The 142,757-nt window shown below is 39.7% G+C and overlaps 8 protein-coding genes and 1 long non-coding RNA gene across 16 annotated transcripts; 6 read left to right on the top strand and 3 right to left on the bottom strand.

The window, feature by feature from the left end:
* Positions 1-26,517: 26,517 nt before the first annotated feature.
* Positions 26,518-32,312, top strand: bmp2b (bone morphogenetic protein 2b). Its single transcript, XM_068342170.1, has 3 exons — positions 26,518-26,945; positions 27,814-28,181; positions 31,042-32,312. Exons 2-3 carry the CDS (start codon positions 27,827-27,829, stop codon positions 31,953-31,955), a joined length of 1,269 nt encoding a protein of 422 aa, XP_068198271.1. The 5' UTR covers positions 26,518-26,945; positions 27,814-27,826; the 3' UTR covers positions 31,956-32,312.
* A 19,532-nt stretch (positions 32,313-51,844) lies between these two features.
* Positions 51,845-63,343, top strand: fermt1 (FERM domain containing kindlin 1). 3 transcript variants are annotated; one of them, XM_068342270.1, is made up of 17 exons: positions 51,845-51,863; positions 54,377-54,409; positions 55,983-56,140; positions 56,735-56,832; positions 57,310-57,445; positions 57,594-57,731; positions 58,590-58,773; positions 58,855-58,957; positions 59,076-59,183; positions 60,297-60,428; positions 60,621-60,670; positions 61,068-61,192; positions 61,527-61,633; positions 61,740-61,964; positions 62,168-62,292; positions 62,397-62,538; positions 62,644-63,343. In XM_068342270.1, exons 3-17 carry the CDS (start codon positions 55,990-55,992, stop codon positions 62,815-62,817), a joined length of 1,998 nt encoding a protein of 665 aa, XP_068198371.1. In that variant the 5' UTR covers positions 51,845-51,863; positions 54,377-54,409; positions 55,983-55,989; the 3' UTR covers positions 62,818-63,343. The 3 variants fall into 3 exon arrangements, with proteins under 3 accessions (XP_068198371.1, XP_068198372.1, XP_068198373.1); XM_068342271.1 differs by lacking the exon at positions 51,845-51,863 and having other exon boundaries at positions 54,317-54,409; positions 55,986-56,140; XM_068342272.1 differs by lacking the exons at positions 51,845-51,863; positions 54,377-54,409 and adding an exon at positions 54,565-54,584.
* A 1,137-nt stretch (positions 63,344-64,480) lies between these two features.
* trmt6 (tRNA methyltransferase 6 non-catalytic subunit) lies at positions 64,481-69,370 on the top strand. The gene is made up of 12 exons (XM_068342269.1): positions 64,481-64,758; positions 64,919-65,049; positions 65,197-65,306; positions 65,802-65,893; positions 65,998-66,081; positions 66,193-66,317; positions 66,422-66,592; positions 66,749-66,894; positions 67,023-67,108; positions 67,721-67,823; positions 68,047-68,133; positions 68,774-69,370. The coding sequence occupies exons 1-12, from the start codon at positions 64,652-64,654 to the stop codon at positions 68,933-68,935; spliced, it is 1,404 nt and encodes a 467-aa protein (XP_068198370.1). The 5' UTR covers positions 64,481-64,651; the 3' UTR covers positions 68,936-69,370.
* An 80-nt stretch (positions 69,371-69,450) lies between these two features.
* Positions 69,451-73,759, bottom strand: chgb (chromogranin B). The gene is made up of 7 exons (XM_068342268.1): positions 73,628-73,759; positions 73,442-73,488; positions 73,266-73,356; positions 71,344-72,805; positions 71,086-71,185; positions 70,768-70,878; positions 69,451-69,850 (listed from the first exon to the last, which is right to left on the bottom strand). The coding sequence occupies exons 1-7, from the start codon at positions 73,668-73,670 to the stop codon at positions 69,770-69,772; spliced, it is 1,935 nt and encodes a 644-aa protein (XP_068198369.1). The 5' UTR covers positions 73,671-73,759; the 3' UTR covers positions 69,451-69,769.
* A 6,459-nt stretch (positions 73,760-80,218) lies between these two features.
* LOC137613448 (solute carrier family 23 member 1-like) lies at positions 80,219-94,586 on the top strand. The gene is made up of 13 exons (XM_068342682.1): positions 80,219-80,241; positions 84,072-84,145; positions 84,623-84,754; positions 85,421-85,578; positions 86,681-86,840; positions 87,192-87,373; positions 87,632-87,752; positions 88,678-88,834; positions 88,962-89,215; positions 90,535-90,699; positions 90,797-90,905; positions 91,013-91,108; positions 91,322-94,586. The coding sequence occupies exons 2-13, from the start codon at positions 84,098-84,100 to the stop codon at positions 91,597-91,599; spliced, it is 1,860 nt and encodes a 619-aa protein (XP_068198783.1). The 5' UTR covers positions 80,219-80,241; positions 84,072-84,097; the 3' UTR covers positions 91,600-94,586.
* Positions 94,587-96,843: 2,257 nt separating this feature from the next.
* Positions 96,844-111,574, top strand: gpcpd1 (glycerophosphocholine phosphodiesterase 1). Of its 4 annotated transcripts, XM_068342572.1 has the most exons (22): positions 96,844-96,942; positions 98,050-98,179; positions 98,382-98,463; positions 99,193-99,283; positions 99,409-99,493; positions 100,629-100,704; positions 101,496-101,537; positions 102,020-102,143; positions 102,330-102,570; positions 103,575-103,737; positions 103,852-103,981; positions 104,066-104,120; positions 104,210-104,302; positions 104,520-104,597; positions 105,216-105,252; positions 105,422-105,483; positions 105,732-105,797; positions 105,957-106,093; positions 106,990-107,125; positions 107,619-107,779; positions 109,402-109,470; positions 109,582-110,224. In XM_068342572.1, the coding sequence occupies exons 3-22, from the start codon at positions 98,418-98,420 to the stop codon at positions 109,607-109,609; spliced, it is 1,920 nt and encodes a 639-aa protein (XP_068198673.1). In that variant the 5' UTR covers positions 96,844-96,942; positions 98,050-98,179; positions 98,382-98,417; the 3' UTR covers positions 109,610-110,224. The 4 variants fall into 4 exon arrangements, with proteins under 4 accessions (XP_068198673.1, XP_068198672.1, XP_068198676.1 ...); XM_068342571.1 differs by lacking the exons at positions 109,402-109,470; positions 109,582-110,224 and adding an exon at positions 110,255-111,574; XM_068342575.1 differs by lacking the exons at positions 96,844-96,942; positions 98,050-98,179; positions 100,629-100,704; positions 109,402-109,470; positions 109,582-110,224 and adding an exon at positions 110,255-111,574 and having other exon boundaries at positions 98,415-98,463.
* Positions 111,575-114,179: 2,605 nt separating this feature from the next.
* napbb (N-ethylmaleimide-sensitive factor attachment protein, beta b) lies at positions 114,180-121,348 on the top strand. 2 transcript variants are annotated; one of them, XM_068342416.1, is made up of 11 exons: positions 114,180-114,353; positions 115,948-116,027; positions 116,274-116,390; positions 117,250-117,296; positions 118,345-118,422; positions 118,538-118,593; positions 119,391-119,475; positions 119,565-119,669; positions 119,753-119,821; positions 119,910-119,960; positions 120,295-121,348. In XM_068342416.1, the coding sequence occupies exons 1-11, from the start codon at positions 114,253-114,255 to the stop codon at positions 120,394-120,396; spliced, it is 891 nt and encodes a 296-aa protein (XP_068198517.1). In that variant the 5' UTR covers positions 114,180-114,252; the 3' UTR covers positions 120,397-121,348. The 2 variants fall into 2 exon arrangements, with proteins under 2 accessions (XP_068198517.1, XP_068198518.1); XM_068342417.1 differs by lacking the exon at positions 117,250-117,296 and having other exon boundaries at positions 120,295-121,346.
* Positions 121,349-121,561: 213 nt separating this feature from the next.
* gzf1 (GDNF-inducible zinc finger protein 1) lies at positions 121,562-126,774 on the bottom strand. Of its 2 annotated transcripts, none has more exons than XM_068342413.1 (8): positions 126,704-126,774; positions 124,866-125,887; positions 123,958-124,141; positions 123,677-123,846; positions 123,426-123,520; positions 123,147-123,314; positions 122,890-123,047; positions 121,562-122,713 (listed from the first exon to the last, which is right to left on the bottom strand). In XM_068342413.1, the coding sequence occupies exons 2-8, from the start codon at positions 125,870-125,872 to the stop codon at positions 122,057-122,059; spliced, it is 2,439 nt and encodes an 812-aa protein (XP_068198514.1). In that variant the 5' UTR covers positions 125,873-125,887; positions 126,704-126,774; the 3' UTR covers positions 121,562-122,056. The 2 variants fall into 2 exon arrangements, with proteins under 2 accessions (XP_068198514.1, XP_068198515.1); XM_068342414.1 differs by having other exon boundaries at positions 124,866-125,884; positions 126,704-126,741.
* Positions 126,775-132,189: 5,415 nt separating this feature from the next.
* LOC137612976 (uncharacterized) lies at positions 132,190-132,985 on the bottom strand. Its single transcript, XR_011038896.1, has 3 exons — positions 132,871-132,985; positions 132,568-132,760; positions 132,190-132,430 (listed from the first exon to the last, which is right to left on the bottom strand). It is a non-coding gene; the product is annotated as an uncharacterized lncRNA (long non-coding RNA).
* Positions 132,986-142,757: the final 9,772 nt, after the last annotated feature.

Below are 142,757 nucleotides of genomic sequence, written 5' to 3'. Positions count from 1 at the left end.
GTCATGACAGAGTCCTTCAGTGAGAAGATATAATTGGGTTGTCAGTTAGTATAAGTACTTCTCTGTCATTGTTTATTTAAACTGAGTTTTTAAAATGGATTTTTCTGAGCTGTCAGCGGAGTGTTTCCTTTGTCCCCTTTTGAGTGAAACTAATCATTGTGTTTCAGGACAGGTGCATAATTGACTGAGGGATCACTTAATCCTTCACAAACATTATTCATATGTATCAGGAAAACAGAGATAAGAAGGTAGTAATTAATACAATTATGACATTACAGTATAATAATCCCTGAGGGAAGTTGTAATCTTGGTTCAACAGGGAGTCTGGTGTTGCTGAAGTATTTAGATGCAATATATTTTCAACAAGTGTTTTTAAAAACACTTCGTTTGAGGGATCCTCTCATGTTCACCTGAGTGAGTATAGAGAGTGAAGCAGCTGGTGTTTCGTAGTATTGGTTGAGAATGGCTTTCATAAATATTGCGTTCTCACAATAATCTTGCAGAGAATGCACATCTCAAAACAAGGTTATGAGTGATATCCTCGTGTTCAAGGTTAAAGTCATCCACTATTATGAAAGGCAGAATCAGTAGTTGGATTGCACCATACTGATGAAGGATGTGACTTTTTCATCTTCAAGGCAAGATGTGGAGATCTGTATCATTCAAGATCCATTTAAGGTCATCTGCAGAATAAAAATAATGCAAAACCTTGCTCTTCACGTTCAGGTGGTTAATACCAGTAAGGAAATGGCATCCCATCAAGCTTGAAGACTCAATTGGACAGAAAAGTCATTAAAGCATATAACCAAGTCCTCTGCAATACTGGAACAACCCAAGGTTTCTTTTTAAGACGGTTGAAAGGCCGACAGAGTCAATTGCTCCAATGAGTCTCAAATTCCTCAGTAATAATATCTTTATCCTCCATTCCGTCTCAGAGGATTTACCGTGAGGTCTCAGAGGACATTTTACCAAAGAAACACCACTGATAAAAGTTATCAGTAACCTTTGAATTATAAAAAGACAGAAGTAATTGTTTCTATACTTGTCTCTTTAGATATTATTCCATTCAATATTGTTCAACATCATATATAACTGCAAATATGTGAACACTGTATTGGAAGTAAAGAAACCATGTCCAGCTGATTAGGTCCTATTTATCTGATCATCCTGAGTTTATTAATGATGTTCTTCTTGCAAAGTTTGACCAGAGTTCCACAAGTTTCTGTGCTAGGCCCAGTAGTATTTCATCGAGACTAAATTGCACTTATTTACCATGGATATAAACCCCCTAAAGGAATATGGGTTTTATGTTTGATCAGAAGAAAACATTTGACTTCTACAATCAAATTTTAATAACTTTCAGTTTTATAATATTGCGAAAATCAGGCACATATTTACCCAGAGAAAATGAAGAAAACCATGCCCATGTATTTCTTGCTTTACTGCAATTCTCTAGTATCTTCAGTAAGTCTAGAAAGACGCTCTATTCATCCAGAATGATGCTACACATGTGCAAACAAGAAGTAAGCAAAGAAATGGCAATTCTCTTTATTGGCTCTTCTCTTACTACCTGTTAAATCCAGAGTCACATTTAAATCCCTTCTTCTCGTGTCTCTTATGGGCTGAGCAATATAATAAATTTAAGAGGTTATAGTACCCTTTTACTCAACTAGAACACTACGCTACCTGAATGCAGAATTATTTGTGGTTCCTATTTTGCAGTCTGTAAAAGTAGAATGAGTGCCAGAGCCTTCAGCACTCAAGCTCCTCTTATGTTCCACAATCTTTCAGTCTCAGTCCAGGAAGAGGACACCCTGTCTACATTTAAGAATGTGGAAAAAGTTTATATGTTCAGGTTTTGATAAAGTTAATGGTTAAGAATGGCTTTGACTCACCCGTAGTTATGCTGCCATGGGCTTAGACTTCTCATTTTTCATTTAACATTTTACTCATCTTCTCTCTCTCCATCTGAACACATTTGAGTCAATTTAATTTATGATTCACACGTGATCTTGTGGTTTCTCAGGTCACAGACATGTTTGTTCCTAAGACAGTACCTTTGCTTAGCATTCACTGCTTCTGTTACTATTTAATAATCACCTATGTATATATTTTACCATAGTTGTGACTGCTGTTATTAGTCTTATTTCTTATCATTATTTCTCTTATTATCTCTGAAGAAATATTGGGCCTCGGTAAAAGAGATAATCCTCTGTATACTGTATACTGTATATGTTCTGTATACAAAGTGTGATCAAATAATGTTTGTTGTGATTGTATTTAAATAAATCGACGCAATACTGCTGAGTGTACAATTTCTCAACATGCCCCGTACATCAGTATTGGTAAAGAGGCAAGACGTTTGATTTGCTTTATATTTATATTCATATATTTAAGAGAGAGATTGAAAAGCAGTGCAGCGGTTCGTCCATCTCTATGGGCTGCTGCTTGTGAACAGGTGGTCTCAAATGACTGCCTGATGGAGCTTTCATTAGACAATATTAAGTCAAGATGTCTCTGAAGCAGCACATCCAGTCTGCCATCAACTATTCTGAAAGATGGTCTGAATGATTCTCCTTCAGCCTTTTCACCCTCAGGCACCCACTGATTTTTTATTATTATTATTTTTTGCTTGTGTGATTCAGTTTAAGCTGCTTATTTTATATTTAAACGGTATGTGAGTATATCCATGGAAAACCTTTCTTTTACTAAATGTCTGTATAACACACTCTCATCCATCAACATTTAAACTAACTTGTAACAATGACTAACTATTACTACTAGCTCAAATGGGATTGGTTTCTTCCTCATTTCATACTTTTATGCCAGCGCAGTTCTCTGCGATGACAATATAGATTTGTTTCTGCATCTGACAGGATGCAACTAAACACGTTTCAGCATTCACATCACTGTCTGATGATTCTTGACAACGCTTATTAGACGTGACACTGAGGACAGGCTACAAATGTAGAAACAAGGCCTGTGGGAAGTCCACGCCTGCTGGCCTGTCTGTGAACCCAAGATGACCAACACCAAAGGAATTACATCAGCAACACCTTCTGGATCTCTCCTGCTAATGCACTCAGCGCTAACGTGTTTTCACACCGGTTTACACTAAGAGTAACAAGAGACTTAGACACCCGTAAATTATTTATGACGCATTTAAGAGCTTTATTCTGCAATCTATGCAGATAACTGTAAACAGCTGGTACTGAAAAGCAAAGAAAAAATTATGGTACCCCTGACTGAAATAATGAAATTTGAAATTGATAGCCATGCCTGCAGGTGTGTATATATATAAAACGATATTTAACATAGTAAAACCAAGATGATGTCGAGAGTTTTAAACATGTATACATTTTTTAAAAAAAGGATCAAATAATAACAAATCCCAGGTAAAAAATAAATTGTTGACCTTTAATTACAAGTGGAGATTTTGGAACCATTTACGGGTCGTGCAGAGGATTTCGATCAGGATCACGGGGGTTCGGTAAATCACAGATACGGTCAGTTGGACGGCAATTAGAGCTTCTAAAAACAAGCAGTATAATCGAAAACATAATTACAAAACTCACAAATAACCTTTTAAAGGCAGTAAAGTTTGGTACAATGTGGTCATTTTTCTTAGTACATGTAAAAGCTTGGCAGCAGTGTTTCAACTGCAGATTTTGTTTATTATGCTTTCTAATTCTGGAATAAAGTACACAGCCAAAATCCAGTCTGGTAGACATGAGAGCATAACTGACATTTTCTACGTCTGCAGAGAAGATGAACAACCTGATCTTGGTTAGTTTTCGTAGTCACAAAGCCCCATTTCAGTCCCCAGAGCACCAATAGACAATTATGAGTCAAAGACAACACCAAGGTTTCAGGCCTCCAGATAAGACATCCAGAGTAGATGAGAGGTTGTTTAAAATTGCCAATACTTGGGGACAAACTGAGTCATTATAATTTGGTTCATTTGGAACAATTTAGCTGAATTAAAATTATTACAAAAAATATTAGAGAAAAGGCTTGGTCTCTCTTGGAAACCCTTTTGTACAATAAACACAAACTGTGCAAAGTTTGTTGTGAGTCAGGATTATAAGAAAATATAAAATGTTAAATGGCATTTAATCTCAAGCTGTTGCGTTGTTAGGTGATGGTGAATGACAGCATGCCACAAGATCTCCATAAGTGCAAAGCGCTCACCCACACAGTATCATCAGTCTGTCTGGTGCAGTGTAAACTGGGATTCATCTGTGAAGAAAACACTCTATTGGTCTTTTTGCCAAAAGCTCGAAGACGAGCATTTTTCCACTGAACTTATGAAGATCAACTGGAGTCAGGTTAACTAACTAAGTTAGGATGGAGAGCAGCAGGAGAGCTTCCTGAGACAACTGTGGCCTTTTCAGTCTGTGTGGCTGTTTTCAATGAATCTGATCATGTACAAGTGAATCTTTTACCTGTACAGCTCATGATAAATAGGAGCAAATATAAAATAAAATGTGTATTTTTTTACTGTAAAATATGGATGCAGCGTTTCCAGTATGTGTGAATCACCAGTGCCTCCCTGTGGCAACAAGTGACAACTGCATATTTTACTCAGACTAGCCTTGATCCTGACAAGTGCTGCTGCGTCTTACTGCATGTTTGGGGAACTGGGTTACTTCTGCAAAAAAACAAGCTCTACAGCAACTTCAACAGAAGATTCAACAGTGAGGAGGATCCAGGCTCAAAGCTCTTTGGTTCATTTACAAGAAAGAAAAATGCTTAATCCAAATTTGAGCAGAAAGACTGCTGATGAAAGAACCTTCGGTAAAGGACAGAATTAAGTTTGCAAAATAAAACATCAAAATATATAATATTTTTATAGCTAACTACTTCATAATCCACTGTTGGGTGTGATTATGAAGTAATGTCAGAGAAAAAAACTGTTCAGAATAATGAATTGGACAACATTTAGTGTTTAGTATTAGGCTTTCACTTGATGGACAATCAGTACAGTATAATATATTATATTATACTAGTATATTGGTAGAAGGATGCTGAGTTTTGAAATTCCAGGCAGGAGGCCTAGAGGAAGACCAAAGAGGAGGTTTATGGATGCAAAGGACAGGTTTAGATGGAGGCAATTGATTCGCTGTGGCGACCCCTGAAGGGAAAATCCAAAAGGAAAAGAAGAAGATACTCATTTACAGAGTGTTGCATGACAAAAACATTGGGATCTACTGTGAAACTTTAATTATTTGTGGCTGCGACCTTTTATCGTGAATCAGCTGCAGGTTTCATAATACAGTACAGTATATCTATTCAGGAGCCTCTTTCAAACAGCTGGAACACTGAATTTTTCAAAAGAACAAATTTCAATTTCTTCAAATTTAATTGCTTGCTGATTTTTTAAAATATATTTCAAACTTGTTGCTGGACAATCCTTTATCACAGACAAAACTCTTACAACAGGCACTATAAAGAAACTGGAGAGGATTAGGATTACATCATTTAGGATTAGGATTATATCACTTTAATATTCATATATTTTAGGTAACCAAAAAATAGTGAAAAATGACAGGAGAATGAATTAGTAAAAAAACAAAAACAGAATGGAGCACAACTTTTATATAGTTTATTGTCTCATAATGACAGAGATCTAATTGAAATACTGTATATACTACCAAAGAGGTCCTATTCATTGGTGCTACAACTGAAACACAACTTTATCTGTGCCTTTGGCTATATTACGTTTACTTTCACGGTTCTTCTCCCCCATCATCTGTTCTTTGTAATAACCCGTTGGGTAATGCTTTTTTACAGGCTTTGAAGCATCACACATCGAACATTATTGAAGACATTTTGTCTTTTTGTCTGAACTGAAAATCAACACAAACTAGCTCAACAAAATATTTTTCCCATAACATTGCATGCGGAAAAAAAGTCGTAAAATATCTTAAGTCAGCTATATATTCCTATATATTCAACAGCCAATTTCACACTTTGGTGGTTATAATCGAACAATAATTGAAAGGTTTCACTGGTCAAAATATAATTGTTTCCTGTGTGCTCTCTGTTGTGGTTTGAGACACCCGAAATTAACATGGCCCACTGCAAACTTCCTTCTGGAAATTAATTTGTCCACAGCCTGTGGTGCACATTCACAGTGTGTGTGAGTGGTGATGATGTGTGTGTCTGTGCGTGCGTGCGTGCGTGCATGCGTGCGTGTGTGTGTGTGTGTGTGTTTGAATGAGTGCAAAACAAATATACTATAGCCACCACAGAGACATTGATTAAATCTTGTGTCCACTATCCACCTGTGAACGGGAAAATCCTCAACAGTAATTCATTGCCATCCCTGCTAATTATGTGACTACAGTCTATTTACTTCTATATTGTGAAACCATCAGCCTTGGGATTCTAAATGGGTTTGGTTCAAAGGGTTCCTCTACCACTCATACTTATAAAATAGTGAGTAAGTACTGGCATGCGTAACTACTACTTAGTGAATACGAGCTCTTCAAAGACACCAGGGATGTGGTTTCATGCCTATAAAAAGACTAAAGCCATATTGGGACTTCCAACGCTTCTAATGGGGTCCGTGCTTCACGCTCACCAACAGAGAGTGCTGTGGCATAACTTTACCCGTCCCCAGTGGCTCTCCTCTGGTTACGTTGTTAAGAATAATCTTTCTCAAGGTTCAGGAACTTCATTGTCCATTCGATCCAGATTCTTGCTAACATAACATGGAACATGCAGTGAAAAATGATATAATAAAAACTTAACAGTTTGCACAGGGGGCCCAGTTCCTGCAGATGAGGTCAAATTATGAGTTCAGACCCAAACGCTTGAGCTCTTCTGCTGTTAAGCCCAATTCCACTACTGGCAAAAAAATGAATATTTTTTTGACGGTATTCACACCTGGAGAGTTGCATCAACCTTGTGAGCAAGACGAGGGATTCTTTAGCGTGTGTCATTCCTTGCTCTGTTTCTGTGTGCAACCGAACACCTCAGCTCTATTGTCTTATCTGAGATTGAAGAGAGGAAAAAAACTGGCAGGTGTTCTTCCCCTCAGGCCACAGACTTCAGAAATGAGGAAAATAGAGGGTGGGAGTTGAAATGAAAGGGAACACGCATGCATGCATGTACACACACACATGTACACACACACACACACACACACACACACACACACACACACACACACACACACACACACACACACACACACACACACACACACATACATGCATGCATGCACATAAGCTTATACTTTGACACACATGTCTGAGAGTGTTGCAAGATCACACAGCCAGTGCTGTTACATGCAGTGTAAACATGTCTGAGAGTGTGTATTAAATACTCATTAGAGAGGACTGGATAAGCTCTGGAAGAGACCGGGAGAGAAAACAAACAAACCCCACAGGGTGGCTGAGAGGAGTGGTGAGGGGCCGAGGGAGGCCTCTCCCAGTGTAATTCAAGTTCAATAACTGACCCTTAACCTCACTCTAACTCAGGTTACACAGTTCTGTTGAGACAGATTATAGGTGCAGTTACCTCACAGCTGTGGATACTATACACCTCTACAGAAGCTTTACAAACACACACTCACACACTCTCCTATACACAATACCAAATGCAAAAAAAAAGGTCAGTTGGAAAATGTCAACAATCAAGCATTGAGTCATCTTGAATATCAAATGGCGACATGGATGACAGGTTCTTGATGTGTGCACCTTTTGGTATGATGTAAAGAAACTAGGACCACACAGAGCCCTTTCACAGCCAGGAAGTAAAACACATCATTCACCTGTAGTGCTGCAGCTGGGCCAGTTTCACTCCGTCAAAAAGAACTCATTACCTGCATGTCAAAGTGATCAGAGAAGGAACAAAGCCGCGTCAAACCGCTGGCAAAAGCTAGTAATTGCCCACTTTATTCTTATATGCAGATACACAGTGAGGTTTGTTTGCTTTGGATGTAATGAAGCCATGCTGTTCGGCCTGAACATGTCTGCATGGTAGCAGCTGTCACGTTGTTGTGTTATTTAGATAATTGCGCTTGAAAGCAAAGAAACTAAACACACATTTGCTAAAGCAGTCGTGAAATATCAGATGTTGACTTGCAAACAAAATTCCTGCTTTTCTTAATATTTACTTAAATATGTCCAACTGCCACACAAGTCCAGATTTTGCAACTTCCAGATGAGGCCGGTGGAAGGGTTGCAGATGCCATGGTTGTGGCCGCAAGCCTAAAAATGGTTCACATCCAATGCTGTGTTAGCATAACCACAGTCACATGTTTGAGGAGAGTGAAAAAATGAAGAGAGAGAAAGAGAAGGAGATATGTAGCGACTGAAATCAAATTTTTACAAAGCACCTCTGAGCAATAAATGACAAAAAAAAAAAGACAGATAAAGTCTGGCCAAAAAAATCAATTGCCATACCCTTTGACCACTTCCTGCCAAGTTGGGTATTACTTTGGCTGAGAGACAAGCTCACCCCAGACATCTTTGCCTCTGGGCATCTGCTGCTCCTATTGTCTGGCATAACAGTAGATGGGGCTGCAGATCTGTAACTCTACAACACAACTGAGTCAAGCTATTTAACCCAATCTTTCTTTCTTGTCATTTTTTTTTCAATCTTCCTTTTTTCTTGTCTTCTCTTTCCATTCCCTCTGGACTCAATATTTATGGATTGGTAAAACCAACATCGAGCAGGGGAGTTGACCGACATATCAAGTGTCAAGGCCTTGTCAGAACGGCCCTAAATTTGCATCATTACAGCTCATCCTCCAGGGAGATGGTGGGGCTAATTCAAACCATCCATGCACAGCTGGGAAGGAGAAGTGGACTCTCCTCCTGTGTGAAATAAAACAGAGGGAAGCGTGTTTTATGTCTCTTCAACCGTTTATTGTTTTCAGAGACAGCCTTCATGTCATGCGCATAATCATCTCCACATTACAGTGTTCAATCATCATTTTAAACTTGATGTGAATTCAAAATACACTGAGAATAAATGAAAAGTAGACTTTATCAAACCTCTGCACCTCCAAATTGGGAGGTGCAGACCTTACCATTTTGCCAATCAGCAATGCACAAAGAGTCTATTGTCTCAGGCCCGTTATGGCACAGTTCCAGGGAGAGCGTAAAACTCCTGTCTGCCCTGATAGCAATCTGAAGCTAAAGCCCTTCTCCCAATCCCCACACACAGCAGCAACCCAGTGCTGACTAAGCCTAGGCTGCACTAAGATGCTGATGTAAGGTCAGTTTTGTACCTCACAAATGGTTTTAAATAGAGGATTAGGTGGAGGTAAGCTGGTCATAGGTCTGTGCCTAAGGCCAGGTGTGGAGTTAGGGATCAGGCTTTGTGCTGTGAGGGAGCTTTTTCCCTTCAAGTGGGCCTAAATCCTTTCAAGAAAGAAAATGTTGATGTTTACATCCTGAGCGGTGTCCCCCTCCTGGCCTCTGTGCTCGTGCATTCCTGCCATAGCTGTGACATCTAGCTAAGCTTTAGGACACCAGGAGGATAGTGAAAACAACGTTTAATCACAGCCACAGGGCATCGCCCTGGTAACAAAGCAAACCCAACCACTTAAGATTTGTGTGTTCTTTAATTCATGTATGTAAAGAGATCCATACAGTATATGTGTGTGTAGATTGAGCTGAATAAAGGTGTATTCAGCACGTGTAACACATGTTGTCAGCTTTTGCAATGATTGCAATGATATTGCAAACGGCCGAGAACTCAGACTCACAAAGACCAACAGGACATAGATTGATTTTAAACTGGTGTGCAATATTGATCTTTTGTGTTTCAAAATTTTGACGAGCTTCACATCTTTGTGCTCCTTTTTTGGACTTCCCAATTCATATTACACTGATAATAAGTCAAGGTACCAGAAAATTCAATCCAAATACGGGACAGCACTCCACAAACAACTCATATATGATAAATAAGTTTTAGGTACCCACTTTCTCTACAATTACAATATAAAAGAAATCCTGTGGACAATCCTGTAATAAGTATGTCATAAAGCGGTGTAAGTGAACCTTGTCGTAGGAGGTCTGTGGGTGTAATGCAGGTCTCTGACTACAGACTGCTGAGCCAGAGGGGAAAGGTCACCAAAGGCCAACCAAGTCCAGCTAAATAAACAATTGTTATCAAAGAGGAAATTTCCTGTCCGATCTGCAAGTTTTCACTTCACAGTTAGTGTACAATTACCAGATGATCCCAGGGGATGAGACGACGGGTGTGTGCAAGCGGCCACAGTACAAAGGATCTGCTGATTGTACCCTTAAATTCACATGACATGGTTACATTCAGATAATGCATGACTATAAACAAAATAAAAGCATTCAATAAGAGAATATACTCATTTATGTCTAAAAACACACCATTCTAGCATTCAGGAATTTATAATATATGAGCTTTATGATTTGTTTTGTTTTCCAAAAAACTCTAGGAGAAATAAAGTGTATAGCTATAATAGTAATATAATGTTATAATATTACTTAATTTACAGGAATTTACAGTCAATGTATTTTACTGTAAAAAGCAATGCATCATGGGAAATCATGGGATTAACAGACATGTTACAATATGAGAATTATGTGTCTTAATTCTCAGGTCATCAAAGAATGCAAATAATTAATAAAGATTCATGATTATCCGCGGCGCACTGTCGTCGCGGCCAGAGTTTGCCCCACGTCAAGCCCTCAGACAGCTGGGATAGGCTCCGGCTCCCCGTGACCCGCTACGGCGGATAAAGCAGTTCGGAAGATGAAGGAATAAATGGATTTAGGATTATTTTATTTAACATTTACACTTGCAATTATTATTTTTGGTAGCAGTAGCCCTTGTTTTTTCAAGTGGTCAGTCGGACTAGATAGATAACATATAAACACTATGAAGTCACGTATTTTGTAATATAATTACAGCAATAATATTTAATTCTGTAGTAGGCACAGTGCAGCATCAGTGTCTTCCTACCAGGCGACAACCCTTTTGCTGACTGAGCTTTTTTCTGCCTCTGCCTCTTAGGGCTGTTCAGCAGAATACATGGCTGTGACAAGAGACTTGCGGAATGTTTGGAACATAAGCAAGAAAGAGAAATTTTTATAAGTAATTTAGAAGGTGATGTTTGTCTTTTGAGGCTAACCCCATTTTCTCTGGATCCCTTCAAATTTTGAATAGAATTTAATATAAATGTTAAAAAGAACAAGCTGCCAAACGACTACTATTGTACTTGGCAACAATCTTGGCATCAAGGCTAATATTTTCAGACTTTCAAAACTGTTTTCATTCGCAGACTCTTATTATAACATTACCTGATGTTGCACTACATTTTGTTAAGTCAGAAAAACTGAGCTACAGTTACAGAACATTTATGTCAATGTAGATATTTGGCACCACCTGTTCCTATCAAAATTATTTTTGGAATTACTCTGCTATTTATTTGCGTATAATCAGATTTTCTCAAAATGAATGTGTGTGCATGTGCGTGTGCATGTGTGTGTGTGTGTGTGTGTGTGTGTGCATGCCTGTGCATAGAATTGTGCTTCTATTTTTTGGTGTCCCTGTGGTTGGTATGCAACTGAAAGCACGGGAACATGTGGATCGTGCATGTGTGCATGTGTGTGTGCCTGTGTGTGTGTGTATTTATCTCTGTGTGCGTGCGTGTGTGCTTGCGTGTGTGTGTGTGTGTCTGTGATGTGTGTGTGTGTGTGTGTGTGTGTGTGTGTGTGTGTGTGTGTGTGTGTGTGTGTGTGTGTGTGTGTGTGTGTGTGTGTGTGTGTGTGTGTGTGTGTGTGTGTGTGTGTGTGTGTGTGTGCTCTGTGCTTCATGTATGCATCATTTAGTGGACCTCCCCCACCACACCGTGGAGATTTTTCATCACATGAAAGCCAACAGGGGGTGGTATGCATGCAGGGTGAGTCGCTTCCATCTGCCCTGTCCACTTAAATTAGTGGGGCCTCGCATCCAGCAGCATCTGGTTCCAATATGGAACCAGGCGGAAGGGTGGGTGCCTCACTGTGCGGCGGAAAATACAGCCTACTGTACCTTTAAATAGCCCTCAGGAGGCTAGGGACTGATGCTGGCCCTATCACCCTATCCCAAGATTCTTTGTATCTGGTCTAACGCTTCTTCCCTTTGAAAGAGGACAAATGTACAATTAGACAGGAATGTCTGCAATGCTGTTTTCCAAGCGTGTGTTTGCAGGCTGGCTTAAACAACTGGTGTATCGACCAGTGACCAGTCATGCACCTTCAACCATCTTTACTGTTCCGTGGTGAGATGCACCGTCTGACCCTGCCAAAGCTGGGTTTCACAGGGTTGGCTGCTCTGTGCTCGGGCTAGCCTCTTGTCGTTCTTCTGCAGTTTGCCAAGCCAGGTCTCTGACAGCACACAAGTCTTCAAAGATCTCTCCTCCACTTCTTCTTTCCCTGGTCGAGAGGCACTTCAGAGCTTACCCATAATTCAAAGGTTTCCATCTCAACCATAATTCACACTGCTCTCTACCATAACTAAAAGGGCTGACTGCAACTACAGTGATTGCATGTTTTTCAAACCAATTGTCAGTGCAGCAGACTCAGGAAGAGAGTGAGCCCAGAAACATGGTGATGACACGCTCGCACACGGAACCATGCACGCCAGTGTCCTCTTGTAGAGATGCTTGATCTATAGGGCAAACATAAAAGAAGGATAGAGACGTAACTGTCAGGATAAAAAAGAAGCCAAGCTCTGTGAAGTGTGCTCACATGCAACTTGACCGCAGATGGTAGCTGGCTGACAAAAAAAGTTATATCCAACTTCCAGTTCCTGTGTTTGGAGGTTATAGATCAGTAGAAGAATATAATATGGTTTACGTATTGGTAGGGTTCAAAAAATTTAAAGAGTGACCAGTCTAAATATTGCTTATCAAAAGCCTAAAGCTTGAAAGTAAAAGTAAAGGTATTTTCCACCTAACTTTATATCTATATCTATATCTATATCTATATCTATATCTATATCTATATCTATATCTATATCTATATCTATATCTATTCTGCAATTAAATGAATGGAAATACATCAACAATGCACATTTATTTTCCTGTTAAATAAATTATATGTCATTAAAATGACATAAAATGACATAAAATTGGTTTCCACTGCATGGGAAAGATATATAAACCAATAAAAATATTGCACATGTAAATATCTATATGTATAAATACACAAACTCCAGTTGAAGAGGCCGTCTGGAGGCCCTCCCTTTAATTTCCAAAGCACAGAGATTCTGTGTTTGCATTAGCCATGAGGGAGGAGAACATAGAGCGAGAAACACAGTGAGATCAGATAAGACTGATGACAAGGCAGAGAGAATCGATGACAAACTTTTGACAGCTTTGGCCCCTGTCTTCAGACAAAGCCTGCCTGCTGAAATATAGATCACAGCATGCCTCCAACATACACACACACACACACACACACACACACACACACACACACACACACACACACACACACGCATATATAGCGTCAGATACCTGTGTAATGTTTGAATGGTAAGACAGGCCCAACATAGGAAAGTGTTCAGAATAAGACAAATAGCAGCTTCATGTATGTGTACACACTCACAGCTATTGTTAGAAAATCCTTACCCTTTGACCTTAGGTGTCGAGTGCAAACAAGCACAGAGTAACAACCAAAGGCCATATCCACAGCAGGAGATTTCTACCTCACAGGTTCTCAATAAGGAATATTGCAAATTTGCGAGACTATCACTAACGCTTATTGTCCATTAAGAAGTTTACCAAAGACAACTACCATATTAAAACAAGCACTAAACACCAGGTAATTTCAATAAGTTGTGACTTCCTTTTTTCCTTTCCTTACATCAGGAGTTCAGAGGTCAAGAGGATCTGTCAGCGGTGACAGAGAGGATTATGGGTGTAGGCATTCCATTGGCAGTCATTACTGCCCTCAGTCAGCACCCCGAACGCTCGCTCCCTCTTTTCCATCATCCTCTGTCTTTCTGTCTCTTTTCTCTTGTTTTCTGACAGACTAAGAACCAATTAGTTTCACATCAGTGATACCTGGGTTATAATTCTGCCAAAGCTTCTTTTTGGAAATAAGGAGTTGCTTTTTTTTTTTTTTTTAATTTCCTTAATGTCTTTGTTAAAGGATTGAGAGTCCATATAACTTCCATATATTGTGTCCACTACTATTCCATAGCAATAGTTCATGTTGTATTACAGTCATCTATGCAAATACTAGACATAGAATTGTTGGAAAAATGAATACGAGCAGTGATGTGAGGTTTGGAACCCTGATCTAGAACCCCAGCCCAGTAGGATTCATCACATTCCAGTCCATGCTGGAGCTGAAACTGGTAATAGATCTGAGCAGGGCTGCTGAGCTTAGCGTATTGTGGCCTGTTCTACCTTCCTCAGTTTTCTGCTTGGAAGAAGGGTGCATTTTTGCCTTGTAGGACACCTTCCTGAGAACAGCCTTAGGTGCTGACTTTCCCTCCCTACATCCATTTAAAAAAACACACATGAATAAATTTATTTCCTTCCTTTCTGCCAATACCTCCAGTTTCTACTCATGCAACTGTAACAGGAGAGTGGGAGTTTACAACACAGGAGAGTAAGGTGCTGGTTCTTTTTGACAGTAATGCAAGGGACACTTGTTTACCTAACCTCATGGGTCACGGTGCAGTTTAGCAGGGAATGAATGACTTCATTTTTCGGGTTTAAATTAAAGGGTTCCTCCTCTCTTGAAGTTAAAACAGATTTGTGCATGCTTTGGAATGAACAAAGTACTCACTCAGTGCACAGGCCTTTCTACTCTGGCCGTAGCTGCAAAACAAAAAAAAAAGGTAAGTATTACAGGGATGACAAGAATGTATTACGCGTAATGTAGTAACTCCTGAGCTTGTGTGCAATTACTGCATTCCTTTTACTATTTTTACTATCTCAAATGTAGTTAATGTTTCATACATCTTGTAAAAAAAAAAATCTTCTTCGCCTTGACACGGTGTCAGTTACTTCAACAGTTATTGGGCTATGCCATATTTGAGGGAAATTGCTACCTTATGTTCCTTTTAAAAAAAACCCATCGGGTTTTGAATGGGACCTTTTAAAAAGGGGGTAGTGTTTCATTTAGAGTTGGTGGTCATTTTGCCTATGTGATTTTACCACCAAGGAGCCTTGGAAGCATTTACACTCACACATGGCATCAAGGCCTGTTGTGGTGGTGATCAAGTGCTTTGGAGATGCCTGGACACTTTGAGAACACAAATTAGAGCCCATCCCTTGCATACCCCCCCCACATTGAAATGTTCACTACATAAGAGTGCTCTCTCCCTCTTGCTCTTGCCTTTCATGCTGCTAACTTGTCAAAGGAGAATTGATTAAAGGTTCTTTTAAACGACTTCCTTTCCAGAGCTATCGTTCTTCAATAGCCAAAGGAGAGCAGATTGAGATCAGTAGCCTAATCTGTTGTTTCCCCACTACTTCTTATTGGTGTTTCTGTTAAAGCCCAACAAGAAAGCTCACCCCACTTTTCCCGTCAGTCAGCGGGTTGTAATACTGGGGCTCATGGCCGTAACTTTAGACTGCTCAAGCTCTAGCGCATGGCTCTTGTTCGGAGAACAGAGTGAAACAACTCATTCTTCAAATCCTCTGACAAATAACCCATGCCACAAAGAACTCTGCCACCCAGGGAAAAATGCTTTGAAGCTACAATAGAGAGGAGGGCTTCTTCACTGCAGCATGCGCCAGGCTGGGAGCAGCACCAATATCAAAATAAGAGATGGTAAATCTGATTAGACAAGCAGAACACGGGGTCATTGTCATGGAGTTTTTATTTTGCTATTTGCTAATATTTTTGGAAATCAAATATATCAGTTGACACTCAAACTTACCTTTGATGGGAAGCAGAGATGAGGCGATAGAGCGGGCTGAGGACGCTTCATTCTGTGTAAGCAGAAACATCTACAGTGTCTGTGTTACACAGGGCTCTAATCATAACATGCCATCTCCCCTTAACTTCAAACATTCCTGTAAACACCTACTTGTATCTCACGTCTGCATCTGTGTGGGTAAATACCACCCATTCTTGTTTGCTGATGTACTGACAAGACCTCTGCTGTCTACCTCTGGACAGTTATTTCTTCTGTAGCCATGCATCACATCTCCTCTCAAGATGAAGAGCTTCGCGGGGATGATGAAAAACAAGTGCTCTGAATCTCTAGGGGGGAAGTCCGTTGTGAGGAAGGGACCTTAAGGTGAGAAGTGTGTGGTTTTGTTAGATTCATCCAGGTGGTCCCAGACACCTTATCCAAACAGACATCTCAGATGAAGCAGCATCAAGATTGTGTTAAAAACAATGCGGTGGTATGCTCATATCTCTTACTTTAATGATTCATCTGATCGAGCCATCTTTTCATCTATTGACACCAATGTTCTTAGAGTTCTTTTACTTATCATATGGACAAGTAATCACAAGAATTGTTGTGTCTCACACCATTACTTTTACAAGCCGAGACGCCTGTCTCTCAGACATTTGGTGTATGCAGTATGCCATGACATTAAAAGTTGATCTAATTCAAGATAATGATCAAGATATGCTGTTGTTTGGTAATACATTGTGTACAGATGATGTCTATCAGATACATCAATGGAAACGTGATTTTAATGGGGATTTTTCTATCTACCTCTCACATTTTTGCAGTTATTTAAAGGTACTCCGAATCAAGAAAAGCAATTAGGAAATTTATTTAGGGATCAAAGAAATGCTTCTAACATGTTTAACGCACTTCTCCCTTTTGGCTTGAATTTGGCTTGGATTGGTTGTAAAACTATGCTATTGAGTTTGCAAGATGAGACTTTTCTCCTAAAAATGCTGCTTTCAGCATTGAATTCAAGTGTCAGAGCTTGATGGGTTTTTAACCAGGAACCACAGATGACTTGGTGAAACAAAGCTGGCTTTTGTGCCTTGGTTCTGGGAGGCCTCTCACTCTTGTCATGTACATGTGAAATTAATTATGAGGAAATACTAAAACACTTGGGTGGAAATTGCTTTTCACCAGATGTTCTACATATGAGGATCAATTTAGTATTCTTCAGCATACCAAAATGACTATATAACTTCTTTGGTTGCCTCTTTGATGAAAGCAAATCTGTCACTCAAGGCACATAAAAAAGTTAGAGTTATATGCTACTGTTTGTTCCACTTTATTGAGTCTTAGGTAATGTGATTATTTAACCAGGTTAGGAAAACACAATGTTTCATTCAAGAGTAAAATTTGACAAGCCGACAAGAGGCCCAGTGTTTCTCGATGGTCCATGCATAAACCAAACGAGTGGTCTTTTCCTTGTCCCCTGCCACAAACATAGAAGGGCCAAATAATCACGGATAAATCACTGTCGGATGTGCAATAGCCATCATAACAGAAGTGTTTAGGTAAGTCGGCAGCTGACATCTCATATGTCATGCATATGTTTTAAGTGTGTTTTGGAAAGGGCCCAGCCTTCACATATGCCTGTTTGTGATGCTGTGGCCAACCATCACAATTCAGATATAAAAAGCAGCGCATGCAAAGACTACGTTGGAGCTAGGATGAATTGGGAGATCAGAAACTCCCAACTCTTGCCCTTTGTTTTCATTGCCTGGTCCACTGTTAAATGTCACAGATGTGAGAGGAACAAGGAAACCACTTTTGGTATAGCTTCACTACACTACCGCCCAGACAAATTTAAACTTCTCAGAAGAACAGAAGTAGAAAAAAAGGTCTGATTATGGTTTGTTCATTCAAGGTTAGTCATCTATTCTCATTATAACATTCAGGACATATATTCATCACCAGATCAATGACCCTATTTCAATGTCCTGATTTCCCTGTCTGACGCTGTGAGATTGACTGAGCCGGCTTGGGGATATACAGTATAAGCCAGCGTCTGAGCGCTGGCCTGGCTGTCAGGGGGCAAAGTGACTACACAGTAAAGTACCGCAGCTCTCCCCATAGCTTCTGTTGCTCTGTGTATATTCAAGAGAATCCAAGCCATCTGGAGTATGTTTATTGTATTACAAATGACACATAATGGTAATCTGGCATGTGATGAGAGAATGTGAATTACAGGCAGGGGGCATGAAACGGGTATTAACCTTCATTTGATTTCCTTTAAGGAGGACATTTAATTTAAGGCCACATTTATCCACCTGATTATTCATTACAGTAAGCTCGCCCATAACCGTATGAAACAGGATAAACAGAGGAAACCGCCAATTAAATCACATTCCAGAGAAGATTGGGGGGGCTTACTGTATACAGAACAGTTAGTTTAGTGACATAAATATTTACACAAACTGCCACGAATTAAGACAAATGTTACCAGGAAATAGAACATGTTGTTAGAGGCCAGAGCAAGGGTTTGTCTAAATTTATTGGCCTCTATTGAGTCCCAAATCTTTGAAATTTTTTTTCAGAGTGAATGAAGGAAGACAACTGTCCTAGCTCTGTCGAGTCCATGTAGTAAATCATCCCACCAAGAAAGAAACATGATGTGCTTTTCCTCCAAATGTTGACGGCTTAATGTGATGAGAACATTCATTTTCATTTGACATTCGCAGCAACTACTAACATGGATCATGTATATCAAGAAGACAGGGAGAAGATGGGGTATGCATAGTTGCATCAGACTGGTCCTTTTAGAAGTTGAAGATACATACTGTATGCCCAGGGAGTGGATGTCAGTTAAATGTTTATACAGCTGCTCTGAAGATTATTATTATCATGAAACCACACAGCTATAATGTCATTCTGCAAAGGCCAGAGTACAATCAGGTCCTCCGTACGGCCTACTAGCCTCCTCTTTCCCCCCACAGACAACCCAGCGGCTCTGCATCCTCCAGGTTTCACGGCAGACTTAATACAACGCTGTGATAATTAAACTTGACAAAGAAATGGGTTTGTATCAGACCCAATTCAACTATGTGAAACCCAGGCTTTGGATTACACTACAGATGTATACTTTGGTGATGATGTAGATTTTTTGTTGTTGTCTGACCTGTAATCTATGGTGTCATTCATAACTGTGTCATCTTAAATAAATGGTATCTATAGCTTTGGAGAATAATGCATAACACAAACATCAGGTTTTTAATTGATGTGTTTTTAAATCACAGTCACGGAAACTATAAGAAATTTGGGCTACAAGCGTGTAGTTTGCTGTGATCAACAGCTTGTTTTTTTCTTCATCTGAAAAACCACTGCAATTATTGTTTATTTCACAGCAAGAGCTACAATTTGTTAAAACATAAGCTTCAGCTTACACTTATCTGTCTAACTACCTGTGGAATGTGTTTAAAATTAATTCTGTTTTAGCTCTGTTTTGTTCACCACCACCTCATTAGAGAAATATTCCACCAAATGCTCAGCTGTGAAGTGTTTCATCATGGTCAGTAAATTACTGCTGTCTTTGTTGGTCAGTTGGTGACTGAGGTGATGGGTACACTTCCTTTATTAGAGTCAGTGGAGGATGTATCAAAACAGTGAAATTGAAGAACACTGAGTTCAGACATGTTAAAACACCCCAATAAGCCAAGGGGAGCTACAGAGACAATGTAATCCTTTGACCCAGTATTGGATGCATTTGGGTAGTAATATGTTTCTATAGTAATCTTTTTCTTCTTCTTTTCCTTCCGGTTAGGGGTCACCACAACATGTCAGCCTGTCTTCTGCATCGTCTTCTTTAACATCAACTGCCCTTATGTCTTCCCTCACTACATCCATCCACCTTCTCTTTGGTCTTCCTTTGGTCCTCTTGCCTGGTAGCTCCAACTTTTTCTCCAAAACATCTCACATTGGCTGTTCCTCTGATGAACTCATTTCTGATCCTATCCAACCTGGTCATTCCTAGAGAGAACCTCAACATCTTCATTTCCACCACCTCCAGCTCAGCTTCCTATCTTCTTTTCTGCAGCACTGTCTTTAATCCATACATCATGGCAGGCCTCACCACTGTCTCTAATCTGTCCATTCTTCATCCTCTTTAGTGCCATTCTAACTTCACCCTTGCTAATCGCAGCTACTTCCTGGTCCACCACACTTGCATCTTCTAGTCTACTTTCTCTAATTTTCCTCCTCCACCCTTATTAACCCCTTAATGCCTCTTCTTCTGCCTTTGCCACATCCACGTCACATGTCATTGCAATCTCGTCTCCTCTCCTCAGTCCTCTCAGTGTCCCACTTCTTCTTTGCTAGCCTCTTCCTTGTATAATTTTCTGTACTTTAGGGTTCCACCACCAGGTCTACTGCCTTTCCTACCAGAAACACCCGGGGTACTGTCCTGACTGTTTCTCTGATCACCTTGGCTGTTATGGTTCAATCTTCTGGAATCCTCTCCTGTCCACTAATAGACTCTCACTTCTTTTCTAAAAGTTGCACAACAGACTTCCTTTCTCAACTCTCACCATACGGTTCTCTGCTCTGTTTTGTCTTAATCGTCTTCCCTAATACCAGTTTCATCTCACACACCACCATCCTATGCTGTCTAGCTACACTCTCCCAGGCCACTACCTTACAGTCAGTGACCTCCTTCAGATAACGTGGTCTGCACAAAATGTAATCCACCTGTGTGCTTCTACCACCACTCTTTGGAAAAAGGTTTTACTATAGCCATGTCTATCCTTTTGGCAGTCTACCAGCATCTGCCCCTCCAAGTTCTTCATCACCTCTATTTCCTTCACCAACATGTGCATCAAAATCTGAACCAACCACACGTCTCTCTCTGTCTCTAGGCTTCTCCAACTAACTTTTTCTAACTCTATCCAAAATTTATTTTTTCTCCTGTTCACATCCTACCTGTAGGGCATAACCACCAACCATATTATTCATAACACCTTCATTACAAGTTTCACCTTTATCGCTCGATCTGACAAGCTTTTCAACTCCAATACACTTAACTAACTTTTGCATAAATGAAAGAAAAAATACTCATCAAACCTGTTGTTGATGAATGTCTTTTTGAATATTTGTCACATTTGCTGCACTTTTTGTGTCTGATACGTTACAGAATTTTTAACGTCAATACCTCACATTATAAATTCTCCAGACACAGAGTATACTTCTCATGCAACTCGAGGGTCTAATGTCAATGCGTGTCGCTGAAATGTTTGAGGAATATTTGAGGCTACAGTGCATGTTGTTTCTTATGACCTGACTCTGCAGTTCAAGTACATGAAGAGTGTAAGGGCTCTTTCATCTTCTCCACCGGGTGATTGAGAATGCTGTCAGTCTGTGTTTTCCTGTGAAGGTCACAACACTTCTACGAGGATGTTTCTGGTTGACCTTACATGAACATTTAAAGGACCTTGAGTATAATTGCCTGGAAAAAAAAGACAGCTTTACACTGCTATACTGTTTAGCTGAGTTGCATGACCGTATTGATGTTTAAACCCCAGGAACATTAATATTGAGGATTCAAAAAGCAATCTACTATTCCTGCAAGGATTGAATTAGATCTGCATAACTACCAATAAATTTAAGCCACCTTTACTACGAATGTGTGAACTCCTGATTCCCTCTAATGTATAGATCCTTGCTATGTGTTTCCCTTCCTACCTTGGCCTGTAAACAGCTGCTTGTGCTTAAGCGGTAAAATGTAAATCTTGACCCTGGCTGTTTATGTAGCCCAAGCTTCTAATCATGCAGACATATAATTCAGTGACGCATGGTGTCTTTATGAGTGGAGCTGCATTCAAAGAGCAGATCCCTGTATTTATGTCCCTCTCTCTAAAATGGAAGTAGCTGCCTCTCATCCCAAATTATTCCGCTAAATGAACCATGTGTTTATATGATTCCTATTGTAAGTGTGAGGTCCGTACAGAGCTAAATGTTTCATAGTGGTAGACTGATTTTATAGCTGTGTGGTGTTATTATATATAGTGTAATAACGTATAAAGTCAAGTTGTTATACCTTTTGTTCAGTATGTGTAAGAACAAGAAACCGTGAACTCCTTTTAACTTAAGAAACATAAAATAAAAGTTCAGTTGTGAGTTCACATCAAAAATACGTAATTCACATTTCTTTGCTTTGAAAAGCAACCATAAGCCATGTCACAATATGATAATTAAAGTGACATCTACACCAATGGCGCTGATAATTACAAACTGCAGCACCGAATAAAGAAGTAGGCCTCACTGCCTGATCAAAAGCTCCCTAAAACAAAAACAAATAAACAATAAACCACTTTGCCAAATTATGCACATGCTTCTAGTTGGTGAAGGTCTGAAACATGCAAGCAAGGTTTGAAGCCTCTTTCGTGATTTCTGAGGGCCCATATAATCTGGAGGTGGCTCAAATTAGTGGGTAGAGAAATGTGCCACATGTTCAGCATCCATAAATATTGACTCTGGCTTTCTAGCTGGCCGTCTTTGGCCTTGGTGGGTTTCCATCTCTGGACCAACCTATATGAAATGTGTCCCATTTCGCCACAATCCCTTTCATGCGCCATGTGCACGTGTGCTGCACAACCCTGCAGTCGTGCTTCTGCTGTCAGACACATGTGGATTGATGAAGTTTTTACTGGTTTCCAAATTAAAAAGACAGCTTTGCTCAAGCGTTGAATTAGAGGCGAATCACACCAACAAATTGTTCCCTGGTTTTGAGCTTCATCTCTGAAGATGATCTCCTTGTACGTGTGTTACTGTGTTAAGACTACATCTGGCTCAGGGCAGAGGAATGCAGGCCCTGTGTCCAGCCAAGTTGCTGTTAACAGCAGGTGAAAGGCTAATGGTTGGATCTGCAGTGTCATCTCAGGGCTTCGTCTGCCCCCTGACTCCTGAAATGTGCGTGATGACAAGAGGCCGCACCATCCACATCCAACACACTACGCACACACATTGACACTCACACAACACACATAGTGTGGCATGCAAAAGAAATGAGCATGTTGAGGAGGACAATAAACCATCTCTTCTCCTCCTCAGGACTCATGTATTAAAACAACAAAACACATTCTATCCTCATCTCCCCCTCAGATATTCTCCCTTGAATAGATTCATTATACTTTTGCTATGACTGTTATATTAGACATTGTTCTGCCTTATGGGGGTTTCCATTCAAGAAAACGATACATCTATTAGCTGAAGCAGAGCACGTGATGGTGGTTAACTGTATGTTATTGTTTTAGTGATTTAAGATCATTTTCCCAAAGGTGAAGGATGAATCTGACATACCAGCGACGATATCTTACTTTCAAATGATTAGAAAAATATATAACATGCAGGTGAGGGTCTTTCTGTTTCATAACACAAACTCCTGACTGAACTTTAGCCTCAAATTGTCGTATACTTGTCAGAGTGCTGAATTAATAAAGATAACAATTGTGTAATAGAATAAAATAGGGCTATTCATGACAGATGAGATTCAATTTTTTGGAAGGTTTCAGTCGGATGTCTTCTAAGCATAAACTGAAGGCCTCAGAGGCTGGAGACAGCTCATATTAGCCTTTATGCTCGGGCAGGAGGATTTCCAACAACTCCAGTTTAATCTTATAACAACAGGCTGCAGCTAAACGACCATTATAGGATGTACAGATGCTCTAAAGAATTGTTTTTAAACCCATCTGTGAGTTGTGGGAGATTTAAATGGATTTCCAAGGGATATGAAAAATCTTTAGCTTGTGTCAGCTGATGAGTCTCACTGGAATCGTTTCCATTTCCTGCGACCTAAAAAGTTAAATGTTACCTTTGAAGACAGTAACATTATTTTTAGTTCTTCAACAAAATCATTAGACAAATATTATCAAACCAATTTACAGGGAATGAGAGGCACCAGGGCAGTATACTATCAAATGAGTATGACACTCTTCTCTCTCAGGTGAAATCATTATATTATGTTCTTTTAAATTTCTCTATATGGTAAAGATGTTTCCATAGCATTGGAAAATGTGAAAAAGGCCCTAGAATATAATGTGATTTAAGCTTAGACAAAACTAAACAATTTTTGAGAAGCCCTGCAGCATATGTACTTGTTTTGACAAAGCTGCATTTTCACTTGAATAATGTTTCCCTTCCTTTAAGGATGAGAAAGCAGAATATCTAGAAATACTGCCAGAAAGAAGTTAGTAAATCAAGGGCCAGAGGCTTGGTGTTCAACAACAGCGGAGTTCCGTATGAGTATAGATGCATTGACCTTGAGTTTTATGCTGTAATTTTCAGAAGCTATTTACTGATTTCATAAACAAACAAAGGCCTGTTTAAAGAAATAAGGGATGGTGGTGGTGATCCTTGGTTAACGCTGTCTGACTGAGTCACTATTGACTCACTAATAACTTCTTGGAGTTCTCTTGGAGCTAGTTATCTAATATAGCAGTAAAGCATATCTCTACCTGCACTCCCTGACTGGCAGAATTTTGCTTTCTGATGCTGTCCTTTTAATCAGCATGTAATTGGATCAGTGATGGTGATTAGATAACCATGATGTGTGTGGGTCAAAACAATGAACTATCTAAAGAGCCAGATGGTTTTCTCAAACTATGCAGGTCATCACTGATTGAGTTTCTAAAATCTTGTACGGTATGTTCACTTACGTAGCTGCTTTCACCGCACACATCGTCATAAACCCACTCATGCCATCCACATATTTACATATATATGAATGAAAGAGGGAGACCACATCACTCTAATCCTATAAGAAGATAATTAAAGATGCTCATTATCTGAGAACTTATCCCTCAATGTTAAGAATCCAAATGCAGCAGCTTTTACCTGAGCTTTTTGTTCTAGAGTACATGGTTAATCTAGTTGTGCTTTGGCAAAAGCAGAGATTCAGCTGTCCCTGCCAATGGATTAGCATGACAAAAGAGCCCAGCAAAGCACTATTAAGAATTAACACCTTGACTTTGAGTTAATTATTGTCTTGATTGAAAAGATTTACTATAACTGGAAGTCACTGTATGACACCTCCGTGAATAAATGAGAGGCAGAAACAATGTGGAAAGCACAAAGAGCACAAGTGATTCAGAGCAAAGTATGGAGTTAAAGGTGCTTGGATCCAACAAGCGCTTTTAACTCCAAGAATTAATACACACCAACTCACAGGTAATGGCATGCATCCACGGGACTCTTTCTGTTTTAATTGCTAAGTGGATCATCTGGGATTATCCCTCGTGAAATGTTATTGTCCGGGAGAGGGACAAAGATATCTTGTGATCTCTGTAGGGTTTAATCTACTGCCATCTTTCCAAAGAAAACAGACCTTGTGCTTTGGTCAAAACACAGTCGCCTGACCAACCATTATCACCTAATGGAAGTCACTAGAAGGAATCAATGGGGCTTTTCTCATGGAGATGACCAAAACATTCATGCTGATGACTAAAGCCCATGGGCTAAAAACGAAGGAGAACTATTTCTCTTATCCTCCTGTGCTACTGAGAGTACTACACAAGTACAGGGGGTATACAGCAGAGTTTCTCAATCTTGATAACATTGTTAATGTACGCAAAAGAAAAGAAGGTTTACACACGATTTTGCCTCTGTAAGAGATGCTTCAGTACAAAGTTTAGCATTAAAATATATGGCTTTTTTTTTCTTTCAAATTAATGAGAGTCTCTGTAGATGTTCTCTCTTCAATCACACAGTATTGTAACTTGAGACAGCAACACGTGCCTGGATGAACGGCTGTTATTTGAAATGAAATTAAAGGGTACCTCCAAGAGGAAAGCCGCATAAATCAGTTCTGGTGTCACACAAGAACCCCACACTCATAGTGAAGTTCAGCAGGAGGATGTGATAGTCCCTCTGCAGGGTCTAATCCCTTAAAACCACAAAGGCAACACAACTTGATGCTGTTATCTATTAGCCCTAATCCAAAGTCAAACATGTTTAATCCAGGCATTAACACCTTGATCAATTTGTGAAAAAGCATGTGTGTTTTGCTCAGCCAGAAATATTACACAACATAGAGAGTATAACAAACTAGTTTGATGTTATTTAAAAGCGCTAAGCAAATAGACGGTTGCTATTTCTATCTGAGGAAAGCCACACACAAAAAACAACAACAACTAAAAGCAACAGCTTGGTTTTGACTGTTGACTTTATAACTATTTTTATGGAATGACTTTGCTGGATACGTAAGGTGTATGTGCGACACGGGGAAAAAATGAGTAGTTTGTTAAGTAGATGGAGATTTTTAACATATATGCTGATCTCAAACTTTCTGGTGAGACTCCAAGGGTCATGGAGTTGGAATAATTTTATTTATTTATATTTAAACAATTTTATTCCACCAAAACTTATAAAAATGTGACTTTTCGTTTCAGAAATGACCCATGACAGAACATCCTGTGGCCTTTCCTCAGACTCTGGATCTAAACCTTGTTTGTGCTCGAACGCGTCTATTTGTCATTGTTTACATTCAAAACGTATTGAGCAATGGGGTTAGAGGTCCACAGGAGGTGCTATATCTTGAACAAATGATTGACAGCCCCTTGGTGACATCACTGTATGACAAAAAGAGTCGCCCGGGGAAGAGAAGGCACCAATCAATCCAAGCAGTTCGCCGTGGCGCACGGAGGAAAGACGCGCTCCCCAACTCTAAGCAATAAGGTCCAAGGAGCGACACTTGAGCGCGCTGAACTCCCTCTTCAAGTCAGCTCCGTTTGACTTTTTTTTTTTTTTTAAATCGGCGAACTTTTCTCTTTTGAACATGTTCGACAAAAATGTTTTATACTTAGATCGGTCCTGCCTACGCGAACCCGCTTCCTTGTAGACTTAACTTTTTTTTTTTCCCCCTTCTTTCCGTGCTGACCAAGTCTTAGCCCGATTTTGCAGCTGGTGAGAATATGTGCGAGAGGCGATCGTCGAAAGGCATGGGCTGTCTCTGGTTCCCCAAGAAGAAGCAGCGTGGATTAAACACGTATTAATGTGGAATTTATCGGAGCCCAAAGGTGGAACGACGACCGGACACAGCGCTTCCTTGTCAGGTAAAATGAGAAAGGTGGACTTTGTAAAACTGTTATTATTATCAAAATATCTGAATAGTGTGCGCGTTTCTTGTGAGGAAACGTTAACTTTAGAATCAGAAAGTGACAGCGACACCAGTATGTAGACTTCAGGGATTTGTGAGTAAAAGTAAAGCTTTCTGATTTCAAACCTCAGGGAAAATCAGAAGACAAATGCAGTTAAAAGTTGTTTTCTGTGTAGGTTGTGCTTCTCAGTTTTTGATGTGTTGTCCCGGACTACATCTGGCTCTGGTGCGCACGTCTGATCTAACACCTGCGAGCCTCTTGAAGTAACCCAATCCCTTATCATTATACATGACCGTCAAAGCCTCTGCAAATAGACGCTTGTAGCCGCGTTAGACTGCCAGTGTGCTTTCTACAATTTATTGACATTCTTTCGGTTTTCTTGTGCTCTTGTTCACTTTTTCAAATTACTGTACCGACCATGATTTCTTACCTCACGCTTGTAGTTGGTGACTTAATGTCTGCAGTGACCACAATAATGAAATTGGATTTTTTTTCTTCTACCCAGTGTCATGACCCGTTCTGTTTCCCTTTGATATTTTCATGTTTTTGCTCATGTTAAGATCAATCTTCTGTTTCAGTTAGACGCGCTATATTGCCGGCGGGTTGGTATTTTAACCCCCTCCCCTTCTTTTTTTTGTTTTGCTTCAAAGTGAAAAGGTGCATTCCCTTTTTTAAACTGCTCTCCTTCAATCATTCCTACTGTAGGGAGAGAGGGGGGGGGGGTCACACATTTTAGGGAGTGCTGCAGTGAAGCCCCTGCTGTGTATACCTCATGTCAATACCTCAGAGCCAGTGTATTGACAGAAACCAACTTTCTCCACAGGGACTGACTGATCATGGTCGCCGTGGTCCGCTCTCTCATGGTACTGCTGCTCGCTCAGGTGTTGCTGGAAGGTGCTACGGGACTCATCCCCGAGGTCGGCCGGAGGAAATACAGCGAATCCGAGAAGCAGAGCCCAGAGCAGTCGGAGAGCTTCTTCAACGAGTTTGAGCTACGGCTTCTGAATATGTTTGGACTGAGGCGCAGGCCGACCCCGAGCAAGCATGCAGTGGTACCGCAGTACATGGTGGACCTTTACCACATGCACTCAGCAAACGGAGACCACAGCAGTAAACGACCCAAAAGCATGGGGAAACATGCAGAGAGAGCCGCCAGCAAGGCCAACACGATTAGAAGCTTTCACCATGAAGGTATGTATTAGTGACATACCTTTACCTATCAGCCGAGGAGCTCTCCGGTTCTCCCAGACAACCCAAACCTATATTTATACGTGACTCAGAGCGTCAAGACTGAACTTCAGAGTCTTGACTGTTTTATGGAGCGTTAGTCATTTACAGGTGACACGCGTGAGTGTATATGATCGCTTTAAAATCGGTGACAGTATTACAAAGGTGAATCTCAGGCGTAATTAAATGATCTCTCGCGTGTGTAGTGACGCAACCTTTAACGTACCCTTGGCGCAGTTGTCATGGGCTTCAAAAACACCACCGTATCCATGGGGTAATTTGTTTCTTAATAATTGATGGTGTTTGCGTGGGCTCTGAAAACAGTTTTTCCAGACACGCACTGCAGGAGTAGAATAGAGGGTGGTGTGCTTTTACGCAGGTGATAGTCATCATCCTGGTACTTCGGTAACATTTCATGACATGAAATTACACTAACAAGCAATATGACAAAGTAATAGTGTCGAACTGGATTCTGAGTCATTTTTAACAGGACTGAAATTAGTCCTTGTTGGGGTGGGTTACTCTCCGTCTTCTTTCCAAATCACCGCTCTCGCCGTTCTGTGCGTCATTACGCACGTTCCAATAACACTATAATTGGTCGCTTAGTTAATATGTGGGATAGGCACTGGTGGTCCAGTTCAGTCTTTCTGCTTAATTTCATGGTACTTCCAAAACAGTTCCATTTCCAAATGATCTTGTATGAAGTGTAATAGCTCATAGTTTAGTTGGTTTATGTTAATGGTTATGTAGGTTAATAGAATATTATAAAACAGTCCGAGGCTAATTAATGCACTTGTGATTTATACAACATATAAAGAATATGTATCGAACAGTCTACTTCCCATAACCCTTGTTTCACTTTTTACAACATACAAGTGACTGGGTCCATAGGGGCTCTGCACAGAGTCCTTATACAGAGTCTTAAGTGTTTGAGTGGGGAAGTTTCCATCAGGGGTGAGTCAGAGGGGTGGTTGAGTGGTTGCTTGGGTGCTCTCCAGAGGCCTAGTGCAATGACACCCAGTGGCTACACTGACACATTACAAACAAGCCTGGCCTGGGCAGCCAGGCTGAGTGACTGCTCCCTGCCCACTACTGGAAACCTCTGCACCCAGCCAGCACACACCTTGACACCACTAGTCATTCAGAATGTGTACAGATTGTGTTTACACATGGTCACCTGGCGCTTTCATCCAATCCTAACAGAGCTAGAGGGTTGTTAGTCATCCAATGTCATAAGGATATAAGTGCAGCACATCAAACAGCTCTCATCATTCATCACATTGGTTGATATTAAGTTCACAAAGATAATTAGATTCACTGCTATTAGTTTTCAAAAATGGCTGTTTTTCATGCCAGATAGAACATTTCCACCATTGCACAGGAAGTGGCTGCCAGAGACAGGTCCCTGATGAATGACCTGACATTAGCCTTTATCTTTTGTTTTGGCATCCAGCACAAAAAGAAATTAGGAATGTTGATACACTTATATCTGTGGTTCACACTTTTTTGACAAGCCTCAACTTGTTCACACAGTCGTTCCTCAGAGGAGAGACAGTCGGAGAGAGTGAGAACATTGCTGAAGAAAAAAAAATACAGTAGGAGAGGCAGATAAAGAGGGGAAAAAAGAATGAAGAGGATTTGGACTAAGAGAACAGAGGGATAGGGGGATTTGGGAGCTGAGGAAGGAAAGAAAGAGAAGGATTTGGTACAGAGGAGAGGGAAGGAGAGACAGGGGGCTTTCCCACATCAAATGAGGAGTGATAGCCCTAATTGAGGTCTTTGTGCCTCTGGAGGGAGGTTTAGGATGAGATGGTGGAATTTCCTAAATGCCTCCTTTGAAACAGCGAAGAGTTCAAAGTTTGTGTTTGTTTTACCACACCAAACAGATTAAAAAGTGTGTCTATACATTAGCTATGGACTTCATAAAGTAAGAGTTCAAAGTGGGTCTGCATCAAAGGAAATTGCAGCTTTTACTGACAATTATAATTCATGCCGTAAATGCACTTTTAGAGCAGACAGCATCTCCAGGTCTAGAACTGCGCAATTTAAAAACAAAATACGTACACTCAGATTTCCATTCGTGGTCTGTGAATTCCCTCCACAATTTAGATATTAACAGTACCCTGTCTATTTATGTGGTAAGGGCTTTTAGAGGGAGCTTTTGCTCAGATTACATCACTTACATGTGATATTTCAGAGATGGAAATTATCTGGAAAGGTTAATAGAACAAGTGGCATTTATAAACCCATTTATGTAATAGATTTTCTATTGATTTTCATATTGCTCCTTCCATGCACTCATCGTTGAAGATATTGGGCATAACTCCTTTTCATAGTGGAAAATTCTCTCAGGGCAAATGTACCGTTCATACAGTAGGGAGCCTGGCAAGCATGTTTGATCTCTGTACTAGATAAAAGGGCGCTGCCTTTATCTCCTGACATTCAACCAGGTAAATTTACGAGGATGAACACAATGATAGTATGACATCAAAATGACATGTATTGTATACTGAGTCAGCCATGTAGAATGCTGAGGTGCCTTATAGCTGTGTCACAAAGGCCAACACCCACTCAACATAACCACGTGGCAGCTTGGCTTGGTGCACAGAAAGAAGGCTGTAAGTTGTGTGTGGGTGTGACAGAGAGAGAGAAAACATCCTGAGCCAGTGTCCCTGAACACGGTGGATCCATGTGGCCAACCAGGCCTTAATGTCATGCTGTTTTGCATTCTTCTACTATGCAAAAATTGTTCATTTCGTTGCTGGCAAGCGCTTCATGGCCTAGTCGTCTCACACTATGTCCATCTCTATGCTATCTCTTGTAGAGTCTATGGAGGCCTTGGCCAGGCTCAAAGGCAAAACAACCCAGCAGTTCTACTTCAACCTCACTTCCATCCCTAATGAGGAGCTCATCACCTCTGCAGAGTTGCGTATCTACAGAGATCAGGTCATGGGAGTCAAAACTCCCAACAACACCAAAAGAACCAGCAGAACCACTGACCATGCTCATGCTGGTGACTTACATCGTATCAACATTTATGAGATATTTGGAGTCCCTGCCTCTCAAGACAGGGAACCTATGGCACGTCTGCTGGACACTCGGCTTGTGCGAGACTCTTTGAGCCGCTGGGAAAGCTTTGACGTCAGCCCTGCTGTGTCTAAGTGGATCTCTGGGAAAGGCCACAACCATGGCTTTATGGTGGAAGTTCTTCATCCAGACAAAGGGGAGATGGTTGGAGAGGATGCCCGGAAGTGTAACAGGCATGTCAGGGTGAGCAGGTCCCTGCATCAGGACCAGGACTCGTGGCCTCAGTCTCGGCCTTTGCTGGTGACTTACGGCCATGATGGCCGCGGGGACTCAGTACTCCACACGCGGGAAAAACGTCAGGCTGCACTCCGCAAGCAACGCAGGAAGCACCAGCACAAGGCCAGCTGCAAGAGGCATGCCCTGTATGTGGACTTCAGTGACGTGGGGTGGAACGAGTGGATAGTGGCGCCCCCTGGCTATCATGCATTTTATTGCCACGGGGAATGTCCGTTCCCCCTCACAGACCACCTCAATTCTACCAATCATGCCATTGTGCAGACGCTGGTCAACTCAGTCAACTCGAACATCCCCAGAGCCTGTTGTGTGCCTACTGACCTCAGCCCCATCTCCCTGCTCTACCTGGATGAATACGAGAAGGTCATCCTGAAAAACTACCAAGATATGGTGGTGGAGGGCTGTGGCTGCCGGTGAGAAAGTGACAGTGATGTGGATAGAAAGAGCATGGGTCAGAGAGACTGAGTGAGACATGAGAGGTTACTATGGACACCCGGTTTCCCAATGAAGACGTTTATTTATATGAAAGAAAGACAAAACAGCTTTGTGGAAGAAGAAGAAAACTATATATGAATATATTTATGTCTACATAAAGTTGGGAAAATAAATATTTTAATCAGAGGAATATTCCTTTACTGGTTTTGAAAATGTATTTCTGATGTACATTTTGAAATGGGTGCAATACCACATGAAGTATAATGCTCAGATTTTTATTTTGTATTTATTTCTATTATAACCACTCTATTTGTAAATAAATAATGTGTATTTATCGTGAAAAAAAATTCTGTTTACTCCAATTTTCCAGGATTGAGAACAGTTAACCAGCCATTGTTGATGTATCTCTGTCAGGGGCCGATCTGTGTGGCTGGCAGGAATAACAGTGTATCCAATTCTGACAGAAATTAGCTGTGAAAATACAACACATGACAAGGAGCTCACACGGCAGTGATTGCAATCCAAGCACTAAGGCCTGTTGGTAAATGTAACTGGAAACCAACAACAACAGAAGCGCAGACAGGAAAGTGACAGTCGGGTGAGGGTGCCACTGGTTTAATGAACTGCAGGAGGGTGTAGGATCACAGGACGGGAGTGACAAGTTACAAGCCCACAAATGTGATAGACTCCCAAGGGAGGATTAGAAAAACACTAGAGAATGTTTTCCTGCATTAGATGTTACTGCAGAAAATCCTGGGAAGAGTCGTCTAGAAGTGAGATCTTACGTTTTTCTCTTCTTGAGCGATTTTAACAAAGACGAAAGTTGACCTGCGGCGTTCCGGGGGAAGGCCTGACAGGGCTCAGGTTTTTTTTTTTGGAGTCAAATGTGAGAAGAAAAGATTATTAACTATAGCAGACAGACACACCAACGCTCTCAGCAGTAAGAGCCTGCTGGCACTTCAATTAATAAAGACAAACAAACACACACCTGCACCTGTCCACATACTGCACATGATCAGACAGATTCCTCCCCACTTTAGATTTGGCTGCTTTGCTGCCTGAGTCATAAGTGTTGAAGTACAAAAAAAAAAAAAAAAAAGGAATGTTTTTTCCAAACGACTAAGCAGCAGATAATGAACTGCAACATAGACAATACCTTAACGCTGACAGCATAAACAACTTAAGGGTCATGTTTCATTCACCAAGACAATAGAGGTGTCTGGCTGGCACAATATAAACACGTATGTTGCAGAAAGACCGTTTTAACCGCGGGGCAATCTCTTCACACTATAGTAAATTCCATGGGAACAATAGCTAATTATATTAAGATCAATTTGAACTGACTAAAGCTGCTCCACAAAAGACAGATGAAAATCTACTGTACAGCTACAATGGCAGATGAGATAATAAGAGGGAGAAAAGAAACAGAGAGGGAGAGTTTTGTGGTACTTGACTGACTGCGTTTTCTGCTGTGTTTGCATTAGAAAGGGTTTGGAGGGATCACAAGGCAGCTAAAAACGCTCTAAATAGAATGTTTTTTATGTGAGAGCACATTGGGACCGTGGAATGTTGGTTTTCAATCTCAGACACATGCATACGCTTGCATGGAAAACCAACATGGTTGTTTTTTCAATCATCTATTCAAGGGTTTCCTGGTGGGCTTTTTCTCTTCAAAATCAAATGTGCATCGAACAAAGATACGCTTGTTACTTATATAGGAAATGTAAATCAAAACATTTAGAAGGAGCCGTGAGACTTCGTTCACTGGCAGTAAAAACGCTGAAATGTGAGGATTTTTTTTCTTCTGCCTCAGATCGTATCTGTCTAACTATTCTTATCCTCCAAGGGTGCATAGCACACATCTACTCCAGATGATGCAACTGTCCAATTATTTTATAGCCTCCCAACATACACACAAACCCACAGTCATGCACACACACCTACTCCCCCTTTCAGCATTTCGGTTTCAATCTTATTCATGTGTTATTTTATTCTGCCTTGCATCTCCACCCCCTCCATCCCATCTGGTGTCCATTTCTCCTCTGCACACCCCACCATACCACAACCACGCACATGGGCTACACATACTTCTGCCAGTAGCGGCACAATTTAATGGACTTCAGGAGGAAGTCACTTTGCTGGTGAACTTTATGAACATTTGATAAAAATCAACAGTAAAGGCCATAGCCTCCAAAAATGTTTGGTGGAATTACTGCCTTATAAACGGAGTTAGATTTAGTGGTTTAGTCCACAACCCTGCGCTGAAATACTGCTCCTAGGGTGGGTGACACATGGAAAGCATGGAACTCCTCATTTTTACAATCATCCCAACTGAATTGAGTCACACTTGTATTGACTTGGCCACTGCTTCTGCTACTTACGGAGTTTCTTTTGTTAAAGTCACTTTAGAATCAGACAACTCCTCAGGGACCACTCTGAAACCTCTCCTTAAAGCCCAGGTCAAGGGTCAAAGTAATGAAGATCTATTATCTCCACAATTGTTGACTGACGTCCAGGCTCATCATGTCATCACAAACTAGCAACTTAACATTTGACCAGCCGGTGGTCGGAGTGAGAGCATGCTTATATTTCAGAGGCCATTCATTTTATCCATTTAATGCACAGAAAAGATAAAAGAAGGCACATTATATATGGAATAAAATAAGTGAGGATGAGTCTTCAAAAAGTAGTTGGTGTGTGACAATTTATTCCATGTTTCGATTCTAAAACCACAACTGTGAGAATAACAGTTCTTGGCAGAATTCACTTAGCCTGTGACACAGACCTTTGCAAAGCCACTCTGAAAACAGATTTTCCTCTTCTTTCATCAAGGACATCTGGTTAATCTGTTAATGATGTCCTTTGTTGTCTTTGTTTAGGCACAAACACACGACCCATGAGCTAACACTGAGAGCTACTTGTGTGGTAGGGATCATTCTTTGTGTGTAAGCGTGTGTGTGTGTGTGCATATATATATGCACACACACGCTTTTATATGCGTGTGTGTGTGTGTGTGTGTGTGTGTGTGTGTGTGTGTGTGCGCTTGGGTCATATCATTCGTTTTTATTTAAAAACAACATTTTTGTCCACTGTGGCGGGTCTTTGGTGAATTTTTTTTTTTTGGACAATATTTCCGCTGCTTTAGAAAACACCCGACTTATATCGCTATCAAAACTCGCGGCACTAACCGAACCACTACCTGAATCAGGCCATGTCTGCGTATCCCGGTCTGACCCGGAACTGGTGTCAGCGAGGAATATGAATGAATGAATGAATGAATGAATGAATGAATGAATGAATGAATGAATGAATATCTGAACTATATAACTCATAAAGAAAGAAACAGACGAACTAATATCCAACATGTAGACAGGGGTCACACAGGTAGTGGATGGAGTTAAAAAGTGTGACAGAGTGAGGTTTTCAAGTGAGCTTATTCAAATATATAGGTGGAGAGATATATACACACACACACACACACACACACACACACACACACACACACACACACACACACACACACACACACACACACACACACACACATACACACACACACTCAGTAAACCACACCAAAGCTAACTACAGCTTTAAACAACCCAGATAATAAATGTTATAAAATCATATTTCCAGATTTCTGGCTGGGGTCTCAATGGAAAGCATGCGGCACTCCTTGTATCACAGATGAAACAGAGGACTCGACCAAAGCAGGACACAAATAGATAGAGCAGATAGTGGTGACGTTACAGTTCAGTCAAATCATGCATCCTTTTTCCCTCAAGTACAACACACTTATTTTAGAAGTGGTGCACCTGGTGCATTTTTAAAATCCTTGGAGCCAATGAAACGACGTCCAGCATAGCTAGGACTGTGGCATCTGTGTTGCAGCTCGGAACACATCAAACAGATGGGCGTCTACAGATTCAGGAGCAGCGGAAATATACAAATGACTTTTCCAGAATGATTACATAAATGGTAGTACCTTCATACATATTATTTAAATGTATATAAATACAAACTTAACCTTTAACACGCTTTGACATGCACATATTTACATGTACAAACACGTATAAAAAAATGTCCTGAGGAACACAGATGCATTATTTTTGACCGTTAAAATAAAAAAACCTGTTAGAAATGTCTCCAACATTAATAAATAGTATCACTAACTTGCTCCTAAAAACATTCTGCTATTACCATTACTGTAAGAGCTAATCATCCATGCAAACACGTGGGAGTTGACTAGGAGTGACATGCTGAAATCATTACCTCTGGCTGGGACTTAGTGGCAGAGACCATTATATAGTTTTATACTCACGACAGGATAGTTTTGCTGCTACGCTATAGCACAGAGTTAAAAGCCGGTCAGCTGTTATGATACTCTCGAGAACAAGGCAATGAAACCTTAGAGTATTAACGTGACCTTAAGTGAGACACTTTTTATCGATGTCTGATGGGAGTCAGCAGCAGGACCAACAACCTCATAACATCCAATCTGTTCATCTAGCATTCAAAGACTTATGTCAGACTTAAACATACCAGACAAGAATAATAGAAGATGAAGATCAAATGTTGATACTGTTAATAATTTGCCTTCTATTTGTGATCAAATAGGAGTGGGCTTCATATGTGTACCTTGCACCGCAGAGGATACAGGAAGGAGTTCCATATGGACCACATATGGGTTTCTATAACAGGGTTTGAGGATGGATTTTCCTCTCGACACTGTTCTAAGGTCAGTGTCGTGTTTACTCCTCTGATGGTTTCAGTTTGTTTTGGGGGGGAAGGGTGAATTTAACTGATCTTGGAGCTTTGCCGAAGGGCGTCTTCTACACTCTTAGCTTGAAAGGGTTTGTGTGGTTACGGGAGCAGTCCCCATCTTTGTCGGAGGAAGTGAAGTGATCAATCTAAGGGATCTGCATGACATCCTTCAGCATGCCAATTAAATAAATGTCAATCTCAAGCATAGTAAATCTTATTGAACACTACACAAATTTAAATGATATTCTATTGATATTCTGGGAGAGGAACACTATTCTGTTTCTATATTTGAAATATTTCTTGCATGAGTTAAACTTTACTGTAAAACAGGTATAGGTAAAATGTTAACGGAATCTCCAAATATTAAAATTTGATGAGTTGATATGACCACTGTATTTGCCCTTAACCAGTAGATGGCAACCACCTGTCTTCACGGTCTTCTGAGTGATATGACAAAGCCTCCCACTGTTTGCTACTCAAGCGATATCAGATAAGTGAGATTTTATTTCTTTGTGACACTACCTTTCACACACTCGACAATTCTTCATAGTCTGGGATCACAGAAGGCAAAAGGTAATATCTCTGTCATGAGTTACTGAGTGTCTGTGCACCACCTCACGGAGCTCCAGGCCTGGAGGCTAGTCCACAAAATATCAGTTGATCCCCAGCTATGAAAGCATTCCCATTATGAAGTTTGAGACCTTGTCTGGTGGTCTATGAGAACAAGATGGAGCTAAATCTTTTGCATTTAGACCAGATTACTAGAAAGTCTACTTCCAGACACACCAAAGGGAAATAGGTTCTATTTTTCTGGGTGGTATTGGATAACTACGTTCCTCACACTTTTCTCATTAGCCTAATAAGTTTTGCATAAACTACTAGGATGCTAATATCAAAGACACATGCACAGTTTTATTTATCAACTCATTCATCTGTCCATTTGTCCATCCTATTTGTCTATCGTGCCTCTCAAGAACAATCAGAAGAAGTGAATTCCAACACTTGAACAAATGTTCAACCTATTCTAACCTGCAATCTGCAATCTGTAGCCCCTGGGCAAGAGCAAATTGTCTTCCTATTTGTGTTTCACATAACAGGAAAAGAGGGTGTAAATGAAATCTCTGTGTGCGAAGCTCATTAATAAATCACGCATCTGTCAAAAGGCAGCTGAAAATATCATGTATCATTTTTAAAAACACCACTTGTTTGTTTTGAGAAGAGGCTTCATCAGCCTGATTGCACAGGGAGATGAAGGAACCCTGTTTATGTTAAGAGCGGGTCAACAACCTGAGGGCCCCAGCCAGCTCTGCTATGGTGTAACTCACACTCCTTCACCCCGCTCTCCCACAGCCTGTCAGTGGCATGGCAAAGTCTGCCTCACCAAGCTTCCCGTGACTCAATTCCTGTCCCAGCCCTGCACCTGCACTCCCCTGGGTGATGTAATGGCAGGTTTTCCTCTTGGAGTCGCACTACTGAGCAATACTCCTCATCTGGCATAATGTGCATGGGCATGCATGTATGTTTACGTGTGTGCATCCATCAATGTGGTTGGCTGAAACATCAGTCAGCAGACCTGTGGTGAATAAAGCCCTTTATGGTGTCAGAGATGACCTCTTGCGTGAGGCAAAGTCTTTGCTTTAAGTAGAAAGGCACATCAAAGAAAGAAGAGGACTGTCCCAAACTTGAATATCAGGATCTGTTTCTCCTTTTCCTTTTATCAAATATGGACAAATATGTCTTCTTCTTTTTTGCATCCTTGTGTCTATACATTCAACTACATATAAGAATTCTTATGTGAATCCTTACTGAGCTACATGTAATGAAGGCTTGACCTTTATGACAGAGGACTAGCTCTGTTTTCCAGCAAAGAGAAACAACCTCTAGATGTCCTCAATATCTGTAGGAATAATTACAGCCGGCCTTTCTACCATCAGCGACCGCAGTGAAAATGATAGATTGAGGGGAACACGCTACTTGGACAGGCCCATGAGTAAATGGAAATAGTGTATGAGAATGAGTGCATACTTTTTCCTATTATCCTGCATCGTAAGAAGTGAAGGTTTCTTTCCTTCCTTTTTTTCTTTTCTCCTTTGGATTGAATTTGGATGTACGTGAACAGGGAGGAAATGCCTTACGGATCCCGTCAGCAAAGGAGAGACCAGTGAGAGGTCAAGGGTCACAAGAGGAAGGCAGCAGGTATATATCAATATCCATCTCTGTTTCTAGTGAATTCACAGACCTTGATAATCTTGCTCCATTCTTGACTGTTATAGATCATCAGTCCTTTTTTTTTTTTTTGTTGCCTGCTGACAACATTAGCCGCTTTAATGGTCATCTTTAAGAACCTCAGCACTGCGTCTTCCCTCTTGGTGAGTGCATCGCATTCATCTGCTTCTGGTGCTGATAGGTGGTGTAGACCAGAAAGAGGCCAGTGGCTGAGAAAGGGAGGGCTCAACCCCACTCTGGTTTTTTTGACATTCACTTAATTTCCTCATGACTGGACCAAAACAAGGTTTGGTGTTTTTACAGTCTTGGTAAAAATGCTATTGTTGGCATTGTTATTGTTTATATTCCATAGTTTTAACTATGTAAATTGATGAAAGTATACTTAGAAACTTCTTTTCCTCATTAGAGTGGGCAGCATTTAGAGGGCTACAGTTTACCAACATCCCGAGGTTGACATTGGACTGAATCTCAGTACTGTCACTGTGCAAACTGCGGGCGCTATGTTGACTGCGACATAAAATAGTGCTATTGGGTTTTGGGTTTTCAGAGCAGAATCAGGGCTGCAGTATATTGACTCCATGTGGGGAGTGCGTTTTTAATCTGAGCCTTACCCACAGTCCTTCCTGTTTCTAATTTGGCGCTGCAGTGGTTTTGTCCCGAGGCCAAGAGCCTCTCTTCCACAGAGTGTCTATTTCCTCTGAAGTGAATAGTAGCAGGTGTGCTGGCCCAAGATCCCTTGGAGAAGTCTGCTTATGAATGGCCCACATCTCACTCTTTCTTGCCTGTCTTTGTTTTCTTTTTTTTTCCTTTTCATTCTTATTTTTCATTTTGTCTTACAGTCTTTCTCTCTTTTTAATATAAGTTCTTTCTTTCTTCACTGTTTTGTCTTCGCTGCACTTTGGTCACTGGTTTGTCTCTCTAATCTCGCCTGATTTCCTGTCATTTCATCCTCTGTGGTCTCTTTACTTCCTTCAAGATCAAGGCGTTGTACTTTGATAAGTCGTAAAACGGGAGCTTGTGCAGATGAAAACACAACAAAGACAACAGCAAGAACAAGGACAGTACAAACACATATCAGTCGCATCAGACACCTAACTGCATAAATATCATAAAACAGTGAAGCTGTCAAAATCCAGATTAGGTTTACAATCAGGTTTATTGGCAAAGCCCCTGTTGTGACAAACATGATACCATAAATCCTTTCACAGGTACATCTACTGCTACCCTGAATAAACTTAACTTACACAGCAAGCAAATGTGTGCACACAGTACAAAGCCCCTAAAAAATTAACACAATGCATATACTGGAGGAGGAAGGGAAAATGCATGTGTATGTTGTGTGTGTGTGTGTGTGTGTGTGTGTGTGCGTGCGTGCGTGTGTGTGTGTGTGTGTGTGTGTGGTGAAGGGCAAAAGACTCAATCTTCCACACGTTGTAATCAGCCCAGTCTGATGGCTGAGAACTCATCCACTCTGTGAGCAGAGGAGACATGCTGTCATGCCACTTCAAGGAGGCACTGCGATTGGAATTAACCTCTTGCGACCTTTACGTCTCCTCCTCCTTGCCCAAAACACACTCCCTAATGAGTTGGGCTTGAAGGGGTACAGTCTTAGCTGTAAGGAAAAATAAATCCTATCAAGGCAGAGTCATATTCTTACTTATCTCTGAGGAAAACAAGGCACAAGAAACTGTGCAGCTGCCAAAGATGGGGGTGAGACGCAAAGCTATTAAGGAAATGAGAGTCTAACCAAAGGGTTGTTTCACTGGAACACATGAACTCTTAATGATGTTAGTGTTTATTCAATTTTGTTTCCACATCATTAGTCACTTTGGTTTAAAAAAAAAAGGAATGATTATGAGGATGGGTTCAAGATTCCCAGAGTGTAAAACTGCCTTATACCTTCTGGCACTCTAGATGTAATGGAGTGAGAACAATAACAACTCAAGAAATTCTGAATTTTTTGGGGTGTGAATCTTTAAATGGTCAGATTTTTATAGACAAAAAATCAGAAAATATTTTAGTCTGTTTGCCAATCATACCAAGCCAATTCAAAGTTTTATACTCTTAGGTAGACTCCATCATTATGAGTTCCCTTTCCCTTTACTGCTTGCCTGATTCTCACCTAAAGTCAACTATGGCAGTTAACGTTTCCAACCATGGCGTTTCTATCATCTGCACACTCTTATGTTGAGACAGGATGTTCAAACTTTATGCAACTCAAACAAATCCAATTGGAGACTAAGTTCAATCACACTAAACATTAAGTAGATGAACCTGGGGACAACAGCAGCTTAGCCAATGCAGCAGGAGTAGTTGGATGTGTGTGTGTGTGTGTGTGTGGGGGGGCAATACCACACTAGAATGTGAAGAAAGTATTTTGACAATATTTATGTGCTGAGAGATGTCATCTGCTCGATCCTGTAGGGTTTGCATGTGGTTGGATTTGCTCAGTGTGGTGCAGGGTATTTTTTCATAAAACTCCAGCTCTCCTTGGCAGATTGTTGTGGACCTTTTAGGGGCCAATGGGTAGTTTGGCATTGGTTCTGTTCCCACACTACTGTTGCAAATGGAAGCCTGGCTTTCTGCTCACATGCTCTGACACACGTACAGCAATCCATGGGCAATGTTATGAACTCTTACTTTTTGCTGTTTTTCATCTTGCATCAGATTATCACTGATCAGTTGGGAAACCGAATATGTCAGATGCCAAGTAGGGTATATGGGAGAGCAGGTTTCATGTCTGACTGAGAATGGTTTGCAGGCTTGCTGGCCCAGTCCTCTATATAGTAATTTTTTTGGCTACAGGGGCTCTGGTTTGGGATGGGTAAATTTTACAGACAACTGGATGGCCTTTTCACAAGTACAACGAGAACTTTTTTTCTTCCGAAAGAGTAATTTGTTCTACAGGATTTTTAATTGCTGTTAAGCCTTGAGTTTGGCTGGTGTGTGTCCACACCTGTGTCCTCTTTCACATTTGGGAGGGGTTTTGACCTTCTATGGCACCTGTTTGGCTAGCAGCCGGAGCCCCATCTGCTCCGAGCTAATACAGTCATCCCCCTTCTACTGAACAACTCCATTTGGGATGGCTAGCTGTCCGCCTAATTGTATCACATTCTCCAGGCTTTGTCCTGGCGTTCCCTCACCAGCTAAAGGTTGCCCAAATCTCATCCACCACATCAGAGGGGCCCTATTAACCCATGACCCCTGGTTGGTGTGTGTGGACAAGGTCGCTCCTCACACCCAACTCTGGGCCCATTAACACGTCGCCCCACAGCAGAAAAACTATTTTGACGGGCTGTAATTGGCGCTAAGTGATGGCGGACAGAGGCCCCCTCTGTGCTGCCCGCTGGACTGAGCAGTACTGACCACTTTCTGAGCTTCACGCTTGACATTTCCTTTCTTAGTTTGATGTGAGAAGAGAGGAACTAGGGAAGCCCCTTCCTGCAACACCACCTCCTCCATTTCTCCATCCCTTCAGCCATTCGCAACGGCGCTCCTTTGAAAATGTGAGATAATGAGGTTCTAGTGGGGAGAGCTGGCCAGAGCAGAATTGTATGGTCCAGATCTGTGGAGGCTGATTAATCCAATGGCGGGCCATTCCTTTCAGAGCCAGCCTAATTAGTTTATGTTAGCTGGAGAAGGTCAGGGGGCGTGTTTGACTGAGGCCTTTTCTTAAAATGCCACAATGGTGTGATGATCTGTAGATGCAGGTGCAGCATTCAGCTGCTTTTATGTTGCTGTGCCTCTTTGGTCATTGGTTGAGTTGAAAACCAGCAAAGACAATGAGGTCTTTTACTTCTGAGTATATGACATTTTCAAACCACCACCTCGATGGTTTTCTGAGTTCATTAGTCATGAACTCAAACATTGTAATGCTCTAGAGTTATAAGAGCAGGCCCTGCATGGTTTAACTCAGGGTCTTTCTACCAGACAGGGTATCATCTCTTTTAATCTGTATGGGATGGATAGGGAATTTTAATTGAATTGATATCAATAAAAGCCCCCTAAGATGAATGAAAAAAAATTGTGCCAGTATCATATAATCAGGAAAATGCCTGTAATTTCTAAAAAAATTATTACTGATAGAGTGGTTAATAATTTAATAATGTAATACTCGTCCGAGACCTAAATACTTTTATTTCAAACCCAACCCAGTGAATTGAAAACCTTGTCTAATGAGTATTTATGTCAGTATTTGAAACTTCCTCTTCCCTCACTCTTATCACTCTTACCATGACTGAATTTATAATTATGCCATACGCAAACCCATGTAATGATTGACCGAGTGCCCAATTTCTCCTCATGTTGTGTACAACTTGCGTACTTAGCAACACTCCAAGAAAACTCAGCCAGTCTTCCATCACACACAGCCGTGTACAAGACTAACTCTGCTCTCATCCCCATATTTAACAGCCTGACGTCAGGCAGGAGTAGAGGAGGCAGCAGAGGAGACTTTAATACTAAATCTCTGCCCCTGTCATTACCGGCCTGTGTGACCGCCTATCAGAGGCCTTTGAGTGATGTGGGAAAAGCCGGGCCCTGTCCTCCCAACCCCTGTAGGCCAGGCCGTCTGTTCTGTCCAAACCAAACTGAAAACTACAGGACAGGCACGGCTAGGGTTGACATCAATGAGGCGCCGGGCTCTTTATGCCCACTCTGTGGTCAGGAGGAGAGAAGCCTGGATATTAATCTCTTTCTCGTCTCTGCTCGCATGCTTTCTTTCTCTTTCCCCTTCTCACCAAGCGAGCCATATTCGTGAGCCGTCCGTCCCATTAAGGCTAAATCAAACAAAGGCATAGACTGTTCATTTTGATAGCTGTTGCAAATGCAGTTGCAGCTGGGGGGAGAATTCTCTTAAAACACTGACACTGTCGAGGAATGGCAGAAAGAAATGAATGATCTGGATAAACACCATTTCTGATTGATGGATGGCACCAGCAATTTAAACTGAGGGTTGGCTTATTTTTAAAAAATGTTTGTGTGTTCATTCATATCTGTCCAAACCTCCTTTTTTGACCTCAATAAGTAATCCGCACCAACTGATATTCAAGACCTCCCAAATTATGATGGAAATGCAGATGAAACTGTGACATGAAATGCTAATATATCCCATTCAAAAAATCAAAAGGGTTACAATTTACTCAGTCGTTGTGACAATTAATATATCAATTAGACTTGTAATGGGTTTACAAAACTTGTTAAATTTTAAACATGTGAGGAAGAAAAAGAACCCAAACATGAAAATTCAGCCAATTTGAGGTGGGGCTTTATGAGAGGACACCTCATCCCCAGTCGGCTTTATGAAAGTCTTCGAATTGGGTGGGAGACAGAGGGGAGGCTAGAGGGCCAGACCCAGGTTTGACCCTAAAGGCCTTAACTATCACTCCAGTCCATGGACTGCCTTTGGCCTTGCTAACTGTTCCATGAAATGGGCCCCAGGAACAGTGCAAACCTCCCAGAAACAGGCCACTCACTGTTAGCCAACAGTGCTCCCTTTGTGTGAAAATTGTCAAAGCTGGCTTTTTTCTCTACTGGTCCTGCCTTTCTTTTGAGCCTCAGCTGTTAGCAAACAAAGCTGGATTAAAGGTTTGCATGATGGTTAGCTAGTTAGCTGGCTAGCCGCATTACTGCTTGTATCAATGAGAGCAATGGCGCTTGTGTTTCCTGTGTTCTGCAGGTGGGGATTCAATAGCAAATGAGAGAAGGCCCATTCAATTCCTGACTGATGAGGCCATCATAAAAACCAGTAACCCTATTTATTTGTGGTTTGCGTGCAAGTAGAGTTGAGCATTAATAATACGATCCAAATAAAACACATGGGCTGTGAGTATTAAAAATATCAGACTGTAAAGTCTAGAGTCTGATATTTTTATAATGCGTATAGCACATGATGTAAAGAGTCTAGACTTTATAATGGCATCATCCACAGGTCTATGAAATCAAACTTGAAAAATTGGCATCTTGTTGGGTATAATTACTGAAATAATTACTCACTGAAATTACAACTGTAATAAATTCCCCGCAAGGGGAAATGTAATTTCCCCTTGCAGGATCAATAAAGTATACTTCTTCTTCTTCTTCTTCTAAATTGTATAATCTTTAAATGATGTGTGACAATCACTGAATAACATTAAATATAAGGTGTGATTAAGAATTAGGAAGATTGGGAAATACATTGAACATCCATCATTCCATGCATTTTCTTGAAGACGAGACAACTGTAATTGTCTCGTCTTCAGCCGCTTTTCCGCTTTGCTGGCGTTGCTGGAGCTGCCTACAGGCAAGACATGTTGTACACCCCGGTGTATCGCCAGTGCATCGTGGGGCCACACCAAAGAAAACAACCACTCTTGCACACACCAACATCAACGTTAATCTTGGAGTGATCAATTCACTTAAATTGTATTTTTATGGAAGTGGGAGGAAGCCAGAGAACATGGAGAAGACCCACTCAGACATGGAGAACATACAAATTCCACACAGAAGTGGAGTTGGTTTTCATCTATTTCCTTACAAATCAATTTTTTAAAAGTAACTTATATTACTTTTTTCTATTTATCAGTGTCAGACTTTATAACAATCATGCCAAAGTTGCCACATCCAAATATTCAGTAATGTATAGTGACAATGAGTACTGTTGTTGTTGTTGTTGCTAGCAAAGGAAATATATAGAAATGTGATAGACCATGTTGAACAATTCTCTACATGTAATATGCTGTAGGTCTCTTTATTCTTTTAGAATAAATCTGTGTACAGAAAAAGAAATATGTAATATAATGTAATATAACATAGCATGAAGTCACTTAACATTACATCACAGAATAAAATTGTTTGAATAATAACTCAGAAATAGAACTTTATTGATTAAAAATAAATATAACTTTAACATGCCATTGGATTTCTTGTAGGTAAAAGGTTCTCTTTAAACCTGAAGCATCCCTAATTACATAATATTTTCAATCATCTGAGCATGGTTATTCATTTAACGAAGGGAACTTGGGATGTTCATACCATTTTAAATGTGTTTTTCTTTTCAGACTATGTTTTATCAATTAATTATAGTTTTGGCCCTGGCAAAAAAATCTGAGAACTGTTGTCGGAGGACATGCAGTCACTTGAAAGCTGCATGAACCTAGAAAAGCTACAACACTACAAAAATGAACTCTAACTAAAACATCAAGCCAGGATAAATGCTTCAGCATATTTATTAAAGGAGATAAAGTTTACTAAAGCAGACATTTCCTTTTTTTTCCTCTTGGATATGGAAAGGAAAATCAGTAGCACTTGGTTTAACCGCATTTCACTTTGCATAATTGTTCCCAAGGTTGTTGTTTTTCATTTCTGGGCTTTCTGTGCCAACATAATTCAATTTCTGTGGCCAAGCCAAATATTTGTAGCATGGCTTATACTTCTAAACTGAGCTGTAGTTTGGGCAAAAGAGGCTTGCCTTGCCAGCAGCACTGCACAGGCAAGGCAACAAACAGATTCACTTCTCATCAACAAGTGAGTAAAATCATAATGGTCCCTTATATTTGCATTGCTGTGCAATAAATTGCAAGTTGTGAGATAAACATACACAAAAAAAAAGATCAGTGAAAGCATTGAAGTTTTATTACACTTCAATCCACACCTTATATTGCATTGAGCCATGTGCTGATGTTTCTTAGGAACAGATGACATGAACTGGAGGGAGTCATAGTCATTTACAGTTAGTTAAATTCCCTGCTGTGCACCCCTGCTAAATACCTCTTCCACAGACTTTGCTGGGAAATATTTGCAATGGTTTCCATCCACATCTGGGTCACTCAGTTCCACATTCACTGCACAGGTGAGCTGGAGCAGGTTTGTTTGGCATTGGTCATTGGCTGTCCTTTCCTTTCCACAGGTCTGGGAAAGCAACACCACATACAGCTTGCGACAACAAGAGATGCTTTTGTACGTAGCTTACCGCGGCAAAATGACACCACTAAGCCGTCTGCTGCCAATGTTGTCCAGGTCTCCCAGTACAGTCCCTTGGGACTATGAGACCTGCTGCGGTCCAGTCCAACAGTGGCAAAAGGAGAGTGAGTCTTCAGGAGAATAGGTAACTCTGTCAACCATCTGTGCTGCTGCAGCATGCAGATGAAAACTGCCTCTTTCACACTGAGTGTGTTTTGGCTTCCGAGGCTGTAATCATGGATGATTAGCTTAAGAACTCAATTCCGAGCGGGGACTATTCCTTATTCCTGTCACACTGTAAGAAATTATATTTACCTATTACTTTTTATGAACTGTCCAGAGACATACACAGAAATTTGGCCGATCAGTGGAAACGATACAGGTGTGCGATATTGAGTTTAAGTGCATCTGGAATTGTTGAATAAAAACTAAGATTTAAAAAAAAAAGTGCCTCTGGAATCTGTCACATCCAGTTATTCAGAGATTATTTCAGTTCATTTTAGTTGATGATGTGAGAAAAAGGGATTATTATAAAACTCTTGTGATAAACTGAATCTAAATAATTAAGAACTGCAAACTAAACTTGCACTTTTACAGTTATTTAGAAATTAAACAACAAATTTGCTACACTTAATTATGTAATTTACAAAATCAAAAGGTCAAAAGCACTTCACTTCGTCTTAACTTGTATTTCACATTTCTTTTGAAAAAGGATGTTTTCTTTTCTAATTAATATTATTATTAAAATAAGAGTATAAGTGGTTCACTGGCTTGTAGCTGGTTATGACTCATGCAGAATGACACATTATGAGGACTGATGTAACCCATGGCCAGATCATCACCCCATAACAGGTGCAGCCTTCTCCCTTTCCACTCCTAATATTCATCCTGCTGCGGGTTGTTTTTCTTCTACATGTGGAAAACATCTTCACTTCTCTCTCTCTTTCTTTCTGTTCCTCTGTCTTTCCTCTTCATCTCTCTATTCCTGTCTTTCTACCTCCCTTTTCTAGTCACACACCAGAAAAGAGAAATGCTGATTGTAAACAGAGCGATGTGTCAGTGTCAGAAGAAATGGTCCGTGTATTTCTGGTTCCAAGCTGCTAGGTTTACCAAAGTATATTTTTGTCCTGAAAAGCCAACATAGAATGGGACAGCCATGCTAGGCTGCTGGTCTAATTTGCTATAAGCATGTACAAATAGGACAGCCCACTCAGACCATAAAAGTGGAGTGGAGGTTTTGCTCAATGCGGCACTTTTGTCTGACCAGAAGCACAGGGACATTTTCCAAACAGATCACAAAAGAAAAAAGAAAGACCCACAAGCAAACAAGATCATTTACAACAGAATAACTCAAATAATAACTCAGAACACAGAACCTCTACTTCAACGTTCTTCCACAAGTAAATCATGCCTGAAGCACGACTGTACTTGATCTCCATCTCATAATCAATAGCAAGCATTATGAGATTTCTATCTATCTATCTATCTATCTATCTATCTATCTATCTATCTATCTATCTATCTATCTATCTATCTATCTATCTATCTATCTATCTATCTATCTATCTATCTATCTATCTACCTACCTACCTACCTACCTACCTACCTACCTACCTACCTACCTACCTACCTACCTACCTACCTACCTACCTACCTACCCACCCACCCACCCATCCATCCATCCATCCATCCATCCATCCATCCATCCATCCATCTATCTAGCTCTATCCTGTTCCTTCTCCATACACGTTATTGCGCCATGGAATGTTTTATTTGCTTTTGAGAAATTTGCACTGGAAACCCCCTGTAGATCTTATGAGTAATGCACATTTGTACAAGCACACATTGCAAGTACACATTACAGCCACATGCATACACATGCACAGATGCATATGTCTGAATGGGGTTCCCCTTTAAACACCGGATAAATAAGTAACTTCAAACGGTAAACTAGGTGCTAATGAACAGGATCCTGACAGGGTTTGCTTTCCACGAGCAGAGACCCGCCCCACAATGGATCCATTCACAGGATCTTAGCCATGGAAAGTGTTGGTAAAGTAATCCCGCTAGAGTTTATACAACCTTTTCTAACTCTCAGTACGTCTTTCTCTCCTATAGCGTTTAAAGCCCGGCCAAAAACAACACTGCCGTGCATCAGCTGATACAGGCAGACGCTTCCCACATTTGCATGTTTCAAAATCACACCCATTCACAACCATTTGGCAAACTGAAAAGGACACAACGCCCCCACTGCGTCTTACGCTGTACCTGATCGGTCATGGTAACTTTCAAGGCCAGCATCAATGATTGTTTCCTCCACGTCCTACTGTAGCACGTATGTGACTGGATGGTGTCTGAATGACTTCTTGCCATCCTGACCCACCATTTTCTCCTGCAGAATCTGTAGGAGAAAGTCTTGTATCTCAAACAGAATATTGGTGGTGTTTTTCCACTTGTCTCTGCATGCTCTGACAAACCTAATAAATCACTGAATTACACATGGCTTTATTCGACACATTTGATATTCACAAAGGAACAAGCATGTCAGCTGCTTCAAATTTTCACGCACACCTGCTGAAACTGACATTGAAGGATGGACAGTTAAATGTGAATTACAGTATTTCAACAAAAACTCTGCCAACAAAAAGAACAATGAAAATATAGAGCTTAATATTTGAAAACGACCATGGTTCTGTGTCTCCTTCTTTCAGTTCCGGACTAGCAGAGTCTGTCTGAGGTGAATGATCACCATCTGTCTTTATGGTGATTTTCAACTCTATCTTTTATCTTTGTCCATGTTGTCTTTGTAGCGCCTCTCTTTAATGCCACACCTTAAGGCCCTCATCATGATAGAAGTTTGAATTATACTGACATTTGTAAAACAAACCACCTCCTTCCGTGAGCTTTATCTTTCTGTTTGAATAGCGACTGATATAGAATTTCTTGGTAGCTTCAGAGGTCAGTGGCATAAGAATAAACCAATTTCCATTAAGAAATAAAGCATGGAACAGAACAAAGAAAGGATTTCAACTCAGTGAAAATTAATCCCAGTTCCAACACTTTGTCAGGTCATAAGGTGGCTTGGCCTTTGTCCCCCGGAGCCCTGTGCTCTCAGAGCCTGTCTTCCAGTGCCGTTTCTCAGGCCTCCTGACCTCCTCGCTCCAAGTCCCACAGGATGAGACCAGAGGTTGTACTGGATTGTAGAGGTGAGGGCCTCCAATCCAACGTAGGGGGTGTGGTTAAAGGGATGTGAAGCGCTGAGGTGAGCGGTGCTCTGTAACCTTGTGAAAATAATATCTTAGAACAGTGTTTACCTCCGAAACCATATTAAGTCATGAACGAAGCCTCCATTGACAAGTCAAAGAAGGCATGAGGTAAGTTAGTTTCTTTTTGCATTAATATTTCTCTTTCGTCTGTCCAACCTCCCCACTACATCCTTCAAAGAACAACCCTCCCACCCCACCTCACCCCAAAAGCATGGGGCTCGACAGCATGAATGGGGCATTGTGATGCGTCTCCGTCACAGCAGTGAATGTTTTCACTTCCATTTGATCCATCGGCGAGGCTGCTAATTGGGTAAGCGTGTTCCCAGGTCACCAGGAGGTTTCTCTTTCCATAAATACAGAAAGCCGGCAAAGGCTTCTACAGATGTTGTTTCCCACCCGCTTCCAAGTAGGCTCAGACCTGCTTCAGGCAGTAGATGTAATTTATTGAGTCTAAAACCACAGTCCAAAATTTTTCCTTCTCTCTCTCTTCATCACTCCTCAAAGACTACATTTTATCATTCTCTCAGGAACTGTAGTAAAGCTAACCCGATAGCTGTCCTTTCCTTCAGCTTCGGCTGTGTGTACTCCTTTGCCGTTAGAGCCACAGGTGTCACAATGACATGGACATGGTTTTAGGTGGTCTGTACCACAGCCAGGTCTGACAGATCCAAATGATGTTATTTTCCATGTGTCTGTCCACCAATGAGACAGTTTATGAGGCCCAGGGTTTATTTGTTTGTTTTTGTCATGGAATTTACATTTCCTGTCTTACACAAGGACTGAAGACGCCCTCATGTGCCAGCAATGAACACTTAGTTGGAACTAAGAGCTCAGACAGGCTCACAGACATGTTTGCTAAACTTAATCTGTAGGGTGTGGTCAAAATGATCAAATTGAAGAAAAGAAAATGCCTTTCAACTGGAGACTCAGTTTTATGTCATAAGCACCAACCATGCTGCTGCAGTGTCCTTACATATTCAAGGCCCAGTGCTCCGCAGCAACAAGCTGTGGCCTTGATGGCACAATATAAAAACATAATTTCCTCCTTTTATCAATTGTATGACATCATCCTATATAGGGTAAGGCACAATTCCAGGTATTCATAATTTCTGGCAGTTTTTGTAAAAAAAAAAGTTTCATAGTAATAAGTAAGGCAGGTCATAATATGTCACAGGTTACTCAACAGAACTCTCTTTCAGTTGGGCGACTGATTCTTTTAAATATTTTCTGATAAGTGAAGATTGTTTGAATATCCTCATTTCATTGTCTTAAACATACATGTGAAGAACTTCAGATTGTTGGCACTTCTCTCTCAGAACAAGCTGACATATTTAGGAGCGCTCGATCTTCCAACTAATGTATGGTGTGATGGCGCCACTTTGTGGCAGCAACTGCACTAAATGAATTAACAGCTCATATCAATTGGTTTATTTGACCGAAAATCATTTCAGATTATTTAAACTTTTCATGATGTTAATAGAATTAACTCATTTACTCATGTAAACACAATGGGCCAGTTAATTTTCTAGCAATAGTATGACAACAATAGTTTATGATACAAAAACATGTATCTATCTTTTTGCTTGTAGATAACTGTAATCGTCTTGTCTACAGCTGCTTATCTGCCTTTTGGGTCAGGAGTCTGCCGGAACCTATCCAAGCTGACTACAGATGGGGTGGGGTACACCCCTGATAAGACGTAAGCTCATCATGGGGCATGAAAAACAAATTCGGTGTGTGACCAGTTCACCCAAATTGCATGTTTTTGGGTGAACCTGGAGAAAACCCACAAAGACACAGCGAGAACATATGAACTCTATATAGAAAGGAATACAAACAGGAACTTCCTTGCTGTGAGACAGCAGCGCTAACCACTGTGTCAATAAAATAAAATACATTAAAATAAAATGTATTTGTCTATTGAGACTTGAATGGCAACTTTTTGACTGTCAGCCATAACATAAAGAACATTTTATTAGTTTATAAATTTCTCAGTTGTGACTTCTTTTCCCCTTGTCCTATGATTTCAAGATTAAATTGAGTACTAATTAGAAAGGTGCCTGGAACATAAAACCATTGCAGAATAAATCAATATTAAGCTGATTAATTAATAAAAAAATCAGTTAATGGAGTATTAATGAGTTGACATCAAAAGTTGTACAGTGCCAAAGTGCCAAACCTCTGCCAAAGCCAAGCAACCCCTTTTATCATAAAAGGGATCGCAAATGACTTGGTAACCCTACTTTCCAAGTCATTTGCACTACCAGGAAATCATCAATCCATTGGTTTATCTGGAAATATTCAGAAATGTAATGGATTCAATCAGGATTCATGAGAATCCACCAAGAATTAATTGATAAACATGCCCTCCACCCAGTCGTCCATCTAGTTTCGTGTTAATCTATCAATTGTTTCATGGGCATTTGAGAAAATTTCCTGAAAAACCCCGTGTTCAAAAATTGTAATCTAAATTGTGTTATCTATTCAAACACATAGCACCAAAAAAACAGATTTAACAGAACCAGTAGAAACCAGAGGGTGGCAGGCTTCACATACATTTCACCTAATAACCGAGTAGCTGCGCCAGAGAACAGTCCATTATCATGTACAAAACCAAGACTGACACCTGTGTATTAAAAAGTTACAACAGTGGCAATACCAGTGTGGCAGCAAACACCTGATGTAATGCCTGAGCAGTGGATATATACAATTTCCTCCAGGATTAATAAAGTATCTATCTATCTATCTATCTATCTATCTATCTATCTATCTATCTATCTATCTATCTATCTATCTATCTATCTATCTATCTATCTATCTATCTATCTATCTATCTATCTATCTATCTATCTATCTATCTATCTATCTATCTATCTATCTATAAATGTTAGCCATCAATAGTTAATGGGCTTTTTGTAACAGAGCAGTACTATCTTCTTCTTCTTCTCCTTATGGGTTTTCCCTTCAGGGGTCGCCACAGCGAATCTGTCGCCTCCATCTAATCCTGTCCTCTGCATCCTCTTCTCTCACACCAACTACCTTCATGTCCTTTTTGGTCTTCCTCTAGGCCTCCTACCTGCCTTCTACCAATATATAGACTATCTCTCCTCTGGACATGTCCAAACCATCTCAGTCTGCCTCTCTGACTTTATCTCCAAAACCTCTAACATGTGCTGTCCCTCTGATGTACTCAATCCTGAACCTATCTATCCTGGTCATTCCCAAAGAGAACCTCAGCATCTTCATCTCTGCTACCTCCAGCTCTGTCTCCTGTCTTTTCCTCAGTGACACTGTCTCTAGACCAAACAACATCACTGGTCTCACAACAGTTTTTTACACCTTTCCTTTCATTTTAGCTGAAACTCTTCTATCACACATCACACCTGACACTTTTCTCCACCCGTTCCATCCTGCCTGTACACACTTCTTCACCTCTTTTCCACACTCTCTATTACTCTGGACTGTTGACCCTAAGTACTTAAAATCCTCCACCTTCTTGATCTCTTCTCCCTGTAACCTCACTCTTCCACTTGGGTCCCTCTCATTCACACACATGTACTCTGTCTTACTGCGGCTAACCTCGATTCCTCTCCTTTCCAGGACAAACCTCCACCTCTCTAGCTTCTCCTCCACCTGTTCCCTGCTCTCACTGCAGATCACAATGTCATCTGCAAACATCATAGTCCATGGAGATTCCTGTCTAACCTCGTCTGTCAGCCTGTCCATCACCATAGTGAACAAGTAGGGGCTCAGAGCTGATCCCTGATGCAGTCCCACCTCCACCTTGAACTCCTCTGTCACACCTACAGCACACCTCACCACTGTCTTACAGTCCTCATACATGTCCTGCACTGCTCTAACATACTTCTCTGCCACTCCAGACTTCCTCATACAATACCACAGTTCCTCTCTGGGCACCCTGTCATAAGCTTTATCCAGATCTACAAAAAAACAATGCATTTCCCTTTTTAAAAAATTATTATTATTTCTTACTCCTAATATAGAGCAGTTTTGAATTCATATCACTACCATTTGTAATAAAACCTGTTGTAATAGAGTGTGTTTGTGTTGAGTCAGCTTAGCCCGGTGCTGTAACGCTCACTCATTTCCTCCAGCGGTTCCTCCTCCTCTACCTGTCGGACCAGGGCGTGTTTAGCTCCCGATCGAGTCTCATTCCTGCTTTCTTCCACTAAACAAGATTTTTTTTTTTAGGAATACATCGCTGATAGAAAACTTGAAACCAAGGTAAGGCCGGTTTCATTTTTTTTCACTTTCACGTTGCTTCGTCTGTGAAACTTTATAGGATTGAAAAATTAATACAAAGCAAAACAAACTTCTGAAATCCACGAAAACAATGAGATCATAGAGTCCAGGTGGGACCAGCAGAGGACCTGTGGTAACCTCTGTGTCGACATACACGGTAGTTATTAATTATTGTGCGACTTTGTTGTGTAATTAGTCTGTTCTAATAGTGGATCAATTTCTGAACGAAACAACCTTTAAGTAACTTGGTTACATAATTTGGTGTTTTTGACCCCAAAAATATTCTTTACCCCAGGGGCCATTGACATCTATTTATCTACTTTTATTTTTCAGAAAAAATATATAAATAGATATTATTAATATATTGTTGTGTGTGTGTGTGTGTGTGTGTGTGTGTGTGTGTGTGTGTGTGTGTGTGTGTGTGTGTGTGTGTGTGTAGTTTTTCCATTGCTGCATTATTGTACTTATTCCAATATCAAATCAACTGTTTCAATGCAAAGTGATTACTTTGGATTTAAGATGAAAGTATCTTAAACGCATTTCACATATGCTGCATTGGCGCTCATTGATTTATTGTATGTTTAGTTTGAAAAATAAATTTTATTTATAATTTTTTTGTGGAGAGTGTGAATAGAAGCTGTTTCAAGAACACATCCTAGAAGCTGAGTCTTTTAACTGTACCCTGCAGGTAAAAGAAAAAGTGTACGCATTAATCTTGGCCTCCTGGCAACACAGTTTCACACCATTCACCTCCTCCGGTCTCCCCAAGACAAATGAAATGTCTGTCTCTGCTGGATGCCCCAGTCCAGATGAGAGCCTGTGTTCTGTTTTTATGATTGCTGATGTGAAATGAAGAGAGAATAGGACAGTTTGTGGAGATTTTGGTTTTGCACCGTCTCTCATGCAACAAATTCGTGTCTGTGCTCGTCATGCATTCCACAGCTATGCCCTCCCCTCTTCATCCTCCACTCTCCTCCTCTTTCTTAGCTGCCTGATGTCTTTCATTGTATTTTCTCACAATTTGAATCCAATAATTCTTCACCATTAAATATGCCTCCCTGCGCAGGGGAAGTACTGTACCGCTGTTATTTCTGCATTTTCATCTCTTTTTCCTGCCAGTACTTCTGCCAGTTTGTATGCTCACTGATATCTTATTTATAAATCTATTGGCTGAGAGGAGTACTTCAGGGGCTGCAGTATCATTGCAGAGGTACTGCAGATGAGGCAGCTGGGTTAAAATCTGCTCTGCTGGATCCAATTTAGAACAGAAATGCTGAAAGACCCTGGTTTGTTAACTGCTGACCAGGTTTATTAGGACATTCCCACAGGATATTGGGAAACACTTAATCTGTTGAGTCATGTTTTCATCCCAGATGTTTCCCAATTTTCCAAACAAAGAAAGCAGGAAGGAATCAACATAGCAAAATTCCCACACCTTGTCTTTAATTGAGGATAACAGTAAATCCCCACTCCCCCTCTCCAGTGATAGAGATATCTGAAGCTCAGAGCATCCTGTCTGTAATCTCTGCACTGTCTCATCCTTTTGTTCTTATAGCAGGATCATGATCACAGCTGCGGAGTATGGGGAAACATCGTGGGAGCTATCCGTGCAGGTGGATCAGAAAGTTGGAGATGAGTCCATGAAATTCAAGTTGAGGGTGAAGGGAGACTTGCACATTGGAGGCCTTATGCTTAAATTGGTGGAAAAGATCAGTAAGTGTCCTGAATTGATAGAAAACTGTGATCTAACTCTATTAATTGCATATAGTGTCTCATTTTAGAGGAACCTTAAGCAAAGGACAAAACCTCATTTTTCCAGGAGTGACATTGAAGGAAAAGATGAGAAATACACATCAAGAAATACACTTTTTTTTCCCTGTCTGATTTTATATCTGAACCTCCCCCTGCTGCTGCAACAGAAACCACACCCTTGTTTGCCCTGCGTTTTTACTACACAGCAGCGCCATTCTTTTGTCCCATTGCATTGACTGCTGTAGCCCAAGGGGCCAAAGTTCAGCAAGAATCTGATCTGATATCTCTTTATAGCTCCCTGTATAAATGTAGGTGTTCACAATGCACAAAGGCAACTTTAAAAAGACGGTTTAAAGAGCATGAGACATAGTAGATGAGTTATCATAGTAGTAGCTGGTCATCAGTGGAATGTCAGGTAGAGTCATAACACCATATTTAATGTGATAAGCCATTTACTCACTTGGGAATGTTTGTGTTATTAGGTGTAGTGCTTGTTAAATATACCATGTAAATATGTGCAATAAGGCGGTCTTAATAACATAAAATGGTCTGCAGAGGCTCCTCAGGACTGGTCAGACCATGCCTTGTGGTGGGAGCAAAGAAACTGCTGGCTGCTCAAAACCCACTGGACATTGGACAAGTATGGAATCCAGGTATAGTGACAGTGTGGACATAAAAATCAAAACAGTTTCCAGAGAAAAATAAAACAATTAATAGTGGTAATAGCAATGGCACAATTAGTCAGTTTCAAGTAATACAAATGTTCTTTACATGTGCTTGTGGCTCCATAAGGAAGGTAGAGCACTGGATGCTTTTATACTTTAAGCCTAACATGAACCTTTTTAAAATCCATTATATAAAAGCATATGGCGCATTAAATCATTTCAGTAGCTAAAAGAAATATAGGCATATATTAAAGGCCCTGCTGTTTAATGGAAGTACTAATGTTATAATTTATGCTAAAAAAATTCAGAAATATCTTTATGAAGTAGGTCCCCCTCAAGATCAGGCAATTTTGGTGTCCATTCACAAAAATGTATTCTGATACTATATGACGCTAAAGTACTACATGTAAATTGACAGGTGAAGGTGCGCTAAGTTCAGCTAAAACTGAAGAGTTTATCTCACAGGCTGATGCTGACCTGCGCTACACACCCCAGCACAAACCCGTGCTGCTGCAGCTACCTAATATGAAAACGATCAAAATGATGGTCTGCTTCTCTAGTGTGGTCTTCAAAGCAGTGGTGGAGATCTGTCGAATACTCAGTGAGTTTCTCCTTAATTTCTAATATCAGGGACCCTTGGTCCATGCTACTTTTGTTCATCATCATTTAGATCATCTTCAGTTGAAGTCAAATTCAATTCTACCTCCCTTCTGTACTCTTCCTGATCCCTACATCTCGCTCCACCTCAGACATTAGAAGGTCAGAGGAACTGTCCCTGCTGAAGCCTCCAGATGATCCCTCCAAGAAGAAAAAGAAGAAGGACAAGAACTCATCACTGGATGACATCTGGGATATCGATTTACTGAGCGGTGGACCGGGAGGCACAGGTACTGGATAAAACACGGCTTTTACTGCAAGATCATAATCAATTGTTTAACAGCACATAAAACCCCCCATAAATTTAGAAGATATCTGCTGCATCCAGCAAAAGGTTTGGTGCAAATTAAATATTTAGTAGTTAATTATGCCTTCTGTATTTTCGCAGTGTAAGGCTGTCCTGTAATATGGGTTTTTTCATTTCAAATAATTAACCAAATGTGTAACAATAAATTACTATTTGATGAATGAATTCATTTATTATTACATAATAATAATACAGTAATTTAATATATGAATAATTACTGCAGTCAGTGATAAATGTGTTCATCATATACGTTTTAATACATCACTACATGACATGTCCTTTATTTCAGCTTTCAGACACATCAGGGCTAGCATCTTCATTTCTGTGATCATCTCTGCTGCTGGAGAAAAAAAATGACAAATATATTACTGAGCTCTGACAAACCAGTTTACATCTGTGAGATCTGAGGGAATCATTCAGGTTGCTGTCGTGTTCAAAATTTCTCAAACAAACACTGTGTCACTCGTAAGCGCAGCATCCAATGGGGGGTCCTATGGCAGCTCATTTATCGCTCTAATGAAGATGTTTGATCTCTGTCGCTGTCAGTGATATCAAATTTACTCACACGATTCACTGTGTGTGGATTGTCATGATGTGGTATGTTTTTTTTTCTCTAGGATTTCTAGTTGTTGGATTTTTGACTCACATCTATTGTGAGGGAGACGGAGTGTAGTTCCTTTTATGATTCCTTTAAATTCATTGCTTTGACGTTGTGCATAATCCCAGCAGGCTTTGACAAAGTAAATTTTAATGGTTTAATCCTCTGTTCTCTTCACACAAGGCCCGATGTACAGTAAGACGATGACAGCAACCTATGACCCAGAGAACGGGATGCCGGCATCTGCCACCAGCCTTTGGTTTGGTGAAAACCCTCTTGCTGACTGTCAGCCAAACCTGCCACCTGCTGAGCTGGCCAAGATGTACCAGCAGCTCTCACTGATAGACAAAGCAACCAACAGTGCAGGGTAAACGAAAAAACCCCAAAATAGATGTGGATTGTATTTCCACCCGCAGCTCATCTTAGCACTTAATGCTGTGATTGACAGGTGGTTGGACTCATCTCGTTCTCTTATGGAGCAAGGCATCCAAGATGAAGACAAAATATTGCTGCGCTTTAAGTACAATGTCTTCTTTGACCTCAATCCTAAAGTAAGGAACCCACAGAGACAAATAAACTTGTAAATTCTTAAATCCTCCCTAAATATAACTTCATAGGAGAGGCCTGAACTAAATTAGAGTGTGTATGTCCCCTTGTTTTTTTGTCTAGTATGATGCGGTCAGAATAACCCAATTGTATGAACAAGCTCGGTGGTCCATCCTGCTGGAGGAGATCGACTGCACTGAGGAGGAGATGTTGATGTTTGCTTCATTACAGGTAACTAAAATGCGTCACAGTTGGGGAAGGGATTTAAGATTCTGTGTTTATATTTTCTCTTATTCTGCTTTAATATAACCGGCCTAAGTCCTTCATAAGAAATCAAGCCACTGAATTTCCAAATTATCAATGACTCTCCAGTTCAGATCATTCATTCATTCGTTCATCTTCTTATCCGCTTCCTCCGCTTGTGGGGGCCACGGGGGTTGCGGTGCACTATGGAGCTACATGAAAGACAAAACAACCACTCACACACACATTCTAAACAATGGGCTACTTGGAATGATCAGTTCACGTGAAGTGCTTGCTTTTGAAGTTGGGACGAAGCCAGAGAGTCTGGAGAGATCCCACGCAGACACAGGGAGAACATACAAGCTCCACACAGGAAGTACTCAAACCTGGAAACTTTGAGTTGTGGGACAAACGTTCTACCCACTGCGCCACCAGGCCTCCCTCAGTCCAGATCATCAGAATAATAAAAAAGAATAATCTAAAAATCACATATTTGAAATCATAACATTAAGGGGAGTGCAATATATTTCGCTGTTGGTTCCATTTCTAATTAATGCTAAACTCTCCTGGTTGTTTGTCATGATTTTAGTTTAAATTTGGCTACAATCATGAACAACATAGAAGTCATGTAGCCTAGATCTATTTTGAGTGTAGTTTTTGTGCCTGGGAGCTGAGAATATTTGTTCCAGACGGGGGGTTTAGTGTCATGATCCAATGTGAGGACATGTCAGGACACGAGGAAACCCCGTCTGAAGGGAGAGGATGGGAGTGGCAGGCAGAGAAAGACAAGTATAGGAAGAAAGATTTAGTAATGGAGATGAAAGCTAAAGATTACCATGATAACAGTGGCAGAGATTTGTCTGGGATATTCTTTGAATACATTTCAGCCCATTTCTTAGCTGTTCAGCTGCAATCAGTGATTCACATCAGCGTACAACTTCTGTCCTCTTTCTGACTCATGTCAGCCCTGCATGACCTCTCAGTCTGTGTCTGAGAACTTTATACTGACTCATTCTTCTCACAAATAAAGTATTTGTTCATTGTTACAGTGTAATTTGAGGGATTTGTACTGAAAGGGTAAGATTTTTTCCTTCTTTCCAGTATCACATTTGTAAGCTGACCATGTCAAGTGAACCACTGGACCATTCCAACGAACCAGAAATAGATGAAGTAGAGGCTGCCCTGTCCAACCTGGAGGTGACGCTTGAAGGTGGACACACAGACAGAATTCTGGTAAATATGTGTTCTGGATGGTATAACACTGGAGTGGATATTAACTGTAATTTTAAGGTTTTCAGGTCTGTTACAGTAGAACACCTGTTTTTAGACAGCAGTGAATGGTAGGCCTCCGGTGATTGCATGTCTTAACACAGTGATGTAAGGAAAAGACACAGGATAATTGATAGTTGTTTGTCCTGCCCCTAGGAAGACATTACAGACATTCCAGAGCTGGCAGATTCCCTCCGACTGTTTAGGTAAATCTGTAACCTATATTTCTATCACATGATGATCAATCATTACTGAAGTCTCACATATACATGTCTCTGAAAATGAACTTTAATCCTTCACCCATCCACTGCCCTAAAATCATCCAAATGTAGTCACTTAGAAGGTAATGTTGGAGCGCTGTTAATTTGATTTATGAGATATGGGTAAAAAGGTGCCACTTACAAATATACTGTGTTTATTCACGTTCATTTTATAATGAGTCATCTATCATGTGATAATCGATTAACAAACTGTTGTTGAGCTATTTGTCTGTGTAATTCATTTAGTTTGTGATATTTTTCTGCATCTTTTTCACACTTTTATTCAGATAAAATCACAAATTTTATTCAAGATAATGCCAACAATTTTTTTTCCTCATTTAAGGCCGAAAAGACTAACACTGCGGCCATACAAAGAATACTGGTTTGTGTTCAAGGACACCACCATCTCCTACTATAAGAACAAGGAGGCCTCCATTGGTGAACCCATAGAGCAGTTTCACCTCCGAGGTCAGAGAAAAAAAAACAATTTTATTATTGTGCTGTCATTTTATGCCATCATACCAAATATGATTTTGAGCAATTTCTTTCTAATACTAATAAACAAGAAACAAGACATTTTGTGAATATATAGCGTTACACACATAATAGATAATGATAAACAAACTCAAACAAATTTTTCTCATGGTAAAGAAGTAAATATCAGCTCTCACAGTCCACAAAAATTAGCAGTATTCTCGTTTAAGTTATTATAGTAACTATAATTATTCTCTATTGATTTTAGCCAATTTTAAATCATGCAGCTCTTCTTCTGTGGTTAAATTTGAAACTCTCTTTTTTTCAGGTTGTGAGGTGGTCCCTGATGTTAACGTCACAGACAAAAAGTTCGGCATCAAGCTCCTGCTCCCAGTTGCTGACGGGATGAATGAGGTGTATATACGATGTGACAACGTAAGGCCTACTTGTTTGTCGATACCGATGTGGATTTTTCAAATCTGAGTCAAACCTGCATGTATGAATGTTGGCCTGGTGTTGTGACACCTGTAACTACCTGCAGGAGACACAGTACGCAAAGTGGAAAGCTGCATGTATTCTGGCCTCCAAAGGCAAGACAATGGCCTACAGCTCGTATAAGTCAGAGGTGAGGAACATCCAGTCCTTCCTACAGATGAAGAGCCTGGCGCCACCCCCTGGTCAGGAAGCTCCTGACTTGGATGCCATGGAGATGAATGCTGAATGCTTTGTTTCCCCACGCTACGCCAAGAAGCACAAGACCAAACAGGTATGTGTGAGGGCCAATAAAATTCAAGCAGGTCTTATTACTGTAATCAGTTATATGACTGTCATCAATTAATAAACATGCAACACTTGTGTATTAATTGATGACCGAAGGGACTAATTTCCCTTTGGGGATTAATCAAGTATATAAAATTTAAAAATTTTGAAAATTAAATTAAAGCATTTGCTTCTGATCGTTGTATCAAGTTAACAGCACGTATCCTAGAGGCCCATCAGAACATAGCACAGCTGTCCCTCATGGAGGCCAAAATGCGCTTCATCAAGGCCTGGCAGTCGCTTCCAGAGTTCGGCATCAACTACTACATTGTCAGGTACAGGGTTTTATTTAGTTGTAGTGTACGTACAACAGGTGACAGGCAGCATCTGATTACCATTTATGAATAATTATTTCAAAGGTTGACCTTTTGTGTTGCAGATTCAAAGGCAGTAAAAAGGATGAGATCCTGGGCATTTCATACAACCGTCTGATTCGTATCGACATGTCCACTGGTCTGCCTATGACCACATGGAGGTTCGCAAATATGAAGCAGTGGAATGTTAATTGGGAGATAAGACAGGTGAGGGATGATTTATTTAATCTATTAATCTGTCGGCTCATTCACTGATAGTCTTTTGTGTGGTACTGTTCACTCTGACTTCAATTTCTTCTGATGTATTTCCAGGTCACCATAGAGTTCGACCAGAATGTTTCAATCGCTTTCTCCTGTTTAAGCTGTGACTGCAAGGTGGTCCATGAATTCATTGGTGGTTACATCTTCCTCTCCACAAGATCAAAAGACCAGAATGAAACGCTAGATGAAGACCTGTTCCATAAACTTACTGGAGGCCAAGAATGAGGAAAGACCAAGACGTGTTTGTGTAAAGTTCATTCATTCTGATCATAGTGATCCTTAGACATTAAATAAAACAGTCTAGACATGAGGAAGTCCTTTGAATGGGAAAAGAAACGTCTTTAAGCCCTGAAGAAAAGTCTAGTCTCTTTTTATTTACAATCTCAGGATATATACCTGTGCTTCTCATGCAGCATTTGTCGGTTATGTGAATACATTTAGAGGAATGGAATCCATCTGCTGTAGAAGGGACAACCTAGAACACTCTGCAAATCACTGTCCAAGAAAATGTAGTGTTTTTGTCATGTAATTTTGTTATTTTATAGGCTGCTGTAAACAGAATAGTGTACTCTGCACTGGAAAAATAATGCCCCTGTTGTAGTCGAGATTTATCTTTATCATAAAACTGGGCTGAAAAGATATATGTTTGATTTAATGTTTTAGGGGAATATATGCCTTTGTTTTCAATTGAAAAATCCTATAAAAAATAAAGCTCTTTATACAGTATATTCATCTCAATTCATTGAATGTCACTAGTGACTAAAGTGGAAAAAATAATAAATTTTGCAAATATGGTTCTGTATACCTTTATGGCTGTTTAGTATTCTATTATGTATTGGGTAACTGGATTTCTTACTTCCATAAACAGGCTGAAAAACCTCCTACCAATCAGCTGACGTGAGATATTTTAATCACCAGACTTTTCACCCTCAAAAGATGCTTAGTCCTATCTTTACAAGAACGTAGTGACAACTGTTAGCCTTTGGGAATACACAATCCTGATGTTTTTTATTATTAAATTCCAACTACAAATTATCCTTAACTAAAGGTTGGTATACAAATAGCTCACCTCTACAGTAACTGTTTTGAAAAATATCTTTGCAGCAATAAAATACTTCAGTAATACTGAGTATAATATCAGTTTTTGATTTGAACCAAGGCCACTATGACCTACTCTTTTAATGTTGTTGGAGTTTGCTAGTGATTTGGATTCCTCCCAAATTTTATTGATTTAATTTTGACCCAATCCTGTTATTTTTGGTGCAGTGTTGGCTGCTAATTTTCTCTCTATCAACCAAATCACTGATTTGAAAGCATTTTGAAAACACAAGGATGTTGCCTCACTGTACAAAAGTTTTAAACCTGCCAACTGAATATGAAAAATTTAGAATAAATATGATGTACTGTATGTTTACTTATTTAAATTTTAAAAAGTGTATTTTGTTTGACATGAAAACATTTTAAATGGTCTACATCTTCTTAATTTCCCTTAGGGGATCAAAACAGTATATTAAAATTAAAAAATTAAAAATTAAATCTACAACTCGAAAACATGCCATGTCATGGTATGCAATCTCCTAACAGTTTGTAAATAACAGAAAGAGAACACATTGCCTTCACAATGTGACTTCATCAAGGAACGGACTGTAAAATACAAGTACAGTACAGTATTTGTAGTTGTATATATGAACGTCAACAAACGGGAATCCGTTTAGGCGAACGCGCAACAACGTCCTTGTTCATCGATGATTCTGACATCTACATCTTTCCATCGTACTTCTCTTTTATTGGCTGTGACCATCACCGACGCATAGTCAACCAATCACAGACAATCGAGTTCAAGACAGGCTTTGCCAACAATCTGCAATCGTTTAGTCGTCCTACAGAAGCTAGTTCGACGAAAGCTAACACGTGGGAAGACTGAGTTACTGTTTCGCTTTCATTAAAAGGCGATTAAGTGCCTTTTTAACGGTGCCTTTTCTAACGCGGAGTCCGTGTAATCCTCTGAAGTTGTCATTTAGCTCTCACCAGACAGGTTAGCTGGTTTATCTGTCTTATCATGGCGGACGACAGAGATGATGATTGTGAATACAGAATCAAGGAGGGCGACAACGTTGTGTTGAAACGAGGAGACATCTTCAAAGCAGTGCAAATCAAAACCAAAAAGTGAGTCCCAGCGTGCCTAATAAAACACCCGAACCAGCTAAACATGAACCCGACGGTTTTGAAATGTGTTTACTCGTGATGCTACCTCAGAATCCATTACCGTGGCACTCAGATCCGACTGGCGCTTAAACAGAATAATTTCTTTCTCGTTCACTTACAGGAAGGTGATTTTCGAGAAGCAGTGGTTCTTCCTAGATAATGCGATTGGACATTTGTACAGTACCACATTTGAGATTGCGTCCGGAGGGATCCTGCAGCTACAGAAGCCGAAGGACTCTGACAGTTCGGCTGGTGTGTAACCTGCACTGATAGCATGTGGAACTCATACAGCTGATACATATGCATGTCAACATTTCAAATACTGATTAGAATGTGTTATTTCAACGCCATATCTATTGAACTTCAGTTTTTTTTTCTTCTTACATTTGTTCTTCCCAGATGCAAAGGAGGCTGGTACAGACAACAGAAACATTGTAGATGATGGGAAATCACAGAAACTGACCAGGGATGACATTGAGACACTGAAAGAGCAAGGTCTGAAGGGTCAGGTACATCAGTAAGCTTGTAATTACATAACTGTCCGAAATAGAGAATATGAGAATCATGATTTAAACCCACTTACGTTATCCTGATGCTTTAATGCTCATTAAATCTAATTCACAGCGATCAAAGAGCAAAACTGAGCAAAATTCACAACTTATTGTAATAGATGTGTCCTAAGGAATGGAATGGCCGATTTGCCACAAGAAGTGTCGCCAAGTCACATGGCTGTTGTGCTCATACATTGTTGTTTTTATGTCCTTTCCAGTTGAGATACATGGGGTTACCCTTATGTGTTTGGTAGTATGTAACAGGTTATGGATCAAGGTTCTCACATTTGCCTATAATGGAGCTTATGGTCCATCCAAATCAGCCTTTATTGGTTTTGTTGGACATCTTTTTTTAGTTTTTCTCATCACACAAACCTTATCTTTTATGATCAAATAAAATGTGGAGGTATAACAGAAGACAGACTATTGACAGTATGAGTTTCTGCTTCACAGGAAATCATTCAGCAGCTTATAGATAATAGCTCGACATTCAAAGATAAAACTGGATATGCCCAAGACAAATACATCAAGAAGAAAAAGAAAAAGTAAGTCACTTTCACTTGTCCACCAACAGTCTGTTTTACATTTAAAATAATGGTGTGCTCTCATATTAGTGTCATCAGCTGTTTCACCTCTGTTGCTTTTCCAGATATGAAAATAGTGTAACGATTCTGAAACCATCCTGTCGCATCCTAGCTATGATGTACCACGGCAGGGAACCAGCGAAGATTTGGTGAGTCAGGACAGGGCTTCAAGTTTTGTGTGACACTTGTAGTTTTATGCAACAAAAGAGGTGAATGTATGGTGTTTATGATGTTTTTGTTGTTTTGTTTTTTTGCTGCAGCCATTTGAGGTATGACACACTTGCACAGATGTTGACTCTGGCAAACATCCATGCCGGCAGTAAAATTTTGGTGTTCGAGACTTGCGCTGGCCTGGTGCTTGGAGCCATCATGGAAAGAATGGGGGGTACGTCAATCATGTGTGTTTGACTTCATGATTTTAGGTTTTCTTTACCAGCACTGTATTTTCTTTCTGTTTGTATAATTTCCCTCCCTTTCTTCCTTTTCCAGGTTATGGCTCAGTGATCCAGATGTACCCAGGAGGCGAGCCTTTTCGTGCGGGTGTGGAGAGCTTTGGTTTCCCTTCACACTTTCATGATACACTACATGAATTCCCCATCTGCCATGTCAATTCACTGCTAGCAGGCACTCTGGATACCACTGCAAAAGACTCCAATGCTGGTAGAGATCTCTCTTTTTTTGTTTTGTAAAGCAATCTCTAAAAGATGTTTATTGCCCGTGCAAAAAAGGAAACCTTTCCTTGGCATTTGTTGTTTTAACTTGTTAAAATTCACATTGACATATCTCTGACATAGAGTATCTTCTTCACTATCACAGATTCAGAGCGGTCTAGTGTGGCTGTAGTGGAGAAACAATCCCAGCCTGAGACAGAACAACATTGGTCTCAAGAAGTTCAGGAAGTAGAGATGAGCAGTGATGCTAATGACCAGAAGAAAAAGAAAGAAAAGAGCAAAGAAGTCAAGGTATATCCACTATTTACATCCTTTCATTTGTGTTGTTTTATATTTAGAAGCATGCCTGTGTGGGGGCAGGGACTAATTTTTAGACTCAGATCTTGTAGGTTAGTGGTCTGACTGTTTTTTTTTCCCAGGCTCAGGAAAGGAAGGCAAAGCAGGAGGAGAAACAGAAGAAGCTGGCTGCTGCTGCTGCCCTGCTGGAAGGCAGGAATGCTGATGGGTTGGTGTCAGATTTAACTTCTGCTTTCATATTTCTGTTCCGCAGCACCATGCTGGCCTTCTGTGCACCAGCATCATTTCCTGATTGTGTCATGTGGTAAACAACGATAATTAAAATAGATCTATATGGATGAAAACCGATGTATGACTAAGCTAAGTCTGTCCATTAAAGTTATTAAAAATCCTTTTCTCTGGTGTTAGCACTGAAGGACTTCCTCTACAGCCTTTTTATGATTGATGGATGAAGTGTTGTGAGTTGACACCCAAGCCAGTTGTACAAGTATTGATCTGGTTATCATACTGACTTCCTTGCATCTGCATTCTTTACATTGCAGCAGTTATCTCACCATAAATGCTACCTTAGAGTATAATTTTCCAGAGTGTTCTAAATCAGCCCCTTTACAGACTGTCATCCACCTATAATAAACGGGAAATAAATGTCTTCAATAGGTTCCAGATCCATAAGCCATGTAATCATAACTCACTCACCGCACAGAGAAGATAAATTACGATGCCTCCAACTTACACATTTCTAATAAAAAATTGTGCAGTTCACAGTGTATTTCTTATTGGACAGATTTGCTTGATCATCGTTTTTGTCTCCCACATGCAGGTTGGTTATCGCCAGTCGTTTTCTTCCATGTCCAGTCCTGATGGGTCTGCTCAAATTCCTCTCCCCCTCCAGGCCTTTTGTAGTCTACTGTCAATACAAAGAGGTGAGCTCTTTGCACCTACACAGGGGTCATTGCTAGAGGGAATCTTTGTCTTTGCATCACTGTCACAGCCAAGTTACCATGCCCATCACGTCCCAGTGTTATTACGTCTGTTGTGCTTGTGGTGCAGAAAAGATTTGTGTGTGTGTGTGTGTGTCGACTTCATGATTCTGCAGCCTTTAACCTTAATGCTCAATTTTAATCTCTTTGTCCTCAAACTCTACAGCCTCTTATCGAGTGCTACACAAAGCTCAAGGAACGCGGCGGCACAGTCAGCCTCAGATTGACGGACACTTGGCTAAGACATTACCAGGTAACGGTTAAGTGAAGTGATTAAGTGACTCGCATTGTTAGAATAGATAAAGTTCTCCCAGTCAATATTCTGTAATAATGAAGGTTTGATTTCCTGGTATGTGAAAGTTATTCTCCTATTCTGCCGTTTTATAGTCTTTCAGCCGATTATTTTGGTTTTTACAGTCCATAATTTTCCTGTCTTGAAACGGTCGCTCTTTTCTCTGTTTTTAACCAAAGCAAGGATCATGCTAAAAGTTTTGTTTTAAAATTTTGTTTTTTAGAAAGGATTTTAATAAATATCCTTGTCTCTAGGTGAAATCAATAATTATGTTATTGATAATGTATTCAAATGACTGTTTAAGGGGCTTTCTTCTAGATACTCAAAGCGCTTTACAGTGGTTCCACAGGTTTCCTACATTTGGGAGCATCAACTCTTCACAATTTGACACTTGTCACTGCTTCTGATCCACTATTAGTGGACTATGCCCTGTGCTTTTGAAAAGATTTTGCCCTCAGCTGGTATACTGCACAGCAAATAAATCTTAGCTGACATTTTTTAAAATGCTCAAACAGACCTTCCCTTCGACACCAGTAGTTATTTCCCATAGCACTCTGACAAGAACTGATGCCTCCTAACTGTTCCCGTGCTGTGTGTCCAGGTGCTGCCTAACAGGACCCATCCTGTGCTGCTGATGAGTGGAGGTGGGGGCTACCTTCTCTCAGGAACAACAGTCACCATGGACCATTCCAGACCACAAGGCTCTCGGCTAAATGAAGAACCAGCACCAAAGAGACTGAAACTGACAGACACAGAGGGATAAACAAATACAGGAGCATCAAATCTGTTGAGGGCACATTACCAAAGACTTGAAAGGATTTTCGTCTAGTGCTGACTTCTGTTTCTGCAGACCTGGTTTGACACATCTTGAATAAAGGAGACAGGGTGTCTGGTTTGTGCTCTCTCCCGTCTTGTATTTTCAGATCAGTGTAGATAAAGGCTGATGACACAACTGTAAGCCTTCTAGTCTGAATGAGCTCAGTGTATGTGTTGCATAAGAAAATGAAATTATCTATTGACTTGAGAAAAAGGATTTATTTGCACCTAGTGACTCATTAGATCTTTTTTTAGAACTTTTCTTCCCCTTAAATTTAGTTTTACTTGCAGAAAGTGTATCTTGTTTATAATCCAGTTGCTAATGCAGCCTCACTGTGAGTTACATACCTGTATTTGCACAGAATTAAAAAGCTGTACTGAAGACACCGATGTGTAAATCCTTGTTTTTCATCAAGAAATCGTTTGAGAGACATTTATTTGGTCCCAGAATAACTCCTTTTATTGAGTGCAGACTGAACAAACTCTTAAGAAACATACAGTACTTAATATGAATATTTCTGAGATATATGAGCAATAAAGGCTTATTTTTATAGTTTCTCACTTAATATGTATGAACATTTAAACCATTCCCATGCTGATTAATTTGAAAACATCAAAATGTCACAAATACCATGATGAACAAGAGACTAAGATGTTTTTGGCAAGGCTCCAGAATAGTTGTTTTTTTTAGTTTTCAACACTAAGCACATTAAATTTGCAGACACAAAGCAGAGACAGCAGCTTCTTTCTCAACATGAAATTAAAGGTTTATAGCAAAGGTTTACGCATTGTTGTCATGCATTGTGGCAGCGATTTTCTGCAATTCCATGTCCATCGCTGCTAGGTTGTCCAATTCTTTCTCCTGAAAATGGAACGTGTTCATGTTAAATACAAATATCAACAGTTTGTCATGACATTTTCTAATTCCTGTCCTAGAATTGGTACTGGTACAGTATACCAGATTTTTTTTTTACCCTCCTTGAAAAATTACTTCCCTGATTGGCTTTACAACTACAGAGTATGTCTCTTTGGTTTGTTGTTCTGTTTTCTATGGGTACACCATGGATGATTGCACTGAGAGGTTATAATTATCACATACTTTGTACGATTATAGCAGCAATAATTAAAAAAAAAGGTGTGGTAAACAAAAAAAGGGAAGAAAATTCCAAACAGAAATGTGAAGCACTGATTAGAGAATGTATTCTGTTTCACCCTGAGATGAAGAACAAGTCACCGCCAATGACTGTCCTACTTGTCTGTATGTATTTGGGACAGGCTTTTGAGGGGCAGTTCTTAATGCACAGATGCATGTCTGCTGATGCTCTGTGGTTCCGACATCTCCATGTAAACTAGATATTCCCATAATGAGCGTGGCTGATTCCCCCCCCAGTAACACGCTGTGGAGGGGGGTACATGATGTGCTTTGTGTTTTGACTAGCTCAGTTTAGGATTGGGGGAGCATTTATTTTTGAGAAGTCAGCAGGATAAACATGAGGCTTACAGATGTATGTATTCAAAACCATCTTTCAGGGTAGGTTCTTTTATTCTTCCGTTTTTAGGATTTGTATTTAAAACCTGCCTCTATCCTGTCTGCTATGTGTTATTTTTTGTTACAATTAATAGTATGTGGTATTTTAGATGTTGCCCAGTATATACTGAAGATTATATATTGTAAAACTTTCAGTGTGATGCTCTGAGGGTTTGACCGCACATGCACACACAAATAAACCATAAAGGATGATTTATTTATTTTTTACAGTAAGTAAAAGAAGTTTTTACCTCCTGTGCATTTAGTACTTTCTGGTGTGCACTTCTCTTTGCCTCCTCTTGATCGGGGTGGTTGACCAACTGGTTCATCTTATTGCTCAGCAGCTTGGCCAGTTCATCCATCTGGACGCATTTAAGTCAAAACCAGATTACAAAGACAAACAATGAAGCAGTCAGTGATAATGAGATTAAAATGCATGAATATAAAATAAATGAAATACATGACATGAAGTGAAATAACGTTTAGATTGATGCCCTTTCTGTAACACAAAGCAACAAACCAGTTTGCAACTATATTTTTTAAATGATGCTTATTATGCATAATGCTACCTTGTTTGAGCTTCCTGTGGACTCGTCCGGATCCCTTTTAAACCAAGCAGGATGATAGTAGCTTCTGAAAACCCAGGGATTACGTTTCTCTGCCAGGTACCTGAATAACAATCCCATAACAGTAACAATGCTTAGAGCGGTTGCTCATTTCTTTTGCAGAAATCTGTTTCCATCCCCATGTTTTTTGTGTGTGCTTCAGGCTGCAGAATGCAAGCAAACATCTGAAGAGTTGTTAAACACGATCAAAGATTAAAATACCTCAGAGCTTCAGCCCTGCTGGGTGCAGCCTCTTGGTCTTCCTCTGAATCCCCCTCCTCTTCTTCAGATGAGCCTCCACCACGCTTGTGAAACCTTGTCTTGTAGCGGTATCTACGTGTTGGTTTCCATGAGCGCTTTTCTACATCTTCCTCTTCGTTTCCATTTCTTTTGTCCAAGCCCCAGGACTCCTGACTGCGTTCTTCATCAGCCTCTTCTCTCTTCTCATCTGCAAGCTCTTCATCACGTTTGTGTTTCCTCTGGTGGTACCTGCCAGGCCTCCATGCTCTCTTGTCTGTTCCTGTGTCGAAGTCCCAATATTCCTGGCTGCGATCTTCATCAGGGTCATCCCTGAGATCCTCTGAGAACTCTTCATCGCGCTTGTGTTTCTTCTGATGATACCTGCCGGGCCGCCATTCTCTCTTGTCTCTTCCAGTATCGAAATCCCAATATTCCTGGCTGCGCTCTTCATCAGGCTCTTCCCTCGGATCTTCTGAGAGCTCTTCATCGCGTTTGTGCCTCCTCTGGTGATATCTTCCAGACCTCCATTCCCTCTTGTCTCTTCCTGTATTGAAATCCCAATATTCCTGGCTGCGCTCTTCATCAGGCTCGTCCCTGGGATCCTCTGAGATTTCTTCATCGCGCTTGTGTCTCCTTTGGTGATATCTTCCAGATCTCCATTCTCTCTTGTCTCTGCCGGTATCGAAGTCCCAATATTCTTGGCTGCGCTCTTCATCAGGTTCCTCCCTGAGATCCTCTGAGAGCTCTTCATCACGTTTGTGTCTCCTCTGGTGATATCTGCCAGACCTCCAGTCCCTCTTGTCTCTTCCTGTATCAAAGTCCCAATACTCTTGACTGCGCTCACCATCTTCTTCCTCACCACGTTTGTGGAATTTTTTCTTGTGTAGATAGGCGTGCCATGGCTGCCACAGGCGTTTGGATCTGTCTTCCTCATCCTCGCTTCTATGCCTTTTGTCTACATCCCAGTATTCCTGGCTACGTTCTTCCTCTGGTTCCTCCCTCTCTCTTCCTAAAGGTTCCTCATCTCGTTTGTGTTTTTTTTGGTGGTATCTTCCAGGTCTCCAGTTCCTCTTCTCTCTGTCTTCTCCCTCCTCCTCTGATCTCTTGTCTTCTAACCCCCAACTCTCCTGACTGCGCTCATCTTCCTCTTCCCCTCGTTTGTGTGTCCGTTGTTGGTATTTAGGTCTAAAGCTTCTCCTCTTTTCTCGCTCTTCTTCCTCTCCCTCCTCATTTCTCTTCTCCTTTTCGTCACCCACACTCCAGGATTCTTGGCTGCGCTCGTCTTCTGGGATTTCTCTCTTCTCCTCCACAGATTTTAGGAGAGCTTCGATGTCTTTCATGTTTACTCCCTTTGCTTCGGGGTCATCAGGATGACCTTTGACCGCATCTTCATGAGCTGTCATCACCTCAGCATTCTTCTTGTCCAGTGGGGCATGTTTAACTCCTATTACAGAATGAAAGAAAATCAACAGGTTTATAGATCCACAGTTATGAAAGATTTCTTATTTGACATTAGCATTTCAGTGAAACCCCACCATGTATTAGATTTTTCAAAATAATTAAAAGTGGTTGTATTCCAATGTATTGAAAGATACGGATCTCATTATTTTTAGTTTTTCATCTGAAAAAAAGTGCCCTGAATACTATACACAGCCTTAGTGGCTCTATTTATATCACCAGCCAGTTGCCAAGATATTCTGATCCGACAGTTAAGTAGTGCCGCATCTACAGCATTCACTGCTTACTATGTTCACACACACACACACACACACACACACACACACACACACACACACACACACACACACACACACACACACACACACACACACACACACACACACACACACACACACACACACACACACACACAAACACATCGAAAACCTGTTTGTGCTTCTGACCTGCTTGCAGGATATCTTTGCATTCCTGATCCAGTTGGGAGTCTGGTTTGGAGAGAGCTTTTGACAGGACCTCAACCAAGCATCGTGTTACCTACAATTAAAGAAGAAAAAAAAAAGTATGTAAGTTCCAGCTAAGGTTTTAACCTCAAAGGTAAAACTGAATAATAAAAACATACCACATCTTCTTTCTGCCTTTGTTTTCCTACCGGAAGCGCTAGATTTTCTGCATTTGAAAAAAGGAACATGTTAAAAAGAGTCAAACATAACACAGTACGATTCAATATCTCTGTCCATGGTTCTGAAATAGGCAGACTTCCTTGCAGTGCTCTGCAGGAGCAACAACTCAACACTCTTTCACTTACCTGTCAACAAAGCCGCAACCACAAGGACAAAAACAAGCCTCATATTGGTGAACTGGAGGTATATCCAAGTGAAAGATGCTTCTTCTTTCCTCTCTGCAGCAGCAGGAGAGAGCTGCGCTGACTGGGCGCCTGCTGCTCTGAAGGAAGGAGCAGAGGACTGCCTCAAATAAAGAGAGGAGTGGGCTGCAGAAGCGTGGGAGGAGGGCTTTAGGCTCTGTTAATGTCATGACTCATTAGACCTGCACTGAGAACGATGTGTGAAATCTGAAGCATACACAAAGTTGACATTTTGTGCAAAGTGAATTACTGATCCCGTTAGTGTCAGGGGCTATTCGGGTTGATTATTCAAATGGATTGACGTGATGGTTGAATTAGAGAACTTGCACATTTCTGCTTAATACCATTAAATGTCTGAGGAAAGCAGGTATTGAACACTTGTGTGCTCCTATGAAATTTATTGCCCTCTAATGTTGTTTTCAAGTTCTTTTCCTATTCCAAAGAGACGTAGATTTTATGCAGCCTGTGTATGTGCTCATATTCATGTTAAGTTCTCCTGGTCCTTTATCAGATTACAATGAATATTGTTCCCTGTGATTAAAGATGTCTTTGCTCCAGAGGACTGCCCCAGTCTCTGACTGAAATTATGTAATACTTCTTCATTCTCCGCTGTTAATGTGTTGAATTGTTTATGTAATTTTGGGACAAAGAGCAAATACACAAACTTCTTGTCAAGTCAAACTTAAGCATCTTCAGGCATTAATTTACCCTTCAGCATTTTCTCTTCACTTTCTTTTGGGAAATAGAAGAAAACTAGTTAATGGGACGTTGGATCGACAGTCGTGGATCAACACTGCAGAACAACTGGGTTGCATAATAAGTATATCTTTCCCCATTTGGTTTATTGTTGAAACGATATTGTTGCAGATAATCAAAGTACTACTATACTACTGGCAATACCTCAAATACACTTGAAAAGAAACATGACAAATGCAAATAAATATGCAATTAGAGATTGATTTCCAACATCTTTTAATTTCCAGCTCTCCATGAAACTAGACAATGCATGGACAGTATCTTAATGTGTTACTGCAGCTGTCATCATCACAAACCGTGGATTATGATGACCTGACATTTTGCAGCGAGGGGGCATAAAGTTTGTGGGCTAAGCTCAGCACGGCTGAGAACATTCAAACTGACAATGGCTTGCATCTTTTGTTTCGGCTATTTTCTTTTCTTTTTTTTTTGCCATCATGTATGGCAATTAGTTTTTCCTCGACCCGTGTATTATTTCAGTCATGCAAAAAAGAAGCAAGTAAATCAAGACATGTCCTTTTTGAGACTTAACCTATCATAAATGGAAAATACCTCCCATCTATGGGCTTGTGTGCTTGCTTACAATATGTACGATGATTAAAAAAAAATCTTTACATGTGATGTTTACATGACAAGCACTGACCTTTATATGTGGGAAAGCACTTTCAAGTTTAATCACATCTTGGAAACCATAAGCCCAGAAAGCAAAACGCCTGCAAGCAAAATGATAATATCATGCTTCATAAATCTTCTCTGAGGCCATGTGCTTCTCATGCCTACACGAACCGACATCTGTCTTAGTTACTGCAGACAGGCTCCATTTTGAAAGTAATGAAGTAATTACTGAATATGAAAGAGTATATATAAAACTGTGTGTTGTAGACACAAGCAATATGTGGCGGTCAAAGCAGATCATGAACCCATTCTTTAGCGTGAATGACATATTTTCAATCTCACGTTGTTGTTTTTTTGTGTACACTGAGCAGCAGCAGTGCTCTACAATTTCCTCCACTGTCCCTGGGGAGGAAGTCGTGTCTGTGACTCCACTAGGAGTCAAAGGGACATCCATCCACAAAAGCATCGAAGCACTAAATTGTACAAGTCCCATGCTCTGTATAATCTGTGTGTCTATGAATGCCTGTGCACTCATGTATGACACTATGTGTAGGAGTTTTCATGGTCTTGACACCATTGCTTCAGGGCTGATGAATATTTTAGTGGGCCATGAAGAACTTGCAGGCAGCACGATGCAATAAGACAGATTCTGTGAGCTTGACTCAGATCGGCCCCTGTGTGCAGCAGCACTTTCATCATGACCACTAATATGTGGCTCACGATGAACACAATGCAGAGCGCCACATGAAAGCCTCGGCTGAGGTTTTGATCACCGAAGGGACGAGGGCTGTTGTTGGTTCCCGACTACTGAGGGGTTTTGATCATCTTCCAAAAACAATAAAGGAGTCTGTTTATGATTGCCTGTGATCAAATGCTCTTACTTTTACTAATTTGTGTGTGCATAATGCATCATTGTTGTCTGGCATTTCAATGAGAAGTAGACAGTTTTATTTTTCCATGGGAGGAACTGGTTGTTTTTGTTCTTTTAATAGATTCTGTTGTAAAATCTAAAGCAAGGATCGGCAAAATATCCATCCCTCAATTGAAATATGATATGATCAACACAGAATAGTACCATATAATTCCAAGGCATATACCATAAAACAATTTCCATAAAGTACAAACTGTAATAGCTTAAACCACATTTTCTCAACAAATCTTCCTAGGATTCAGGAAAGTGTTCTTGAGAGGCTCATTTGTTCATGCATTCCACAAACAGGGTTATAGAAGGCTTGAACTCCTTATGATAAACTGTAATGCTATTAGTCGCCCTACTGTGGCAGTATTGCACTTTTTCAATATAACAGTCTATAGGACCCAAATGGATTTCAAAACCTTGATGGAAGGCCTATTAAAACGATTCAGTTCATAATTCTTGTGTAATTACCACAGAAGCAGGCAGTGAAGCGTTTCCTTCATACGTGTTCGCTCACATTTTCCTTTTCTTTTAGTCTGGGGCTGTGAGATATCTGCTGCTCAGCTGGTCACATCGATGAAATAGCGCAGTGACTCACTTTACCTTGCTGATGTACTTACATGTGATGTGTCACAGGGACTGTGGTTTGCTACACACGCTTGCTGTCTGCTTTGCGCACACCACTGTCTTCTCTATGCATGCAGGTCTTGTTTGGCAATGCTAATGGGTTCATTTGTTCTTACACCAAACAGTTCTGTGGAAATCTTGCACATGCCAAGTTAATTTGAGCAATTTTTAGCATTTTATTCATAAAGCGTCTTTGCTTCTTGTTATTTTGGATTTTATTTTCATATGTAGGATTCTTTTTACACAGGTTAATATTCAGTTGTGTCTCGTTTTTAATTAGTGTTGTGCTACCTGCTGAGATATTTGTAGCAAACCTGCCGCTGTTTGGCTTATTAAACTTTATTTAACTTACACTTCCACTGTTCATTTTCACAATTTCACATTACAATTTTGTTTGTTTGAGTTTTGTTTGCGTTGAGTTTGTAAATTAAGCTGTCAACACTGCTATTCTTTGAACATTATATTTCTTGACTTTCTGTAAAATATTATCAAATTCAAATTCATATTATCAAATTCAAATTTTAGAAGTTTGAGTTTCAACGGTTTACTTACCTTTCTAAACACACTGCTGTTATGATGAACATAACTGTATATGCTTTGGCTTGTAACTGCAATGTGAGTAAAACTTTCTTGTGGGAATGGAGCAGCTACACTGAGGGCTGAGTTAGGAGGGCAAATGATCATGTGACTGTTTCTGTTCAAGTTGGAAAATACTTTTTAGTGCTTTGTTAATGATTTAAGTGTAGTATGTGATTTCCTAGGCTTGTGTGGATGGAAAAGTGTTAAATTTAAGTATTCATGGAGCCACCCTAAGACTGTCTAATGTCTAAAGTCTCAAGCACACCTAAATGAATTTTTGAGGTGATTAAAAAGAAAGTAATGTAGCTACTCATTACTTTTAGAAGGAGTGTATTTTGTTTTATTTCTGCAATACAAGACAGAGAATAGTCTCTGGAAGATGAGAGAGAGGTCAGTGAAGCCAGAGCAGTGGGATCTAAAGGTCATTGGGAATAGGTGCAGTTTTTCCTTCTGGATTAGTCACGGGTGAAGGCACCTATTTTAGTTTACAGAAGACACAGGTCCTAACCTGTTAGTTATCTCAGTATCTACAAAGTTTGTTTTTCACAAAAAAGGGGGTTTCACCCAAAATGTTTATTGATAGCTAGCTGTTTGATCCTTATACTCTTCATTGATTCATTCCTTATTTGGGTTGTTAGATTTCCAACACTATTTTTTGTCAAAGACATCTCGACTGACTGTCTGGATTGACTGTCTGTGATCATTGGTGGAACAGTGTTTATGAACCTCATGTAGACTTCGGAGACAGGAGGCCAAATCACCTGGTTCATCACCTCAAAACTCAAAATTTACTCAGTGACTTTATAAAAGATACACTAATCACTCAAGTTATTTTTCACCAGGAAATAAGATGTTACACAGAAATAAACCTTTAATATACAGATACTTGCATAAGACTTTCCAAACTAGCCACTATTTGCTTTCTCACTTTCTTGATGCATTTTATTAGCTATTAGTAATCCATAAAATGTCAAAAACCTGTCAATCAAATAAAGAGATACAACAGTTAATTTTTAATTAGACAAACACTAGTCTGTCAATTGGGGAAATCACAGGAATTGAAATTATCACATCAAGCAGAGTTACCAACAGACAACAGTCATAACCCGCCCAGACGAAAGGGAAAAAATGGTAGCATATATGGTAGTATAGCATCAATCCATATAATAATAATGTGACACAACCTTTTTTCGTCAACGATTATAATTTATATTTCATCACCCCATACAGAGAAGATATAGCCTGTGATACAACTGACGATGTTTAGAAACCTGTTGTACCAAACCTCTGCAGCACATGAAAATTTAATGTAGCAGTATTGCTGCATGTGTTTTACTCTGCTGGGTTTTCACCATGAGCATTGATTTTGATTTGATTTGTCAACCCAAACTGTTCTTATCAGAAAATGCTGTCAGCTGGATAATAGTAGGAGTGATCAAAGCTTTTCTTGTGCAAAAAAAGATTACTATTCAAGAACACATTATCACATCATCATTAGGGTAGAACTAACCTGTCTCATGACAGTCTAAATGCAGCTCATATTCCCCTCTAATGGGAATCATCTCATCTGCAGCTGCTTATCCATTGTGCAGGTTACGACGGGTCTGCTGAAGCATATCCCAGCTGGCTGGGTATCAGAGGCGGAGGACACCCTGGATAAGACACCAAGTCATCACACGGCCACACAAAATATGAACAACCACTCACAGTCACACCTTCAGACAATTTGGTGGGACCAATTCACATCAGCTGCATGTTTTTGGAGGTGGGAGGAAGCTTGAGAACTTGGAGAGAACACACAGGGAGAACATACAAATTCTGCACAGAAAGGAAACACACCTTGGAACCATTAAAGAGTTTGTTAATGCTCCTGACAAATGAATTCTAAATCTTCTGAAATATTGCATGTGAATGTTCTTTCATCCACATAAATCTTTACGCTTATGACACGCTTATTATGACAGCATTATGACATGCTTTTTTTAAGGCACCCCCTAAGGCATATCGACTTCTATTTAGAATCCTATCATCAATGTTTTTCCCTACTAATTGCCACTTTGAAAGTTCTCCTAAGACGTGAAGAACTGCAGCATGACAGCAGTCATTATAACGCCTCTGATTCGCCTGGCCCCATTTCCATATCAGAAAATTGATTCCACTCTATAATTACAATTACAGTTATGGATTAAGTACTGGAAAACCACTTGCAAAATACCAACATGAGGAATAATATCCATTTAGACTGGCAAGTTAGCTTTAAAAAAAAACATATTCATACAGAAGCATCTTCCTTGCAATGACCTTTAGCTCTTTGTTCAAACTGACACTGATGTTAAGTCTTTTTCACAGGGCTAATTATCTAAAGTTGAATGCAATCAAGACTGAGACAACAAATACACGTAAATTGGATTATTTTCTTTCTGTTCTTCCTAAGTGATTGATAACTTGTTTAAATTCTATCTCACTCTCATAGGTTTAAAGGTTGCCCTTACATTGAGCCTCAAGGGTAATCTCAGTGACATTTAATGAGTCCTGTTGGTTTAAAAAATCATTTAATCAGCTAATTTAATTATGACAGCAGCAAAGCATACTGACTTCTGGTATTGTCATTTCCTGGATCTAGATCTCAGGATTTCCTCATGTTTGCTCCTATATTCCCCTTCCATTGGGTCCTCCTTCAGAATTAGAAAGAGAACCTAACCTAACAAAGAGAGCAGTAAAACAGCATAGACATGCACTTTAATGATTTCATTACAAAAGCTCAAAACATGACAAGCACACTGTTGATACGGTGACAGGCATGGTAACAAAAGTTCATAAAGCAGGAGAGAAAAACTAGAAGATCCACAATATCAAAAAAAAGAAAAAGAAGAAGCATTCTTTAACACAGCAGCACGGCAAAAACCCCTAGACAGGCAGAAGTCGTACATAGGATAAAGATGCAAATTGCAGACAAAACACATTCACTTATTTCGCATTTCCTAACCCGCCTTCTGTAGTTAAATCCTGGTCCACCTCCAGCTCACCACCAGACCGCACAAGTTACTGCCGCAGTTTACTCCTGGTAAGACGCTCTAATTTCTGTTCTGATTGTGGTTCCAACAACTAACACATTCTAAACGATTTCCTAACGATTTTCTTTCTCAAATCTCTGAACAAAATAAAAATAAAAAAAATCATACGACATTTGCATATAAAGTAATCGGATTTTAAAGAAACAAGATCTTCATGTAATCGAGTAATCCATGAGCAGCGGTGAACTCAGACAGGTAGATCGCAGCGGGGTTGTGGGATGTTATTTCCATGTAAAAGCAAATTTTATTATTATTTTTTGTTTTCTCCACGTTGTTTTGGAGATATGCCTTTATTTTAATTATATTTATTATTTTTTCGTTATTTTTATTGTAATCATATCATGTAATCATTGAGGCAAGTAGTCTTAATGCATATAAACACAATGTAGTTGTTTTCAGCTTTTAAACCCTCACATAACGTAGTTAATTGTTACACAGCATGCATTTCACGCGTGTCTCTCAGTCGAAGATGAGCGCTCTCTGTCATGTGTCTAGCATTGTCTTCCATGTGTAAATTGGGCCCACCGCGCTGTCTGACAGGTAGTCAATAGCAAAGCAGGTTCTTGGGTCATGTTGCCATCAGCTGCTATCACCATATTTATTACCCCTGCCATCTTCTACTCTTTAAACATCACTATGATATCTGATTGGTCCCACAGTATCTTGGCCTTGTGTTGTGTTTCTAGCCCGTGCAGCTTACAGTTCTTCCTGCACACTATCCTAACCAATTGGCTGTGGCTCTCAGTGTGCGCTGTTGATTTTGCTATCATGTGCTGGACTGTTTTAGGACAGTTTTTCAACAGCCTGAATCTTCAGTCTTTCCTATCTATGCTGATAGAGCCTGGTGTCTATGGCACTTAAGCTTGGGTGTTGTTTTTGTGCTTGCTCTTAGTGTCTCTGTGTTGTGTGTCGGTCTTGCATTTTCCAGCCATTAGTAGCATTCTCCTTCATATCCACTTCCTTTATCAGATGGTGGCACCGTGTAAGCGCTCGCGGCAGCCTAATTTACCACATTACTTACCGTTTTTGTCATGCTAGGTGTCAATAGGGGTAACATACAAACAGAGTAAATAAAAACAACAATATACTAAATAAATAAAGAGAAAATCAGGATGAGTATACCATATGTGGTCAGTGTGTCCTTGGCTTGGGGAACTAATTTCCATCCCAGTAAGTTCCTTGTTCAATTCCAGTGTCCAGTGTTGCATCTTTGCAAGGACACTCACTGCCAATATTATTATTAAAACCTGTTTTAGAGCTGTACTAATCTATAGCTTTCTATAATGTAATTATCTGTTTCAAATTTACCATTCTGGCTTAAGGAAAATTAACAGAGCAGACAAAAGTGATGAATGATCTATTACTTGCTTGAGACAGAGGCTAACTGACACTCCTACTCTTCACCTTAGTGCTGCTTTCAACATAGTTAATGACTACCATATATCCCTTCAGAATGTTTTAAAAATGTGTCTTATCCGCATTAAATCGTGTTTACTAAGCTTGGAGACAGAAGGGTGGCCAGTTTCAGCTGATATCTCTCAATCAGTGATGTGTTCCACAGAGACATCTGAAAACAAATCTATACAGACTATTGTATATTCAATTTACAGAACTAAAATTTGACCTTGTCACGTTTTTAAAGATATCAAGGTAATCTAAAATTTGTAGAATGACTTGTTACAGTTGGCTTGTAGACCACAACAAAATAAGGGAGATGTACAGCGGGTGGCTCCAAAAATTAACAAAAGTTCAAATAATACATAAAAGCAGCGTGGCATTAATCAGAAATCCAGGCGTCTTCCAAGTCTTCGACCAAACGTCTGTGAGGGAAAGTGGCCAATTCCGGTGAATTGGCAGGCAGGGTTAAATAACCTGGGAACACTGGCCAGTCACATGATGATGATGCTGCTAATGCTGCTCACCTGTGGACCTGCAAAACGAAGCAAAGAGAGACCTGCAAGGACCAATGTCTTGGGGCCGTGAAGGAGCTGTGGAGTATATCATTTCCTGACCAATAGCGAATCAGTATCTTAAATCTTATCAGAATCAGAATCTTAAACTGAGCAATTTAAGATTCAAGGCTGCAATTTATACTTTTTGCAGATAACTCAATCTGGGGCTTGAATGAAAGTTGAAAGTTAAGCCAAATCATTTGAATGGATTCGTCTCATGAGCAAAGACCCTTCCAAAAACGTTACACACTAATTATCTGTTCAGTGCAATAAATGCTGTCTTGTGGCAAACATTATGCTGTGTGACTTATTCTTGTTTAGCGACATCCATCTTCTTGAGCTTCACTCATCAATATCCTGTTGTACATGCTACTAAAATACGAAACACTAATACTAAAAATCAGACGATGAGAAGCTGCAGACAGAGGCAAAATTCTGGCAGAAGAAACTCGCGATTACAGCAGGATCATTAACATATTATCTATGCAGATATGGGCGGTGGGACTCCGCTCTAGCTGCGTTTGAGGTTGTTAAAATAATTGGATTTTGTATTACTTTTTTTTTTTTCTTTCTCTGATCTGTGTGTGTGTGTGTGTGTTTGTATGTGTGTGTGTGTGTGTGTGTGTGTGTGTGTGTGTGTGTGTTCCAGTCAGCAAAATCCCTTGTCTCTCTATGTTTTCTGCAACCGTTATCTTTTTTGTTTATACAGACTGATTAGGTCAGTATTGATCTGAGGTAAATGTCTACCGTCAGCTTTAATTGTTGTGCAAGGTGTATTTTTGTCAATAACTGTTCTCAGCTTGGTATGCAAGAAATGTCATGCATCCTTAATGAAATTTAAATTAAATTGACTGTAATCTATCCGAAGTATGGCAGTTAAGTCTTGATTAACATTTAATGGTCTTCCTGTGGAGTTGGAAGATGAGGTAAGTCAAATCATCTTTGAGAGCTGATAGCATAGATATTTATCCAATATTGTTGAAATCATCCAGATGATCATTTCATTTGGTTAGTGAGTTAATGGTCGACAAAATAAACTTTGCGGATATGAAGTACAGGTATGATTTGGTTGTCAATTAACCGTGTTTATCAAAGAGGCATTCAAAGTGAATAAGTGGGATAAATTCAGAGAACATACTCCTCCTCTTTCAGCTCTGTATAGAATATAGTTGTTGAGTTTCACTTGATCCTCTTAGTGAAATTAAACTGGGTTTGTCATAAAACAAGCTGTGCTCTTCAGAGATCAATTTTCGGTAGTAGAGCCTTGATGTTCAAGTGAACGACATGAACTTTAGACATGGTCTTTAAGTCATGCACAGGTGGCAAAAGGGAAATTAAATAAAATCCTCTGCCCTGCCTGCTTCTCTGTTCCTGGGATGTGAGTGATGCACGTGACAGAGGGTTGTCAGGACCATGCAGTCTGGGTTATGACAGTACATTAACATATATCAGGTTTTGAATTAACAAAGAGGGGCTCAAAATTATGGAAAGACAGCAGAGCTCACACATAGGCACAAGGAATTACACACCAACAGAAACACATGAACAGTCTTATGTGAACACATACGCATAACATCAGAAGAAAAAACTAGCCCTGCTGATGTTTAGAGGGTCAGGAATATTCCACCTTGACCTCTGAGGGGTTAACAACCTGTGTTGGGACTATTCAACAGGATCTAAGTCCCTTTATTTGTTTGTGGTTAATTATAACCTTTACAGTTTGGAACCGCCCCAGTTTTGTTTTTTTGTTTTTTTGAGGGATACAATCTGTACATTTTTGTAGAGATTGTGGTTTCTGTATGACAAAGATCATCTGCAGACGCTGAGAGAAACAAACATCAACACAAGATTTTATTGTTTTTAAACAGTAAATGCCGGCAACCCATCAGTGTCAATGATTTCGGGAAATGACAGCTGTGAGCTCAGCTATCTTCCACCTGATGTAAGTACAACTTATTCATGTGAAATATACTATATGCAGATTTTTTAAAATCTGTTCTTTCTCTTCATAATGAGTGAAACTTGGAAGGATTCAGAGAAGAGTCTGTTTTTTGTGTCCTTTTGAATGCAAGGGTAATTCTCCAAGAAGTATTTTATTTATCAGCTTGGTTAAATGATGGTTAGAGCTTTTGTACATAGTGATAATTAAGGTTAAATAACAGCAACAACAAAAAAAGTTTTTTTTGTTTCTGAAAGGTCAAAAAAAAAAATTATATCCTTCCATTTCTGCAACCAATGACCGATAACAAATTCATATATAAGTCCTAATGAATATGCCAACCTTTACAATACTAAAAAAGTAAAATATTTGTAATATAGGGACGTAGAATTTACATTAACCTACACTAGTCGTAGCAATCCATGCGAGTGCCTCATTATGTCATGGTATCTATTTATTCTCATTTTAATGGGGTTGCAGATGAATGAACAAGTTGATGGTCACCCCAAAGAAGAGGATGGAAGCATCTCTGTACCAAAAGACAAAAATAAACCACTCTACCGTGTGACTGATGTTCCTCCGTGGTACCTTTGTATTTTCTTTGCCTTTCAGGTAGGTGCACCCCTATCTGTGTTGTAAATTGAGCTTTCTGAATAAATTACATCCCGCGAAGTCGTGATCTATTGTAATTGTCAGTGTTTGTGTGTTCGTCCGTCAGTCTGTCCACCAAATATCTTCACAACAGTTGCAGATAGAAAGATGAAAGAAAAAACACATTACTTGGGCAGCAAAGGAGATGAAAATGACATGATGACCTTGACCTTGAGAAAACTAGATCAAGGTCAAATTTAAACTTTTGTACACTTTTTTTGCACACACATATCTCGGGAACTGGATAAGATAGAAAGACGAAACAAAAGGCGTTATATTCAGGGAGGCAAGGGGATGAAAATTAGATTGCAACCTTGACCTTAAAAAAGTAGGTCAAGGTCAAATCTGATGAGATCTCTTTCTTGTTTTGAAATTTGTACGTCAATAGAGCAGTTAAACTTTTGTCCCTTTTTTTTGTCCCTTCCACACATAAACATGATCGTAGAAAATTATTGCAAAAGTATATGTTGAAGCATATAATCCATTTGTTGTTTTGTCTGGACCTGGAAGAAGATTACATAGTCTGTCATATGGCAACTCATTCTCAATGCCTTCATAGTTTAGTTTGTCATGGTGGCATTGATACATTCAACTCATTTTTGTTTTCACTTTTCCTCTCCTGTGAAGCATTACCTAACTGCATTTGGTGGAATGATCGTCACACCTGTCATTCTTGCTGAGGGATTATGTCTGCAGCATGACAGCCTGACTCAAAGTCATCTCATTAATACAGTTTTCTTGGTTTCTGGCTTGAGTACTGTGTTACAAGTCACCTTTGGTGTCAGGTCAGTGTATGTTGATTGATTACACCATTTAATACTGAAGTATTACTTTTTTACAGAGCTAAATATTGTATATGTATATCTGAAGTGCATCATCATATATTAAGCAAACAGCTGTGCAGGTTTCCTTCCTGAGAGGCTCTTACATTAGTTTGCAGCTAATACAGCCCTGGTGAGCCTTCACAAGGGTGCTGAAGAGGGGTGAACTTGACACAGTTTGATAAGAGTTTATTATGTGTTGTGAGGATTCCCCACCAAGAAAATTCAACATGAGGATTCAACATCATGAAAATTCCAATCATTTTGAAGAAAAGGTCCACATATCTAACAAGTATCAGAGAACAGTCTGTACAGTATTACTATCTTTAGGCTGTCTTAAATCATAGCCTGTGATCACCAGAGTCTCCATAATGGAAACCTAAGCCTTCATTTATCAGACTCCTCTGGTGTGGAACCACCTCCCACTATCAAACCAGCAGGTGTTTCCTTACAGTATTTAATAGTAATGGGGTTTTCTTTTTCCTTTTTGACAAAGCTTATAATTAATGCTGTCTTAGCACTCAGCTGCCCTGAACTGAGTAATCACATATTTAATTTAAATTTCTTCCCTGTAGTCTTTGCAGTATTGTGGTCCACATTTTACATTTCTGGGATCATCAACACTATTATTATTATTATTATTAGTAGTAGTAGTAGTAGTAGTAGTAGTAGTAGTAGTAGTAGTAGTAGTAGTATTGTTAGTATTAGTGTTAGTATTAGTATTAGTATTGATAATAGTATTAGTATTACCAGTGTTGTTGTTCCCATTCTTCTTTCTCTCAATTTCTCTCTCACCCCAAACAGTGAAATCAAAGGGATCTGAAATAACTTTTCTTGACTTGAACTGACTTGATGTAATTGCACAAACAATGCTAATATTAACACAAAAACAGATTCAGTATATAAATATCCATCAAATGCAAGCTAACTGGGTACACATTGCTCTGTTTATGTATATTATACAAGAAAATTCATGTTTTTTCCTTTGTTTGCTTTGTTTAGTCTCATTTACCTATAAACAATTTGTATTTTTTTCTAACAAAGAAATGTTTATGTCACACTTAAGGCTACCCATCATTCAAGGGAGTTCATTTGCTTTGCTTTTGCCTGCACTGGCATTTTTGTCCACGCCAGAGTGGAAGTGCCCAGATTGGACGCACAATGCCAGCCTGGTCAACACCTCCTCACCTCTCTTCATAGAAGTTTGGCAGACCCGCCTCAGAACAGTGAGTCAACAAATCAACGTTCATTCACAGCTTTTGTTTAAGAGTGATCTAATAACAGTTTCAGACTTGAAAGTCTGAACAGAGGTCCAAATCAACTACTCATGTTTTTATCACACTATATATATTCGATCCATTTGATTTAGGTCACAGTTTTACAAACTGGTTTTACTTTTCATGACATGCCTATATTGTGTTATCATCATCTACTTGGTCTGTATATCCCCTTATACTTAATGATTAACTCAGTCGGCTCCTATCATCATCATCCAGTCATTCTGTTGTTAGTCTGTCACCCAAAAGTGTGATGATAATTATTATGATCTTTCTTCTGTTGTTTCTTCCTGTCCACAGCTGCAGGGCTCCATCATGCTGGCCTCTATCCTCCAGATTCTGGTTGGGTTCTCTGGCCTAATTGGCTTCCTCATGCGCTTCATTGGCCCTTTAACCATTGCCCCCACGGTCTGTCTCATAGGCCTGTCACTGTATGATACAGCCGGGCACAAGGCTGGCAGCCACTGGGGAATTTCTGCTATGTATGTAACCATTCTTCAACATGATAAATGTTTTTTAGGAACCACTGTTTTTTCAGTATGGACCAGCAGTATTAGGATACAGATTTATTCTTGAATTGCATCTCATTGGGTCTCATTTTAAAATCAGAACATGAATTGTTTGTGGTAATGCTGAGCAGATGGTTTTTCCGAGTAAATTGTTATCACTGACCTGTTTCAAAAATTGAACTAGACTCTTACTGTGTGCCATGATGCTTACAGCAATTCTCATACATACAGGACGACAGCGCTGATCATCCTGTTTTCCCAGTACCTCCGTTTCATACCAGTTCCACTTCCTACATGTAGCACAAACAAGAGACTTCGCACTTCTAGATTTTATGTCTTCCAATCAATGCCTGTAAGTTTTAGACTGTAGTAATCTTCATTGTACTCTGATACGTTTGATAATTTCTGTCGTATTTCATAACCCAAAAATACTATCACACATACTATTAATTAATATTAGATGCTGGTTAGTGTAGTCAAGGTACGGGAATATGTTCACTACAGGTTTGACCTTGTGTATCAATCAGAACATCATGTAAAGCAAACTGATAGGGCATGTGATAAAGAGCAAAGCTGTGTGCAAGGTTAAGTGAACTTTGCAGTAAGACACATAAATATCTCAGTAGTTGGGAACAACAGTTGGTAGGTTTTACTACTGGTTGTAGTTTTCTGTACAGAGAATTTTTTAAAATCCCATAACTAAGCACGATTCTTTTATAATAGTAAACTACCAGTCATGCAATGACTGGTAGAAAAAAAAAATGCAGGTAATGAAACTGAACACGTGAACTGAGGGTCATAAAAAAGTTTCATTAATAGTTAAACCAGGTTCAAAGGTACATCACTGTCAGTTCTGCCATATGTACAGGACATACGTAAACAGGACCAAAATGCTGTGCTTATGTATATACAAAGTGTGCGCAAAAACACGCTGCAACAACAAATAGACCAGGGTAATATATGATAACATGTATAAATTTTCACCCACATTAGTAAGCAACATTCTACAGCTGTGTCAACACAGGGGAATACAAAAGCAGAAATAATATACAGTACATACTGTATTATATAACTTCACAAAAATAATCATTCCCCACTAAAAAAGAACCTCCTTTTTAACTGTATTATCTCAGACACTTAAACTCTGGGGTGGCCTCCTGAATTGCATAACTAGCAGCAAATACAGTATAATAATAATATTTTGGATTGAGAAGTGCCATAAGTAATGGTTCATAATAAAACTAACATTTTCACTTTGGGGCTTTTTCTGCAATTAGATACTGCTGGGCATTTTGATCTCATGGTTAGTCTGCTACATCCTCACCATCTCTGATATCCTGCCATCTAATCCAGCCCAATACGGCTACTTGGCCCGGACTGATGTGAAAGGAAATGTGATGAATGGGACTTCTTGGTTCACAGTTCCATATCCTGGTGAATTCACATGACTGCATTCAACATATGTTTATGATATGTTTAATCAAATTTTCTGAACAGGACAGAAAGTTAAAGCACAATTTTATTTTGTTATTAGTAATAACCTATTTGCATCCTGATTCAGGTCAGTGGGGCATGCCAATTGTAAATGTGGCCAGTGTATTGGGCATTATCTCTGGAATAATATGCTCCATGACAGAGTCTGTGGGTGACTACTACTCTTGTGCCAAGTTGGCAGGGGCAGCTCCTCCCCCCAACCACGCCATCAACCGGGGAATCGGTATTGAAGGACTCTGCAGTTTGTTAGCAGGAGCCTTTGGTACAGGCAATGGTATGACCTCATTTAGTGAGAATGTTGCTGCCCTGGGTATGACCAAGGTAAGATTCTGACAATATTAATATTTACTGCCTGATTTCATTACTAGGTGGTTGTTGGTCTGAAACAACATCCTGTTCACATGTACAGGGATTTGTCCCTAGTGGACAGATGATGTTAATACATTTTGTAAGACACACCAACTGTACTGGGATGTGCACAAGCTCTATATGAGGCAACTGAGTATATCTGTATCTGTCTATCTATCTGTCCGCACGTCCGTCTGTCTGTGTCAGTTACTTTCTGATTGCTGTCATTCTTAGATTTTTGAGTCTCTGAACAACTAATGGCAGAAGTTCAAAAGATATCAGGAATTATGTTGTAGAGGGACTAACCTGGAACCCATGGCGCTAGAAATGTGGTTCACAGAGTCCTCGGGAGTATGACGTCATCAGGGATTGGAATACCAGGCCAGTGGATTAGTTACCCAGGATGATCCCATGTTGGTTACATAAAAACCAATGAAAACTTTCTTTTCTTAACTTGAAGTTCAGCAGAGGGTCCAAACTCACACTGTTTGAACATCGGAGCAATGATTATCTATATGTCTAGCAGAGGTTAGTTGAGATCAGATCATTTCCTGCTTCACCAGCCCCCAAGCATGTCCTGCTAGATTAAACCCCAATATGTGGTTTTATGTACAATAGAGGTCTATAGACCTCTAAGTATTCCGTTCCAACCCTTCCAATGCGTACAACTCACATATGCAACAACAGCACAGAAGATCTTCTTGCCAGAATGCTGCTGCAAGTGGCAATGGATATGAGGCTTTTGCAGTGGTGGAGTCTTTTTAAGATGAAGAGGCAGGAGAGAAAAAATGCAGGCACAGTTTAGAGAGCATGGTTAGAGCTGCAGGGAAGTAATGACAGGAGGTTTTTTTTGTTGGCCTGATTTGTTCTCTCCAATTGCATAGTGCAGACCTGGGGGAAACTGTGGCTGCGTGAGACTACAGATGCAAGAAGCATCTATTGACCTGAGGAAATTGAACTTCCTTTTCTTTATCGGTGGTGCGATTTATGTTTATTTACATTCAAAGAGTTGAATCTATTATCCACACAAAGGGTAGAAGAGCCCACTGTTGTAACGTCTTTCTTAATAGCTAATTTTTTTTACTTTTGTCTTTTCTTTGTTTATTCCTTGCTCTTTGAACACCATTTCCTGACTGCTCATTATACAGGTCTATGTGTGTGTGTGTGTAGGGGGGGGGGGGTTGAATCCCTGTACATACAGTATGGAGTATACAGTTGAGTGCACAGTCTCAGTATAATAAACACAAATGAATATACACAATCATTTTTCAAACAACATGGTTATGTCATAGGTGTGTAGCAGAGGGGTGATTCTTCTCAGTGGCATATTTTTGATTTTGACCGGGATATTGGGTAAAATCGGTGTCATCTTTACAACCATGCCTGCGCCCGTGCTGGGAGGGATGTTTCTGATCATGTTTGGAATCATAGCTGCAACGGGCATTTCTACTTTGCAGGTAAACCACAGCACAAACATTTGAATAGCTATAAACCAGAACCTTTCTTGTTGCTTTAATGATGTTCAGGAATTTACTAATGCACCTCATATTACAGTCCACAGACATGAATTCATCCAGGACTATATTTATTTTTGGTTTTTCCATTTTTTCTGCACTCAGCATTCCAAACTGGATAATAAAAAATCCTGATTTCATCAAAACAGGTATAATCTACCAATCACTTTAAAAATATTTCAACATAACATGAAACTATTAAGCTGTGCACTATGAAACAAGATTTTTTCTCTCTTGTTCATCATGTGAAACGCAGGTGTGACAATGTTAGACCGAGTGCTAAGCATATTGTTGGCCACCCCCATGTTTGTAGGAGGATTTCTAGGCTTCTTTCTAGATAACACAATTCCTGGTAAGTTCAAGCTTGTAAGTGAATTAAATTACACTCAGAGAAAATGGCATCCTTGCAGCAGCTCTGTGTAGCAGGTGGATCATTTTGTTTTTTCCCACATTAATATCATTTGATCAAGATTTTTTCCAATTTTTTTTTTTTTTGTTAACATAAATTGTGTTATTCTAAAGAAACAGGTGGATTAAAACTATCCGTCTGACTCTTCTCACTTAGGGACCAGACATGAACGTGGCCTCTTAGCCTGGGAGAGTAAACATCCTGAGGACTTGAAGGATACCTTGGAAGATGAAGATTTATATGACCTCCCATTTGGCATAACCTCAATCCTGTCATCCCAATCTTGGGTTCGTTACATCCCTTTTTTACCAAGAAAGAAGAACACAGCTCTTTTCAAATCTGAAGACAGAGATTTATCACAGAGCCATGTGACTGAGCCATTGGGGAAGGAGACTGGGGTCATGGATAAATTTACTCTTTATGGTTTGAACTAGCAATGGTATCATAAATTAAAATACAAACTGGATCTTCCTTCGGTCACACTGCTGTTTCAGATTAAATAAGTATCACATTGCAGGACTCTGTTCAGTATCTGTCACAGTTTATTTCATTATTCTTAATTGAGACATGGTGGTCTGCTGATTGAAATTGGTGGTGGTATAAGATGATATTTGATTTGAGGTTTCTTATGTACATGGATTTGTGCATTATTTGAATAAATGTTTTATTGTCTTACTATATATAGCAACCTACCATAATTAGGGTTAGGGCTCAGGTTTGAGTTATCGTTAGGATTAGATAAACCTTTTCTTTTGTTTTAATTTTCTTAGTCTAATGTCACATATAAAAGTAAAATGTCTGAGGATGGACTGTCACTGTCAAAAAAGAACTGCTAAGTAAGTTTGCATATTCCACCATTCCTAAGAAATCTTCCAATAACCCACAGACAATAAATTAGAATAATTCATTCTTTTTTTTTATTTGAAGGAAATTTAATTTGGCCTTAAAATCAATTTATTATCACACAAGCTTATTTTCACAGTGCAGCTGCTTACAACCTACAGCAGCAACCCTCTAGCTATTATTGTGTTTACCTCAACCAAAGCAAAGCGATAACACATCTTCTCAATCTTCCTCTTTGCCATCCATGTCCTCATCTCTCTCTCTGGATTCATTTCCTCTGTCTTGCCAGCGCTGACGGCCAGGTGTGATCCTGTGTAATGCTGTGATCTGTGGAGTAATCAGTTATCCTCTAGGCCCATTTTGACCACTGGGCAATGGTTTCTTGCTTGCTGTAATGTTATTACCTCCACCAAGGAGGGCATGTTTTTTGCTAGTACTATTGGTTTGTTTGTTTATCTGCTGGTAGGATTGGTCAACAACAACTTGAAACGTTTTCATGAAAATTGGTAGTAAAGCATAGAGAAAGTAGCTTTCCATTTAATTTTAAAGTGAAACCATAGAAATGTGCAGATCTTTTTGTCTAATTCATTTTAGAGAATTCAAAGTGGAAAAATTTTGATTTTTTTTCTCCTTTTTTGAAAACAGAAAGATTGGACTGATTATTAGTTTAAATTTTTTAGTAGATTTGGAAAAGGAAATGATCCATCTTTTACCATTATCAGATAGGGGTTTTTTTTCATTAAAATTGGTAGAAGACTGGTTTGCATGTCAAGAATGGAAAAATTGAAATTTGGAGAATATCAGAGGTGAAACTTTTTTTTTTTTCAGTTTTGAGTGCAGCCAATTTGATAGTGTACATGTGTTGGACATCAGTTACACAATGGTACCTCTCATAATATCTGCTACACATCAGCATATAATCTGGATCCTCATGATACAAGTGGGTCATGCAACATATTTTCACTTGATTCAGCTCCACTAAGCATATTTAACATTGTTTAAACTCATTTACTCTGTGAACTCCTGCTAATCCAAGTTGTATACATTGTTATCTTCAAACAAATGGCCTTTGTTCTTGAAGAAGAAACAGTATAATGGTTCAATTTAGTCTGTTTGACCTCTTGGGCTGCTGTAGAATTGATCTTGCTGGCTGAGCTAGAATTGAATTCATGGAACCACTTAAGACCCATTGATTTGTTAGGTTTGATTTGACCCTGGTAATTTTTTTAATTATACAAAAAAAACCATCCATCTATGCAGAGTACAAACTGGACATATTCATTGTCAGATTCCATTCCTACTCAGTAAACATTCATGATGGATACAAGTGGATCAATAAGATCAGAGCCAGTTATTTCCAAATGTGTACATAAAATCTTTTGGTGGAAACACATCATAGACATCTGTTTAGGGGGTCATACTGACCACTGAAGTTTATCGAGAAGTAATAGGTCCATCTGTCAGTGTGTTATGCAATATGTATGGTGCCATATTTACTGTACATGGTGGTCTTCTCTGCATTGGACAGCGCCATCCATTAGTCAATAAAGCAGTTAATCATTGTATAAAGTCGTATGGAAGATGCACTAAATATATGATATCATATCTTTTGGATTTGGGTTCTCTGTGATCATTATCTGCCTGCCCTTTTAGTGTTTTCTACTTATTCCCTAACTTTTTGACTCAATGCGCCACATAGAGTCAAAAAAGTTGGTTGACTCCATGCACCACAGATGTGACACAGTTATCAGTAGCCATGGTTATGCAACTAAATATTAGTTTATGATACTCAGGAAAATTGAATCTTGAAATTAACTTTATTAATCTCCCGTAAGGGAAAATATTTGTCCACTCTAGAATTATTTCTTGTTAGTCACACATCTTGAAAATGCTTGAATCACAAATGTTTGAATCTTTAAGCATTTCTTAGATTATACAATACATTTTTATATTTGTAAGTAAAGGTGTCAACAGTGCTATTTTTTGACATTATTTATTATTCATCCCGAAGGATATTGTGTAGAAATTAAATTTTTTTAAAAGAATTGTTAAGTTTACTCACCTTTTACTCACTGGAATAAGTGCCCCTATGGGGGATCAATACAGTTAGTTTAAAATTAAGTTTAAAACACAAATATTATTATTAACATAACAGTATATGTTTTTACATTTATAAAACCTGACCAAATGCCAACTTTTTTCAGAATTACTTGTTTGTTGTTCTTTTTGTATGTTTGTTTTTGATTTTTTCATTTGGTTTGGTTTCTTTATTATTGGGGTTTTAAATTTTTTGCACACTAATATTTTTTCCCTGCCACTTGGGTTTTTCTGTTTTCATCTTCTGTTTTCATCTTTCAACCCTCCCTGGTCAATAGTAGTGTGCCTCAGGGCTTTGTCCTGGGGCCCCTCCTTTTCATCATCTACCCTCACCCGTATGCTTTTGGTAAACATGGACTCGATTTTCATTGCTGCAAAGATGAGACCCAGCTTTACCTAGCCCTAGCCCAGCGTCCATCCTCTCAAATTCTACTTTTGGGTCCTCAGATCTTTTAATCATTGTGCAATGATGTCTGCAATGTGAAAGCACTTCTGGGAAAATAAAATTATTCATGAAATGTTCATAATGGTGCAGGCTTTCCTTTGTCTTTATGATTATACCCTCTCTCTGTTTCCTTACGCTTTCATGAAGCCCTCATATACCTCTCCCTCCCTTCCCCTCTCGCAATTTCACCCCAGTGATCCATTGAATGACAGACAGACACCAGATCAATGGGGGCCATCACACACACTCTAACAGCAACTTACTTTTCCAAACTTTTTATGCTTGAAATATCCAGAGAAAAGATTTTCAGCATCCTGTCAGCTCAATTTAATAATTTTCTGACACCCTGAAACCTGCCCCTTTCACATATAGAGTCCCTTTGGTGTTCATTAATAAAATCGGGCAAGAAATAGACATGCTACTTGAACTAACGTTGGAACTCAAAAATTAATTGCTATCGCACTCATTCGTACTCTGTAATGTCTTGTACTCGAAAAAAGGACTTGAAATCCCTGATTCATCAGAGTCAGTGCAGTGCCGTTTTGTCTCCATATATGTGTGTTATGTTAGGGTTGAAGGAGCAGAACTCTGGGATCCTCAGATACCCGCACAGCGTGTTCATTTATTCCAGAAACCGCACAAAACAGAGATGAAACATTACAGCAAATCACAAGGTTCATTGAACAAAAAGAATGATATGAATAATAACTATGTAGAGGATTCATTCAGTGGCATCAGATCTAACCAAGAGAAAGACCAATCACCATAGGACAACAAATTTAAATTGTGCTAACAACCTATCTTTCTGGCAGGCTACTTTCATCAAATCTTTCCTCCTAAAACACGGAATGATCCAGACATGTGTTGACTATTTATTACATGGTTTCTACTATTTGGTATGTAGACTCTGACATTCAAGACTTACATTTTGTCAGCCAGACCTTGACTGTGTGAGGAACAGGACATTCAGAGTAACACACATGAGAATATGCAAAACCGTAAGTTTAAATGACCTGAACAGTCAATGAATCTTTAAAGCATAGTTTGTATATAAAGTGATCACATGATTGAGCAAACATATATTTGAACCAACATCGTTGATGTCATTGATTATGTATTAATTATAGATTATCTCTGACTAAATATCTTAACTCATTCTTTATGTGATCAGAAACTCCCTTAGTAATTAATTGTATTTTAGGAATCAGGAATTGCACTGTGGAGAAGTTTTAAAGGTGTATTTTATGGAAAAGTGAGACTGCAACAGTTGGTCCTCGATTGCCCTCCATGACACGGTGCATTGTTGTTATTTGAACACTTGAGGGCGCTACAAACCGTAACTTGGTTCTAGTATGGTTTGCATGCCAAGAACCCGAAAAAAGGTAGGCGAGATCTTTCTTTAGCTGCACAATTTACAAGGGCTGGTAATTATCCTTTAAATGTTGGAATAAGTCTCACCACATTACCCATACTCATTCCTGATTTAAAAAAAAAAATGTTAGAGAAAATTATTACACGCTCTTGAGTAGAAATAACAAAACGATGTGTGATTTTAGAACAAGCATGAAAAAGCATGCTTTGCCTACCAGTTCGGATTTGCAGCGAAGCAAATTTGTTTTTTATCCTAATACATGTTTTTTTTAATTTTTTTATTTGATCTCGTTAAAATGTGCATCTACTGTATATGTGTCTTAAAATAGGCTTGCATTCTATCGTGGACAATCAGTTGATCAAATAGCGATAGAAAGTTGAGTAGAAATGTTTCCTCGCTGCTCGGGTTCCCGTTTGGAAGGCACCTGATCCAGAGAGCAGATCAGCTGTTCTGGCCGTCAGTGCTCAATAATTCAGGAAGGACAGCTGACATCAGCACGATTTATGATTCATCACGTGTATTAGTCCATAAACTAACTAACTGAGAGAAGACAGGAGCCGAATCAAATTCGATGTAAATAAAAAAAAAAAAAAGCTCGTTGCCATCGAATGTGATTCTGAAATCACAAACTTTCTAATGGCAGCATTGTGTGATCTTGATTGTGTGTCGTTAGAAATGTTCAAGTACAGTAAAAGTGCTGATGGCGAACACCTCAGCAGTAAGTGTGAGTTAGAGCTCCACGCCTCACGATCCCCTTCCAGCCATCTGAGTCACGTTATCAAATATTAACGCTCGACTGAGCGTCGAGTCAGTTTACGATTTCTTAGAAAGAGTTCCGTCCTCCAAGAGTCTGTGTCCGTATTCGACAACAACATGCCGTCACGGCCACGTTTTCGGGGCTTCGTGACGTCACCACCTAAAACGCCTCCTCTGTTATTTATAAAGAGCTAGCCCTGCTTTTAACTTCAAAACAAGCGTTTTCACTACAGAAGTATCGCGTATTATCGATATTTGCTGACGGTATGTACACATTTTTGTTATCTTTTTTGCCCACAAATAGAAGTTTATGTCCGATAATACTTTTCACACATAAAAGGGAAAAACAATTACAGTATGCGGCCGCGTACCTTATTTTACATTGGATATTTAAAAAAAACAACAACAAAAAACATAAACGTTGGTCTGCATTGTCTTTACGTTTGTTGTAATTTATATTCATTAATAAATCTAGACTTAATTTATTTAATATAACTGTTATAGTGCACGATAGACTGATGCTCAGACCATTCAGTGCATACACGACTGATATTTAAGTGTCGCTACTTAGTTTTGTGGAAGGCAAAATCAACAAAATAGACATTTTATTAGTTATTCGCGAGGCAGTTTGTTTCCTGTAACATATTGATAAGAAACTGCGTCTCAACATATTGATAAGAAACTGCGACATTTCTTAATGTTTACATTGTGGGACGAAGAGAGCGCGTAACACGACATCCTCCCGTTTACAGTAGCGCTGACACGACGCGACTTCAATCTGGAGCAGGGCGGTTTGGACCAGCTCAAACAAGCGGCCAGCGGAAGTCAAGGCAGCACCAGAAACACTCAAAAGGGCCTTTAAAAATAAAAGCACATAATACCCGCCAGTTATTCTAGGGGGGGTTACATTATCGTTTCTGAAAGACATCAAAGCTAGGTCCATGCCCAGTGATGATGAACTTACCTTTAAAAATATTTACTTGATGCACCGCTATAACATCACTAGACATTGAAGAAGAAGAAGGAACATTAATTAATAACACGTGTTGCATGTAGTATTCGTTGTGGTTTGTTTTATATATGTTTTGAACAACGTTGGTGACATTACTTGCGGATGGACAGGTAAGTTTTTTCATTGTACAGGGGAAACGTTGTTTTTATCGTACACATGACAGCAAACGATTTTGAATCCTTTGAATCCTTTGAAGCTCAGAAATGTGAGGAGACTTTTATTTTGAAATAGATATCTTCATTGAATAGCGGTGACGCTTGACGTGTCGTGACAAACCTTCCGGTGATGGGTTATTCTGCTTGTTAGATTGTCTCCAGTTGCTATTGTCTAGAAACTTTTATTTCCTGCTTGATTCACAGAGCAAGTATGATACCTGTTGGGCAAACTGGTCGGATAAGCGATTGACTCCGCGGTATGGGCGATGCTGTTTCTCTGTGAATGGGCGTCGGAGAGCCGGCTGGTACAGCTCTAGCTGCCAGAATCTAGAAGGTAAGGTTCAAACGGGCTGTGATGCTGGTTGTTTCACTGCCTCGGATCTTAGTACTGTAATTAATGTCGTTTTCAAGGGCTTCAGTCTCAATAATTACCAGTCATTAAATCAGGAATTCAAATTAAAGCAGCAACCAAGTTGTGTAATTGATTAGTTGACGAGTCAACAGTCTTGCATCGATAACCTATCGATATGTTTCAGCTTCATTTGGTGCCAATCACTGTGTGCCAGTCCGCTATGGAGACTCAGGTGACTCTGACTGTGAGAGGAGACACATGTCCAGGTAGGAGACGCTGGAACGGAAACACAGTTTATGACAAAAGAGTCATAAAAGTTAAAAAAAAATAAAAAAATGAAGTGATCAGACATGAACTTTATCCCACTCCGCTTGGGAAATACAGTTTTCGTGATATTTGTTTCGTATGTGTTTATCAACTCAAGTGTTTAAAATGTTTAAAGGATTTTCAGAAATCCATGGATTATTTCTCATTGATCCAGTTCTTATTATGAGTAATCAGTAAATGTGAATGTGGATCTTGGGACAGGTAAACTGTTATTAGGTTTTTTTGCATATTCAGCAGATGTGAGAGGTAAGGGAGGTGAATTTACTAATCTAACAAGATTTGAAAATCTTATCAAGTTCTCTTGATGGCCTTCCCTACAGTTCCTGTTATTGAACTTTTTTCTAATAGACTTGGTGAGAAACACAGTCATACCAAACCAACCTGTTTTGCTGAAATACACACGCTAAGTGCTCATGGCTTTTTTTAGGTGTCCTTGCCCTAGCTATTAATCTTTTAGGTGTTCCAGTTTCATAGATGATCTGTTTGTGAAGTATTTGTCAATGATTATGCTATGATTTCATGTACAGACATCCCAATATTTTATCAATTAGGAAGATGCATCAAACGTTTTTATTTATTGTTAGAAATGTCACTGCTGTTATGAATTTCTGTCAAATGTGTATCAAAATGTTCAAATTAGTTGACAGACTAATTTCAACATTTTTTAGGGGAAGTGATCGCTGTTGTTGGTGATTGTGAAGCTCTGGGAAAATGGAGTCATCAAAAAGCTGTGGTTTTGTGTCCTGATGGTCAAAATGGGTAGGTTTTAGTTTGATATGAATAATCCTGTTTCTCTGTATTTCTTGCTCTTTGTAAGTATGCTGTTAACATCTGGTAGCATGTGTTTTCCTCAGTATATGAATGTGTGTGTTGACTCCTAACAGAAATACATGGACGACAACTATCACTGTGCCAACAGGAGTTACTTCCAAGTATCGCTATCTAAAAGGCTGTTTTCTAGAGCCAAAGGTGAGCACAGCATCCAGTCTGTATCAGTATGTAACATTTAAAAGAAAAGATGGATTTGCTCATAGTTGGCAAAGATGACCTTTTAAACTCTGGATCAACTATTCCTTGTTAAAAATTATTTGGAACTTGAAGCTGACACTAAGGCATTGTTGCATATTTTGTGGTGTAATTGGTTTCTGTCAAATCTTTCACATATCAGTCATTTCCAAGACATGAACAAAACAGGCTGTGCAAGTGGTAATTAGCATTGCATTTGCCTCCGGCTAAGTACTCTTGCTCCACTTTTTTGTTAATTTTGTTGACTTGCTAACTCAGAGAAATACGGCAGCTGATTTTCTCTTGTCCAAGGCTGTGAGCTGAGCAAAGCCTCCACTACAACTGTATGTACAAGTTGAAAGCATACCTTCAATCAAAGTTCTTTGGAAATGCTAAAATATTTTAATGTGTAGTAGGGACTTTATTGTTGCTCTACTAGTGAATGTTGTTTTGTTCATTTTATAACGTACGGGTGCAGCTCAGATTGCGCAATATGAAAAGGATCTAATCTGATTTAACATCCTCTTGTCCTGGTTGTTAAAAACTTTCTTTCGAAAATTCATTCCAAGCTCTTACATGCTAATACCTGCTTTGTTTGAATTTCTGACTCGTAAAGTCTGTTTCATAAATATGCCTACATTTGACAGGGAGGTGATTTACTCCTTTTTGACTCCTACAGCAATGGAGGACTTTACAACTTTTTTTAATCATGGACCATAGTTTTGGATAAGGAGAATTCTGCATTTCTTTCTTCATCTGCATAATACAGTATGTTATACTGTAATTGTACACAGATATAATGAATTACAGAGATCATAAAGTGGGCTATGACTTTACAGATTTACAGCAGCTTAATATGTAACTGCAATATTGTTTCCAAAATTGTTTTCTTCACTAACAAATCCACTTTTCAGATTTCAGCCCATGGTGACTGACTACCCTGGGTGGGGATTGGTGAATATGTCAGTTCTAATTCTTTTTCTTTTTTTTTTACACTCTGGTCCCATGGAACAGCTAGGTGACCAGACCAGGCCAGAAAAGTAGATCAATGTATCTGATTTGGAAAAACTTAACATTGTACCAAACATTGGAATTGCAGAGTGCAGGTGGTCCTTGTCAAGTGATAGTCAAAATGTGGGAGACCCATCATCAACCCCGCACGATGAGCCCCACAGGTATAACAATAATGATAAACATTTGATAAAAAAATTACATAGCTCAAAACCTGTGGACTTCCCAATCCCTGCTCTAGCACTGTTCATAATGGGTAGCTAGCAACATTAATGTATGATTTGTTCATGGTAATGCCACTAAAGAAGAGGGTTGTTGATGTGAGGTTATTTTTTCATTTGATTGGTTATTTTTGCGTGACGCCTTTTGTCAAAATATTCACACATACTCCGGAGCATCTTGCTATGTGATCATGCTGTAATGTTTTGTAGCTTACAGAGGAAATCACTAGGCAGCAGATATTATCACCTGGTATTATTGACCTTGATAGTTAAGTCGTGATTGTGTCGGTGTAATACAAAGTTCAGTCAAAGATCTTGATTGAGACAATAGCTTGCTTGATGTGCCTTTTGGCTTCAACATTACCTTTTCTTTGTCTTTTTGTTTTTCTTTCTTTTGGTCTACTTTTGTTAGAAGTCTTCTGATTAGATCAGGAGGTTTTCCACAATTTTTAGGTTCACCTTTGTTTTCAAATATTTTATAGATATACCCTGTAAAATTAACTTCAGTGTCTTTATTGTATTAGACCTTTTACTATCAGAGGCATATTCTCGAGTTGTCAAGAAATCGTCTTAAAGTTGTAGGAAATCAAAGTCAGGGTGAACCAATGAAGGCTTAATTCGGTATCTTGATTTCAAACTGAGGTTTTCAACTTTGTACACAGGAAATCCTCTGATCTGATTTCACCTCCACTTCTGAACTATAATTTTATAAACATGCGTTTCGTTTTCTGCAGGATTACACCACAATATTGATGATGGACAATTTGGAATTTACAGTAAGTATAGGATAAATATACTCTATCTGAACTACTGTGCATGTATATTATGACATAGAGGTACTGTAAAACAAAATTACGCAGATAGAAAATGTATTGGTCACATGTGGAAAGCCTCTTTTGGCCCTGAGATCCAAGTACATTTCTTTAGGTGAGCAGGGAGTTTAAGCATACTTTAACATATTTACTGCAGGGTGATCAGACCACCAACCTCTTAACAGATGGACAACCGCTCTACCTCATACTTACTGAGGCTTAGAGATTTGCTTAATCTGTTCAGGAACTTAAATACCCTACAGACCACTTTCTCTACTTTGCATAGCAGAGGTTATGAGCTCATCCGTACGACAAAACAGTTGTCTGCTTCCTGCTGTTGTCACTGACACTGTTCTCTGCTCAGCAGTTATGAGAGACAAAGTAGAGACATTGTCATCTGACACCTAAAGTCTGTGTCCCTTTTTTTTTCTTCTTCTTTTTTGCAGACGGAGTGAACTGTATTGACTCTGGGTGGCTGACTTGCCAGACAGAGATTCGTCTTCGTCTGCATTATTCTAAGGTGTCTCCAGTGTCAATCAGTAAAAAGAAATTCAAGAAGTCTCGCTTTAGGTGAAGATACTGCAGTGCTCAAATTCAACACCACCCAGACAAAGAAAATTTGACTTGAAAACAACATGAAACAAATGAATTCATTTTTACAGTGCTTCTGTTAGCTAATAATGAGAAAATCTAAGATAAAGTTCTGCTTATCTTTTGATGCATTATTAATCTGATGCATTTTACCTACATGTTCAGAATCAAGCTGACATTAGAGGGTGTAGAGGAGGAGGAAGAGGATGAAGAAGACGAGCTCCGTTCTTCCTCTTTGCACAAGATGACCACCACCCTGGAGATGAGTATGATCAGTGCCAATACCTATCAGTCACGCCACTCACAGCCTGAATGTGGATACGCGCTGGAGCCTTCCCGGTGGACAGAGTACAGCATCCAAACCATGGACCCAGACAACCTAGAGCTGACCTTTGAGTTCTTTGAGGTAATTGTGATGATAAATAATCATTATAAATCCACTTTCTGTTAAGCAAAGAATTTCGTATAGCAAGCATAAATGAAAAAAGGATGCAGGAAGCAGCGTGCTGCTTAAAACTTGTCATTCATGCACAGGTCAGGTCTATAGTCAGAGCAAATTAGGTTATGAAATGATAATTACTGATGAGGAAAAAATCAGTACAGCTGGTACAGTATAAGCAGCTGAAGACGAGATAATTACGATCGTCGAGTCTTCAAGAAAATGACTAAATATTCAAATAGATTATTGCACAAGTCCCGTTTATTTTGGCTTATTAAAATTAGTCATTATTTATTAAGCAAGTTACCAAAATTCACAAAATTTCTGTGGCACCGCCCTGGAAACAACCAAACGGAATTTAGTTTTTATTGATTTTCGCTGAGGGATATCTGTATCAAAGGGATACTAGCTCACTGGAATGAACAGTAAAGAGATGATGTTGTGAGCACCAACTCTCACAACCAGCTTGTAAATACAGCAGTGATATGAAGTCATACAAAACAACTTGGTTGTAACAATAAGTTTCTAATTTACCTGAAACAATCGAAGGACATGAGAGGACGGCTGCACATGCAATTTCCTCCGGGATTAATAAAGTATCTATCTATCTATCTATCTATCTATCTATCTATCTATCTATCTATCTATCTATCTATCTATCTATCTATCTATCTATCTATCTATCTATCTATCTATCTATCTATCTATCTATCTATCTATCTATCTATCTATCTATCTATCTATCTATCTATCTATCTATCTATCTATCTATCTATCATGTAGTAGAGCGGCAGAGAGAATTGATGGAAAGCTGTGAACTTCCATTAGAGGAAGTTAGAGGACATAAGCAACTGGAAGCTAAGGATACATTTAGCTCAGGGTTGTAATTTTTTTCACGTTATGTCACGCATGATTAGATTTGCCTGCAATATCTTGATAAAACGATACTAACGCCATACTTTTCTTCATAGGAGGAACTAAGAGAGCATGTCATCCATGGCGATGTTCTTCCAGGACACGTGGGCACAGCTTGCCTCCTCTCCTCGTGCCTTTCAGAGAGCGGTAAGGACAACGGTGTCATCACACTTCCTATAATGGGACGAAATTCAAGGAATACCATTGGCAAAGTCAGAGGTAAGTTTTCGTAGAGAAAAAAAAAACTCCTCAATTACCGACAATGAAAAGTCTTCATTCTAAAGTCGTTCTTTGAGGATCATCTTACAAAATGTTTTTAAAAACCTGCTTTAGTGGACTACCTGGTGATCCGACCCATCCAGGGACTGCAGTGTGACATGAGCTCCTCATTCACCAAGTATTGGAAGAAAAGAAGTACTCTGGATGTTGGCCACAGAGGTGCTGGCAGCTCACAGACTGCCAAGTGAGTGAAAATGGCAGGTTGTAGCCTATTTAATAATGTGTCAGTGGTAACTGTCAACAAATTCCAACTTAACTTGTTCTACAGGCACCACAGAGTCAAGGAGAACACAATTGCTTCTTTTAAAAGTGCTGCTCAACATGTAAGTCATGGAGAACATTGAAGCATGAATAGAAATATGTACTTATAAATAAAACCGGCTTTAAGTACGTGTCAATTCTGTACTTGTAGGGTGCTGCTTTTATAGAGTTTGATGTCCACCTTTCCAAGGATTCTGTTCCCATTATATACCATGATATGTCCTGCTGCATATCCACCAAGAAGGTAAAATAAAGATCTTTTGAGAGTTAAAATAAACACATAAATACGTTTTTTTTTTTAAAAACACATGACACTGAATTATTAAATTAGAAAAGCCATATTTTCTGTTGGCAATTGTATTTCCCACTTCTATACATTTGACTCAAGTCAAATGTAGAGAAACTATACACATATTGAAATTTTGAAAGCATTAGTGTCATTTTTTCAATTCTTTTTTCAGAAAAATGACAATAATTCTCTGGAGCTTATTGAGGTGCCGGTCAAAGACTTGACATTCAATCAGCTGCAGCTTCTCAAGGTAAAAACTTGTGGCTTAGAATGGTGGCTGAAAATATGAAACTCAGTTGAATTAGATTAGGCTAACATACATACAAGCTGACAGGCAGAGGCAGGAAGACGTGCGATCACGTGTGTAAGTCTTAATATGTGACGGAGCAGGTTTGTTAAACTAATGTTCCTCTATATCTGTGGTTGTCAGTCACACTTATTTGGTAAACAGATCTACGTAATCTTATAAAGTTATAGTACTATAATAGTACTATTACTATTATGACCTGCTTGAAACAACTATATCACTCAAGAATAGTTCAAATACATTATCCCTTCAGTTACTACTACAGGCTCAAAATTAAGAATTGGCGTTGTCCTTGGACTCAGATTTTCTATTTTTACTTCTTTCTCCTGGTCAATTCTCTTATTTTTCACAAAGTTTCAAGACAAGGTAGTTGTTTTTCTGAAATCCTACTGGCAGACGTTGAAAGTAATCAGATAAGAGAACCTCTGTTAATGACCGATAATTAAAAGCCTTAACTGTGACCTGCAGCTGAATTAACCCTGTGTACCTCTACCCATCGCTCTGCTGTAGAAGGAGCAGAGAGTAACACATGTTTCATATATGCTTTTCTTTGTTGCACAGCTGGTTGATGCCACTATGAAAGGAAATGATCACAAAGGTAAACCTACTGTCCGTATTTGTTCTCTCCTGACACTTCCATGGCATGCTGAAGAACTTTGTTTTTTCACACATATTTGTTGTTGAGCAGAATGATGTAGCATTAATGTGTAAGGCAGTCAGCAAGAATTTGTTGTTGTGAATCAACAGCAACTGATTTCGTTTTTCAGATTTGCAGGATGATGATGATGATGAAATTGATGAGCACCAGCCATTCCCCTCACTCTCACAGGTAGTGATTTTAATATACAGTATCATCCATAAGGCGCACTGGATTATAAGGCGCAACGCCAATGGATGCCCATCAAAAAAAATTCATATATAAGGTGCACTGGGTTATGAGGGTTTTCGGTGTGCCTTATAGTGTGGAAAATACTGCAATTGGTTCCAGTATTTATGAGTTATCACCTATGTGTTGTGAGCTTTTTGTCCCTGTCATCTCAAAGTCAGTAAATTTCGGTGTCCTTCATGCCTGTGCAGATTTTCCAAGTTGTTCCTGAGGATGTGGGATTCAACATTGAGCTGAAATGGATTTGCCTGTTGAAGGTTGGTGTACTTTGATAGTAAGGTCAAAGATATAATAATGTATTTAATGAATATAACTGAAGGTGTGTCTCCTAGAATAGGCGGCTTGTTGCATTTTGCTTCAAGATTTTCTATGAAACAGAACTGTGAACTTATGAGGTCGATGTTTGTTTTTGGCAGGATGGGACATGGTATGAGAACGTGTCATCGTACTTCAACATGAATACCTACCTCGACATCATCCTGTCCTGTGTCCTTGAGAGAGGAGGAAAAAGACGCATTGTCTTCTCCTGCTTTGATCCAGATGTCTGCACAATGTAAGCACCGTTAGCTACTGAGAAAGAATGCCCAAATTTTATTTGACAATAGAAATTATATACAGTTGCGTCCTGAATAACAATAGTAATGTACTAACGTAGCTTTGCAGTGTTTGGCTTGTTTAAAGAAATTATTTAATTTAAAAGTTTGCAATGAGGAACCAAAGAAAACCTCCCACTAACAGAATAGACTGTGTGGGCTGCTATTCAAGATGCAGGTTAATTCTTGTATATTCAATATGGAGCAGTATGTGTGGAATGCATTTGTGTTTCTTTGCACATTGAGAGAAATGGTTTATGTTCCACTTCATTTTTGGCTGGTTTAGACTTGTCTTGTCAGTTATATCCTGAAGCTCAGTCTGGCTAAGGTACTGAATATTGGTCTGTTTCATTTCAGTGTTATGCATCAGATCTGCAAACTATCTGAATCCTTGTAGTTATCCTTCCTGATCGAAGGACACAACGTCATTTTACACAAGACCCTCACTCTTGACTCCCACATTAAAGGGCTATATCACTACTGCTATGGTTTTTTCTCACCTGAGGAATATATTTAGAATGACAAGTCTATTTCTGTTACTGCTCTTCAAAGAGTTGTCTTACATCCAAGTTATTGTGTTCTGCATTTCTCAAGGACATGATGACATGACTGTAGAACATTCAAAACACAACTGTCGGTACAATCATATGTTGCTTCCCTTCACTGGCTGTCTGCTGTTTAAGCACTGGTTTTAAAATATTAATATAAATAACCAGTACAATCAGTGTTAAGTGTGAATCAGTTCAGATTAGCAGCTCTTACATAAACGCTGCTACTCACAGATGGAGAGAAGTAAACTGCTCAGTCTGAACAGTTCTCCAACCACTGCTGACATCTTTTCATGTGTTTCCTTCAGGGTGCGTCAGAAGCAGAACAAATACCCCATCCTTTTCTTGACTCAGGGAATCACAGACGCTTATCCTGAGATGATGGACATCCGTTGCCAGACCACTCAGATTGCCATAAGTTTCGCCCAGAGTGAGAATCTTCTGGTGAGCATTTTATAGGAGCTAGTCAAACAGCCCTTACAGCTTGCGTTAAGTCTGTATAAATGTGTACAATTTGAAAACATTCTTTGAAAATACTACATTTAGTTTGATAGTGTCATTGCTAAGCAGCAGTATATCCATATGAAAAACATGTGAAATGCTTTTTTCACTGCAGCCAGCAAAAGGGGTCAGCAGCTCAAGTCAAGTTTAAGACATTTTTACCAAAATATTGTTTGCCAGTAATATAAGGATTTAAAAAACGTCTGATTTGGTTTACAGAAACAGTCAACCGATTCCATTTCAGTTGAAATAAACAAGTTAGCCAACATAGCATTGTGTAAATGGTCTCTCAGACACATTTCCGAGATTGCTTAGGTAAAAAAGGGAGTCCAGCCAGTACAGCAGCATAATCTGACAGCATTACTTAAACAGTGTTCACCAATATATGAGTGAATGAGCCATATTAAAAAACAATCCCGCTTTTTTGTCTCTGTAGGGGATTAGTGGCCACGCTGAGGACCTGCTGAAGAGCCTTTCCATCATTGGGGACGCCAAGTCTAAAGGCCTGGTGGTGTTCAGCTGGGGAGAGGACAACAACAACCCTGAGAACAGAAGGAAGCTGAGAGAGCAGGGACTAGACGGGCTCATTTATGACAGGTATGTCAATGCAGTGCGTCACTGCCACCGGCTGTGGGCCCTGAAGGCTTTTACATGTGAAGTGTCGTTAGGAATAATTACTTTGAATAGTAGTGTTATGTTGGCCGTTTTAGCCAGAGGTGAAAAATGTTTTAAAAGATTTCAAGTTTGCAGTTTTGCTCAAGAACTGAGTTTCATTGTGTTTGGCTTCAGTAGATCATTGTTGTTTCATCATTTATGGTTTCTTTTTGATCACATGAAAAGTGACCTCTTAACTCTTATAGAGAGTGGAGGTGTGTCTGGTCAATGGACATTATTTTATAACATCTTAGTCCCTATATGAATATTTTGAAATGGCGTTACTGTTGTCATAGTGAAAAACCTCTAATTGATATTCAACCCAGTTGCTAACTGGCACAGGTCTGGTCATTTCCTCAGCTCTGTTTGTTTGGAGAAATATTTTTTTGGATTATTTTTTTTCTGTTGACTTCAGGTGGTGGATACGTTCTGTTTGTCCTCTGTTCAACCTGAATCCATACACAGGGCAATAAATTGTGTTTTTAGTTTGTCACGATACTGAATGAGGCCTTCTTTTAACAACCTCTAAGTTCCTCTATCAAATATTGGCGGAGATGTTTATGGCATAACAACTCTTAATGCTGTTAACTGAACCTTAGCTTAAAACTTTTATCTTACGTTGCTAGCAGAGTACGATTGGGTTTGCTCTGGCTTCAGAAACACTACAAGGTCAGCAGGATTTGTTTGCTCAGCTTTATCAGCTCTGTTTTCACGCTGTGAAGATATTTGCTTCATACATTATGGTTGTACTTTGGCCCAGACGTTTGGCAGACCCCAACTGAAAACAGATGTTCTGCTTAAACAGCAGGCTCCAAATGTGACGTCATTTACCATCTCATATTAAAAGAAAAACAAGGGCATTTTTTGACATTGTTGTTTTAACTGTGGATCTTTCTTACAGAATTTGTGAATGCTTGGTGCCACATAGCCACTCGAGTTCTCCAGATTCCCGTAATGTCTCTCTGGTTTCTGACTGTGGCTTTTGTTAATTTACTCACGTTACATCCCATGGTTAGTTCTTGGTTTCAGTCTGAAACTGCCTGAAAACTTGGTTCTTTTACTTATTAATATGCGGCAGAAAGCAAATAATGTTCCTCGATAGTGGTGCAAGGTGGCTGGCCTCTCAAGCACATCTGGGTAACACGCTTGTCACATCAGCGGCAAGAATTTTTTTATATGCACTTTTCTTAATAACGCTGATTGGCCAACTGCCGTGTCTATCATTTTTGAGGACAGTTTTCCTCTCTGACGGCAAGGTCATTCTGTTTGAATTCTTTTGTATTGTTTTGTGTCTGCTTGGAAAGACCATATTATAAGTTTGCTTTCAGACTTTTTGAGATTGAACTTGCTGTTAGTTCAGCGGATGGCTTGTTGGGTGCACGAGACGATGCTCATTGGCCTGTTTGCTTCTGTTTTATCATTTGCATTTTAACTGCTAGCTTTAATTTAATATACGTAAAGTCAATTTATGCACGTCAAAAAAGCACCAATAATGCTCTGATTCAGACGCTTGTTGGCCCGATCCCAGTTCACCCCTTTACCAATCTACTTTCATTCATGTGTAGGGACAGGATAGACGCAGTCTTTGTTGAGACAGAGGAAGTGCTCAGTCCTGAAGTTATGGAGGCCACAAGGTAGGAGTAGGAGCTCTCACAGAATGCTTTGGGAATGGAGTGGATGTGTGTGTATGTGTGTGCGTGTGTGGTTTCTAGCTAAAAGGCTAACATTACAGTGTGCACTGACAGGGTAAGACAGCCCACAGAAGAGAACTAGCCACTGCTGACGGCGCCCTCATGACTCACCCGGGCTTTGTAGGGCCGTCTCCCTTCAGGCTAGAGACCAAGGGAGGGGTAAGGGGCTAGGAGTGGAGGTAAGGGTGAAAATGGGATTGGGCCGCTATGTTTAGCGTGTAAATTTAAAAACAATGAATATGATGGATCTACTAACGTTGATTACAATTTTTTTTTTCCTTTGCTACTAAAACAGCAACCAGTCCGATCATGGCTTTTACCCATGAATGCAGCAGGACATTGTTTCCCCCAGAGTGTGCATGAAAAGCACTATGATGCTCTTGACAAGAGAACTGGAGCAGTCTTTATTCCAGTGGATGTTTTTTAGTTTACTATTTTACTTTCTTCTACTCTAGCGTTGAGTGATACATTATCATTTAGCGTGAAGTACGTTGCATAAATTGTTTAACAGATTGAAGTTTCTGAATCTTTTGTGTGATGCGATCACTATGGAATACCTGTACTCAATCATCTCTCATAAGCGTGATTTTCTAAATGTGATTATGGTGGATCAGGACTGCTCTGCTGTCTTATCTCTTTATGACAGATGGAATGTATAAGGGCCTTGTCAAACGTCAGCGCGCACTAATGTTGCTAATGTAACTGAAGATTTGATTTCTCCTTTCAGTATCTGTGACGACAAAGGAGAGCAGCCAAACATTTTCAAGGTAGAGGAACAGCACTCCCTCCAGGAGGTCATTACAGAAGAGACCCTGAAAAGCTCCACCTGTTCCTGCTACTCCGTTCCCTGCTCCACAGCTCCCTGCACCGCCTCCAAGGGCCAAACTGGCAGTGTCGAGTCCGATTCTGGGCTCAGCTCCTCATAAATATCACTAAACCTGTTGACTGGCGTCGTCCTCACTGCACATCCACCCTTAAGAGGACAGAGATGAGAACACAACATCTTCTTCATGAAAATAGTTTAGATCTACGTATTTATTCAGCAGTTGACAACAGCAGTTGGCCTGTTTTTTTTCCATTATCTTATCTATTTATCACCATTATCTTCTTTTGATTGCTTTCTGTTGGGATAGGTGGGTTTTTGTCTGAAAACAAAGCTAGTAATGACATGAGTTTGTTTCACAATGAGTTGGGATTAGAAGAGGGATGGCCACACTGGTTTGACAGTAGGATGATGCCAAATTAGTAGACACCGGTATTTACTTTGTTCAAAAGTTGCTTCTCTTTTATAGGCTGCGTGCTAAATGCTGAAACTTTACGATAGTAAGTAGACTGCAAATTGCATGTCATAAAGTTTATGATGTTAGAAGATGAAGATGTTTTTCTGTTTTGATTTTCATGTTTTCATGATGTTTTCATGCATGGAGCCATTTCCAGTATATCATGCCAATCTCTGGTTCTAGCCAAGTTCGGTGAGGTTTTGCTTGTTCAACATAATAGAAACAGAGTACAAGGAGTATTCTTTGATTCTAAAGGATATCATGTTTTATATTGTCTGCTTCTCGCAAATTGTTGAGATACTTGATTTCCTGGAAAAGAGCAGAATGTATTTTTTTTCCAAAGTGCACACATCAGAGGCCGAAAGTGTGATTTACTCAGCTTTCTTGCTTTTTTCTTTGAAAAAACGCCAGTACCTCAGAAGTTATCCATTAGTGGACTTATATTGATATGTCTGCACAGAATGAACAAATGCCCCACATTTAACTTCACAATGTGTATTTGTTATTGCATGGGGCTTTTTCTGTAATGCAATGACTGCTTCACCAACACAGGAAATCCAAACCTCTTACTACAATCACTAAATATGTCTTTAATACAAACTCTGAAGCTTAATTCATGCATGTTTTATACATCCATTTCAGTGAATGAATTGCATACCTTTCTGCTGGGGGAGGGGTTCTTCATGTAATATTGTAATAGAAATTACAACCTCAGGACAGAAGAGCATACATGCTGTTGTAAATAAAAGTGAATCCTGCATTTGCGATTTTTGTCTGTGGTTTTATTTTCATTTGAGTTGTTTTTTTACAAAAAAATTTTTTTACAGCAGGCAAATCTTCCTCTTGAAGCGACATAGTTTTTGGTTAAATGTCACTGAGGTGTTTACCATTTTATCTTAAAGATTCTGCCTACTCCCCCTTGAACTGCTGTCTTATTGTGGTGGGGGAGTTTGAGTACCTGCATGATCCCAGGAGCTATGTTGTCAGGGGCTTTATGCTACTTGTAGGGTCTCCCTTGGCAAACAGGTGACAAACTAAGAGCAGTCTCAAAACCCGTGAGTAGAGAAATGTTGATGACCGTGATGTCGCAGTACCCAAACCCTTGACAGGGGCTGGACTCTTCTGGTGTTGCCCAAGATAAGAGGTGGCTAGCTGGTGTGAGGTTTATAGCCCCACAGCCCAGCCACCATATATTGGAATTTACTCCTGTGACAGGAGGCGTCTCACTGCTGTTTTGGCCTACAAGCCAAAAGGCAGTGTGGAATACCTTCTGGAATGCCTGGGAGGGGTACTAAATACTGTACTACTCTGATCGGGGACTCCATTCTTCTTGGAGACTTCAACGATCAAGTGGGCGATGACGGTGAGACCTTGAAGGGGTTGATTGGTGATGAATGGCCTCCCCCATCTGAACACAAGTTATTCTGTTATTGGACGTCTGTGCTAATCAGTTTTTCCATAACAAACACCTTGTTTGAGCACAGGGATGTCCATCAGTGCACATGGCAACAGAACACCCATGTAATGGAAATTTGCATTGTGTGTGTCCTGATTTGACTCTCATCATGTTATTACCGAGAGCCTCCCCACACCCTAACCGAACAATTCTCTCAAGTGAGAGGTGAAACATCTTCAAGCTTTATTCAACACAAAGACCTAACATGACCTGTATGACTGAAAATCTCCACAGATGACTGATCAATCAGTTGTAATGAATAGGTTCAATAATTCAAGCCAGACTGTACTGAAATTTTTAGTAGCATGTGATTTTAAACAAACGTTTGCACATGTATGAACCTATCTTACCATATTTTGTATATAATATTATGACAATAGGACAATCAGTTTTCCGCTTGAGATATACGTTTGTAGGTGACTAGGGCAGTACGGTGGTGCAGTGGGTAGTGCAAGAAGGTTTCGGGTTCAATTCCCTAAGGTGCAGAATTTTTGTATGTTCTGCCCGCGTCTGCGTGGGTTTTCTCCAGGTTTCCCGTATTCCTCCCACCTCCAAAAACATTTAGCTTAGGTAAATTGACTAAGCTGCAAATTTTCCATAAGTGTGAGTATGATGTAAGTAGTTGTGTGTCTATTTGTTTGCCTGTGATGTGCTCCAGGGTAACCTGTGACCCACATAGCTGGAAAAGTGGCTGAAGAAGATGAATAAATGAATTGCTTTGTATTTTACACTTCAGTTCGTGAGTGATTTAGATAACACATACTCTAGTAGTAAGGACCACCTGTGATCAGCGTGAACCTTGGACACTTTTGTCTCTCTACAACATCCATCCATTCTATTATCCTTCAACATGTAGTTTTGCATCCGATAAGAATATAACTGCTGTCCTGCGACATCTAACAATTCTGAACTTCATAGACCACTTTTTGGGATATTTAATCAAGTGAAGACCCTGAGTTCTTTTTTAAAGAGACACCAGTTGACTTGTATACTGAATGTCTTTGGTAGAAAGAGGAAGCCGGAGTTCCCAGAAGAGAACCCAGAGAGACACTTGTAGAACGTGAAAACTTCGGACCGAAAAATCTACAATGCTGCAATAGTCAGTAAATCACAAATTGCGTAACTACGTAATAAATAGTATCGAAACCGACGTAACTTTGCGAAAAAAAAAAAAGTTTCATAATAATGTCCAGTAATACAGGAAAAGGCTACCGGAACGTTCGTATTCTAGCGTCCCCTGCTGGACAAACATGGAGCTGTAAGTAATAACACCTGGATTTCTCGGCATTTTGTCTTTACAGAGATGAAAATTGTGCTAAAAATTTTCATGAAGTAAATTAAAGTTCGTGCTAATATAAATATTAAAAACCATTATCCATACAGCACCATTCGCACAGGCAAATGCAGCTCACATTTATTTTCACGAAAGACATTTTATGTACCGCTTAAAATAATTTTTAAAAATGTAGAAAAACAAATTCAAGAGTGGAAACTTTAAGTTAATTAAATAGATGGTGTCATATAAAATATCCCTGCCAAAATTAAGCAAAAAGTCGTTCGTCGAATGCGTCAAATCAAATTAATTCCAACTAGTGTTGGAAGGTATAACGAATATGTGTCTAGAATGTCACGACTAGATAAATAGTCAAGGGAAATATTCGTATTTATTTATTTCAATGAAACATGATTTAGTATCCCTGAAAAACGTTAACAAAAAACACAAGTTAAATATAAATTCGCAAAGTGCGATGATAAATGAAGGGATAAAAGAACGACTCCGCGTTTCACTGGGAGTTGTAGTTTCTTTTGTTTGTAAGTCAACCACGTTTATCACGGAAAACACTCCAACTCCCGCGACGACACGAGACTCGCTAAACCACTGACACGCCCACGTTGAATAAAGCCATCGACTGTAATCCTCAGTGTACACAGCAGAATCCTCTGCGGCTGATTCCCTTTAGACAAGCTTGTTTACAATTAGGCGGTAAAATGGACAACTCTGGGAAGGAGAAAGAAGCGATTCAGCTAATGGCCGATGCTGACAAAAAAATCAAGTCTTCCGGGTCTTTTTTGGGAGGAATGTTTGGAGGGTAAGACAGCACTGCACCAAAGAACAAACGGTTAGCAAACGCGACTGTCAGCTGCAAAGTTGGCAGTCAGCCCACATACACGGGGACATTTTTTCAGCTAATTATCAGCATGTTGAGTAGGAAAACATGACAAAAGTCATAATTAAGCAGAAGGAAATAAAATATCATTTAGTATAGGAATGTATGTTTATTAGTTAGCTGTTATTATCCTTGTAAACAAACCTAGCAAATGACGACTGTCCTGCACCTAGCGTTAGCTTCGGATTTACAGGAGAGCTAATTTAGAGGGCTAAGAAATGTACTCTTAAGTTATTTACATATAACCTAGACCCTGCAATATACAAAAATAATAGTTTCCTAACTTCTTGTCGGGAAATTCGAGCATTTCTATGTGTAAATACCCAACACAAAGTCTATAAGAAGACAAATGAGGCAAATCTTTAATGATAATGATCCATGATGAGGTTTTTAGTAGAATCATGCAATCTCGTCTTGATATAGAGATTTCAGATGTTTACCAATTCATAATAATATAAGTATTATAATATCCAAAGTTTGTCTTGTCTGATTGATTATAATTTTGTTTAAATCCTGTATAAATGAAAGATTGGGAATTACTTTTCCACATTAATTATTAAACTAAATAAAGTACTATTTGTAGTAATATGATTACTACAGAGATGACACAGGCTGATTCTTATCATTTCCCCTGTACCAGTGACCTTGAAGAGATCATGAATATGGTCCTGTATAAATGTAACCAAAGTATTTCCTCTTTTGTTTGAATAGTGCTACATTTAATCTAGACAACATAAATGATTATTTGAACAGGCTGAAAATACAAAAAGATACCATTGTGAATCATTTATTCCCAATGTTTATACCCACCAGTAACATCCCAGATGTTACTGGTGGGTAGAGCACTGGGAAGATCCTGTTTGTGATAACTATCAGCTGGCTTTCTACAGGTTATTCTGTGACTGGCAAAGCTGTGATGTAATCCTCTGCCTTGATTGAATGGAAAGAGTATTATTTCGACTAGAGGGAGCTCCCAGGGGTCCACTTCTTATCACGAACTGAGAGAGATCTCTACTGTCTGTGTAGGGGGATTTGTTTAATCCCACCGCCAATCATTCAGTCAGCTTGGCACGTTTCTTCAGACATCTTTACTACATGGAACTACAATATATACCTTGAACCACTACTGTTTCCCCCAGTTCAATTTCATGATGGTTTGTCCCATCAGAGGTCACCACAGCGTGCCATCCTCTTTCTATTTTAGATGAATGCTCATATTTGTTTGGCAAGGTGTTTATCACCAGTTGCCCTTCCTGCCTGAACACTCTGCATTTATCCAGTCTTGGAACCAGCTTACGGTTTACACTGGCTTGTCCAGATGCAGGGGATAGAATCCTGGACAGCATACATCAAAGGATATCCTGTAACACTGAGCTACATCCCCAGTTGAATTTGTGTGGACATATATCGCATATATACATATTTATGATGTATATATTATAAGATGACTTAGGGAACATGTGCTTCACTTTCAGTTTTGTGAAAGTGTTTTATTTTCTTTCCTGTCTTTGTCTAGAGGACCTCATAAAGTGGAAGAAGCATGTGAGATGTACTGCAGAGCTGCCAACATGTTCAAGATGGCCAAGAACTGGAGCGGTGTGATGAGTTCTTTTCTACATTAGTTGCTAAACTAATCAATTTTAACACACTTGATAACATGTAGGGTTATATGTGGATTTTTAGTTTATTTTCTGGACACTATAACTGCAAAGCATTTCGTTTGTGAGTGTTGTGAGTAGAAAAAAAGACATGTAATTATATGCAAGAATTGGAGTTCAAGCAAGTAAAAGCGATGGTGTGAGTGTGTTTAAAATATTCTGTCCATCTTTCTGATGTCTGAAGCTTCTGGAAATGCATTTTGCAAGGCGGCGCGTCTCCATATGCAGCTGCAGAACAAACATGACTGTGCCACCAGTTTCATCGATGCAGGCAATGCTTTCAAGAAGTCTGACCCCAATGGTAAGGCTGTGTAAATAATTAAACTCATTCATCACATGGAATGTTGGCTCTAAAGTAGAGCTTAAGACAGTTATTGCTGTCGTTTAAGAGGTCTGTGATTTAAGGCTTCATCAATAAGACTGTTTTTTTCTTTTTTCATTTTTGTCTTTTTATTCAATTTTCAATTTTAACAAACACCACCATAAGACTGTTTTCATCATCGATGCATGTTTCTGAAATACCAGATCATTTACTTTCCCCAGACTAAATGCACAACATTCATTCATTCTACATTAAATGAGGGCTTCACTACTGACTGCTGTAGCTGTTGATGAGCAGATTTCACTTTTACAATCTATATTAGTTACTTTGCTTTAATTGCTTTAAGCATTTAATGTGCATGACTACTTGCATGACATTCACAATTAACCAAGTCACAGTGCTCTTCTTCTGGGGAGTTTTGAACTGCCAGGCAGGAGGCCTAGAGGAAGACCAAAGAGGAGGTTTATGGATGTAGTGAAAGAGGACATAAAGGTAGGCTGTGTGAGAGAAGAAGATGCAGAAGACAGGGTTAGATGGAGGCAACTGATTCGCTGTGGCGACCCCTGAAGGGAAAAGAAGAAGAAGACAGTGCTCTTTCTTACTTGGATTCATTCAGTATTCTACTAAATACATTTAGATGTGGGTCTGGGTGTTGACGCTGGTTTATGTGTTTGTCTTGTGATTCGTTGTCGAGTGTTAAACCTGTGGAACTATTTTTCCTACCTCATTTAACATTGATAAAGTAATCCAGCATGTCTCATCAGAGTTCTTGTGGATTAGATCAAAACTAACTTTGATGTCTAACTGTTCCCTCCTCTTCCCTCTATGCTGTCTAAAGAGGCAATCAAGTGTTTAAATGCTGCCATCGATATATACACAGACATGGTAAGATGACATAGAAAGTAAGAATGGAGGAAAACATTGATGCACATGAGTATTTGGATGTTGTGTTTGTGAGGCTTCATAAGTAATCAAAAACATATTACTGTATTGTTTTTTTGTTTTGTTTTTAATTTACACCAATTTTAATTTGATGTTAATTTGATGTTTTTATGACTAACTTTTTCTTAATGACATAAGAAAAAGTTAATCTCTTCTCTGGTGTTGTGCAAAAAGTAGCCCTGCTGTGATGACAGAGATTGTGATAAAAATTAATTCTCTTCTTAAACTTCAGTTACAACATGAACAACATTTGCTCATATGTTGATAGATAGTTTGATAAATAGATATTTAGATAGCTAGAGTACTTGATTGATCCCGAGGGAAATTCAGTATATCATCTGCTCACAATAAATACACATAACAGTCACACAACACCAACACAACAGAAAGGAGAGTACAACGACAATGAAGTCAAAAAGCATGACAAGCAGATGAACAGTTGATGTTTGTAGTTCAAGTGGTCTGGGTATCACATCATCTTGATCAGATGTTCCCCCCAAACCTCCAAAATAATCATGCCAGAGACTCGAGACCCCCCACCCCGCACTGTGGTGGAGGTGATTGGATAATACAGATGTTTATAAGTCATGCTATACTAGGCACATCCAAACATACACACATATTTGCTTGGGGATTTTCTGTCAAAACACTTATGACTAAAATAGATGTTTTCTAATCACTTTTAAGTTATATTAATGTCTGAAAATGATGTCCAATCTCCTTCTTTGTTGGCCTCCCTTTGGGAACCCTGATCTAGATATCTGTGATAGACTCCAGCTTTCCTCCCAAGTTGGTTTATTTAACTTTTGATCAAGTTTCCTATTTGTTGTTTCCTTCGTTTGAAAAACAACTTTTATTGATGCATCTTCTACTTGACCTCGACTCTCCACCCTGAGAATGTAACACAGTGCTTTCATTGATGAGAGGCATCTGTGGATAGATCAATTTAGTATTGATTTCTCCTCTCCTGCTCCTCTTCCTCCTCCTGCAGGGAAGATTCACCATCGCAGCCAAACACCACATCAGTATCGCAGAGATCTACGAGTCTGAGCTGGTAGATATAGAAAAGGTAAATTTTGCACTAGCAAAGTTTATAAGGTCTGTTGTTCTCACTGATAAATATTAACTACCATTATGTGCTTTTTTTTTTTTTGAGGGGATAACATAATTTTTCTTTTTCAAAGGCTATTGCACATTATGAACAAGCAGCTGATTACTACAAAGGAGAAGAATCTAACAGGTGTGGTTCTGTTTATTTTCCTGTGATCAAATATTAAGTGTTTTCTCTACTTTAAAACCTGGTGCTTCCACATTTACAATATTAAGTTGTTTCGGTATTGGCAACTATATGTGCGCTCTTTAAGGGTTTTAGCCTAAATAATGCAGAAGAGAGAATGGATGACTGTCAGTGGCCGTCTGCTGGGAGTCTATTGATTATGACAGTGTTTACCTCCTGATGACAAGAGGATTTTTTTTCCAGGTCCTTAAATTTTTAGCTTTAATATTATGATTTTTATTTTTCGAAAAATTAACCATTTCCTCAAGAATTCAAATCGAAGTGAACCTCTGATCTGGATAGTTACTTCCCCTCTCCATGCTTCTTCCAAAATAAAAAGTGCTCTTATAAGAATGCTTTTTTCCCCTACATATGTCACAGACAGCAGAGCTACCACTAATAAAAATAGTAACATGAACAATGCATTTATCATAGGATTGATGTCATGGATGGCACACATTGTTGATTTAATTACAGGAATGATGGGGTAAACCAATCCAATCCAATCCAAACTTTATTTGTTGTGCACTTTACCCCAACCGCAGTCGACCAAAGTGCTGTAAATATCTGCTAGTAAAAACGGTCTCTCTGAATAATTGGCAAACATTTTAGTATTTCAGCAACGTTTCTCTCCTGAGGCAGTGGAGCAGAGGTTGCAGTATTTTTATTTAGTAGTTATGGGAATTCATTAATTGATGTTGTATTCTCCAAATAGGTAGCTCTTATACAAATTTGTGTTCTATTTATTGTATTTTACTCAGTTCTGCCAACAAGTGTCTGCTGAAGGTGGGGGCTTACTGTGCTCAGCTGGAGCAGTACCAGAAGGCTATTGAGATCTATGAGCAGGTACGTACAGTTTGCACTTTCTCAATAAACTCTGAAAATCAGCGGTGCTGACCTTTTTGATATATCCTGTGTGACTTGAATGCATCTAGGTTGGAGCCAACACGATGGACAATCCGTTGCTGAAGTATAGCGCCAAAGAGTATTTCTTTAAAGCCTCTCTGTGTCATTTCATCGTGGATGAGCTCAACGCTAAGGCGAGTTTATACCGTTGTTTTTCCGCTTCAGGACTTCGGATAGGGAATCTCGGTAGAATAATAAGACGCTGATGTCTCTACAGATTGCTGTAGAAAAATACGAGGAGATGTTCCCGGCTTTCTCGGACTCCAGAGAATGCAAACTGTTGAAGGTAACTCAGCACTTGGAGCTCTGAGGAATTATATATTTCCCTCTTCATCAGTTCATTTTCCAGGAGTAACACTTTTTTGTCCTGACAGAAACTTCTTGAGGCTCATGAGGAACAGAACAGCGAGGCGTTCACAGAGGCAGTAAGTCTTCTGTATGCCCGTAGAAAGTTGTCAAGTTTTGAAACAAGTTCATCTCCTGTAGTTTTGTAGAATCCCTTGTGTTCAAGGAATTTCAAGGCTGGATCTCAGGTATATGTGGTCTCACAGGATTTTGTGTTTATGGGACAGATGAAATGCTTTTCTGTACCCACATGTACCTGAGACTCTTCTTAGGTAACTTCAAAGAATGTCCTCATTTCCAGCATCATATCACACAAGCAGTTGCAAAAATCAAATTCCTGATGTGTTGTAATTTCATCTGGAAATAACCAGTGACAACCCCCCCCCCCCCAACACATCCTTTGTGTACCTCCAGGTAAAAGAATTTGACTCGATCTCGCGCCTGGACCAGTGGCACACAACCCTCCTGCTGCGCATCAAAAAGACCATCCAGGGTGATGAAGGAGATCTGAAATGAAACACTGCAGTAGGAATGCAGCACAGCGGGATGTACACTAAGCATGCACACACACACACACATGGACACACACACACACAGACACACACCACTTGTATAGCACCTGATGACTTTGAATACTCCACTGCTCACTGCTACACTGATTACTATCTTAGCTTTCCCTTTGAATCTAGTCAGAATGTAAATGCTCTCACCGTCACCTCTGCTCAGAGGACTGCTGCACCCCCGTTCTCACTCAGTCTGACTTGGGGGGGGTTTCAGAGCTGTACACTATGAAACTGACGTTAGTATTGACAACAAACACTGCATGTTTTCTAGTTATTGTTTCTTAAGTCAGGTACAGTCTTCTTCTTTTTTAACTTGTGATTGGTTTCAATTTGTTTTTTGTAACTTAACTTGGTGTGTAGAGATTTCAAGAATGTACCATTGCATTCTTATATCTCTTAAGAGTTGAGGAGTGATCCATTCAGTCGAGGGAGGTTTAAAGTCATCAAAGGGATGCAAAAGTGATTGTTTCCATTTCATTCCCAACAGGGATAGACTCTTCTTTAAGAAGGGCAAAGATATGCACCAAGTGTAGACTGTTAAACACTCGCATCTAGAATCATTCAAACTTGTTACTTTACTTTAGTGTTATTACTCATATACACAGATGTGCATTCTTAGTCACTCATCCTGTAATGTTTTGTGAATTTTTATTTGAAAACTTGCCTCTCCATCAACTCAGTTACTGAGCATGTCACTGTTTCTAGGGCAGCATGGTTACTTCCACTAGTAAGAGCCAGACCAAAGTTTTTACTGACAGGTCAGACGCCCTGCATATGCAACTCCTTCCAGATGGAGTAACAACAGACCTTGGATATGATCTGTATGCTTGTGTAAATGGACAATAATAAAGATATATCCCAGCTGTTCTGCTTTAACCTCACTTACCCCACAATAATAATGGTGGTAATAAACTCACGTCTGCTTTATAACTCTCTTCTATATCTTCTTCTCTGCTATATATGTAAATCTGAAATTCACATAATGGGCCAGCTGCTCTACTGCATTATTTCTGGGACATTCATAATGCAACCTGATCTGGCACTTTGTTCAAAGACTGACACAAATGAGAGTTAAAAACAACACCGTGATCAATTAGATTCCGGGAGTAATTTAGTTAACTTCCCACACAACGTTTATTTTCAGTCAACATGTCTTGAGGCACTGTATGCTATGATCATAAAAGTCTTATTTATACAAAAACAAATTTTCCAGCACTGAATATCTTTCCAGTTCAGGCAAAACATTTTCCCACAACTTATTTTCAGCCTTTAGCATTTGTCACCATTATTAATTCATTAGAAAATGGGCACATATACTTATTATAAAATTATCATGGTTACGCCTTAGTAGCTATATCCCAAGCAGTTTGTAGTTTTTCAAGAATGTAAGAATCATTGACCCACCCATCCATTGATACTGCTGAAATGTGATTATTATCAATAACATGTTAAGAATAAAACCAGACAGTAATGCCAAAATAAATTAAAGGATATCCCCTATTTACGGATAAAAATGCTTATATTCTCATGCATTTGTACTTTCTATACATCATGTTGAGCTGTAGCTACTTCAAGGTTCAGCTGGGTGGGATTTTCCATACAGCAGCAGAAACTTATCCTACAGTTACAGTCTGAATATCTGGCTCCGTATCTTTCCTGGGAGAAGCTTCAGTCTCTGGAAGTGGAGCCAAACTGCTTTGTGAAGCAATGGCTTCCAGGATGGATGACGCAGATGTTACTGGGATCTCTGAAACCGGCATGAAGGTGCTGTCAGAGACAGGAACTGAGATGGTGGGAACAGACAGAGAGATGGTGGAAGCTTCAGAGGATAAAGGAATAGTTTGAGACATAGACACCGGTATGGTGAATGGGACAGGGATGGCTGATCCATCTAAGGAGATGACGCTGGTTCCTGTGCTGTCAGTGGTGATGATGGGCTGGAGCTGGGTCCCAGGTGGCACCTCGGTTTGGATGACGGTGATCCCGCCAACGGTGCCGTGGCTGACCAGAGCAATGGCCCCATGAGAGGTCCACTCAGAGTGGATAGTAACTGGCTCAGCTGGCACCACAATGGAGTTAGTGAGGGTATTACTAGTGCTGACAGGAGCGTCACTACCAGCAGTCGCAACAGTTTTTATGATAGAACCCTTCTTTCCCCCTGTTTCAGCTTTTTCTGTCTTTCCCTTATTGGGAGTCTTGAGCTTTTTGTTCTCCAAATTTCCCTCCAGCACCACGAGGTAAGCTTTCCAGGGAGCATCTGAACCATGAATCTGAATGTAAGAAGAACTCATGTTATCTTCACACCAGTCATATAACATGAGTAGTAATGCTAATGCTCTCAATCACATTTTTTGTTAGATCCTACCACAGAACAAGTGAAGTTGACCGTACCCATATAGGTTGAAATAACCTTTTCTGATCACCACAACATTAAAAGTGTGTTTACCTTAGCGTGCCTCCGAAAGGTGGACTTGTCTGTGAAGGTGCGACTACAGAGACCGCACATGTAAGGTTTCTCTCCTGTGTGAATACGCTGGTGTCTTTGGAGGGCATTGAGCTGTGTGAAATGCTTGGCACAGTCTTTACAGCTGTAAGGACGTTCACCTGACAAGAAAGATGATCATATTAGAAGAGAAGGGAAAGAACTGTGAGGAACATATCAACAACGACAAACAACATCCATGATACCAAAAGGACGATTACCTGTGTGTATTTTTAAATGCTGGTGTAGGGAATTCCTCTGAGCGAAGCCTCGACCACACTCCTCACACTTGTATGGCCTGGAGCCAGTGTGGATGTTAGAGTGATGTCTCAGGTATTCTTTAGATGCAAAGCTTTTGCCACAGTCTTCACACATGAAGGGTTTCTCTCCTTAAGGATGACACAACAACAAAATTTTTTTTTTCTTTTTTTAATAATCAAAGAGGATAAATGAGTGTAACATCACCCTTAAAAAAATTAAGATGACAATGCAGTTGTTACCTGTATGTGATCGCTTATGATAGGTCAGCATGTGTTTCTGAGTGAAGCGGGCATCACACTCATCGCATGCAAATGGCTTCTCTCCAGTGTGAGTTCTAGAAAGCAGACACAATTAGCTTTACTCTGTTTTAATAGATATAACTGTGTTATGCTAAATTCCTTGCTGAGCCAAGATTAAAATCTTTCAATCTTCCAATTGGGTTTTGATTATCTACTTTCATTCGACCAGTCGTCTAGAGAGAGCTCTGTACCTGCGGTGCATCTTGAGGGCAGAATTTTGGGTAAATTTGGCACCACAGTCGGTGCACTCAAATGGCTTTGCGCCTGTGTGTGTCCTCTCATGGAGCAACAGGGCAGTTTTGGAGCTGAGCGTTTTCCCGCACTCGTGGCAGACATGCCGCAGATTGCTGCGTTCATGAACCTGAGAGGCAACAGAAAAAAAAAACAAGCAAAATAAACATGACTCATGAAATATTTAATTGATATGTTGCAGAGATCTTGTGAGGGACATAAAAGTCTTCATCACCCTCACCTGTCTCTGATGGCGGACGACATCCTTCTTTCTCTTAAACGTTTTTGAGCAGGAGTTGCAGGGGAAAAGCCTCTCGGTGCTGTGGACATGCTTCTCATGGATCTTCAGGTTGCTGCGGTTAGCAAAGGTTTGCAGGCAGGTCTCACAGCGGTAGATGATGTCCGCTTTCAGCCCGTGGTAAGTACTGACCAAAGGGAGCATGAATCACACTAATGCCACGATACAATTGCCAGCATTTTAAAATGCATGAATGATCATCTAACACGGCCCCAGACTAGATTTTTCTCCTCACCACACTGTAAAATGTTTTGGAAAATGTTAGCTCTAGAAACTAGATAAATTACATTGTTTTAAAGGTTAACTGTGAGCTTAACTCTAAGATTCTTATCGGAGGTCACTTAGGATTTATTGCTGTTGCTGCTCTAGAGAAATACCTTCAGAAGTTTTAAGCCTCTCTCTCCTCAAATACTAAGTTAATTTCTTGTGTTTTTAGCCACACATACATGTGAATTTATCCTCCACAGGTAGAAGATTACAGGCCATTACACAGTAAATGAATGAGTCACTGTTCAAAGTGGTTTAAAACCTCTATTTAGCAGTTTTACACAGGAATAATGAAACTCAAAATGTGTGCAAACATATTTGGTGTCCAAACAGCACATGAAGGATGATGGAAAGACTAGGGAGCTCTGACTAAAACCTAGATTACTCATAATTCTCATCATAATTACTAGTATAACTGTTAAAAATACACAATGTGTTGACAAAACATGTTCACTATAAGGCCAATGAAGGAAAACTGTTGTAAACAGTTTGACATGAGGTTATGACTGTGCTAACAGCAGGATGCCAACCTCTCTCTGTTGTGACTTAATCACATGTAACCCAGCAGCATCTTCGTTTCCTACCTGATGTGCTTCAAGTAGCTTCTCTCATAGTGGAAAGTCCGCTGGCACTTATTACACTGGAACTGGGCCTTGGATGTTCTTTGTTCTCCCTTCTTCTTCCCCTCTTCCTCCTCCTCCTCTTCCTCATGCCCCTCCTCATCCAGACTTAGCGACAGCATGCCTTCAGCATCATCACTCCGCTCTTCCTCTTCACATTCCCAATCACGCACATCAGGCTCCAACACTCCCAATGAAGCCTCGTCTCCTTTCTCTGCCTGGTTCTCTGGTTGAGCTTCAGCCTCCCTCCTGTCCTCATCCTCTCCTTTATCTCCATTGCCAACTTGGTTGTCCATGTTAAAATCCCCCTGTTCACCATCTAAGTACCCCTGAAGGGCTTTATGGCCACCCTCACTTAGTTTTAACTTTCTTTCTTGTCTCTTTTCTTCCGTTGCTGTTTTCTTCACCTTGCATCTTTTAGAAAAAACCTCTTTTTCAGCACTCTGTGGAGACAGTTGCCGCCTAAAGCTTACATTTTTCAGCTGTTTCTTCTCCTTGGTCTTTTTCTCTTTGTTGTCACCATGTAGGCCATCTTTATCAACAACCTCAGGTGCAGATATTTTCTTTGTAGGATGTTGAAGGATTCCAGCACTCCTTGCTTCATCACAAACCTCTATCAGACCTTCACAGCCCAAATGATTTGCCACCGCTAGAACATCACTAATTTCATCTCTGGCGACTTCGACTTTACCAGTATAGACAAATTCCAAAAACTTTGTGAAATAGTTGAAGTGCATATTTGAGAGTGTTAATTTGTCTAGGGGGGCATCCTTAGATAGAAGGATCTTCTTGAAGTAGTTGCTGGATGCTGCGAGCATCACCTGGTGGCTCTGGAACTCCTGTACGTCTCCCTGGTAGTCCACCTGCACAGTAACATCACTCAGCTGCCCCTTCAGCCTAAACTGGTGCAGACAAGCCAGGATGTTGTCATGGTGAGACTTAGAAGTCAGCTGGATGACATTGACACCCATTATTCATTTGTGCTGCTGAGAAAAACAAACAAAAAAATGTGGGGAGTGGCAACTTGTAATGTTTCCTTTAGCTGTATTTTATTTAAATTGAGAACACACATATTTTAAGTATTGACATTATAGTAGGACTATATTTTGGCATCTGTTATTACCACGGGCACTTCAAGTGTAACGCATGTGCATAAGAGCTACCAAATTATTTATTTTTTAAAAAAAAAGTGCAACAACAATATTGACAATTACAGAACGATCACGATGATTATTGATAGCTATTTGAATGTTTGCGTCATCTGTTGAATTTTGACCCAGTTATCCTGGATCACTGAAGTTACCAGGTGAAGTCTTCTCTCATTAAACCTGTTCAGTGCGGACAATAGAATGGAGTATTGTCTTGAATGCAAACTATAATTAAAGTAGTTCTTAATTTAGTACGTAAAGTGTTTTGGAGACGAACTGCTTCTAACATCAACTACATAAAGTTTACATACAATCATTCGGGAAGTGACTTGCCTTTTACCATATACCAAAAGAGGCTAATATTATCCTTATTTTGTTAAAATCGTTCACCTTTCTGACACTAGGTAGATCTGACCAACGTAAACACACCGTCTATAGAGAAATGTTGTGCTTTTGTTCAGATGATGTTAACCGCTAAGAGCAAGATAACAGAGTGGTAAACAAGCTAGGTTAGCTAACTTCACCGGCCCTACAACAAACACAGTTTGATGTGCATGACTGTAAAGTCAATCTAACGTACAAAGAGTCAGAGGACAGACAGCGAGCCTATGACAGAAAGCTGAACATATGTCGACACGAAATAAGTTCTCTTACCGTAAGGTTGCTAAAATGGCAGCCCTTCACAAATGTTCTTTATAACAGAAGGTATTTCCTGTAGAAATCGCTCCTGAAAGAGAAATTGATTCTACTATGGTGACGCCAGTCTCTGCCCAGCTGTTCTCTCGATTGGTTTAGTTCATATGCATGTCTAAATCTTAACCAATGAAAATCCTTTATACTTATACCCAACGTCACAATAGCATACATCAGCCAATCAAGGGAAAATTTGGGTGGTTCTTGACTTCGTCGTAGTAGGACTTGAAACATGCATTTACTTACCATATCCGGTGCAGGTTGACTGATCCCAAATCAGCCAACCTGCACCGGATATGGTGCAGGTTGGCTGAGAGCATAGTGCTCTTTAATAACATTGAAATACCCAACTACCGATGCAGCTCTTGAATCAGTTTTTCATGTGTATTGACGACAGGGACAGAAGAGTTACGTTTTAGTTTTTTCATGCTTAAACGGTTTTTTTTTACTCAATCCAAAATAACATTAGTTCCGTTGTAATCATATTCTAACACAGAATAACAATTAAATAATACCTCTTTGAAGGAAACCCTTCCTCATATCGTTCATAACTTGAAGTAACTTGTAAGCCTCGTGAAATTCAAGTAAACAGGAATAGAGTAACAATGACTCTATTGAATATTACGTACGGGTATACATTTATGAGGTTACCGTAATTCTAAGTTGATGAGCGCAGTCCTTTCTCTTTTCCGCATGGGGGCGCCATTGAACAGAGAGGCGCAACATGATGTCAACTTCCACTGTAAGATTATAAATTTACATTTTCCTCAGCATTGTGGTTATACTACACAGACTACTCTCATTCTGGCAATGTTAGTGTTGAGGTGCGGGCATACTGAGTAAAATAATAAGTACCTATGGGTGGACTCAGAGGTTACTCTCTTATAGTTTATAGCTCTTATTGCTGTGAGACTAGAATAATTTTTTTAAATGACATAAGCCAGAGCTAACACTGAATAATTTATGCAAAATCGTTTGCATAGATTTGTATAAACCATCAACAGTGGAGAGATATTAAAAAAAATGCTGCCATTCCAAAGGTGCATGGAAAGCTATTTAAGAATTCAAGGAGGGAGTACGGTTGTACAGCTGCCAAGGCTTTTTTTTTTTTCTACCTGAGGAAATCCATAGACCTTACATTTGTCTTAATGAATTCTGCAAGCCAGCAATCCCCTCTGTTCCGGTGACTCATACTGATCTCAAGACCCAAGCTGTGCAGAATTCATTTCTGACCTAGAATGATGTGTCCATATGGCTTTTATCACACTAATCCTAAGCAATACTCACGGAAAACCATAATTCATAGATTAGAATTTTCACACAACTGGTCTTTCCTGATACAGCTTTATATTAATGACACACCACATCTGCAGAAGAAATGATCTGCAACCGTGGGCTCATGGGAATTGAAAGTATTTGCATAGATATTAATATAATGTAAAATCTGAATATGGGCATAGATTTTAATGGAATATTGAATTACTATGTGCAAATTAATGAGACAAGCCTTATAAATTAATTGCTAGTATTCTTCCATTAGCATGACTTTAGCATAATAGGGAGGAGGGAAACTGCTGTGCGGTAATGCAAATGCCTTTTTTTTTTTTAAAGTTTGAAGCATGGACTCTATATATTTTGATCATTTATGAAAACTGATTCACTTATAACTTTATATGCGATTTACATCAAAAGTTAGGTACAGTACATAGTAACTACCGGGCTATCATAGCCAAGAGGTTAAAGAAGGGAGCTAGTACCCCAAAAGCTTAATCCACTTTGGACTGACAGCGAACTTGCTGGACTGTAGTTGGGTCTTCAGTGTCCCTCCTGGCCCTTGCCTGTTGTTGTGCCTGTGCAACCCTGCTGGTCAAGGTACACCTCTGCGGGGTTCAGTATAGCATTTAAAATCAATAAAATAAATAAATAAATGTTGCCTATTACATGTTACATCTTTGATTAAAACAACAGGAGATAAATTATGTTATGGGTTGTGCAGAGGTCTGGTTAATGCAGGAAAAACTTTCACCTTAATCACATTCAATTATTTAATCACATGTAGCGTGCAAACTTTCAGATCAAAGTACTAGCCTTGATCTATGAAAGGAGATTCCTGTTTATGAAAGTAGGTTCCAGTTTCTGAGTGTAGAAAAGTTAAAATTTGACCTTGACCTAGTTTTCTCAAGGTCAAGGTCATCATCTTATTTCATCCCCTTTGCTGCCAGAGTAATGTGTTTTTTGTTTTGATATTTCTATCTGCAATGGTTGCGAAGATATTTGGTGGACTAACAGACGAATAGACGGACGAACGGACGAACACACAAACACACAAACACTGACAATTACAATACATCACTGCTGTGAAGCAGAATGTAATAACAGGCTAATTAGATCAGGAAACAGATACAACTTTTTTTAAAATAAAGATATAATAGAAAAAAACAGCAGCAGTGAATGTCTTGGAGTTCAAGCAGGGACTTTTATGTAAATGTAGATTTTAACAACAAAAATTTCAGTCTCTATTACTGAAGTAAGTCTGTGAAGGTTGGCAAAGTGTTTTCACATTGGATTTGTTAATCTTGTGAGCAGTGCTATTCAGGGGTGTTGCAAAAAACTACTTTCGGGGTAGCATGCCATGGGTTCCCTGGTTAAGTGTACATGTGTATTGTGTAAATCTTTATACTGTATATATGCTGTTGGCTGTCTTTCCTTCATACAGAGATTAATTGGTGCAACATTGCTGGTGTTCGACAACAAGCAGGAATTACCAGGAGTTCTCTCAAACAAGGAGATACAAGAGGTGTGGTTTTGACCTGTTTTTCATTTTGTGTTGTGTTCGGGATTTCACTTGTTCTGTTCATCACTTGCACTGATTTGTTAATAAACGCCTACTTTTAAGATTCAATCACTTGTAAAATTTGTGTTTGTAAAGTACATGTTTAGAAATACATGTTACAGTTTCAAGACAATGCCGCTGGTGAATATTAAACCTAAGTCAGGATGTTGCCGATGTTGCTTGTCAGAATGAAAAATATGGCAGAGACACAGATTTAGGTCTCTGCATCTCACTACTGGTTGTGTAATCAAGAGGTCAAACATATACTACATCACTGAAATAACAAAAGGTTAGTCATTTCAGAAGCATGCATTTTTAATTTACTCTCAGCAGCGGCGCTTTGTTGATTTTTTAAAGGACTCCAGGGCAATGTGTATTATTTAGTGGTGGCACGATTTAGAAGAGAGAGAATGTCATGTAACAATAGTCAGGATTTCAGATATTTCCAGGTGTTTCTAAAAAGCCTGCTGCATTTTTACACCGTTCGGCAACAAATCCAATTCTCACATATGCATCATCAGTTTGTCAGTGAAGAAGATGAGGTGCAAATGCTCACTGAAGGGTGACAGACTAAGCAAACAAAAAAGTCTGCCAAAGTTGGGTCGTGTTTGCTCTGCTATGGGTAGACTCCTCCACACAACCGAAAATATCCGTGCTGACGTTCCTCATTGCACAAACAACATGACAAAATGTGCGTTGTGTGAGAGGAAAAGCAATACTCAAAGCCAAGGGCTGATTTTAATTTGGGGCTACAGAGAGCACACAACCATATGAGAACAAACTAGTTTGGTGGCGATGGTTTTGTCCAGACATGATTTGTATGCTGGAATCATACAAATGCTTGATTTGAATGCAGCAAGGGTAAGCCATGTCCTTGCAGGACCTCTCGACACCTCCTTATCGTTGACTCATAAGCACATGAAGTAAAACAGTGATGGTAAGCTCTAAAACATTACATGGAAGTGTGGATAGTGGTGGTCCAAGAGAAACCACAGCATTCTGTTTGAGCTTTGCCTGTATAACCGCACAGCTGATGCCAGAGAGAAAACCAGTCAAAGCCTCCACTCTGCGGTGTCTTTCTCTTCCCCTTCAGTCGAGTAGCTTGGTTAACAGAAAACATCTTTCATTAATTTATTTTTTCAGACTCGTATTTCAACAGGAATCAATGTTTTCTTTAACTTTATCAATGCCATGGTTCTACTTTGACACTGGGATGCACTCTGTCTATGTCAGGAGGAATCAAACATTGTTCATGTTTGTGCGGTCAGTGCAAGGCCGAGGTCATTTTGCCAGGATGCATACAGCAGTCCAGACCCATTCTGCGGCGGTCTCTCCAAACACTTCAACATATCTTCTCTCCCCTTTGCCCTTCTCTTTTCCCTTTTCACTGGCGGCATGCCACACCACATTTAGTCTCCCCACAATATCCCCAAAGCTTTCAATGTCAGAAACTAGTGATTAAGAAAAAATGTAAAGGAATGATCCTGCCATAATGTGGAAATGTGATTTTTTTTTTTGGGTTGAGATTGATGGCGAGAAATCACAGGATGTGAAGAAGGACGTGGCTTCATGCATGAGCAGATATAATCATGAACAGACCAAAAAAAGATTTAAATGTTTTAGCAACACTGAATGAAAACTTTGAATGGTTTACCCTAATTCTTTTTATTTTTATTTATTTATTTATTTTACAATTCTATATTTTGGAGGATGAAGGATGATGTGTGATGACTTTGTTGAGACCCTGACTTTTCCTTGACATAAAAAAAGAAGAAGTATAAAAATCAAATACATATTTATTATTACACAACTTAAGAAAATGAAAGGAAATTCTCATGTAATCCCTGGTGTTCACCAGGCTTGCCCTCACTGCATCAAAACAAAAATTCAAAGAGAAATGCAGATTAACCAATGATTTAGCTTATGACCATTTATTATATTTTGCCATTTATCCTTTTCCAAGGCCTACTCCAAATAAGAAGCAGGCTACACCCTGGACTGGTTGTCAGTTCATCAAAGGACACATAGACAGAAAAAATCATTCATAATTCAGAGTCGCCAGTATTTCATGGTTTTGGTCAGTGGGAGGAAGCTCAAGTGCTCGGAGGAAACTAGGGAAGATAAGGGAAGAGCATGCAGACCTCAGAACCTTCTTCCTGTGAAGCGACAATGCTAACCACTGACCACCGTTCCAGTTTATGAGCAAATATTTGCAAAACCAATTACCAAATATTAGGATACTAAACAAGATGGTGACAACAATAAACATTACACTTGGCAAATATCAGCTTGGTTAGCTTTGTTAGAGCAGTCACAGCTTCACAGAGGAGTTTGAGTGGATGCAGACTTTCATTGCAGTGCATTGCAACGAACGTTTTCATCTGCAATAAATATGGTGCAAAAATAACCTGTGAATGGTATCACCCCCCCCCCCCTCCAAGTAGGCTTCATTTCAACAAACAGAGTTGTTTTTCTTCTCGCTTCAGAAAATTCTTTCCTTTTCATTGATGAAAACATATACGGCATTCAAAGATGAAATTACTTTCCAAATGGCCTCTGACTCACCATCTGTATTCCCAGTGCTCTCTTGCCCCCCCCCCCCCGCCTTGCCCCTTCTCCAGCTTCAGTCGTCCTTGTGCATGTACTATCTATTGTAACTGTATACAGCACTTAGCACTTCAGACTGCAGACGAACCAGCTCAAGGACGACCGCCCACTCTTGCCATGCTCATAAATAGACTCTTTGCCCAGGCTTACCAATCACTGAGCCTATGTGGGAGCTTGTGGACTTTCTGTAGCTGTCACCGAAATAGATTTCCTCTCCTCCTGTGTGAGGGTGGATTTGGGCCTCCGACCTGCAGCGAGAGAAAGCTGCTTGCATAAGGAAAAGAACTGGTGTGCTTTTGAAAACTAACAACACTGACTCTCTAATAAATTGTGATTTTGATCACCCGTTTGCAATCTGTAGCGTGCGAAAACAGGTAAGCATCACCTCCATGGAGCTTCCCAGAATGCAGATTGTGTTGGACATGACCATCAGCACATTCCTGGAGAGCTGGATCCCCAGAAGCAACAATCCCTCCTTCCTGTCTTCCCTCCCTTCCTTCCTGCCCGCCCTCGTGTCCTCTCCTTTGCTTCCGATGATTGCATCACTCGTCTCCCTCCTGGCCTCCTCTCCTTGGTCCCTTTAATCACATGTAGCGTGCAAACTCACAAAAGTTAATTCGTGCAAACCACAGACACACACAAAATCAGAAACACACACGTATGCACGCCCATTGTGGGCAGAAGGCACCTTCGTCAGTCCTCATTCTGGTTTTGTGGCTTTCGGTTGGAATTTTATGGTTGGTTTGAGCAGAGGATTCTGGAGGATTTCCAGTTGCCCTCCAAAGACTCTGCTTCTCTCTCTCTCTCTCTCTCTCTCTCTCTCTCTCTCTCTCTCTCTCTCTCTCTCTCTCTCTCTCTCTCTCTCTCTCTCTCTCTCTCTCTCTCTCTCTCTCTCTCTCTCTCTCCATCTCTTTGTTCCTTCCCTGCAGCCCCCCCCCCCCCCACGATTTACCCACTCGCCCTCAAGGTCAGAAATTTTCTACGTTTTAGGTTTGCTTCCCCTGGACATGCCTTCGCTCTTCCCTCTTTTCTGTCTCTCCCTTCCTTTCTGTCTTCCTCTCACACACTTACTGTAAGCACACTGAGCTACTCCAAGCATTCTCATACAGGAAACACATGCTGGGATCAGCACAGACAGGTTGTGTCTGTGTCGCAACTCCACACACACACACACACACACACACACACACACACACACACACACACACACACACACACACACACACACACACACACACACACACACACACACACACACACACACACACACACACACACACACACACACACACACACGCATGCATATATACAGGCATCAACAGGATGTAACATTTACAAGGAAAAAAAAACATTCTTGCTCTCTGGACTGGTGATGTCATCATCTAAAATCTAGCGTTAGCAGCAAATAAAGCTAACCAGTCATCAGTTTCCTCCCAGTGAGTTGCAGACAGTCGTCTCCCATGCTGAGTGCTGTACGCTGGTTGCAGCCAGGTTAACCCTGTTCTCCTACTCTCTGAGTTGTGTAACATGGCAGAGGTCCAGCGCTTGTGTAAGCGCAGGGGACCCTGCTGGCTGAGAGAATGCCAAACCAACCAGCCATCCGACAATAGCAGCAGGTTAATGGAGGAAAGCGAGGTTTTGCCCAATTAAAGTCTCGATCCTGAGGCTCTGGAGCGTGAGCATGAGTCCTGATCAGACAGTTGTTGAGTTATGGTCAATGGAAAATCATGCAGTGTTAATGCTTCCCATTAAATCTGTTTAAAGATCTGGATTTCATCCAAAGAGAGATGACAATGTGTTTAAAGTTCTGTACAGATGGCAAAGCCCTTTGAGGCAAATTTGTGATTTTGATTAATTGATGTTTTTGGTCTATTTGTGTAAATCTGACTTGACATGGATTGACTCATCTTGACTTCTTTTGTGGGCAGTTTTCTCTATGGAGTTCATTACTTTCACTCTGACAAACGAAAACAAAAATATTTCCTCTTGTATTCATGGAAACATTTTGCTCATTTTCATCATTCACATCAATTCTTACTTTCCTCTTCTCTGCATTTAATTATCTTATTGCCCTCACTTGTGGATCAGTGGAACAGTGTGGAACAATTTCCATCACATCTTCGTCCCACTTGGTGTGTACGTCCATGTCTGTATTCTTCTGTTCAAGACCAGAGCCACTCAGAAAGCCATCTAGCACCGAAAGCATCTAGTAGTAGTCATAAACTCAGCTTGGTGCATTTAATGTCCATCCCTGTGAGTCTCCTGTGAGTTTGATTCATGAAAACAAAGATTGCTACATCACACTTGACTTTTATTCACTTATATCTTGGAGTAGTTCCGTGTGCATAACACCAAAACATAGAGCTAAATACTGATGTGAGGCCCACAGTGATTGCACAAAGCAATTTTTTTCAGAAAAGTTAATACAGCAGTATAAAGGGAATATGGGGTGTAATTAGAATGCCTTCTGCAACCATATGGTGCTTTTCTCATTAATTTTTAGTACCAATTTGTGAATACAAGAGTCCCCCTGGCATGTTGAACACTGCTGGCATATCTGGCCTTCGACAGACTCAATCACTGTGTGGGACGGGAGCTTTGACAGGGATCGCTGTAGTGCAGCTTCAGATTGATGCTTTAACAGGGGAAGAAGAAAGGCTCTCCCAGTAAAACAAACCACAAATAGTTCTCTTGAAACGCTGCACCCCGCTGCTCAGTTCCAGCTTGTTGATACAACGGCTCAAGACAGATTGTTTTTCGAATATGCAACCGGTTGTCAAATATACAGTGTCAAGTAACTGCAGGGTTGCCTCCCAAAAAGCCTGTGTTCTCCATATTGAACCCGTCTGTTTTTATTGGTTTGTCTCCCAGAAGTTGAGACCACAGACATGAAAAATACCTATGTGAAATGAAGACTGACTACACGGCCAACTGGCTCAGCCCTTGTAATTTAGCCTGCAGACGTACAGTAAGATGGCCGGAATGCTCTTTTTTTCCCCCCTCATGATTGCTGATTTCATTTTATGCTATTTAAGAGAAAATACACACCCTGCTGCCTTGTTTGATTTATACAGGCTCCATTCTATGATTCCATAGAATTAAATGCTCTCATTCTGGGTGAGAAACTGCAGAGGGTATCGCCGTGTCATTTCAAAGCCTTGAAATCATGTCTTGAATGGTGACCCACTCCTCACACAACCCTGATAATCCCAGGAACCACCCATCCATCCATCCTTGCATCCATCCATCCATCCATCCATGCACCCATCCATCCATCCATTTTCTTGTAGAAAAGGTGACCGTAATCATCTCGTATCCTCCTTCCGGGTCACATGTAATGCTGGAGGTTATCCCAGATTGCTACTGGCAAGATGAGGGGTACATTCCGGACACGTTGCCGGGGTACTGCAAGGCACAGCCTTGCTTCCACCTTAAACACCCTTTTATTCTTAAGTGGAGAGCAGAAAGTAAAAAAGAGTGTGTGTGTGTGTGTGTGTGTGTGTGTGTGTGTGTGTGTGTGTGTGTGTGTGTGTGTGTGTGTGTGTCTGTGTGAGTGAGACCCGTGACCAATACATTTATGATGAAGTCTCTTGCTGTCAGCTGAGCAAAGTCACGGGTCCAAAAGCTCCAGCTCACTAATTTCATTCCAACCAGGAAGGCATGGAATTTTGCAGAGCTGCAGGCATCTCATCAAGACTGAGATGTTCCTGTGTTCTGACTGTCACCCTCGCTACAGACGCTGATGTGTCACAGACATTTTAAGTCTTTGTTTCATACCACACGTGTCTAGATTCACATCCTGCCTTCTAGAAACTATCTGATTTTCCTCTCACCAACATGTGAAAGTCCATTAGCTGCAGTTTGAGATTTCACTAAAACATAATGAATATTTACATGCTGTTTTTGTAAAAGTCACTTAAGCTTTTCTTGATGGTTCATTCACACACACACACACACACACACACACACACACACACACACACACACACACACACACACACACACACACACACACACACACACACACACACACACACACACACACACACACACACACACACACACACACACACACACATATGCTCGAATATTTGGTCAGCTTTGGTAAGTGTTCATGATTAACTCTCAAATCGAGGATGTCAAGGATTTTTGGCACATTTCTCTCCTGTTCTACAATCATTTAAACTTTCACAGAAGTGAAGTGTTGCGATCTCAATCAACGGTCAATGAATTAAGAGATGATTTATAGATACATTTGCTGAATTCATCCCTGTTTACTGACAGCTGGAGTACACAAGACAGATAATATGTGAAAAGTTGAGGCTTCTCTGGCTCCTCCTAGTGCTCCTGCTGCCATCTACAATAATCACCTATGCCTGAACCAAAACAATCCTGAGTGCAACGCCATTTATAAAGATGGTCGATACATCAGAGTAATAAAAGCAGTTTATTTGAAGGATGAGGTTCCACAGATCGCCATCCAAAAAAATTTGGGACTTTGTCCTGTCCTGGCTGTGAATGAATCAGTTCTGAGGATTAACCTTTCAAACTCTGTTATGACATCATTCATTCATTTTCCTAACTGCTTATCCTGTTTATAGTTAGGGGTGGGGGGGTTACGGTTAGGATGGAGGCTGGATACGCCCTGAGCAAATCACCAGTTCATCACAAGGCCACATGAAAGACAAAGACAAGCAACCGACCACATTCACATGAATGCCTATGGGCAATTTACAATCACCAATTCACCTCTGTTGCAAACAGGCAAAGACTCCACACTGATGATTTGGTCTCCAGGAGGATTTGAACCAAATAGTGCTGCTGCTCAGCTGTGAGGCCACCCTCTGTTATACTGCTTGTGCTCTTGCCTCTTCTACTGTGGAGGGTTCTGTTGGGATTTTCTGTCTGTTAAAGCACTTTAAAATGTTGGTTGCCATGATTAAAAGCTTCATAGATAAAACTTGATTGATTTATTGATAATGTTTCAATAAATCTCTGTCTTTTGTATGTATGTATATGTATGTATGTATATATGCACCAATGATACCAATGTACATGCAAAACTAGTACTAGTGCCAACAATGTGGAATATTTCAACATACTTCTGGCATGTTTGTAAGAATTTAATATAATACATCAGAACTAGTTAATAATTTAAACTGATGACTATTATTTGTTTGAAATGATGACAAAAAGAATACATACATGGTTATGAATGAAATGTTGACAGAATAATTGGTAAAAACAGAATTCCAATGTGAAACAAATTGTAAATGACAGTGGCAAAAGTTGTGAGAAGATGTGTGTTGTCCCCACTGGACTTAAAATTTCCATACACTCCTACAGTGAAGAATTCAGTGACATTTGTGGACAGATTCCTTAGGATGTTTGGTGTGTCATGTCACAGAATATAAAGCAATAACACATAACCGTTTCTCCTCAGTGATGACTTCACATTGATGATGTTTATTGTTCTTATTTAGATTATGTTCGGTCACTGCACAACACATATAATTGTATGTAACAAAAATGAAATGCTATTCACTGTAACTAACATACCCTTTCAGATTGCTTGTTTAAAGACTTGAATGGAACAATGGCTGAAAGTGCTTCACAAATATATGTAGTATCTGTGACTATGTAAGCAGCCATTATTCTGAATGGGACCAAAAAAACTCGGAAATGACGAGAACACACTGTCCTTGTCTGGCCTCTGCATGAGAACACACACACACACACACACACACACACACACACACACACACACACACACACACACACACACACACACACACACACACACACACACACACACACACACACACACACACACACACACACACACACACACACACACATACAGGTTTATGAATCACACAAAAAACTGTAAGTCAGTCAGATAATTCATATGTTGGTCCTTTGCCCCAAATTTAGGTCACATCATCTTGTAAAATACATTTCCAACAAAGTTTGTGGACTTCATTTGTGTCAAACTATTTTTTTCACAAAAATCCTTGTTTGACAGCCATTATTCTTGTGTCACCACTGGTCACAGATGATTTTAACCTGAGTCATAATTCGTATTTGTGATGTGATCTTGTATGCTTTCCCTCTCTGTCTGGGGGGGTTGGGTATGGGGGGGGTGATACGGACAAGGCAATGATGGTCCTCCTTTAGCACGACATCCATGGATCACAGCGGCTTACTTCCTAGGCTAGCATGTCTTCACATGCCTTCTTCAAACAAAACGCATGAAAACCACCCACAGGACAGAGTCAATGTAGTTTGAATAGCATAATGAACGAGAAGTCCATGCGCAAATAAAGTGTGTTTATCTTAGAAAAAAGGGACAATACCCAGATTTTATACCAAACAGGAATGACAAGACCTTTGACTAAAGGGTGTGAGTAACATATTCACAGTTACTGACGAAACATGCAGTGAACATAAACGAAACAATATGGTCCAAACCTGAGCTAGATCTAAAACATTTATATAAATAATTACAGATTACTATTTAATTTGTGAAGCATTTACAAAAGGACATGTGAAAATATTTAATGCAGTATTTGATTTTAAATAGAAAGATAAGTAAGAATAAAACATTTATAATAAATTGTTGTGAAAATTTTTTATCATAGATCATAAAATATAAAAGAAATGAGGGATAGAATAAAAAAAATTAAATGTAAGACTGGAAGTATTCTTTAGGCAACATAATATAAATTTTGGAAGGAATTTGCATGGATATTAGCATTAAATACAGTAAATAGTGTGGGTAGGGTCACAAAGGAAAGTAAGTATGGAAAATGTTACCTATTAGCAGAGATTAACTCTGGAGGCGATGTGGAGAACTAATGGCAGATGATACACACACACCGTCATCTTGTGTCTGCTATAAGAAAAATGTCAACGATATTTTAGAGAAGATTTTAAGCAGAAAATACATTTTGTATTGTCATATGAAGAAAAAAGCAACATGATGGTAATGCACTTAGTTATTAATGATATGGATATGTAAGTTACAGATATACAGTATATAGTATATATTGCATATACTGTATTTATAATATATGTCTATACTCTTTCTATATGTAGTATAGTGACAACAGATACTTTGAAAAGAAGCTTTATCCCCACGGCAGACAGTATCTGCTCATTAAAGGTCTCATAATCTAAGAACAGGGAGTCTCAATTTCATATGACCTTATATAACCTGAAGCACCATTCATAGATGTGACGTAGAGTGATGCAGCATCTGGTGGATTTTCTTTGTGAGAGGCATCACATAAAACAAGGTGCTTACTCCCTTAAGAAAGGATCTGGATACAGTGTGTACCTCTGGTAGAGTACAGACTGTCCCTAACTTTAACCACACAGAGACTAACCCTGTGAGAGCTTCATAGATTAACTGCCAACACTAAGGTGGTAATTATGCTTCACCGATGCAGATATATAAAAAAGCACCTCGATTTGCTTTGCTGTAATGTCTAGCATCCCTGACAGTTGGAGCATATCGACGTGAGAGGGCAGTTTCCATTAACCTTCATTAGTTGGATGCAGTGATGTGACACTGGGAATGTATGTGTGTGTTAAAGCAGAAGAACAAACAAGGAGGTCACCTTGACATTGCCGTTGAAGTGCGAATCGGTAAGTTGGAGAAGGCAATCTCTTTCACATTTGTCTACTGACTCTCACATCGAAGCACAGAGAAGCAATTTACCCTCTCAGCATTGCACAAAGTACGTACACAAGCTGCAGTCATAACCTCTCACCATCCCTCCCCCCTCCTTCCTCCTCCTGCCTCCCTCTGTGTTGCACAAGTGAAAAAAGGCACAAGGACAGGAGAAAAAATACTGGGTACATAGGTAGATGGACAAAATGATCCAGTTTGCCTCATTAGAGAAAAAAATATTATGTTCCTGCCAATCCTGGCACAGTGAGGTCGTCTTGGAAACGCACCGACATTGTCCTTGCACAGTGTTACTTGCCTGTCTGTCTGTCTCCCTCTCTCTGAATTTGCTCTTCATCAGGGACAGTCAGATCACTGATAGTCTGCCGCACGAGGCTATGACTCATGCTTATCATTTTTGCATCTGGAACAAATGGGGTTGGGACCAAACACACACATGAGTATACACTCACACATGTACACGCACACACACAAACACGTACACACACACACACACACACACACACACACACACACACACACACACACACACACGTATGCATGCACATACACACACACGTATACATGCACATACATACACACATGCACACACACACACACACATACGCATGCACACACACACATATGTTGGGTACATATGCACATTTGTGTACATATGCACACTGGTGTTACTTGTATATTTAAATCAGTATGAACTAATCACATGTGAAGATTTTGTTTGCACGTTTTTGTTTTTTTTAAAAACTTTCTTAACAGATGTGCGCTGCATTGTGCAGTCCTCATTTCCGAGTGCTTATCTTGGCCCACCCTTGTGATCTAAGCTGTGTATTATCAGATTGTTTATATGCTTTAATCCTCCTATAGTCTCACAGACCGACTGATGCGCTCCAGTGTGCTTTCGGCTTATCTCGGCCACCAGATGTCAAAATCTGGAACTTTATGGAAAGTCGGATCAGCATCCTGAGCACCAGGCATCCAGTGGAAAAGACGTATGTGGAGGGTAGACTTACAAACTTAATGAGGAAGAGAGGAAGGGTTGTAAGAGTGGCGAGTTGCAAGTGTTTGCCAAAGATGTATCAGGTACACCAGGTGGTTTCTGTCTGAGCTGGAGGTAGGGAGCTCAGCACATTCAAGCATATGTGGGACATGCATTGCGCACACGCATGCACGCACACACACACACACACACACACACACACACACACGCACACACACAAAAGGTAGAATAAAGCGACGAGTGATCCCCCTTCCCACGGTCTAAGTGTTCTCCTGTCTTTCACACACTACACATGGCTTAAATACACAACATTATACATGGTGATGTGTACATGGAGGATAAAAACAAGTATAAGCCATTAAATCAGTAATTACAGTGCCTCCATGGTGGCATCATCTGTATATTTCTCCCCGGCCACATTTAGATCATGTTCTGTCCAGGTCGAATATTGTAATTTTACTCACATTTTTAGAAATTGGCCCTGAAGTCTCCAAAATACATTTTAGGTGTTTATGAACTAAAACATGTTCAGACAGAATAGAGCACTTTGTATTATACAGGACCTTTAATGTTTCTAAAATAATCCATGTTTGTGCATTTTCATGCTTTTGTATGAACATCAGCTGTAAAGTTATAAAACAAGCCAGTATATGTAACCCATGGAAGAAATACAGAATATATTTTAAGTCTAGTTGATTTGGATTTAATGCATTTGGATAACTAAAGAATTAGCTTCACAATTTTTGCATTTAGTCAAGCCTAGCTCCACTGGAATTGTTCACTCCAAAACTGCATGAGGAGAATAAACACATTAGCTGTGATTTTTCAAGCTTCCATTCATTTGGTCCACTATCTCTCATTTCAAGCTGCTTGTCCAGGAACAGCAGCATTACTTCTCCCTTCTGTCAGGTATAAATATAAGATTCATTTCAAAACACGACCTAGTTCTTCTTAGAAATTGTTTTATCAAAGCAAACATTCTGTTCTCTTAATTTATTCTGGCAGGACTGTAGTTAATCTGATCCACATAATTCCTTTTATTGACAAGCCTCAGCCCCACCTGAGTTGTGCAATGACTGTGTTCTCATCATGCAGAAGTTGTCTTAGCCTTGCAAATCCTGACTTTGGTGAATTAAAATATTTGTTGCTGTGCAGCTCTGAGTGCATGCTTGATAAAAATAAAACATTTTTGGATTCTCCTTTCTGTGTGATATAATTTATACCGAAGCCATGAGATCTTTATTCATATCAAGGAGTTATAAAACAAAGAAAAGACTGGAATAAAATGGATCTATGAACTTGACCTAATGGAAAAAGCCTTGAGCGGTGGCCCACATTTGGAGATTTGTCATGCTGCCTCTCTGTGAAAACCCTCTGTATCCGTCTTCCAGTGTATTAAATGGAATAATGAAGCGTGACACAGGCTATTAAAGTCACTGATTGCAAAGTGTGGGGTTGCTTCCAAAAGCAAAATATCATGTAACATGTAAAGGTAGCTATTTTGCAGCCAACTGCAAATCAAACATCAGTTAACAAGAAAGTCAGAGAGTCTTGTATGAATCTCAACGGAGTCTTGGGTGCAGTGGTGCATAGCTGATGAGTTTCCAGCCTAACAGCTTCCTACCAGCCATCCGCTCTCTGGCAATCCAGCCCGTGTATGACTCATCACATGCATGTGATGAGTTCCTTCAATGGATGCACAACACACACACACACACACACACACACACACACACACACACACACACACACGCACACACACACACACACACACGCAAATACAGTTACATTTATCTCAAAGGGGCTTCCCTGGCTAACAGTCCATTACTTACATCGTGCATTGAGAAAAAAGCACATAGAAAGGGAAGCCCTTTGTGTTTAAGTT

Source organism: Antennarius striatus, chromosome 19, assembly GCF_040054535.1.
Source record: "Antennarius striatus isolate MH-2024 chromosome 19, ASM4005453v1, whole genome shotgun sequence".
In the NCBI taxonomy this organism is placed as follows: domain Eukaryota; kingdom Metazoa; phylum Chordata; class Actinopteri; order Lophiiformes; family Antennariidae; genus Antennarius; species Antennarius striatus.
This window is presented reverse-complemented; position numbering and strand designations above follow the sequence as displayed.

What these genes read in the sequence shown, in the direction of transcription:
- LOC137613448 (XM_068342682.1), top strand. Translation starts at nt 84,098, where the DNA reads ATGATTTCGGGAAATGACAGCTGTGAGCTCAGCTATCTTCCACCTGAT. An exon ending in CACTGGGGAATTTCTGCTAT is followed by an intron (nt 87,374 to 87,631) that starts GTATGTAACCAT and finishes TCATACATACAG; the next exon opens with GACGACAGCGCTGATCATCC. An exon ending in CTGCCCTGGGTATGACCAAG is followed by an intron (nt 89,216 to 90,534) that starts GTAAGATTCTGA and finishes GTTATGTCATAG; the next exon opens with GTGTGTAGCAGAGGGGTGAT.
- trmt6 (XM_068342269.1), top strand. Translation starts at nt 64,652, where the DNA reads ATGGCGGACGACAGAGATGATGATTGTGAATACAGAATCAAGGAGGGC. An exon ending in ATCAAGAAGAAAAAGAAAAA is followed by an intron (nt 65,894 to 65,997) that starts GTAAGTCACTTT and finishes TTGCTTTTCCAG; the next exon opens with ATATGAAAATAGTGTAACGA. An exon ending in CTTGGCTAAGACATTACCAG is followed by an intron (nt 68,134 to 68,773) that starts GTAACGGTTAAG and finishes CTGTGTGTCCAG; the next exon opens with GTGCTGCCTAACAGGACCCA.
- napbb (XM_068342416.1), top strand. Translation starts at nt 114,253, where the DNA reads ATGGACAACTCTGGGAAGGAGAAAGAAGCGATTCAGCTAATGGCCGAT. An exon ending in TTGGGAGGAATGTTTGGAGG is followed by an intron (nt 114,354 to 115,947) that starts GTAAGACAGCAC and finishes GTCTTTGTCTAG; the next exon opens with AGGACCTCATAAAGTGGAAG. An exon ending in AAAGGAGAAGAATCTAACAG is followed by an intron (nt 118,594 to 119,390) that starts GTGTGGTTCTGT and finishes TATTTTACTCAG; the next exon opens with TTCTGCCAACAAGTGTCTGC.
- bmp2b (XM_068342170.1), top strand. Translation starts at nt 27,827, where the DNA reads ATGGTCGCCGTGGTCCGCTCTCTCATGGTACTGCTGCTCGCTCAGGTG. An exon ending in TAGAAGCTTTCACCATGAAG is followed by an intron (nt 28,182 to 31,041) that starts GTATGTATTAGT and finishes TATCTCTTGTAG; the next exon opens with AGTCTATGGAGGCCTTGGCC.
- chgb (XM_068342268.1), bottom strand. Translation starts at nt 73,670, where the DNA reads ATGAGGCTTGTTTTTGTCCTTGTGGTTGCGGCTTTGTTGACAG. An exon ending in GGTTGCGGCTTTGTTGACAG is followed by an intron (nt 73,489 to 73,627) that starts GTAAGTGAAAGA and finishes TTTCAAATGCAG; the next exon opens with AAAATCTAGCGCTTCCGGTA. An exon ending in AAAGGCAGAAAGAAGATGTG is followed by an intron (nt 73,357 to 73,441) that starts GTATGTTTTTAT and finishes CTTTAATTGTAG; the next exon opens with GTAACACGATGCTTGGTTGA.
- gpcpd1 (XM_068342571.1), top strand. Translation starts at nt 98,418, where the DNA reads ATGGAGACTCAGGTGACTCTGACTGTGAGAGGAGACACATGTCCAG. An exon ending in TGACCTTTGAGTTCTTTGAG is followed by an intron (nt 102,571 to 103,574) that starts GTAATTGTGATG and finishes TTTTCTTCATAG; the next exon opens with GAGGAACTAAGAGAGCATGT. An exon ending in GAAAGGAAATGATCACAAAG is followed by an intron (nt 105,253 to 105,421) that starts GTAAACCTACTG and finishes TTCGTTTTTCAG; the next exon opens with ATTTGCAGGATGATGATGAT.
- gzf1 (XM_068342413.1), bottom strand. Translation starts at nt 125,872, where the DNA reads ATGGGTGTCAATGTCATCCAGCTGACTTCTAAGTCTCACCATGACAAC. An exon ending in TCATAAGCGATCACATACAG is followed by an intron (nt 123,315 to 123,425) that starts GTAACAACTGCA and finishes GTCATCCTTAAG; the next exon opens with GAGAGAAACCCTTCATGTGT. An exon ending in GCATTTAAAAATACACACAG is followed by an intron (nt 123,048 to 123,146) that starts GTAATCGTCCTT and finishes CTTTCTTGTCAG; the next exon opens with GTGAACGTCCTTACAGCTGT.
- fermt1 (XM_068342270.1), top strand. Translation starts at nt 55,990, where the DNA reads ATGATCACAGCTGCGGAGTATGGGGAAACATCGTGGGAGCTATCCGTG. An exon ending in TCTTTGACCTCAATCCTAAA is followed by an intron (nt 58,958 to 59,075) that starts GTAAGGAACCCA and finishes TTTTTTGTCTAG; the next exon opens with TATGATGCGGTCAGAATAAC. An exon ending in TGTATATACGATGTGACAAC is followed by an intron (nt 61,634 to 61,739) that starts GTAAGGCCTACT and finishes AACTACCTGCAG; the next exon opens with GAGACACAGTACGCAAAGTG.